General features: G+C 44.9%; 4 protein-coding genes across 5 annotated transcripts; 3 read left to right on the top strand and 1 right to left on the bottom strand.

The window, feature by feature from the left end:
* Positions 1-24,342: 24,342 nt before the first annotated feature.
* Positions 24,343-39,736, top strand: LOC116996519 (histamine H2 receptor-like). Of its 2 annotated transcripts, XM_033060278.2 has the most exons (7): positions 24,367-24,581; positions 25,395-25,518; positions 30,531-30,804; positions 34,397-34,573; positions 35,716-36,459; positions 36,793-37,494; positions 39,495-39,736. In XM_033060278.2, the coding sequence occupies exons 1-5, from the start codon at positions 24,429-24,431 to the stop codon at positions 36,386-36,388; spliced, it is 1,401 nt and encodes a 466-aa protein (XP_032916169.1). In that variant the 5' UTR covers positions 24,367-24,428; the 3' UTR covers positions 36,389-36,459; positions 36,793-37,494; positions 39,495-39,736. The 2 variants fall into 2 exon arrangements, with proteins under 2 accessions (XP_032916170.1, XP_032916169.1); XM_033060279.1 differs by lacking the exon at positions 25,395-25,518 and having other exon boundaries at positions 24,343-24,581; positions 35,716-37,494.
* EIF2AK3 (eukaryotic translation initiation factor 2 alpha kinase 3) lies at positions 38,813-80,534 on the bottom strand. Its single transcript, XM_033060277.1, has 17 exons — positions 80,135-80,534; positions 73,452-73,581; positions 58,922-59,116; positions 57,212-57,342; positions 55,308-55,542; positions 54,895-55,057; positions 53,888-54,025; positions 53,240-53,362; positions 52,497-52,717; positions 52,056-52,168; positions 50,915-51,037; positions 49,551-49,700; positions 47,770-48,538; positions 43,700-43,867; positions 43,075-43,176; positions 40,822-40,884; positions 38,813-40,017 (listed from the first exon to the last, which is right to left on the bottom strand). Exons 1-17 carry the CDS (start codon positions 80,395-80,397, stop codon positions 39,841-39,843), a joined length of 3,264 nt encoding a protein of 1,087 aa, XP_032916168.1. The 5' UTR covers positions 80,398-80,534; the 3' UTR covers positions 38,813-39,840.
* A 6,549-nt stretch (positions 80,535-87,083) lies between these two features.
* RPIA (ribose 5-phosphate isomerase A) lies at positions 87,084-105,865 on the top strand. Its single transcript, XM_033060709.1, has 9 exons — positions 87,084-87,266; positions 92,968-93,028; positions 95,046-95,101; positions 98,899-98,958; positions 99,817-99,881; positions 100,164-100,232; positions 100,731-100,872; positions 102,288-102,387; positions 104,663-105,865. The coding sequence occupies exons 1-9, from the start codon at positions 87,084-87,086 to the stop codon at positions 104,758-104,760; spliced, it is 834 nt and encodes a 277-aa protein (XP_032916600.1). The 3' UTR covers positions 104,761-105,865.
* A 17,553-nt stretch (positions 105,866-123,418) lies between these two features.
* On the top strand, positions 123,419-139,451 carry SUCLG1 (succinate-CoA ligase GDP/ADP-forming subunit alpha). Its single transcript, XM_033060767.2, has 9 exons — positions 123,419-123,529; positions 131,880-131,983; positions 132,831-132,947; positions 134,043-134,255; positions 134,344-134,401; positions 136,709-136,792; positions 137,402-137,553; positions 138,066-138,254; positions 139,197-139,451. Exons 1-9 carry the CDS (start codon positions 123,478-123,480, stop codon positions 139,221-139,223), a joined length of 996 nt encoding a protein of 331 aa, XP_032916658.1. The 5' UTR covers positions 123,419-123,477; the 3' UTR covers positions 139,224-139,451.
* The last annotated feature ends 2,872 nt before the right edge of the window (positions 139,452-142,323 follow it).

Raw genomic sequence — 142,323 nt, forward strand, 5'->3', positions numbered from 1 at the left:
ACCACGATTAGAGATGCAGCTTTTGAAACCTGCACTCACAGTTCAGCCCCCACCCAGGATCCAGCCTGCTGCATCCCCACCTCCTGCCATTTCTCTTCCCAAAATTTCCTTTCAAACCTTTGTTTCTCCATCCCTCATTTCCCCTTCCAAATACAGGTCTGTGTGTCATGGCAGTGATTGCTGTGAGTGCTTTTTCCCCCATCCCAACTCCTTGGGAATGGAAGTTGTGATGTTCCCAAGGAATTCAAACACACCAAAAGGCTCTCACATCTCTCCAGGGGTCACTGCTGCATGCAGGGGACATTCAGGCTGTGTGCAAATACACCCAGATGGCAGAAGGGAGCAGACAGAAACAGGTTTTCAATTTTCATTTTCTAATTGCATCCAGCAATGCTCTGGCTTTTCAGTGGATGGATCCTGTTCATGTGAGTTCAGGGTTAGCACTGAAGAGCACTGGGGTCAAAAAGAAGTGAGAATCTCTAGGTAATTCTGGCCTTACCTCAACACCATCCATTTTCAGTCCTTTTTCTGCAACACCAACGTGACACCTGCCAAGAGCTGAACAGGGCTCAGAAAGGGATGCAACCTGGTTTTACTGTAGTAACAAAGTCCAAGAGAAAAATCCTGAAACAACACAGAGAAACAAGCCTGGCAGGAGTCAGGAAGTGGCTGGTAGTGATTAGGAGATGTTTTTCAGGATCCTGACGCCTTGTTACTGCTATGGTAGAGCCATAGGCATATTTCTTCTGAGTATTTGGTGCTTTCCCCCAACATACAACTTCAGAAAAAAACAGGTTTTAGTAAGGCTGAAGCGATGCTTTTTGCCTGAATTCCTTAGTGCCACCTCCTGGGCAGAAGGGGAAATTCTCATTTTGGAGGTGAACACTTGGTCTGAGCTCCCTTTTAGTCATTAGAATCCCGATTGGCATCAGGATCCCACACTCTGCCTGGTCCTGCTAAAAAAACAATTGTATTCCTTGAGATTCATAATGGAGATGTCTGTTCAGGGAAAAGGATGCTCTGGGTTCATCTTGAACTTTGAAGTAGCATTTTCCATCTTTAATTTTGTCTTTTCTCTTTCCCAGCATGGAAGCACTGACTGAAATCTAAATTTGCTTCCTTTGTGGAAAAACTAATACAAAATTATCATGGGTTAATAACCCATTGATGAATTTTTCTATTTCGAGTCTTTCCAGAACTCTCCACAAATTATCTCATTGTACATCAGAGTTGCAAAACATCCTTATTGAATGGCTAAATGAATTTCACAGTGCTGAAAGACAGGCTGAAATATGTCTGTGGTCATTCTGGCCACCACTACAGAGCATCTACTTCACCAAGGAATGACTGAACCCTCAAATGTGTTTGATGCTGCCTGCACCTTGCATGGGAACAGGCAGAAATCCCACAACAGCTTCCTTGGGAGAGCATGCTTGGGAAGAACCGGTGATTTGTGTTGTAACAGGCACAAATTTTCAGAGGTGTTTTTACAAATGTAATTAGAGGATTAATTTAGCCCAGCAGAACAAAACATTGGTGGTTGGGGTTTCAGTGCTATGATGTGAGATTTGTAAAAGAGAAGAACGTGCAGTAACCCTCACTGCTCTGCAAACAGCTCTGCCAAAAATCCCCCACATCTTTGGATGCTGCAAGGACATTCGAGGGCTGATCCTCAGCCCCATCACTGAGCAATCAGCTCCTCCTGTTTTGGACAAAACTCTTCCCATGGCCACCACCCAGCTCACAATTGTGCAATAAATCATTTAGCATATGCTTAATGCTCACAGAGTGAGAGTTAATGATGCAAACTCACCCGGTCAGCCCTGCCCTTGGCTCAGCCACCAACCCGAGCAGAAATTAAAAGCAAAGAACTTGCCAATCAATTAACACCTTTTGCCAAACCGATTTTTGTCAAGGGATGGCGGTCAAACAACTCTTTTTGAGTGGTGTAGTTCCAGTGGCACTTTCTCGGGCAAACGGTGGAATTCAAAAGAGATGGAGACAGAGAGAAGTGTGAAAGGTTTATTGTTTATTGGCAGTCCAGAACACAAAAGCAAGTGCCAGCCACTTCTCTCAATTTCCCTAAAATCGGGTTTTTTGCTTTCCAGCCAGATCAGCTGTCCTCATGCCCATTTCCATGCTGTTTCTGTGGTAGCTCAGGTGCTGTTCGTGTTTGGGAACAGTCTGCCGGGTGAACGTGGCACAACCTCCATAAAGTTCACAAACACTGAAAAGTTCTTCTCTGCCTTTATTTGAGCTTGCTTAGATGAGGAGCGTTTCTTTGGTTTGGTTAAAAGCTACGTGAATCCTCCAATAGAAAATGAAAGGGGGCGATTGCTGATCTGTGACGACTCCATCTATGGTGTACAGATCTGATGCTGCTGTAAGATAAAAGTGAATTTACAGCTATAAATGACTGCAGCTATAAATACCTGCTCTGTAAATGACTACATGAGGATGACAGGTCCTCTGCATGCACCTGCCTGGTGTGCTCAGCTCAGAGGTGGCTTCCAAGTGCTTTGCCTCAGATCTCCTTCCTCTGGAAGGAAACAGCCTGAGGTCAGGACTGAGGGAATGGCCTGAGGGGTCAGGGCAGGTTTGGGTTGGAGATCAGAAAAGGTTCTTCCCCCAGAGGGTGGCTGGGCACTGACCAGGCTCCCCAGGGCAGTGCTCACAGCCCAGCCTGGCAGAGCTCCAGGAGTGTTTGGACAATGCTCTGGGCACAGCGTGGGACTCCTGGGGATGGGAGGGACAGGAGCTGGGCTGGGTGATCCTTGTGGGTCCCTTCCAACTCAGCTTATTCTGTGATTCTGTGGTCTGTGTTGAAAGCTGCTCAATGGATTTGCCTCCATCAAATATAAACCATGCTGGTAAACTGTTAGAATTTTCCACTGATAGTACTTTATATTTAAATTACAGGCAACATATTCTGTAATATGTTTTGATTTTGCCCATATTTTTCAGTTCTCCTTTCATGAGTTCAAAACAAAATGTTTTGACCCAGGGTCACACTGACCCACATGTTTTACTTTCCTGTTCATCTCCTTGGTCACTGGACCTTGATAAAGACCTGTCTTTTGTGTGGCCTGAGCCTTTCCTCTACCTTGCAGGACATTCTTGGTGCAGTGGACACATCCCAGGTGTTCTGGGATCATGTGGCCCTTTTAGCCCTGAGCATTGCTGCTTTCCCTGTGAACAGTGCTGATATCCAACCAGGCCTGTCCCCCTTAGGAGGAGCCACTCTTACATCAAACTAAGCCTATATAAAAAAATCTCCCTTTACAAAAGAAACTGTGAAATGGAAACATGCTGTAATATTTGCAAATAGAGTTCTCATCCTTCCATTGCCAGCTGGAAACATCCAGCTGTATGTGTTGCTCAGCAGGAAAATGATATGCCAGAGAAATATGAAAAATAAGTAGATTTTATTTCTCTATGGCATGGATATCAAGGGAAAATATTCTCATGGGTGATGTTTGATGGCTCCTGGGTGAGTTGCTGATAATGAATCAATTAATTAAGCAGGTCAGCAGGGCAAACAGCGCCACCAGGAAGCTCCTGCTCTAATCAACACGTGAGGGTCTTCCAGCCTGGAGCTGATCCTTCCTCTGCCCACTGCTTCTGCTTTCCATCACAGTTCTCACTGTGAGATTTCACCGTGTTTATCCAAGGAATGTGCATATGAAAGACATAAATAATGACAAAAAGTGAAAACAAGCACTTCAGTGTTTTATTTCAATCAAACTGCCTCAAAAGCAGATAGAGTCTGTGATGGATTGGACACCTTTACAATCACCTACACCTTGTTCAATTCAGCTGTCACACAAAGCTGCCTTACCTGGAGAGCCAGATCAGCTGTGTTGTACTGCAGGTGAGAGAGGAGCTCCCCAAATCCCATTGCATTTCTCACTGTGGGGCTGGGTTCACACACCCTGAAAACTGCATCCTGGCTATTGGGTTCCCTGGAAAATTTTCCACTCATTTCAAGAGGTTCAGACTCTGTAAAAAATAACTAAGGAAAAAAAAATTAGAAGTAAATTTAATAAAAATCAGAGTGAGGAGACCCCTGCTGTGACTTTTTGCAGCCCCACAGCTGCAGGTGCTCACTTTCCCCATTGCCTCCCCTGCACTGTTTCCAGCAATGGTCACAGCTTCCTGCAATAAAATCAAGAAACTCAGTCTTGTTGCTACAAACACCAGCCTGCAGGTTTAACTCTGCCTCATCCTGGCTTTGCAAGGTGCTGGTGCTGAGTTAGAATTGTTCACACGATGCTGCTGCCCAGACTGGTGCTGAGTGCCAGGTGTGACAGGGCAGTAAAGATGGCACAACAACAGAACCCTCAAAAATTGGGGCACTGGCTAGCACAGCCCCAAACCTTTTCACATCCCACTGAGGCTTTTACAGAAGTGGGAGCCTTGAGAGGTGTGGAAAATTGCTTCAATGCTAGCCAAGAAACCAAGAAGTGGTGCAAAGCAGAAGGAGAAGAGCAGAGCAGCAGCCGATGTGCCTGGGGAATTCGGTGCCCTCTGAGCCTGTGCCTGTCCCTGCTGCCTTGAAACCCAGCCAGTGCACACAGAAGTGGTAGGTGCCCAGTGTTGCTTTGTACCATTTTCCTGTTTGCCTAATGCAAAACAAATGGGCTTTTTTTATTCCAAGTGGAGCTGTGCAAGCCAGGTGGAAAAATGCCAGCTCCAAGGCTTTGGTTTTTCATACAATTCTTTCTGATCCCAATATTGTGTTTGCAGGAAAAGGATCCAAGCAACATTTCTGCAATCCTTGGGAGCTGTCTAACTGCAGTCCTCTCTGGAGGTCACCCTGGTGAGACAGGGAGATCACTGGTGCTGTGGCTCTGTGGGGTGAAGAACAACCTGGAAATGGCCAGGGAGAAGGGAAGGATGCAGGGTGTGGGAACCAGCCCCTCCTGGCTGGGAGTGAGGTGTGAGTGTCAGCTGAGGGCAAGGCTGGGGTGTTCTGTGGTTTCAGGATTAAGTTGCTCTAGGTTAAAAGAAGTGTGGGAATAGTCTTTGAACAGAAGTCAGGCCTTTTCCTTTCACTTGCACATTTCTGTCTTTGAAGAAGAAGATTGAAAAAGAGAGGAACTGGAGAAAAGACAATACTTGGGCTTTCAGAAAAATGTAACCCTCATTTTCCATTCATTTTTTACTTAATTTGATTATCCACCTTTTTCAGGGCAGAGTCACCTGTCCCTTTAATCAACACAATCCTAACCACACCAGCAGGGAGTGTTTGGTGAAACCCACCTGAATTTTCAAATAATTTTGTGGCCAAGACAGTTTTTCGCCCTGAATGGAAACTGCATCGAAGGGGACCCTCTCTTCCCCCATAATTTCACCTCTGGGAAGGAAGGGAAAAGTTCTTGAATGTGAGCCCCAAACTGCCAGGCCTGCAGCTGGTGGGGAGAGACAGACTGGATGGATTTGGGATGCTCCTGGGCATGACACCTGCACGACAGGACAGAAATCTGCAGGACTGGAGATGAAACTCTGAGCTGAGTCACGGCAGCTCTGCAATGCAGGTGCTTTCCTGCCACTCCATTCCTCCCTGTTTTGACCACTCTTCTGGGGATGACCAATGTCTGAGTCACCCCTCATAAAGCTGCTCCTGGATTCACATTTTCCACAGTCACTGCACATCCTGTAATAGATGTTTTCCTATTCAAACACTGTTTGTTGGGATGTTTTTCCTCAGAGAAGGCAGCAACCCACCGCCCTTCATCACTCAAAACTTTGAACAATATTTATAATAAATAGTCTTATCTGGGGGGTAGTACTGAAAGCTGTTTTTTTGGGGGGGTTGCTTCATTTTGTATTGTTTTTCTGGGATTTTTAAAATTATCTTTATTTAACGTATTGTTTCCACATCTAACCAGACCATGGAGAGTGGGTCTGAAAGGAATCCTGAAGGCACTTGCTAAATCAGAGGGCCAGGGAAATCATCTGAAGCACTGGAATGGGGTGGTCCATGGTACTGAATTTGTGCTTAGCCCATGACTCATGAAGACAAAGCTGCTGTGGAGGATTAGTGACAATTGGTGTGGATGAAAGCCAGATCTGGTTGCCCAGGCTTGTGGCCAGGGTTTGGGTTTGAGCATTTTTTAACCTGTACCTATTTTAGATGTACCTCTATGTGTGTGACAACCTGATTACAGGCACAACTCTGTGTTTGCAGGAAAAATAGCATCCCAAGTGACATCTCCTCCTAATCTATCCCATCCTGCACCCTGTCACTATCAGCCATTCTCCTATCACAAATTCATTAATTCAACTTTTTTATCTCCTTGCTTAACACCCGAGCAAGCTCCTGGAAGCATTCTGCTTTGGGAGTTCAAGTTTTAGTAGCTGGCACCTTCTGGCTGCACACCCTACTCTGTGCAGTACCTCTCACTGTGAGCCAGCCTCTGCTTATCTTGTAATACTCTGCAGGCATTTATTCAGAGGTGTTTAACAAAAATTAACATCCATCTCCTGCAGCCTGCGTCACTGTGGCGTTTTTCTGGCAGCAGAGACTGCAGAGAGCTGAGAGAGGATGATCACACGTGTGGCACAGCATGGGATGGAGCACGTTTAACTGCTGCATTCCCAAACGGGGAGTGCTGAGATCCATCAGTGCCAGGAGCATCCCGGCAGTGCCTGCACGCCCTTCACTCCAGGTCAGCAGTACAGTAATTTCACGATTATAAGCTGCACCATTTTGACTGAAATTTTGGTCTGAACCCAAAGTGCGGCTTATAATCAGGTGCGGCTTATATATGGACAAAGAATGAAAAGTTGCTGTTTTAGTTTGGAGGACAGGTGTCTGCTGAGAAAGGCAGGAGCTTCTCTTTGAAATGGAGAATGTAAACCCCCTCCCTCCAAATTATTATCATTTTGAAATCAAGGGGCTCTCAGGCAAAGATATGGGAATTAGGAATAACAGTTCTTTACTAGGGAAATTAAAATAGAAATACAGCACTACAAAGAAACAAACTCCAAACCCTGACACAGTCAGAGTACAGCCTGACACCCCGTCAGGCAGGGTGTTGGCAGCAGTCCCATCCCATGGTGGCTGCATCCTCCTGCAGTGACAGATGTGGCTCAGTTGGAGCAGTGCTCCTGTACAAGGTGCAGTTTCCCTCCGGAGCTCCAGTGGGGATGTGGAGAAATCCGGTTTTCCTCTGGAGTCCAGTGGAGAAAGGGGCTCCCTTAGTGTCCCAAAACCTCTGTTTTTATCTTGGTAAGAAATGTTGGGCTCTTCCCCCTGGCTGGAGCAACTCCCAATGGGATGCAGTAATTTTATCAGTCACACAGTGGGACTCAATGGCCATGAGCAGAAAATGACTGGCTGGAGGAAGGATGGGCTGTGAAAAGATAAAGAACAATGCCCTGCCTGGTTTCAATGGATGGCCCATTAGCAGAATATCTGCCGTTGAGATAAGGATCACTGCCCCACCCTCAACAGATGGTGATAGAACAGATACCTTTTATCACACTCTGTATTGTAATGTGCGGCTTATAGTCAGGTGTGGCTTATGTATGGACAAAGAATGAAAAGTTGCTGGCACCTGGAAGTGCGGCTTATACTCAGTGAAATTACTGTAATTTCTCTGCCAGGCTTGGCCACACAGCATAGCACTCTGACAAGGAGCAGCACTTTTGTGGTGAGGGAAGCTCGGAGATTTAACCAGTTGAACACAAATCTCCACTGGCAGCTGGTGAAATCTGCGTTTCCTCCCATTCCGTGTCCAGGGATGCAGCACCTGGGCACTGCAGAAGCCTCAAATGGGTCACTGGGCACTCTTTATTTATTGAGCATTTATTGAGCTTTCTTTATTGAGCATAAAATATTAAACTCATAAATTTTGGGTAGTTTTGTGAGGCTACCATATGTCAGTGGTCTTGTCTAACTCTGAGCTGGGAGCTTCAGTGCAGCTCAGCTTTGTTCTCAGGGTTTTTCTGGCCTTCAGGCCAATTTTTTACTGCAGAAGTGCTTGCTCCCAGTGTGGAGCACTGATGGTCACCACCACAGGTGTGTCTCACTGCTGGAAGGGTTTTGGCTTCTCAGGATTGTGCTGTACAATTGTTAGAATGTGGCACAGCAGCAGGAGTCTCATGGGGCATGGTGTAAGGACCAGTAAGGTCAGAGGTTTCACTGGGGACTCAGGAGTTTCAAGAACACCTTCAGGACAGGTGAGAGCAGTGTGGAAAGGTTTAAATGTTTGATGCATCCCTACTCAGACTCATGGCTTGCTTTCTCTGGGTATTTCCAAGATGCAGTGGGTGCTTCAGCCATTGCCTCTGTGGCTGAAAAAAAACCCAAAAAAACCAAAAAACCACAAACAAACAAATACCTATAAATATAAATATAAATATAAATATAAATATAAATATAAATATAAATATAAATATAAATATAAATATAAATATAAATATAAATATAAATATAAATATAAATATAAATAAATATAAATATAAGGATGTGCCAATTACATAGGCAGACCCTACGTGCCACAGAGGAGTGAGGTCAGAGACCTGTAGGTCGTCCTGCTCTGCAGTTTCCTGTTGCTTTTATGAACAACTCTCTGAGTGCCTACAGGAGCCCTGTAGGCTCCAGCAGTTTTTTCCCCATGTTTGTTCATCCCTGGTTGACCATGCTTGGCAGGTACTGTCAGATGGATTTGCTAAAGGATTCCTGCAGGCAAAAAAAAAAAAAAACCAAACAAAACAAAAAAACACCCAAAACAAAACAAAAAAACCCCACCAACAACAAACAAAAGGTTTTTTCTAAATAATTGAAAATATGTTTTTTCAATGTGGCTCTCTTTCCAAAGTGTCCCTGTGACTTACAGGTGCCTGGCTATGCCATAAAGGGATTTAAGAACACAAGTCCAAATTATGGCTCAGAAACCCATGTGTTCCCTGTGGTTTAGGTAGGAAGGGTTTTTAGGGAGCTGACCATCTGACAAAGAAAGAGGATTCTGATTGTTCTTCAGGGATGACCTAATTCCATCTATAATTCACATTTGGGACTGATGTCATTGCAAACAGGACCTGGCCTTGACCAGAGGCTGGGAACCAGCTTGGGTAGGGGATCCAAGCTCCTCTGCTCCTCTGCACCCTGAGTTCCCAGCACAACCCAGGCACTGCTGGGACCAGGAGCTTGCACAGCCCTGGAAAGTTGCTGAGTGTGGCAGCAAGGTGCTCTTTGGGAAAGGTGGCCAGAAATGTTCAAAGCATCCATTTTCCAGCCCCATTGTTGTCTTTTAGGCACTCATCTGCATGGGTTTGGTGCCTTCAACCCCGCCATAAGGCAAAGGGAGAATCGGGCATGTTGGAGATGTGGTCCAGACACAGTGGGAAGAGGAAGCAGCTGGACATCTCCAGGGGTGATGCTGAGCTCAGGTCTGCCTTGGGAAATCAGGCAGCTCCCCCCATTTCCATGGGCATGAGGAAATTTCTTGCTCTGTTCATGATCTTTTCCATGTCCCTCAGCCAGGGCTGGCTCCTGATGCTGGGGTCTGGTGGTCAGGGCTGTGTCTGGGAGGAGATGGCACTTGGATAGTTGTGGAAGAACATCTGAAAAGTTAACTCTGTTCATTTGTTCACCAAAACCGAGTTTCTAGCTGCTATCAGATAAAGAATATTAAAACATTTATTTCTCAATTTATAAATAAAAATTTCTTCGGGTTTTCTATTTCCCCAGTGTTGTTGCCAACTTGAAAAAGGTACCAAGGGGCCCCCATTTAAAGGGACAAAGGATGGTGAACAACAGGAAACTAAATATTTAAAAAGCAAACAGGCTTTTTTTGCCTAAACACAGAGCTGGAGGGGTAAATTTTAAACCCAAGCACTGAGTTGAAACAAGCTCTGTTTCATGTGTTGGAGCATGAAATGAAAAATATGGATTGCCTCTCGCCATGGATTTTTTATTCCACATTTATCCCCAACAGGGATGAGGGTGAGTCATGGGAGAAGGATGGAACAGCCGAGGGTGACACTGTCACTGGTAAAATTATACACAAATTGTACATGGGGAACTGCTGCTTGTTTAATCCTAGACTCAAAGCCAGTCAACACATTCCTATTTTGATGGAAGTTCACAGCTGTCCTGGGCTGGGGTCGTGTTTTGGGTGAGCATTGGCTCTGCTGCTCATTCCCCACCTCTGAGGACACACTTCTGCCTCTGCAGTAACTTATTTTCATTATTTTATGTTACACCATGAGCCAGTGAAGAGGTGCTGCCAGGTGCCTCCATCTGAGGAGTCTAGAAAACACAGAAATTTTTCTCCTTTGAGAAGATATGAGCCCTGAATTTTCCCTTTATTTTTGTTCTTACAGTTTTGGTCTTACAGAAAAGCAATTTCACCTGAGATGAATGTATCTTTATAAAATATTCCCATCTTTACTTTGTTGATTTTCCCTGTACACAATTTGTTTTCCAACCAAACTGAAAGCATTTTTGTGTTTTAGTGGCATTTTTCATTTTCTATCAAAATACATCAGCAGCCCTACCTGAAATCAAGTTTACGAAGACTGCAAATAAGTTTTCCTATCTCTAATAACAAGCATGAAAAACTGGATTCCAGACTCATCCCACTAATGGCAATGTTTTCTGTATCCTGCTGTCCCAGTGGTGTGGGATTTTGTGTATTTTGGGTAGGCACAAAACAATAAGAAGACTGAAGATTCATTTTTTTTTAAACCAACATCATCAATCACCTCTTCTAGACACCCCATTCCTAAATCCCTTCCCAAGACATTGCACAGAGGAGGCTCTGTAACAGATTATTTTATATCTTTCTTTATTGGCTCTCTCCAGGCAGGCTCACTGTAGATTTTTAGAGCAGTTTGTTTAAAACATGGATTTATTATTCAAGTGGTGGTGGGTGCTGGCACAGATCAATTACTGCAGCAGCTCCTACATTAACAGAATTGCAGATATTGGCCTTGCAATGCACAGAAGCACGATGCCCACAGATGAAACGCTGCTTATTTTTAAAATGACAGCATTTCTGTCACAGGAAGCTGGGGAATATGGTCAGTACATAAATCAGCACGCTGGGAAAGGGAAATGGAGTTGTGAGGTTCTGCTCCACGAGCTTTGATTCTGTGAGTCATGCAATTCAAAGGAGAAGGTTAAAAATGTTCTTGGGCTTCAACATGTAATGCAGGGGCTGCCAAACTCTGCTGGTTGCTGTGTCTCTTAAAAAAAAAAAAAAAGGGAGACATTTAATATGCAAGATTCTCCCTCCAATGCATTTAATTAAAAACTTAATTGGTTTGAGCTAAGTATTTCTGAACTCTGGTAAAGTAAATGAATATTCAAAGCTCCCTTGGGGCCATCATGACAAGCACAAGCCAGAAAAACAGGATTTCCTTTTACCAAAAAATAAAGGCTTTTAACAGGACAACACATAGCACCAACAAAAGTCTCAATTGGGCAGTGGTGAGGAATCTGATCTTGCTTGGGGGTCTTTTCTCTTGGCAGAAATCCTTTTGTTTTCTGTTCCCCAACAGCTGTTTTTGTATTTTGTTTGGGTTTTTTTGGGGGTGGGTGGGGTTCTGTGTGATATTTTTTGTTCTATTTAATGGAGTAGCATTTTCCAAGCAGTAACCTCAGTGGAAAGCACTACAACTGCTCTAATTAGAGCATCCCTTTGGCACACCCTGGATGTACATTAAAAAAGGGACAGGATACAGTACTCTCCATCAATGCTCTGTGCAATATGAACTGTGTATTTTTTTAAAAAGTTAAAAACCAAATTATCAGGAAAAAAAGGCATCTTCATGTGCATCTTAATATGCAATAATCTACATACAATCTGATGAATTTACATAAAAGGGACCCATCAAAGGGACCTGTTGCTGTTTCTTCAGAGCTGTGGCTGCCAAAGACAGATGGGATGGGGCTTGGAGCCTGGGATGGTGGAAGGTGTCCCTGCCTTCACACATCACCCAGCACCTTGTCTGTCTCTGTAGAGTCATGCCAAGCTGCAGGAAGGTACAGTAATTTCACGATTATAAGCCGCACCATTTTGACTAAAATTTTGGTCCAAACCCAAAGTGCGGCTTATAATCAGGTGCGGTTTATGTATGGACAAAGAATGAAAAGTTGCTGTTTTAGTTTGGAGGACAGGTGTCTGCTGAGAAAGGCAGGAGCTTCTCTTTGAAATAGAGAATGTAAACCCCCTCCCTCCAAATTATTATAATTTTGAAATCAAGGGGCTTTCAGGCAAAGATATGGGAATTAGGAATAACAGTTCTTTACTAGGGAAATTAAAATAGAAATACAGTACTACAAAGAAACAAACTCCAAACTGTGACACAGTCAGAGTACAACCTGACACCCGTCAGGCAGGGTGTTGGCAGCAGTCCCATTCCATGGTGGCTGCATCCTCCTGCAGTGACAGATGTGGCTCAGTTGGAGCAGTGCTCCTGTACAAGGTGCAGTTTCCCTCCGGAGCTCCAGTGGGGATGTGGAGAAATCCGGTTTTCCTCTGGAGTCCAGTGGAGAAAGGGGCTCCCTTAGTGTCCCAAAACCTCTGTTTTTATGTTGGTAAGAAATGTTGGGCTCTTCCCCCTGGCTGGAGCAACTCCCAATGGGATGCAGTAATTTTATCAGTGCCACAGTGGGACTCAATGGCCATGAGCAGAAAATGACTGGCTGGAGGAAGGATGGGTTGTGAAAAGATAAAGAACAATGCCCTGCCTGGTTTCAATGGATGGCCCATTAGCAGAATATCTCACATGGAGATAAGGATCACTGCCCCCAGCCTCAACAGATGGTGATAGAACAGATACCTTTTATCACACTCTGTATTGTAATGTGCAGCTTATAATCAGGTGCGGCTTATGTATGGACAAAGAAAAACACAGTTTTGCAAAGAGAAGATAATTGTGAAAAGCAGGGGGAAAAGTGAAAGCAACTTATAGCCTGTGTTCTTGTTTGTACCTGGCTCCTTTTCTACACTCAGATTTTACTTCTTTACCTTGATTTAAACTGATTCAGTCAAGCTGCTAACATAAATAGCTTGGATACCAATTCTTTGAATCCAACCTATATTTATCTGGCATAGGTCATATTTATCTAGTACAAATCAGTGTCAAATAAACAAACACAGCCTGTATGAAGCCAGACATGAAAACCAGAACAAACCCAAAATCAATTCTAGTATTACAAAGCAGGCAGTGGAAAGCAGACAGATTGTTATTGGGAGAGCAGAGTTTTGGTGGTCCTTGGGAATCAGTCTGACACAGTTGTCAACAAAAATACATTTTGGATTTTGTTCCTAGGCTATTGGCTAGGGACAGCACCTGGTGCACTGTTTTATGTGAATTCCTGGGAAAGAATTACTGAGTGGGGAGAACAGGGGAAAAGGGGAAACAAAGCAAATATGAGGAAGCAGTGAGGTGATATAGAGATCTGCTGGGTGGGCATGGCTGTCTGGCAGGGCAATGTGCACACACTCTCACCCCCCACCACAATTTCAGTTGTCTTCATCAATGATGAAGATTTTCATTCCCTTCCCCACTTTCTTTATATCTGTTCCTGGAAAAGATGAGGTTTTGATGAGATGGATTTTTGGCCTGCCCCTGAAGAGCTGTGTAATCCAGCTCAAAGGAGTTAATCATCCGAGCAGACAAGATATATTTTCCTCTATTCAGCCTCACCTATATCATAACCCTCCAGATGAGTTTCCCTCTCTCCTGCTCTTTCTGAGACCCAGCAGATGTAACTGTGGGGTGGCAGAGGGCACAGCTGGGCACAGCTGGACACAGCTGGGCATCCCCAGCAGAGGTGTCAGCATGAACATGTGCCCTTAGCAACCCATCAACACGTGCACTGATTCTTGCTGCCCCCCAAAATGTTCCATTTTTTCATCTGCCTGCCCTGGCCTTGCTTTTACATTCTATCCCTTCTCTTGCCATCCAGATTTTATGACCAAGTAATATTCACAAATCGTGCCAAAAGAAAAATCCTTGGAGAATAACACCTAATTTCCAACATGCTCCTTTAGTCTCCTTGGGGCTCACTTATCTCCGGAGCAAAGCAGCATTTCCAGAGAGTGATTTCCCATCCCAGAGCAGCAGCATGCTCCTCCTGCTGCCAGTTCAAACACATCCTCATTTCTGCAAACACCTCCATGGACATTCAGATCAGGTGTGCACTCTCCTCACAACTGTGGGCAATTATCACACCATTCCTGGTGGCACAGCAAGGCTTTGGCTGCTCTGATCAGCTTTCCACCGATGGAGCTTTTAGGTATTTTGCAGCTTTAGTTAAGGTTAAAAAGACAAGCAGTGAGATGTTTTTTACACGCAAATACAGGTTGTTTAATTAGTGAAAGTGTAGTGGCAAAGGATGTTTGTTATAGAGCTCTAAAGCATTTTGTAACTGTAATTACAATTTTATATGTAAATTTTTATAGGTAAATTAATGGGGGGTATGGGAGAAGGGAAATCATGTTCTAAAAAAATCCCCCAAACATCTTCCCCTAGACCAGGTTGCACAAAGCCCCATCCAACCTGGCCTTGAGAACTGCCAGGGATAGGGCAGGCACAGTTTGCTGCAAAAAAAAAATGTGTTTAGTTCATGGTTCAAGTCCTGTAAATAATTTTTAGATCCTCAAGTGAAAATCCATAGGAAAATGTGAAATTTTAACCTTGCCAGACATTTTATTCTTCAACTAATGAACCACATAAGTAAACAAGTCCTCTCCTGGATTCAAGATGAAATGGCTGGGAAAAAGAAAAGATTATTAATTTGCTGTTGCTGTACTCTTCAGCACAAGCTGCTCTACATCGTGTCTGCATTTATGCCACTCCACTTGCTCTGGGTGGGCAGTGATAAGATTTGAAGGAATAGCTAATTAAAGCAAAAAATAAACCACAGCTATACTTGTCAAATGAAAAAAGCACAATGCAGCTTTTTGTAGAGAAGAGCACAATTTCCCAGCACACAAAGGATGGACTCACATTCAAGCAGTAGGAGCACAATTCTGTTCCTGTCCAAAATCTCCCTATCTACATGAGTGTTTTTTCCTGAATTGTCATTTTTAACTGTGAAACTTCTCCAAAAATCAGGCATCACTGACCCGATGTCACCGGTGAGATAAAATCTGTGCTCCAGGCACCTCGAAGGAACACAGTTCATTTCACACACTTCACACATTTCACACATTTCACACATTTCACATATTTCACATATTTCACATATTTCCCAGCTCAGGAGCCATCCCTGGCCCAGCCACACCAGGAAATGCTGTGCTTGTGAAAGGGGCTGAGTGCTGCGCTCCGTTAAACAGCAAGGGAATGCATTTTCAAACTGTAAAATTCAGGAAAGGGAATGAAATCTTGTGATTTCAATGAGAATTATTTGGACAAACTTTGGTCCATTTCCCTGCACTTCTTGTCATCCCGTTCATTTTAGTGTTTTCACTTGGTTTTAGAATTTTCCCATGATTTTTTTCACCATTTCATTTTTTTACCAACCTCCCAACAGGCTCTATTTTTTCCTTTCTTCCATAATTTCAGGATGATATTAGGAGTAATTTTAACAAGTTTTGTTCCATTTCCCTTCACTTCTTGTCATCCCCTTCACTTTTAGTGTTTTAACTCAGTTTCAGAATTTTACCATGATTTTTTAAACCATTTATTTTTAACCATGAAATGGCAAGACAAATAAAGGGACACATTATTTAGGCAAGCTTTGGTCCATTTCCCTGCATTTCTTCTCGTCCCATTCACTTTCAGTGTTTTCACTTGGTTTCAGCATTTTCCCTTTGTGGGGAGTTAGGGTGTGATAAAAGTCATCTATTCTATCACCATCTGTTGAGGGTGGGGGCAGTGATCCTTATCTCAACGGCAGATATTCTGCTAATGGGCATCCATTGAAACCAGGCAGGGCATTGTTCTTTATCTTTTCACAACCCATCCTTCCTCCAGCCAGTCATTTTCTGCTCATGGCAGACACCTGTCCTCCACACTGGGACAGGGGGACAGTCCAGGGCTGGGTAGCTGGGATAGGGACAGCTTGGGGTAACCAGCCATGCAGAAAGGTAGAAGGAAGAGAGACCTAGAAACTGCTCATAGGTAAAGGAATCAGTACAAGCTGCAAATAAGAGAATGGAGTCAGAATTAAAAAAGAAGTCCATAAGACAAAATGGCAGTGTTGTACAGATCTAACAGAGAGGCTTATGAGAAAAACAGAGACAGTGTTGTATAAGAAAAAGGTCTGTAGAAGAAAATGTGTTGAGATCAGAGTTGTGTGAGAACAAGGATTGAAGATAAAAATATGCAGAGTTTGTGTATGAAGACTGGTAAGGAGTGCCAGTGAAAGGGCTGATGGTGTTGCCAGCCTGTCTTATCTTAGCTGTGACATCCCTTTGTTTTTCTGACCATTTCACTTTTTTTTTAGCAACTGCTCAACAAGATTTTTTTCCCATTTCTTCCGTGATCTCAAGAATTTTTTTGAGTGATTTTTAGCAAGTTTTGGTTTATTTCATGGCACTACTTGTCATCTCAGGCCATTTCATTGTGGACACCCCATTTCCAAATTTCTGGTTTTGTATTTGTCATGTTTTATTTCATCCTATCTCCTTTCCTGAGGGTTTGTTAGACTTTGTCCTCTGATTTTAGAAGTTCATTCCCTTTCCTGGAAGGAGAAATGAGACTGGCTCTTGTTGGGACAGCTCCTGGCATTGGTGCTATGGAATTTGAGGAAGAGCTTTTAAGAAACCCTGTTTTTCAGAAATACCCTGTCCATCTCACAGTGAAAGGATGAGTTTCTCCAGAGCTCTTCAGGGTTTCAGAAGTAACTTTGTTTTCCAAAAAAGGTATTTACTTATTAAAACCTGTCTATAGCAGATCCATCATGTCTGATGTTCTGAGACTGAGACTTATTCTTAAGGTCTCATCTTCTGCTCAGCCCAGGGCACTCCTTTATATCTCTGGTGTGCCCTGACAGAACCATGAAATGGTTTGGGTTGAAAGGCATCTTAAATTTCAGCCAGTTTCAACCCCTTGCCATAGGAAGGGACATGTTCTGCTAAACCAGCTTGCTCAGAGCATCATCCAACCTGATCTTGAACAATTCCAGAGTTGGGACAACTTCTGGCACAACCTCTCCAGTAAACCTGTGCCAGGCCCTCACAGGAGAGAATTTCTTCCTGAAATCCAATCTAACCCTGCCCTCTGTCAGTCTGAATCCATTTCTCCTTGTCCTGCCACTCCGTGTCTTGTCAGAGCTCCCTCTCCAGCTCTGTTGCAGCCCTTTAGGATGGGAGGATTTAAGGTCTCCCCAGAGCCTTCTCCTCTCCAGGTGATCTCCCCTGGCTGTCCCAGCCTGGCTCAGCACCAGGGATGCTCCAGCCCTCTGAGCATCTCCATGGCCTCCTCTGGACTGGCTCCAGCAGCTCCATGTGCTGCTGGAGGGGCCAGAGCTGGACACAGCTCTGCAGTGGAGTCTCAAGAGCTGCTGCAGAACCAGAAGGACCCTGGTCTTCCAGAGAAGAAAGTAAAAATCATTTACTGTGCACCCTGGAGAGGGTGGCCTGGTCCCAGCACGGTGCAGCAGAAACCCCCTCACACCATGAAGGTGTATTCCAAAGAGGGATCTCCTTTTTTCTTTAAAACAGGAGACCCAAATGATAAGTGAACAACAGGTTTCACAGCCCTTTATTTAAAATGAAGGCTCTGTTTCTTCCTCTCTTCTGGGCTGTACCAATAATACCAACCTGCAGGAGGACTGCCATTGAAGGCACTGGGTTGTTTTTGGTGGCTTGTCTCCTGCCATGCTTCCAGCACACAACAATCCCAGATGTCCAGTGAAATCTTCCTCCCATCTTCTCCCAATTACTCAGCCTAATCCTAGCCAGCCTGTAATCAAGGCAGGCAGCCTTGTGAGACACTAATATGTTCTGTGATTGTGGTTCTCTTGCCAGCATTTATGACATTTGCAAAGAGTGGTGAGTCATGCGAGACAAATGGTTAGTGCTGTCTCTTTTTTTATGTATGTATATAATTAGATTTTGCAGCACAAGAGAAAAGAGCCCCTGTCCAGCTTGTCAGGAGAACAATAAAAAAGGAAAAGAAAATTTTCTTTGGCAACGTATTTCAGCCTGACAAGTGGTTTTGATGATAAGTTTCTAATTTTTTTTTTTTCTCAGAGTTATACAATAATTTCAGTGCTGTTGCTAGAAATACACAACAGAGCCAAGAAACAGGATTGTTGGAAGCAATTAAAATATGGCAGCAATTCAAACAGATTCTGTGCCCTGATAGAGCATGTAGGATATCCTGAGTCTTTTCCTCCAGTGGTTTTGTCTGTGGGTGTTAGTGCTCTCCTCTCTCTCAGGACACTTTTGTGTATCAATGGTGGCTTTTCTTCCAAGATCAACAAAAGCCTTTGCAACTTCTCTCTGTGGTCTCTGCAGCAGATTTCTGGTGCCTGCTCTGTGGGATTTCTGACTAGATTTATAATTTTCTCCATCCCTCACATCTGACACAGTCTAACAGATAACACAGAGAACTGGAGGTTTTGCTTCAGACCAAGACATTGAGTCACTGTGCAGCTTTTGGCAGGGTAGCGAAGGCTTAAAAAAATCCACTCATTTCTGATGACTCAGCTTGAGTGTTTTCATACCTCTTGGGCTTGAATTTTTCTGATGGTCTCTGAGAACTCAAAGCACAGACCAAGCTCACTTGTACAACCCAAATGCAATCTGGATGCTTAGGAATGGAGGAGTCCATAATTAGGGAGCATTTTGAGGATGTTACTCACTGGGTTTCAGTTTAAGGGTGAAAACACCAAGGTTCCTTCTGGAGAGAGGGTTTCTGTTTGCACAACACTGTGATCCTCAGGTGAAAGTGCTGTGGTGTAAACAGGACAAGGAGTGTGGCCATGGTGAAACCCTGACCATCTGATAACCAGGACATGCCCTGTGCAGGGACAAACATTTTGCTTAGAAGTGCTATCAAATTTCTGGGGAGATCTCCCACACAAATAAAAGTTATCTTCCCAACAGCTACAGGGAGATAAACAAGCCACTTCAGAGATGTGAGCAAGCACTTCCATGGGAATAGGGAGCAGATGTGTGCACGCTCCAGTGCGAGCTATCCAGAGCTCCCAGAGAGTCTCCTGATGTCTGACAGCTGGTCCCACTGTAGAAATCATTATTGCTTTCAAGTAAACTCAGGGACTGTTCCCTGCCAGCCTTGCAGAGCTCTGCCTGGACTAGAGGATGTCTTTGTTGGGTTATCAGCCTTGTGAGAGGACAGTGATCTGGCAGTATCAGATCTATTATCCCACTGTGGGATGAAATGCCCAAGGTGTCCCCAGGCAGGATGAAGGTTCAGCTGGAATTGCTCAGTCCTGTGTGGAGCGACACCAGAGCGTGGCTGAAGTGAAGCTGCAAAGAACTCAAACACTCAAGAGCACTCAGGAGCTGTCACTGCTGCAAGTCACAAGACCTGGGCCATTCCTTTGTCTGAATGTGCTTTTAGAGCTTAAGAGCCTCAGACTCTTCTCTAGCTCAAGGGAAAATCCATGACAGAGCAAAATTTGGGCAGAACTTCCCATCCTGATTAACTCAGTTCAGTACCTACAGCCCTGCAGTTAACAGGCTGGCAGCAGAGCTCTGGGGACAGTGACCAGAGGGTCCCTCTGGCAAACACACAGGGCTGGTTTGTACCAATGGGAAACTCGTGGACAATGACAGAAAAAACATTTTGGAACTCATTTTCATCATCCAGCAGCTTCCAGGGAGTCACAGGTGCTCCTCAGCAGTGCCCTGATCCGTCACAGCTGGCCATGCTCTGTGCCATGGCCACATCTGCATCCTCAACACCAGGACACACTGGGCTGAATCCACACCTGGCTGGGAGATGCCAACAGCGTTTTAGGGGCTGGGTTTTGAAGATTTAGAGTGTGATTGCTCTTCTTCCTCTCCAAGTGAGATTGATCCAATGACCCAAAATTGCCCTCAAGACCAGAACCATTCAGCATATCCATACAAAATTCCTGGTATGTGCAACCACCAGCTCTCATGAGCCAGTTTAAATTTTGAGGATTGTTTTTCTTTTATTTTTGAATATAATTCTATAACTATATATCCATCTTACTGCCTTGAATTAAAGGGTGTGAGGATATAAATGTTTAATAAACTATCTCAGGCTGCAGTAATTCCCAAGGATTTCACCAAGAATGTTTTGGGTCTCTCTAGTTTCCTTGGTAGTGGGGAGGATCCTGATTTTTCAGCAGCGTGACACAAGCTGAAGTTCAGCTGAGCACACCCACAGCCATGGAGGTATTTGCAGGCTTTAAAGTGTATCACCATAAACATTGCTGGAAGCTAGTGGGAATACCTGTACTATTTATTTTCAGGATATATAAATTGCATACTGTTAAAAAATTGAGAATGTATGCCTCCTACATATCCATTGGAAAGAAGAGAGACCACTTTTGGGGTCTGAGGGGCACAGAACAGCTAAGCCTGCAACAGGAGCAATCCCTCATTTGAGGACTGATTATGTCAGAGTAAAAAGATTACAAACCCCACCTGTAAAATAAAATATAAATATATATGGGGCCTGATGAAGGAAGATGGAGAGAGAAATTGTCAGGTAGAGTTGATCAAGCAGGAGAAATGCTGCAGACACTGCAGCACACAGGATATTGGAAATGCACCCTTGGGGAGCACAGCAGGGATGGTGTGGCCAAGGATCTGCTCTGCCTGGGCTGTGACTGCAGCAATTCCACAGGGAACAAGTGCCAGGGCAGCCTGGCACAGAGCACACCTCCAGAGCCACCCCTGGGGCTGACACAGCAATGGTCAGCAAGCACCTACAGAGCTTCTGCCCAGAAAACCTGTCAGTCAGCAGGGTTAGCAAAGAGTTCTTTAACAGTCCAGACAGTTATTTGTGCAGTTTCACACCTGGCTAAATCAGGACAGACAGGAAAGCAAATGCTCCTTTCTTCCTCCTTCTTGTGCTACTGCCTCAGTGCTGTCAGGACAGGTTACCCCTTCAGAGGCAAAGGAAAACACAAAACTGCCCCTCCTCCAGCTCTATTTGCCCAATGCCCTGTGATTTACAGCCTTTTTATCCATTATTCTCTGTGCACTTTGTAAATCTCTGTGCATGGTGGGGTTACCATCTGCCATGGCAGCATCTCCACTGCTGAACCATGAGGTCCAAAACCCACCAAGTTTCCTTGTGTCCTTCTACTTGGCAACACAAAACACACTGGTCTGAGCTCCTTCCCTCCTTCCCAAGGGATTTAACAATGCTTTTTAAGTGACTACCAAGTGTAAAAGAAGCCTCAAACCATTCCTGATTATTCCAGCCCCTGCACCACCTTATTTGCAGTTTTAGGAGCTGTACCTCAGTGCCTGCATAAACAGCTCCACTGCTTCTCGAGTTTTTTAAGATCAAGCTGCTTTTGATGTGCAAAAGGCTCTGAAATGAACATTTCCTATTACCCACTCTGTTGTAAAGATCAGAAAGCGAAACAAAATGCATTTTACCTCATTCCTTCCTTTCCAGGTAGCAGTGAAAATATAATGTAAAACCAGAACTCCAGCAGCCCATGAGATGATACCCCACGAATCTGTGCTTGACAACATCCTTGGGTTTCCAGTAAATGTTAAATTTTGTCATGGTTTTTCTTCTTTTTGATGGTTTGTGACATGCTGACAGGTGAATTGATCACAGATGACATTAATATGAGTGGCTGGCACAGCATTTCAGCTCTCTGTCCAGACCACCTCTTCTCTCTGCTATCTCCTCCTTTGTCATTTCTTTTGAGATTGGTGCTTTGGAAGAGCTGCAGACCTTTGCTATTATTCTCTACTCCATAAAAAAACTCAATTACTGGAGTCTGACAGCCTGCCTGGAATCCAGGAGGACAAAGAAGAGCCCAGCCAAAGGAAAGCCAGGACCCAGCTGTGTGACCCTCTGGTACCACAGACAGGGCACAGACCCTCCCACCCCCAGGATGGGCAATTAGCACTAATTAGGGAAAGAACAGCTCCCTTTGGGGTTTTTGGGCTGTATTTGTCAAGGGAAATAGAGGAGGGGAAGGGGATTTTGGCAAGGCCAGGTGCTGGGGCTGAACCTGGGTGGTTGCAACCCCATTATCAATCCAGGCTGGGGATGAACAGAGAAAGAACAAAAAGACAAAAAGGGTTGGGGGGGTCCCTGTCCATGGCAGGGAGATTGGAACTACCTCACCTTGAAAGGACCAGTCTGAGATTCTATGAAAAGTATGTTTTAGGGAGTTCTGTCAAAAAAACCCCAACAACAAAAACAAACAAAAAACCTGCCAAAACCAAAAACAAACCCAACCAAAAAAACCCCTACCATAAACTAGATATTATTAAAAACAATGAGTTTTTATTGTTTCTGCAATTCATTATATTTATTATGCTTTTACTATATTAATATGGGACAAAATACAATTGATATAAACAGTGTATATAGTATATATAATTTAATTTTATTTGTTGGTGTTTGCTTGCCAGCAAATGGAGAAATAAAAGAGCTTGGTACAAGCTTCTAAATAAAACTTCTATCCCTTTGCTTATCTTCCCTGGTCAGATGCTCCTGTTTGGCTCAGTGGCGTTAATGGAGTGAGGAAGAAGATCAGAAAGTGGCTTCAAGAGCTCAGCTTGCAAAGAGGCTGGTGAACATTTCCTTCAGGTTTGAAAATTGTTCTTTTTGATCAGAAACAAAATATTTTGCTCAATTTTCGAATTTTATTAAAACTTTTAAAAATTAAATGTAAAGTAGAACACAACTTTAAGAACAATAATTTAAAATATTTACATCAAAGTTGCCAAGGCTGATTTTTTTCAGAAACACATGGAAGTTTATGTTGACTAAAGTAATGGAATCAATCGAAATTCATAAAAAAACCTGAATTCACACATTGCTTATTTCTCCTGATTTATATAAAATATTTTGTTCTTATTAAAGGAAAATAGAAGGATGGGGTTGTGTTTGGCTGTGACAATTTCTTTCTTTCTTTCCTTCTTTCTTTCTTTCCTTTTTTCTTTCTTTCCTTTTTTCTTTCTTTCCTTTTTTCTTTCTTTCCTTTTTTCTTTCTTTCCTTTTTTCTTTCTTTCCTTTTTTCTTTCTTTCCTTTTTTCTTTCTTTCTTTCCTTTTTTTCTTTCTTTCCTTTTTTTCTTTCTTTCCTTTTCTTTCTTTCCTTTTCTTTCTTTCCTTTTTTCTTTCTTTCCTTTTTTCTTTCTTTCCTTTTTTCTTTCTTTCCTTTTTTTCTTTCCTTTTTTTCTTTCCTTTTTTTCTTTCCTTTTTTTCTTTCCTTTTTTTCTTTCCTTTTTTTCTTTCCTTTTTTTCTTTCCTTTTTTCCTTTCCTTTTTTTCTTTCCTTTTTTCCTTTCCTTTTTTTCTTTCCTTTTTTTCCTTTCCTTTTTTCCTTTCCTTTTTTCCTTTCCTTTTTTTCTTTCCTTTTTTCCTTTCTTTCCTTTTTTTCTTTCCTTTTTTCCTTTCTTTCCTTTTTTTCTTTCCTTTTTTCCTTTCTTTCCTTTATTTCTTTCCTTTTTTTCTTTCCTTTTTTTCTTTCTTCCTTTCCTTCCTTCCATTCATGGAGTAGAAAATTCATAATTTAAAGTCCATTTTATTATGTTCAAAGGGCAATCTGCTATTTCTGAAGCGATAAATATGACACAAAACCATCCAAACGTGCTCTTCCATCACAGTTTGGTGCTTAATGTCAAATTCAAGCCTGAGACCTGAGAGGCCAATTGCCAGCCAGGAGCTGAGCTCCTCCAGGGAGAGGACAGGAAATCTGAGTTTCTTTACTTTCCACCAACCCTGATCAAGAGATTTCCTCTCCACACCCATCGAAAAAATTCTCCAGTGTCATTTGTGGTGGTGGGTGAAGCCAGAGGTCAAAACCTTTGGAACAATCATTGGAAAACAAAGGGAAAAGGAGACGGGCATGGTGATGGGAGCAATCCAGTGTGAGGGGCTGGTGCCTTTGGGGGTGATTTGGGGGCTGTTTTAGGACAGGAGCTGTGGCCGAGGGTTACCCACGCACATCCTTGGGTGACATTCACCCCAGCACTGAAAAAGCAGATTTTCACCCCTTTCCTTGCCGTGGTCATTTTCTGTGTGCTGTGTGTGTCCCCCAGAGGTGCAGCCCGGAGTGCAGCTGGGATCAGGATTTCTCCTGTCCAGTTCTGCCAGGTAAAAACCCCTCTGCCCGGTGTCCAAAATCCATCACCCCATCATCCCATCCCATCGTGGGGACAGAAGGGCTGGGCAGGTGACTCTCACCAACCTCGCTCCACAGGTTCCTCTTCCAGCCCGGGATTTTTCGGATTTTTCCGTTTAGTTTATGAACAAAACACCCAGTTTGGCAACAGGGGAGCCAAACCCACGGAACGCCTCTTATTTTTTATTGTTGTTTCATGCATCGGGTGCCTGTAGCTGCCGAGGAGGAGTGGGAAGGGCTGGATTGGGAGCAGGAGGACAGCGAGCATCTCTCGGATTCCCGAATCCCGGAGGGGAGGAAGGAAGGAGCAGGGAGGAGGAGAGAGGGGGCGGCTCCTCCGCCTGCCTCGGTAAGTGAATCCTCATCCCATCCTCATCCCGATCCCCGGCAGGTCCTGACACCCCATCCCCGGGCACGGCTCCCGGTCCGGCTGGGATCCCCTCCATCGCAGGCTTCCCGAGGCACGTCCTGAGCCCTGTGCCCAAAGGACACCTCTCAAACACTGTCTGCCCTCGGGAAGGGCTCCCCCCTCTCGTTCTCCACCTCCTGGGGCAGGACCCTCAGCCTGTCCCCGGGCTGATGCGGATGCGCTCCGCAGCATCCCCGGCGCTCCGCCTTACCTGGGGCTGGGGGTTCTGCTGCCCTGGGGGGTGGCGCTTTTGTCCCCAAAGGTTTGGCGGGTTTGACCCCAGGAAGGGTGGGTTTGGCACCCCGGGGCTGTGGGTTTGAACCCCGGGGGTAGTGTCTTTGTACTCGAGGCTTTGGTGCGTTTTTGCGCCCCAGGGTTTGGTGCGTTTTTGCACCCCAGGGTTTGGTGCGTTTTTGCGCCCCAGGGTTTGGTGCGTTTTTGCGCCCCAGGGTTTGTGGTTTTTGCGCTCCAGGGGTTGACAGTTTTGCTCCCCAGAGGGTGAGGGTTTTGCCTCCCCAGGATTTGGGTTTTGGCACCCGGTTCAGTTCTAACCAGGGAGCACCCAGCGCTTGCAGCGCGGGTTTGGCTTCGCCCCGAGTTTCCCCGTGAGATGCGGCTCCGGTCTCTGCTCTGTCCCCGGAGCGGGCAGCGCCTCCCGGACACTTTGTGTGGCTGCAGAGGAGTCTGCCGGGGGCTGATCCCAAACCGCTGTGCCGGCTGGGGATGAGGATTCCGTGTCCTGCTTCGGGGTAGGAACCATCAGCTTGGAGCAGGAGCATCTCCGAGGGGAGGGATCCGCGCTCCTGGTACCCCCCGGTACCCCCGGGACCAGCAGCACTCCCCGGGCTCAGGGACACCTGGGCCGGCAGTTCCCAAGGTAAGGATGTTGTGTCCTGCTGTGCTCCCAGCCCCGGGGCTCTCAGAGAGGCTGCAGGAGTCGCTCTGAGATGGTTTGGGGGTGGAAAGGAGTCGCGCCCTGAGAAATGCTGTCCTTCCAGAAATGCTGTCCTTCCAACGGGAAAGTTGGATAGAGGGGGAGGGAGAAGGAAAGTCAGTGCAAGGCTGCAGGACCTCCTCGAGTGTGTGCTGTGCTGGTGGAAGCATCCCCAGGCATCCTCCCCCTCCTTCATCACCACCCACCCCGCACAGTTCAGCAGACTGCTCGCACCGTTCAACAATCGCTGAGCTGCTGCAGTTTTCCCGTGGGGAGGAGAAGGGAAAGGTGTGTGAGGTCCTGGGGCAGGTGTTGTTCCCTGCTGGTTTGTACCCGATTCAGCAGAGCAGCACAACCTGGCAGCAAATGTGTTCCCAGTAATATATTTCCAGTTTTCATCACTCTTCTAATATTTTAAAGTGCAGTCAGCCTTGAGATTGTAGAGCTTTTTTCCCTCTTCCCTTGCCATCAAAATATGCCCTTTACTGATGAAATTAACCTTTAGGTTGAGATTTGTCTGCTGAATAAATCAGTTTCAACTTTTTGGATATTAAAGGGGAACAGAGGTGGTGGAGTTGCTCTGCTCAGGCAGCCTCAGAGCAGAATCCAACCCATCAGCTTTTTGAAAGGAAGTAAAACTAATATCCAAAAAAAGAACAGTGCAAACCCTACAGCATCTGAGAGCCCCAGAATTCCTGGGAAGATCCCACATCATGGTACAACTGGGCATTTACCCCTGTGGTTTAAGAGGGCTCTTACAGGAAAGATGATGTTGTACAAAGGCTCTGAGCTGTCTCAGCAGTGTGACCACATGGGCTGCTGCAGCTCACAGCACTATTTAGAAGTTCCAATATTTTAGGCTGAGAGAGTGCATCCCTAGGAAAGGTGGCATATCCTGCTTTGTCCCAGTAATTTCCACAGCGAGGGTAAGATGGTATCCCCTGCTTTCCTCTGTTAACAATTTCCCAGGTGGTTTGAGAGCAGCACTTCTTAGTTAACTTAATTTAGCACTTTTGGTTAATGGTTGGCTTCTCAGTCAGAGGCAAAAGGATCCAGACATCCACCCCAGGCTGCTTGGCTGTGACAGGGACCTGGATGAGCTTCCAGGGACTCTGCTGGGGATTCTTAAAAGGAATCAGGAGCAGCAGGATCCTATTGTCTGTACTCTGAATTAGAGTTCAAGGTTCAAACCTGAAGTTTCAAGAATCCATCATCCCTTGTTTTTATTGCTGGAGTGATGGATGTCAAATAAAGACAGCCTTTTTCCAGTCCCTCAGCCTTTTGCTGATAAAAAGAAAAAAAAAAAAAGGACAAAAGAGTGTTTCTCTGGTGTTTTGTGAGTGTGGGCACATCTGTCTGCTGTTTTTGTGCACTGTCATACTCCTGGACGTATCCTGCATTGAGGAGCCTGCTGTGTGTTTTTCACTTGAGAAGACCTTTTAACCCAGGCTGGTGGCTGAGACGGTACTTGAGGAGCACAGAGAAGTTGCAATGAGAAATTCTAATAACCGTGTCCTAATTCTGCTCAAAGTTTGAGAGTGGTGTGTGCTCATAGAGCAGTGTGAGTAATGATCTACTTTAATTAGAGTTGTTCTAATGCTGATACAAACTTAATGACTGTGTGGGAACAGTCGTTCTTTGCAGGAAGGTGTGACTTCAAAACCTCCTTGTCTCAGTGTTACATCTAAAAAAACCCAAATAATTAATCCAGAATTCTCACCTATCATTCTCATCTACCCATGAACAAAAATGTGACAGTGATCTTTTTAAAATCTGAAGACTGGATGTTTTGAACTTTAAAATTCAACATTGTTTGGTTTTTTTTTTTTAAAGATTGACTTTTAATCAAACCTGCTTTTTTGCTGTTGATGTCATATGAGCTATGCTGATGCTGCATGCTCTCCAGGGAGAACCTGGGGTTCTCTGGGTGGAACTCAAGTGTTTTAACTGGTTAGGGGTCAGCTGGAGGTGGGGTCAGAGCACAGTTTGCAGACCCTGAGGAGGTACCAGAGGTGTGAGGACACCAGCAGGGGTGGGAGTGAGGAGGAAGGTGGCTGTGGAGCAGGGAATGGCCCTTGAGAGGCAGGTTCTGCAGCCTGGCTCCTGTGTGGCCCCTCTCTGTGTCCCTGAGGTTTTCCCAGCTGCTGTCCCTGAGCTCTCTGTGTGGAGCACTCTGGGAGGAGAACAGCCTGAACAATTCTTTCTGCCAGGAGATGTGACTGCATTGAGATCCAACAGGAGCTCATCCAGTCTGATGACATCCTCCATGGAGCTGTTAGGAAGAATGGCACAGATTATCCTCTTTCTTCTCCATAAATGGGGAGACTGGATTTTTTATTTTATTTTTATGGGGTGTTACCAGGATGTGGAATGTTGTCCCAGGAATATTTTCATTAGCACTGAGGTACTTAAGACACCCTGCAGATTTTTAATAGCACTGGCCCAGGGGGTGCATGAGATGATGCCCAAAAAACCTGCTTGTCCTCAGTGCTGGAGGAGCAGGAGAGCTTCAGGTCCCAGTGAGTGATTCCCAGCTCCAGTGAGGAAGAGCTTTCCTCCTTTATTTTTTCTTTTCCTAGACAGCTTGAGTCTTCTCTTAATTTTGTTTTTCATTTTTTTGTTTTAACTTGAAAGAAAGGAAATCACTAAATCCAGCAAATAAGCACAAGTCATGGGATGGAGCTGAGGATTTTGAAGGATGAGTAGGTGCATGAATACACGATTACATCCAAGGACAAGGTCACTACTGCTTTCAGAAAATGAAGCCCAGCTTCACAGCTGTAAAGGAATGCTTGGAATAAGTCAGCAGGTGGAAAAGAAACACCTGGGTGGTGTAGGCTGCTTGGAATTCTGAAAGGTTTTCAATATAATCCCTCATGATGGGGGCTTTTAAGGAAATGTAATAGTCCTGAGTTAAGAAGGAAGCTCCCTGTGTGAAGAAGTACTTGTCTGAAAGGTGGCATGCAGGAGGGGTGAGGGCAGGGTGAGGCACAGAGAGCTCAGTGATGCTCTTTACAGGGACAGGGGTTGGGATGTGTGGGGCTCTGGAAACCTTCAGCTGGGAAAATTGTGAATCATGAAGTGGTGATATTTACAGGCAAAAGGAAATTTAACCAGGGCATGAAGGATAATGTCTGACTTAATGGAGTGGAAAAAAGTTTTTATGAGACTCATTGAGCATTACAGTGGAAGAAAGAATTCAACTGTGAAGTGATGGGATTTCGAAAAGATGGAGAGAACTTAATTTCCTAATTTCATGCCATTTTCCCATCTAAAGCAGTGGATTCAGCTCTGGAACAAGACCTTTGGATGGCCAGAGCCATCAAGGATCAGCTCAGTGCCACTCAAATCAGCAAATCATGTCAGGGGTGGTGGTGAAAGGGGAGCAGGACAGAACAGAGATCATGTCCCTAGGTAAATCCACAGAGCATTTACCTCGTGGGAATTGTTTGGAGTTTTGGTCCTTCTCAGGGCCTCAGAAGAGCAGGAGGGTGGGCAGAGATGAAGAGCCCACCAGAGGCACTGGGGGAGTGGATGGGGATGCCAAGGCAAGGACCAGTGAAGCTGGCTGGTGGCAGGCTCAGAACAAGCAACAAGAGGGGTTTCTGCAGGGCACAGAGCTGAGCTGTGGAAGTTGCTGCTGTAGCAGGTCATGGATGCTAAAAGTTTGCTGAACCAGAGGGGAAGCAGGACAATTTTGTGATTCAGAAATCATTGAAACCACCTTAAGAGGTAATTCTGGATAATAGGCTGCAGGAAGGACAAAGAGATGTTTGGAACATTTTGCTGCCTTGTTCTTAAACTCCTCCTCAGACAGAGTTTGGCCCCTGTGAGATGAGGCATGCTGGGCTACAGGGATGCTATCCAGGCCCCCCTCACACTCAGTGGGATGCCTGGAGATGTGGGATTGACCTCAGGGTACTGTGGAAGCAGATCCCAATTACAGGAGAAGTGATGATATTTAAACATTACAATTTGTCATCAGGAAATATTTGTATAATTCTCTTTTCCCCACAAGTTTTGTGTTCCCTCAGCTACACCAGTGAGCTTTGGACTGCTGGAGTTTTTTCAGGGCATCATTCCCACCTTCCCACCTACCTGTGACACCACTTGGTCAAAGTGTGGGAACTCAGCTGTGGACACAAGCATGTGGATTTCCTCAATGGAAAAATCCCCAGTTAAGGAGATGGGAGCATCACCTCCCATCTGGGCAGAGAGAGAACACGAGTCTGGGGTCAGAGCTGCACCTGAGACACCTCAATTTGGTGATCTTCCAACCCAAATCATTCTGTGATTCCACAATTCTGCTCCCTGTGTGGCTGCTGCCAGCCCTGCTTGGCTGGAGGATGGAGCTGCCAACTGTGGCAGCAAAAACCTCCAAACTTCAGAGTGAGAAAAAGCACCAGGACAACCCAGGGCACAGCACTCACTGAGCAGTGGGGTTATGGAAGCAGCCAGCCTGGGCAAGCAGCCCCAGCTGGTCTGGGGGTGGCAAAGATGATGATGAGAATAGAGAACAGAATGGTTTAGGTTGGAAAGGACCCTAAAGATCATCTAGCTCCAGCCCCCACATTATGTGGACTTGGCATGCTGTTCAGTGGGATTTAGCCCAGCTGCTTTAATTTTTATTTCATTTGTTTTTCTTTCTCTGCTCACAGTACATTTCTGGGTTTTTTCCTGGTCTCATGCTTCATCTGATGATGCATTTTCATTCACGGGAGGGCTTTTAATTGCCGTGAAGGACTCCAGTCAATGCTGCACATTTATCCTCACCCTCAGGATTTCAGACACTTGTAATGGGCTGCTAACCACGGGACAGTGCTGGCACAGGCACAGCAGGGTGTGTGGATTTTTCCTGGAGCCAGTGAAGTGTAAATACCATTTCCATCCTCCCTTTCACACACCAGCAAATCGTCATTAAAGTAACTCTGGTTCTCCCCTTTTATCTCGTCCAGATTTTAACATTGGGAAGATGCTGATGGACAGGAATGAAACCTGGCTGTCTAATTTCTCCTCTGCTGCCTCCTCCTTTGCAAGGGGAGGGGTTGGGCTCCAGGAGGTGCTCGTTGGGCTGGTCCTCACCCTCATTGATGTGGTCACACTGCTGGGAAACACCGTCGTGTTCCTGTGCCCGGTGGTGGAGAAGAGGCTGCGCACTGTCACCTACATGTTCATCATGTCCTTGGCCATGGCAGATTTCCTCGTGGCCTGCCTGGTGATGCCCTTCAGGTGAGCAGTGTCCGTGGGCTGGCAGCAGAGGAGGACAAGGGTCCTTTCTCCCAGCTCTGCATCTCCTGTGGAGCAGGGGATTCATTCACCTGCTGGGTTCTGCAGAGGGCTGAGCATGAGCTGCTGGCTCTGTGTCCTGCATTATAATGCATGGAGACACATTTCCCAAGGGTATTTTCCTCTTGGCCACACAGGGACCCTGGCTGCTGATCTGACCTTGATTTCCAGCTTTGCACATGGAGCTGCAGTGGTTGAGGCCCCTCTCCCAGGACTAGCCCTGTTTATGGAATGTAAGGAATGTGTTCAGTGTAAGCAGAGGAATTCAGGCTTCCCCTGTATTTCATGGAGGAGGAGGCACTTCAGAGGGCAGGTTCCCCTGCATGAGGTTTGGGAGCTTCACTAAAACACTGAAACAAAACCAGAAGGCAGCTGGCTTGTGATCCTGGCTGTCTTGTCCTGCAAAGCAGCCATAAGATTGTGCAAATCAGGGAACTGCACTTTGTTTTGAGTTCATGGGGCAATATGAGGAAGCTGAACTCTTTTCATGGTCTATGCTTCAGTTTTCATGGGGCTGCCCATTCCTGTAAATTTGGCACTGAAAAGTGTTGTCCCAACAAACAGTTACAAACTGAGTTAACAGTTCATGGTATCAGGTGAAAAAAAGGAGTTAATGATGTTCTTTTAAAAAATATTACTGCTAGCTTAAATTCTGTGCTTGATGAATTTTAAGTTCAGGTTCTGAAATGATCATAGGACCATAGACTGGTTTGGGTTGGCAGGGACCTTCAGGGCTCATCCAGTCCAACCCCTGCACTCAGCAGGAACACAGGACCAGATGGTTCAGAGCCCCATCCAGCCTGGCTTTGAACTTCCAGGGATGGGGCAGACACAGCTTCTCTGGGCAACCTCAATGTAAAAATGTTCTTCCTCCTATCTATTTTGAATCTACTTTTAGTGATATCTTACTTAAACAACAAAAATTACAAAGGGGAGCAAAGATCAGAGAGTGGTTGGTGCTCTGTGCCCTCCTGAATGTCCTGGTGCTGCCTGGTGGGAAAAGCTGCCAGCTCCTGGGGGCCAGTGCTGAGGATTGGACCCTGCTGGCTCCATCAGCCTGGTCCAGCCCTGCCAACACAGGGGCTGCTGTTTCACACTTTCCCACTGCTTTGGCTTCACATCTATGCTGCTCTTTCGGATTTCAGTTTGCCCCTCAGTTGGCAGGTTACTACGTGCCAAAGGGAAGGAAAATAAATGATCTTAGGAGGCAGTTTGGCTCAGGAAAATGTGGCAGAAGGGGAAAACAAATTTGTCACTTGGTGTCTTAATTTCATGAGTAAGACTTTTGTTTTGTTCCTGCTTGGGTGGTTTGCAGGAGTGGTTCAGCTGAGCTTAGCTCCTTGTCTAAGTACTCCAGCCAGTCTGTCATTTCCAGCTATTCTTTTCCTCTACAAGAAAAGGGCAAGGCAGGGGTCACTCCATTGTGTCACTTTCTTGGCTTGTACTACTCCTTATCCAGCATCCTTTCCAAGCTGCAGAGACTGTCCCTCAGAGAAGAGGGGTCAGGTATCCATTGCCCCATGCTGCAGGGAATGTCTGCAGCTCAGGTGCATCCCACCAGATGAGTGCAGGTGGGAACTGGGCACCTGCTCACCTGGGATCTGTGTGCAAGGGTGGCCCAACAGCAGCACATCCCCTTCTGGGAGGCCAGGGCACACCACAGGCTCTGCAGCATCTCTGGGGATAAGGAGGGCTCTGAGGAATGGCAAAGCAGCACCCAAGCCCAGTTCTGAGCCCGTGTTCCAATTCCAATGCCTCATTTCCCCTCTGTACAAGAGCCATGAAACCTTCCCATGTGTGTACTGTGGGATCCTCCACGCTGCCCATGGTGTAGGGACAGGCTCTGCTGTAGTTGCTTGGATTTTTGCATGGAATCCCACATAACAAAGAGCTGCAGAGGGCTGGGACCCTTCAGCAGCACTGCTCCCACCCACAGCAGTTGCTGGAACAACCTTCACAAGTCCTTTTAGGGAACTGGTGCTGGTGAGGTGTAGATCAGGCATTGTTTTCTGACATCAGGTTGAATCTTCCTCCCTTGCTGGACACCTGCAGCTCAGCAGCCCTGATCTCACTGTATTTAACCAGCAAGCTGGGAAGTTACAGGATAATTAAAGCTCTGCAGGACTAGGGAGTTACTCATCAAATCCACTCACAATGGTGATTTCAGCAGCACCTCGGGAGCTGCAGAATGCTGGAGAAAGAGAGGAGAAGCAAATGGCATCTCAGTGAATGCTATAGAAACATGCATCAGCCTTCCTACAGCTGCCATATGCTCCTTCCTTTGCTGCTCACTTCTCACAGGCCCCTCTTGACTTTGTTAGAAATATTTTTGGTACTATATCTGCATTTTGCTGGTGTGTTTACCTTGCTGAGGCATTTATGAGCCACATAATGTACAAGCTGCATGGGCTTCCTCCTAGATATTGTTTTGTATTTTTTTTTAACCAAGAGTGGAAATTCTTTCTGGTTTTGAAGCATTCAATTGGATGTGAAGTGAGTTTCTCTTGGAGATGTCTGTGTCAGGCACTGGGAAAATGCTGAGATAAACAAGGCTGTGCAGATGTAAATTTGGGAAGCTTTGTGGGGCAAAGCACCTCTCTCAAGGCTGCAAGAAGCAGAGGTTTGCTCTTGTTCAGCCATGCTCCAGCTGTGGGGTGCTCCTTTCTTGGGTTGTGCTTTGAGGATGCATCCCTGCTGTCTGAGCTCCGTGCCCATCTTTAGTACCTGTGGGATGAAATTCAGCATTCCCTCAGCACAGCCATAAGGAAATAGTCACAGAATGGTTTGGGTTGGAAGGAGCCTTAGAGATGCTCTTGTTCCAGCCCTGGGCAGGAACACTTCCCACTGGACCAGGCTGCTCAGAGCCTCACCTGGTAGCTGCACCACCTTATCAGTGGCACCACACATCAGTGGCTGGCTTCTTTTTTCTTCTGCCTTCCCTCAGAGTCAGGATTGAAACTCAAGGGATGGATTTTCTTGTTCAGACTTGGTTGTTTATTAATTCTCATCTAAAGCACAGAGAGTTCTTCAGCACCTCTAGCTAACAAGCTGGAAGTGAGAAAATGGAGCTGTATCCAGCTAGTTACAAGATATTTTAAGGGCTAATTATCCAATTAAAAACTTACATCTATATTATTTATACTTTTGACCCAAGAACCAAACACCTGTGACCTGCACTGTGGTACCTTCTAACCAGTTTAAAAAGTACCACATAAAGCTAAGATAAAGAAAGGATGAAGAGCCACCTCCCAAGAATGTCCATCTTGTCCCATTACCTATTACTATATTCTAAAACCTCAAATTCCAAACCCTTCACCATGTGATATTCCACACTTCTACACACCAGGGATTCTAATCCATCACTCAAATTTGGAAGCCTTCTCCAAGGCCTCAAGTCAGAAGCAGTGTTCTTTTGAGGGTCAGTGTCAGAAAGCACAGAAAGTTCAAAACTCCCAGGAGCTCTGAAGTTCCAACACTCACCCAGCCTGCACAAACACACCTTCCAGCTCTGATTTCCACCTGTTTCCTCCCCCAGCATCATTTACGAGGTGACAGGGATGTGGCTGTTTGGGAAGCTGTTCTGCAAAGTCTGGATCTCCTTCGATGTCATGTTCTGCACCGCGTCCATCGTCACGCTGTGCTTCATCAGCCTGGACAGGTACTGCTCCGTGGTCACCCCCTACCACTACTCCAGGAGGATGTCCCGTGGCAGGTCAGTGAGCTGCTCCTCATTTTGGGTCCCTCCAGGGTGTCACTGGCCATGGCTGGTGTTGATTTGAGGCTGAATGAGCTGTTGATAGGTGCTGCCCAGAAGCAGTGATGTGGCAAAAGGAACTTTCACCATTTAAAACTGCAGAAAATGCCTAGTGTGGTGCAGGAGAGGACAAGGAGGGTGCAGCTCAGGGGGTTGGATGGTGCTGCTGAGAGAATATTTTTTGGGTTGCAAAAGGAGTAGAAAGCAGAATATGGGCTGAGTTGGACCTACAGGCTGTGCTGTCATTTCAGACATTTGATAGAATCACAGAAGGGTTTGGGTTGGAAAGGACCTTAAAGATTGTCTTGTTTCATCCCCCTGCTGTGAGCAGGGACACCTTCCACTAGACCAGGTTGCTCAAGCTTTGTCCTTAAACAATTTCAGAGATGGGGAAGGACTTTGAAGTTCTTCTAAGGTGAAAGGAGACCCAGAAGGATGCATGTAGCAGTAGTCTTCCCTCTCTTAAACTCACCATCTTATTTGAAGTGATAGTCAGGGAAAACAGGGAGATTTCCTGAGCTCCCATGAAGATTTCATGTGAAAGGCTGAAATGAGGACTGCAGGGTGGGGCAAGTTATGTGAGGGTGGGCAGAGAGGACACTGCAGTAGTGGGGTACTTTACAGAGTGGGTTCAGACTCTTATAGGCATGTTTTTTCCACTGTCACTCTTGTTGTGTGTGATTTCTGGACCACAGGCAAAGAGAGGAGATTTTATCATCTGGTGCCCATCAGCTCCATCCCCATCAGGCCCCAGAGGGTGAGATAATGGCCAGATACTAAAGCTGAAAGCAAAAAATACACGCTCTTGTTTCAAATACTAACAAACATCTTCTGTAAAACCTTTCCTCATCATTTCTCAGCCGGCTCTGAGCACTCGTTATGCTGACCCCAATTCTGTCAACTACAGACCAATTACCCAATTGTTAGAGATATGCATGCCTGGACTTGTTATACTCCAGCTTTTTCCCTTCTCCACGCCCTGCTGGACTGCTCAGCAGCTCTATCCCACACAGTTACCATGGGGATTGAATCGTACTGGATGTTCTCAACTCAAAATTACTCAGACCCTCTCTCCCCGCCGCATCTCTTTCCTTTTGCAGATGCATCGTGATGACCTGCACGGTCTGGGTTTATTCCTCCCTCATTTCCTTCCTTCCCGTCATGCAAGGCTGGAATGAGATCCCTGGCGTGGACTTTGATGCGGGCAGAGAATGCATCTTCGTCACCAACTGGGTTTTTGCCATCGTGGCTTCCGCCCTGGCGTTTTTCCTGCCCTTCACGGTCATGTGCAGCATGTACTTCTTCATCTACCGCGCCTCCCGCCTCAAGGCCACGCGCATCATGTCGCAGACGCTGGAGATCCACTACCACCCCAACAGCAAGCGGCAGAAGCACCTGCAGCTGGAGAACAAGGCCACGAGGACCATCAGCATCATCATCTCGGTGTTCGTGCTCTGCTGGCTGCCCTACTTCGTGCTCAACGTTTGGCTGGCGGCCAGAGGCACCGACTCCACCAGCACGGTGCTGCTCGGCACCTTCAAGATCATCACCTGGCTGGGCTACTGCAACTCCACCATCAACCCCCTGCTCTATGCCTTCCTCAACAGGGACTTCCAGCACGCCCTGAAGAAGCTGCTCATTTGCAGGCGCAGGTCGCAGGTGGATGTTGGCGAGGACATGGTTTCCATAGCCACGTTTTCCAAGACTGCTCCAGACCTGGAATACAGCGTGATGGTGCCCAATGGTAACACAAAGGGCAAACCCAAGTCATAGGGATTCAGGATCAGTCACTGGAGGTGGTGATACAGGAAGTGCTGGAGCACATCCCAATGGAAAAACAAAGGGTAGGAAAACAGGGGAAGGAGGGGCTGGAATGTTACCGCTGGGGACAATACAACAAGGATGCATTTCTTCACCTTCCACAGTTTCAATAATGATGAACTTGGATATTTTAGGGGCAATTTGTTATAGTAACACAGCTAACTCATTCCTGGATAATCATTTTTCTAATGAGCATTTCCTAAGACAAATTCAACCTTCATGTTGGGTTAAAAACTCAAACTAGTATGGTTTGTTTAATGTGACCGTACATTTGTGCACATCCGGTGATTTCTGTCAGGTGGGACAGTGTTTCTTACCAAGCCACTGTAGCTTCTCATCTTGACATTTCATTACAGGTTTGACCACTTTTATTAATGCCACGTGTGCCAATCTGTGTATGGGAATTAGAGGAGGGATTTGGCCAAAGAGCAGAGCTCACTTCCTAAAGAGGCACCACTCTGCAGCCTGGGATGTTGCTTGGGGTTCAGCTCGCTGGCTTCTGCAACATCTGGATATTCAGAGTTTTCTGTGAATTATCTGTGGGCTCCCTTGTTAATTCTGGAAGGGGGCATTCCATGTGGCAGGCCCCAGGAGATGACAAAGACTTGCTGTAACACCAGGAGCACCGTGGTTTCAAAGCTACAAGTGGCTGACACCATCCAAAGATGGGATCTGAATAGGAATTATTACTTGTGTGTACACTACAGAGATATAAAAAAACATGACAAATGGAAATTATTATTTTTACTATTCCCAAGTCTTGTCTGGATTTCCAACTGTACTGGCTCCCTGCAGCAAAGCCACAAGTGCCTCACTGAAGGGTTACTCTGGAAAGGTAGCAGGGGACTGTCCTCAGAGGTAGCAAAATGCAGTAGGACCTGCCTGCAGCAGCTGAGCTACTGAAGATGCCAGCACAAGGGTCAGGAGTTCTCTCTCAAGGGCCTGGTGGAAAAAACAGCCCTGACCTGGGCTTCAACGGTGGTTCTCCTGTGAAAGGACCTCTCCATGGAGAGGGTGAGGTGTCCCAGACCCTGCAACTCCAGCACAACATGGAAGTGGTAAGTAACTGCATCTTATTCTGGGGGAAGCATCCCATGGGTACAAAGGTGGACAGGGCAGGAATCCTGCTGCTGCCACCCAGGTCATTTGATAAAACAGGACAGGGAATGGGGTTTAATTCCCAAGAGCTATGAGGGAGGAAGGGAGCTGAGGGATGGGCAACATCCTGTGACAGAACAGGGTTCAGCGCAGCAGAACCAGGCCAAAGCCCCTTTTGCAGGGCTGTGAGCTCACAGCTATGGCAGTTTGGGTGTTTTTCCACAAAACAGCTGGAAAGAAAGCACACATCATTCAGAGGAAAACTTCTCAGAATAGAGAAGAGCCTTTGTCAAACCCTGGAGCAATAAGGGACAAAGACAGGGACAAAACACTCCAGGCAGTTCAGAGCTGAGCATGGCCAGATGCTTTTGTGGCTGGGCAGGGACCCTACAGGAGAGGACCTGTCCATGCCTTGGAGGGCAAGTGTAACATCCCAGAATATGCAGACACACCTGGTGTGAACACATATGCTAGTTCTGGCACTGAAATGCTGCAGGGCCCTTGGAATAGGCAGCCACCCACATACAGACATACTGGAAGTAAAAATACCTTCTTCCTCATTTCCTGTGCTCCACCTGTAATCACTGAGCTGGCAGGGAAGGCAGAGGCTCCACATGTGGCCATTTCACTGTGCAGCTGTAGCTGATGCAAACAGGGACATCCAAGGGAAAAGGACACACTCAACTCTCCTGTGTTAACCCAGCTAAACACAAATTCTGTTCCTGATCAGATATTCACTGCAGCATGTTGGTTTCACCTGGACAGGCCAGTATCTAGGAGAGCTATCCAAGAGGACATGGAAGACAGTCATTGTAATCTACTTGTCCCTTATCATAAAGCTGCAGGGTGTCAGCTGGTTTAATTGCTGGTCACAGTGTCACACCACAGTACAGTAATCCCCAGAAGGATTCAAATCCAGTATCCTTTTAGGAAACTGATCTCAGAGACTTTGATAAATTTAAGCCTGTAAAACAGAAAAATACAATTGTACAAGAACAGTTCTAACAGCACAAGAATTATCCCTTCTCCCCTCTCTGGTGAATGATTTTCTCCATAATCCACCCAGTTTAGAGCTCAATTCCCTTCTTTCTCCAGCTCCTGTCTCACCTCCAAGCAGCACACTCAGTTTTGCGTCATCACACACGCTGTGGCCAGTGTGAGACAGGGAAGCAAAGGAAGTTTCAGGAATGCAGAGCCCATCCTGTTCCCACTGCACAGGGCTGCCATCTGCAGCACACACGGATGCAGGCTTCCAACAGAAGCAACTACTATTTTGTCTTATAAATAAAAAAAGTTTATTAAATCATTTAGACTTGAAAGAAGTCACAATAATCAATGCACTCAACAATTACAGCAAGTGCATCCTGTACACCACCAACCCAAATGGATTGATTCTGTATTTTATAAATAAAAATTAACATATTTACAGTGAGAAATAAAAGCATGGCATTAGGCAGTTAAATTAGCAGATTACACAAATGCCTACCAGTTGATTCTTTTGAAAAAGTACAAATCTACAAGATTACATACGACACGTATGACTCCATTAGGTTTAAATTTTCAGATCACAACAATTTTGTACATAATTTTGACTATGGCTCTTCCAACCACTGCCTATAAAACCCCCCATTTAATGGCAAAAAGCTCCTTTTCCTTCTCTACAGCTTCATCCACATAAGATGCATTCCCTAAGATCTACTGTAGTGCAGAAATATGAAATGATTTCCTCTAATGACAGGCTATGAACAGTGACAATATGTACAACTGTGGTACTTTTTTGCTTTAAAAATAGTGCAGATTCCCAGTTTACCCACCAGGGAGAAAAATTGAGTCAAAGTTCATTTCAAAATCATCTTCATTTCACCAAAGAGCAAGTGACCCGGATAGACACTCACTAGGCTTAGAGACTGTAATTTGCTCTATAAAAATACAATATTTTAATTCTATTTACATGTTACAGATCTCTCACTCACCCAGCAAGCTGACATTTACAAGCTTCAAAAAAACCCAAGAAACCCCCCCAAAAAAGGATAATGGAGCACAACATTGGCAAGCACAGCAGCTGGACCCATCTGCTTAGGAGAGCAAAGGTAAGGAAAATGGAATGTGAAAGGTTTGGTTACTGGGCTTCCTTGGCTGTCAAAGTAAACCAAAATCTGTCCAACATGTCTTATACATTAAACATGGCAAAAAAAAAAAAAAGCTGGAGTAAACTATTCCCAAGATAAACATTCTGCATCATAGGATCCTTCTGCTGAACAATCCCTGTGAAACCTGCTGAGTGGAAGAAGTGATCCTGAGGATAGTTATTTGCTTGGTTGTCTGGAATGTTTATTTCCTGATAGACTCATTGTCCGTGACCTCTGCCTGAGCACGGGTTTGGGTGGGAGCTCCAAGTCTTCAAAGACAGGATTTTCTATGATTGCTGCAGCCTCTGGTCTTTCAGTGGGACTTGGAGAGAGCATGTCCTTCACCATGGTGTACTGAAAGAGAACACAACACATCTTACATGAACCAACCCATAAACTCTTCCTCATTTCATGTCCTGGCTTCAGCTGTGGCTGTATGAACAGGTGGTAAATACTCTCAGCTGAGTTATTTGGGTGTTAGTGCAAATTAGAATTTTTTCCTTTAAGTATACAAGCAGTTTGAATATTTGTTTCAAATTTCATCAAAATTAGTGTCCTGCTCCAGCTGAGCACAGCACAGCCCCTTCTCCCAGGCAGCCTTCAGCTGTAAAGCAGGAAAGGCTGGCTTGTGGCTACTGGTCTGAAGCTACCCTGAACACCTGAGAGAACCTCAGCTTTTAACTGGGGAGGTTTTGTACATCACCTCCTCTTTACCTGCAACTACATCACTTCACAGACCTGACTAATGAGAACACAGCACAATTTGCTCATGCAGTTCTGGAGGTGATTCCATGCAGCCATGGTGCTGCCTGGAGCCTCTCCTTCACCTCTCTGAAACTCTGCACTTTCTCTTTGGGAATATGGATTTGTTGCAGGAAATCATGACAGGATGTGTGTGAAATGAATGACTGTATGTGACAAAGGGAAGCCAGGTAAAAACGTATTCCTGGAGGAAAACTGTGACAGAAGTGTCATTGTGCCCATTATTGCAAAGTTACAGCTTTGAAATGCAGGGAAGTACTGAGATAGAGAAAAGCATCTTAATAACATGAAAGCAACTTGGTTTCTCCATTTTTACCTGCAAGCAATTGGAAAGCACAGAAAAAAGCTACAATTATTAATGAAAAAGCTGTAATTAATAGCATCAGCTGTACCTACCTCTTGTGCATATTTCTGAGTGAACAATGGTGGAAAGTTCAAATTTCTAACATCACTTAAGGTCTGTAAAAACATGAAAAATTACATGTAAATTTTCCAAAATACAACTCTTCAATTATTACCCTGTCCTTCAAAAATATGCAAATGATGGAAAGAAATCATAACCTGGAAAATTAACCCTTTGTTTTAAAGTGCTGTTTTAGTGGTTACAAATCACAACCTCGTTGAACAGGTGAGTTGCTGTTTCTCTAGGTATTGACCCTACAACAGGAAATGTGATCTCTGCAATTTTATACATAAGCTTGCACTTTCTCACTTCAGCTGAACAAAAACAGATCTGTCAATCATCCATAACCCCCAAGAGGGCCTACACCAGTATTAAGACACATGAAATTACTGTCTCTGCATTATCAATGTAAGCACCAGTCTGTGTTTAACATTTAGGAGGAATGAGAAGATTTATCAGTTTGGAAAGAGTTGTCTTGGGTATTTCTGTGTTTGTTCCATACAAAGGCCACTGGCTCCATCTAGTGACAGTATTTTTCCCATGTTCAGCCAGAAGCACAATATTTAGCACTTCAGTTGTTTTGGAAGGATCTCCTCTTACAAAAGTTTGAGCACAAAATACAAAAGTTATAAAGCTAAATCAACATTCATTTCACTATTACTCAATTGGAAGTGTAAAGTTACCAGTTAATAGTGATGGGCAACAGCCAAGCTCCTGTTCAAGAGAACTGAGTTTGATGACATCAAAATGCTTCAGAAAACTTTTCTCCTTTTCTGTCAGTTCAGTCTGCATTTAGTGATCTGTTTTCCAGCATGTCATTTGGAAATAAATTGCACTGCTACTGCCTAACTGCTCGCAGCTTGAGACAGAGGCAGCTCTCACGCTCCACCTCTGGGGATTTTTCCAGCCAGTTGTCACAAATTCCTAGAATTTGCTGGGTTACTTGGTCAGGCACAGCATGTTTTGTGCTAATGCTTGGCTGATGCCAATGAAAACCTCAGTGTTAACAACTCAGAAATAACTACTGAAGTAGCCAAACTCCACAACTTGGCAATGAAAGCAAAGAGGTTTCTTTTTAGCAAAAGGAGTGAAATGACAGTGAAAATTCTGGAAAGTCAAGGTACACTTTTAATACTGTCTTGAAGTAAAAATATTGAATTAGATGGAATTTAGGTTTCATTCTGATTACTTGCTTTGCTTCTATTCTTAGGAGAGAAACTGGAAGGGCAAAGCCTGGAATCACCACTGCCAGAGATTTGAGAATCCAGGATGGCTCTTTCCTGGATATTTTATTTCAGTAAAACTGATTTAGAGAAACTGAAACTGGTTTCAGTGCCAGGGGTTCAAATTAACACCAATTCCTCCTGCAGACTGTACTCTTTGTGCCATTAAAAGCCAGAGCTTTTAATCAAGAGAATGCAACAGATGAAGCACTTGGTCAGGCTGCTGTTCAAGTTGTTTCTTACCTCTCTGTTAAACCCACTCCATCTTCACCTGAGAATGTAACACCCCAAGCACATTTAAATGATAAATACAAGTTTTAATGACTCTTTCTTTCCTGCACAGGGCACTGGTTGTCAGAGAGGAGAGACCTGTCTGGCTGTAGCCCCTGTTCTCCATGAACTTGTTCCCTCCATGAACTTGTTCCTGAGCAAGATGGATTTCACATTTTTACAGCAAGAGAGAGCTGTAATGCACCATCAAACATCCCAAATTCACATCTGGTGCAAAGAATGTCATCAGTTATGGGAAGATTATGCTTGAAGCTGAGCAAGACTCAGAGCTAAGACTCACTATAGGAAAAGGAACAGCCATTTTCCACCAAGTGCTCTGGGTGGAAAAGCACTGCAGATGCAAATTAAGGAAAAAATAATCAAAATGCACAGCATGGCTCCAATTCTTGAATGAAAACCAAGCTGGTAGGCCTAAAGTTACAAGCTGCTTCAGTTGTATTTGTTGCTTGAGTTCTTGGATATCATAGTTCAATAGTTTCTCTTACTTGGCTTGACAACAGAGGAGCTTTGTTAAGAAATTAAAGCCTCAATTCAACTGCACACATTAGGAAGACTGCAGTTTATTTTCAGTGATTCAGGGGGTCTGTACAAGGCTGATAAAGAAGTTATGCTCCTAGCTGCAAGGCTTTTCTCCAAAGAAAACACAACAGAAACCTCTTTCCAGTGTTTCACCAAGCAAATAGCTGTTTTAAACAAATGCTCAAACTGAAGATAACCCAACACCACACATACCTTGACCCTCTCCATCTGTGTGCTGAAGGGGTAGAGCAGCTCAAAGAGAATCAGTCCCAGAGAAAAGATATCCACCTTGTGCGAATAGGTGTTGCCACAGATCTGAGAAGGCAAAATCAGGGTCAGGGCAATCAAGCTACTCACTGCATGCAATTATCTACAAAGTAAACAAAACCCTTGCAAGTCCACCTGTGCAAGTCAGCAGCCCTGTGCAGAGCTGAAAGCTGCAGCACAGGAATGCTGGCAAACTTCAGCAATGAGCACCAGGCAACAACATCCTGATCCTCAGCTCCTCTGTGCTGCAAAGCAAAATGTTTCACCTTATTAAACCCCATGCACAAGAGTGCATCCTTCCTCAATATTTTACAGTTACCTTCCTGTACTGCATTAAAAGCAAGAAAAATGAATTTATCCAATCTGAATAATTAGCCACTATTTTTTCTATAACAAATATATATAAATATTCATTCTGGAATTCATTTTAGCTCAAAACTCTATTTTGAAGAGAAAGAATTTAAGTGACGTGATTGCAATGGTTTCTAGGCATGCCTGATCTTAGAGCTCCCAAAAATTCAGGGCTCTTCTGGACACTGCTAAATACAGCTTTGGAGAAGAGAGCACAAACCTGTTCTGGGCTCATGTAGAGTTTGGTCCCTACTTGTCCAGTGTGCCTGGCATAAGCTGGCATTGGGGTCAGGACTGACTCCTCCTCCTCATCTTGGTCCATAGCAGTCACCAGTCCAAAATCCCCAACCTTTACTATGTCATCCATTGTGAAAAATATATTGGAAGGCTGAGAAAACAAAAAGGTGAAAAGAAAAAGTAAGTAACAAACCAGAGTCTGTGTTCCAGTGTTTACAACACTTGTTTCTAACTCAGAAGCTGTCAGGGTTAAAAAACACTCATTGAACTGCTGAAGGAAAGCAGTTAAGAATTTTAACTATTCAGGAAAAAGGAATTACTCCTGCATTAACCACTGTCTGTTCCTGAAACTCAGACTGCTTGTTTCTTGTCATTCAGCAGAGGTTTACCAGCAGCACACAGGTCTGAGGAACACACACACAGTCACCACTGCTGGGAACAGCACAGGTAAATTATCCAGCATCCATCACATGACACTTTCACACCACATGCTGCAGTTCCATCTCCTGGGCTTTTGTATTTTAGTCCCTAAGTGCTAAAGTCGTTTGCTGTATTATTAACCAGCACACAGCACATCATCTTTAATTTTAGATGCAATGGGAACAAGGTCTGCTTTTCAGTGTAACTGCAGTTTAACATGGGAACAGCTGTTTGCATAACAGAATTAGAAGTTTATTTTTGACAGAAGCTTAAGAACTTTGCAATTCATAAAGGCAGCAACAGTGATGATCTGACTTAACTCTTCTTTAGCTTGTTTGCCACACACCACTATCTTGGCTTAGCCTACTGATAAAAGAGACTGGAAGAGAGATTGTCCCTTGGCCAGTGGTGCACATCCCAGACAGGTTTTCAGGGAATTTGCTTCCTGGCTGATAGAACAGCACCCACCAAAAGAATGATTATTCCCTTGAAACATAACCACTCCAGCTGGGTTACAAATACAGAGTTTTGGGGGAAGAACAGACTGATCCTGCAAGGGAAGGAAGCAGCAGGGTGCTGTACAGGGCCAAGCTGTGAAGAGGCAGGGGGTGCTGGGCAAGCTCCTCTCAGAGCTCCTGGCCCCTGGAGGCTGGGAGAACATGGTCCATGCTTTGCTGACATAAGGCCTGCAACAGGAGCAGGCAGATAGAAGGCAGTATTTTTCCACAAGATAAAGGACCACAAAGCTGACCTGTTTCAAAGTCCATCTGTCTTCCTCAGTTAAAGACAAACCCACTGTGGGCATGACAATTTTTTTTTTTTTTTAGGCAGTGGCCAGCTCTGAAGGAAGCACTAAGGAAACAGTTCCACAGTGCCCACATCCTGCCTCTGAAATTGCCTTCTGAGCCAGGTCTTATCTCCCATTGCACTTCCCTGTAATGAACATCCAGCCCTTTGGAGTTACAGTGAATTCAGGGCACAAAAGCCACTGCCCTGTAAACCCACAGCATCTCCAGGCTCTGGCTGAAGCATTCACAGAGCACCAACTCCTCAGTGCACACCCACATGTCCAAAGTCTCGATGGCAGAATTTTAATGCTCAAGGAGCAAACATCTCCATGAGGAGTTTGTATCCCACTGCCTTGATCTCTATTCCAACAAACACACAAGTCAAGATTAGTCTTGCTGCCTAGGGAAAAACTTCTCATAACAGAAAGTTTATTTCAAGACTTCTCTGGCTGGACATAGACTGTCTCTGAACAGGCAGGCACATAGTTTCTACAAATAAGGGGAATGGACTCTGCTATTGCAAAATACCAGCAAAAATAAACCATCAAGATCACATTTTGGAGAAGAAAAAGCCTAAGGTAGAGGCACAAAGTTTTGATTTAAATCATCAGGAGAGTACAATCAAATATAGCCATCCTCTAGTTTAGTTATCTTGCCACCTGCACAAAGAAATTTCTCTCCATATTCTTCAGTCAGAATAAGAATTCTCATTTTTTCACAGACATGAATAAGCTTCTCACACATCTGGAATACTCTGTTTAATTCAATTAATGCTGCAAAACATTTCCAAGACTGTTCTTGCAGTTCTGTGAAACTGATAATTTCTTTTGAGCTGCCAAGCATGACCGACAGCTTATCCTAGGAGTAACAGTAAATTCACTTGACAGACAGACTTTTGTTCCTGCTCTTCATTTTCTTCAAAAGAATTTGAACTCTGACCTCTTTGCCTACCCACATAAATTCCTGCCATCTTGTCATTACAGTATCTCTGATTAGCAGGAGTCTAATTAATGCATTTTTAATGTGCACTGTTAATTTAAATATTTAGATTACTTCTTGGATCTTTTAATATGCCCACACAGGAATTTATTTTCTACCAGCTTTTGTTGGTGTCAATGGGAGCAAGAGCTGGCCTCTGCTATCACTGAGCTCTGCTGTAGCCAAGCCAGAGCAACTCTGCAGGTTATTCACTTGTTAGTGCTGGCACCAACTCACAGCTGCATGACCAATCTCTTGGACAATTACAAAATTAGATGAGATCTCTTCCTAGGAGTTTCTGAAAAGTATAGAAAATAATTAAATAAACTGGCTGTTGTTTTGACCAAATTAACACATAACAGACAAATAAACTTTGGGATCCAAGAACAACATCTATACAAGCACAGAAAGTTTCCTGAAGGAGGAAGTTGTTCATCCAGGGAGACTGTTTCCAAGTTGGTTACACCAAGTAAACAAAATTAAATCTCTTGTTCAAACTGCTGCCAGCACTGAACTTTTAAGATGTTCCAACAAAACACTCCACACCTGCTGATTAAGACTAATACAGTTTGAAGTAAAGATCTACACAAGGTTTACTGAACAGTGAGATCAGTGACCACTGCAGAGGGCTACAAGTGACAGTATTGTTAAGAAAGGTTATTAATTAACATGTCTAGCAACATATTAGTACAGGGATTTAATTACTTTTATGGCCAGTTTCTCAAGCACTAAAGATTTGTCAGATAAATGGTTCAAGGTAATTGCCTAATGCTGATGGGAAAAGAAAATACTTGGAAGGGCTCACGAGTTTTTCTAACTCTGACATATCCTTTGAGGATTATTGAATCTGAAGCTCCTTTTACTGACATATCAGAGATGGCATTTTTTAGCTTTTGCTTCTGCTGACACCAAATTACCATCTGAGAAGCCACAATCATTTCAGTGATTACTCCACTGAAGTAGGGTATTAATGCCTCTTCAAACAAGCAAAGACAAACAGAACTGTCCACATTTGGCAAAAGGGATCCATTTCTCAGAACTTTTTCTAATAAAACTAACTTCAGCTGGGCTCTTAAATTACATTTGTTTACTTGGTAACACATACTGACACTTCCAGTGCTGTAAGTTGCAGCAAAATTAGGCACTAGCATAGGAAGCTCAAGAGCAAAATGAAAGAAAAGGTACAAGTTACTACTGACTTCAGTTGCACTGAACACCAGAGGAGCAAATCACCTTTCCCAGTCCTCACTGTCTGGATGCTCTGAGGCATTAAAAATATTGTGAAACCTTCAGAAAGCTTCATTGTGATTGCTGGCATTGGCTCACAGTTCTGCTCTAGGACAGTTTATGTTCCAATCCTAGAGTAGTAATACATAATTTTTACTCTCTCTAACCAAGAGTAACACTGCTCCTTTTATGCTGTATTGCTATAGAAAGAAGGAAAATACCAGAATTAGAATCACAGAATAATTTAGGTTGGAAAAGACTTTTAAGATCAAGTCCAACTGCAAGCTCCACACTGCCAATTATCTGCTTCACTTGAAAGAGCAGAACAGGATCCAAAACAGCTTTGTCACACAGCTCAGCACTGAATAACCCTACAAAGAACACGAATTAAAAATACCATAGGACAAATGCCACTGATCTGTGCCAGGTACAAGAAGTCTTGCTGTAAGAAAGGCTTTAATTGCAGTGACAAGTGATGAATGTTTATTTCCTGGAGCACTGCACCTCCGGATTATTGTAAAGACATTAATTCAGCTTTTTTAACACCCATGCTGAGGTCACTGAGAGGAGTCAGCTATTTTGGCAGGCTTTGTCTCCAGTGCCACACTCCTCCCACATACAGCATCCTATGGATACAAACCTTGAGATCCCTGTGCATTAATCCTTTGCTATGCAGAAAGTCAACAGCTTCAGCAATCTGCAGGAAGATCTGCAGACACTCTGTCCTTTCCCTCTCCTCTATGGTGCATCTTCTGCTCATCCAGTCTTTAAGGTTCTCTTTCCTGCAGAGCTGCATCTGGATGTACAGATACACCTTTGGAGAGGTGGGTTTGACTTTTTCTGCAGTGTTTTTAGAAAGGTCCAGGCTTAAACTTGTTGGCCTTGGAGGAGAAACAGAGAGGGGACTTCCTGAAGCAGATTTCTTGTTATCAGATTCCTTTGCACCTTTCCCTTTATCCTCAGAAGGACTCTGATTATGTGAAACATCAACTTTATCTTCCTTACTAGAGGCGTTTCCACAGCCAGAATCCTCAAACACAATAGAGGAGGAGGTCCCTTCCTTCAGATGTACAACAGGAACAGCTGAAGAACAAATCTCCAGGGAGTGTCCCAGCCCATTGCTGTTGATAGTACTGTCCTCTACATCACAGCCTGTAAGGACACTGTCCTGAAGGTTTAACAATGGATCTTCTGAGTGCTGCAAGTCCCTGTTGTCTGTGTCAGAAAATTCCAGAGGGGAAAACTGGCTTCCAGATGAATGTGACTGGCCACAGGGTATCCCCACAGACCTCACCATCTCTGCTGAAGTTGCAGTAACTTCAATGTGTTCCATTGCTGAAAATGGCTCTGTTGTGATCTTAAATGATGGGACATCCATCGGGCTGGGAGAACTGAGTAGCCAATCAGTGCTGGAAGACAAAGTTGAGAGATCAGTACTAGAGAAATAGATTCCAATTATTCCACTAGAACTGCACCTCCAAAAGCCCAGATTTTAACAACTGCTATCCCTGAGACCTGTGTCATACTGCAACAAGGAATGACTACCAAGTGTAGGAATCACTAATAGCCAGGATTTAGCATCCGTGTCTTAGCAAGGATAATGTTTTCTCATTGAGACAAAAGTGTTGATAAAGGAATATTTAACAAGCTCCACTGCCTGGATTCCTAATGTGCAATTAAGCTTATCTTCAGTTTGAAAAAATCCAGCCCTTTGGAACATGCACTGCAAGGACTATTTAAAGTGCCTTGGAAGAATTACAGCTGTGAAATGTTAATTTGATGCCTGAAATATAAAGGTTGCTATATTCTAAAAATTGTGAGGCATGTTAAGATGTCATTATCAAACCACCCAGCAGTCTTGTATTAGGCCTCATTCTATAGATGCCAACATACACCCACCTTTTCCTCTCTCTTCACATTCTCTAACTCCTTTATCTAATTTTCCATTTTTAACCTACTTCTACCAAGCTTCACAAATTGTCAGTCTGATTATTCCTCACGTACTTCTGCTGAAATAAATTCACTGAGCTCTTGGAGTACTGTATCAGGTCCATCTAACTCAAGACAATGAGGAGGAAGAAAGCAGTAGAAAGGAACAAGGAAGGCAGAGATGCCAAAGTCTGAAACCGAATCACAGCTGCAATGCTCCAACCTTCAAATCACTGCAAGATTGTTACACAAGTCAGTTAAGAACCATGTGATGTTTCCTAAGCTGAAAGAAGGACCTTAACATAAGAGAAGACACATAAATCAAGAATTTTATGCAGAATGTTGATATATTTTTACCTGTTCCATTGAAAAGTTGGCAAGCTAAGTTAACAACCATCTCAGTCTCTCCATCTTCCTGGATCCTCTACCTGTTCTCTATTCTCTTGACATACAATCTCAAATTTAATTGTTAAAGAGAGCCCCATGAGTTACCTTTCATCTTTTAACCACTGCTCATCCATCTTTTCCTGCCATCTCTCAGGGGGAGCTTCCAGCCAGGCGTTGAAATACCGAACAATCCCTGGATGCTCGAGCTTGGCCAAAGCTTTGACTTCCCTCATCACCTTCTCACGAGCCAGCTCCCTACGGTTTGGGGTGAGGACAAAAAGAGACACAGTCACAAAAAGCAACAGCACAGCACAAAAAATTCTGCAAAGGAATTTAATCAAAGCTGCCCCAGTGTACACCAGGTCAGTAGCATTGCTTTTCACATCAAAACAAAAATACAGCTTCAATTCCCCAGAGTAACTCCCTTTAGCTTAGAAGTGTGGAGGAGCAGAATGTGCTCATAATGGCTCAATATTTAGTCTTCACTTTTCACATAATTACAGGCAGCAAAAACAAGAAGAAAAAATTCATCTTCCTCTCAACTGTTCTCAAGGATAGAAAAAAATATTTTGAACAGCAATATTCTACTGGGATGTAGAAGACACTGACACAAAAGACAGACAGCAATACCTTAGCATTTGTTTTTTAATTGGCAATAGGTAAGGTGGTTGCATAAGGACTATTTCTGTTCTGTGGACAGGAAAGCAGGCAGCCTCCTGTCTTACTGAAGGAATTTATTTCTCTTCATGAGACTGTAACTGGATCAAATAAAGTCTGATGGTTTTATTTAATAGCTTTGAATATGCTTGGAAAAGAAGAATTTAGGCTACCTTAAATCTCTGAACAAAACCTTTAATCTTAAATAGTCATGCTTATTTACCACATTAAAAAAAATAGTAATTCTAGATTTCATAGCTTTACCCCCTCCCTCTTGCTGTTCTAACTTGAGATTTCCAGAAGCAGTGTCTCCCATCTCCCACTAAAAGGAAGTGCTGCAAGCTCTGGGTAGGGTAATTCAGCAGCATGGCTTGACCACCTATGACTGAGAGAAAAGGTAGGGGTTGTGGGACCAGAAAATGAAACAAATGGGCAAATGGAGTCAAAAAAGAAGTGAGGGAGAGAGAAAAGAAAGAGGAGTGGCATAGGAAAGGTAAGGGGAGGAAGGAGAAAAGCACATTAACAGTACTACAATAACTGGTCTTGTTAGCAAAGGCTCCATTCATCAAGGAAATCCCCGTGGAGCAGCATCCTCACAAAGGGATCTGCTACGCAAGTGTGTTAGTCAAGCAGGTCACCTCTGCTGGGATTGCATATGCCAAATTCTCTGTGCCAAAACTAAGCCAGCCCCCCATTAAAAAGTATGTCACTCATCCTAATCTGGGAAATCAGCTCAGGAGCAGATGGTTCTGTGTAGGATGAGATCCCACCATTCATTCATTACTCTGTGTCCCACCAAACCCCTTCATTACCTGTTGGGCAATCGGATCCTCTTGATGGCATAGTTGCAGTCATCTACTTTATTTCTGGCTTCAAAAACCACTCCAAATCCTCCACGACCCAGACATTGAATTGGTTCAAAATCTGTCAGGTATCTGGGAACAGAGGGGTGTGAGGAAGGGACAGAGGAATGGAGGGAGGATAGAGAAGAAAAATGCATTAGTACAGATAAAATTAAGTCATTTATGACCATGACTGAAGTACTTTTGTACAAGCAAAACATGCTGAAGGACTTGCAGAATTTCTTATTTTTCCCTGCTCACCCATTGTGAACAACTCCCTATCTATGAAATGGACAGTTGCTAAATACGTATTTATGCAGAGCCTATCACAGGCCAGCAGGATCCATTCTGCAAGCAATGGACAAACTGAAGAGACTTTTCAGAATACAAGGACGCATATCTACTGGATCCTGAGTACACAGCCCACATTTCTATAGCTAAGTATTTTCTAAATCATGATTTGCCTTTACCCCTACCCCAAATAATTGTTTCTGCAACTAGTCCTTCTAAACATTGCATCCAAAACATCACTGTTCTTAAATATCACTACTTTTCTTACTCGTCCTCATTTTAAACCCTCCAGGTTTTGAGTTACAAATGTACAGGAAATGGTCACATTTGCTCTGGAGCACAATGACATGCCCCTATTAAGCCTTCTATCTTAACCAACTCCTTTGTAAAACCAACAAAAGTTTTATTTCAGGTATACACTGCTTATTCTGCAGAGTATATAAAATGTCATTTGCTTCCATCTGCAACTGCCTTTCTCTGCCTTACACCACAAACACAGGAACAGATGGAGTAAACACTGATTAAGACCTACAAGGATGAATCTCCCATTTTGGAAATCAGCAAGAAGTATGAGAGCAATACTTCTGATCACATGTAACTTGTTGACTCTCTGGAATTTCTAAGACTAATCATAAGTGCAATGTCCCATGAGTAATGGGGTCACAGAGTGCTTTGTTCCAGTTGCTGATTATCCTGTAAAGTCAGAGGACTGGAAGTTCCCAGGTAAGAACAGGTGAACACCTACTCTTTCTATCTCCAGATTGTATTAGTAGCCACACTGATTAAACACCCTGTTTATGTTGTGTTGAACAGACCTCACCTTGACACATATCCAGAGTTCTTGGCATCACTCCAGCTGTTGTCTTTAATGTCTCCACAAGTGGGCTCATACTTACAATCAGTCTGACACTGTGTTTCAGACTCCTTCCGCAGCTAACAAGGATTTCCAAAACAAGAACAAAACAAACAAACAAACAAAATCAACTCCTTGAGTGCCTGAGACTGGTTTGTACCCTAGATATGGCATTAAATAAATATCTCCAGACACGTCAGAAGCAGTCTAATCTGCTTGCTGAAGCAGTTAAGCAAATTGTATGTGGCAGCTGGCAGCCTTCACACACAGATTAAACAAGACATTTAGGCTCTTGATTTTGTTATCTCATTAGTTATTAACTTATTAATATTACTCATTGCAAATCCAAACTGAAAGAATCAGCTAAAATAATTCCTGCTGTATTTGGGATTCAGAAATAATACTCACTCTGCTGTAGGGGTGGGGATGGAAGAGTTTGCGCACAATAAAGGTCGTGGCCACGATACAAAATACAATGGTGCCAACAATTTCCTTCCACCAGTGAAGCAGAAGAACAGGATCCTTTTTGCGAATGTTCTTGTAATTTGTGTCATCAAAAAATCTAACTGTGATCTGGTTGCTTCGTTTATTTCTCTCCCTCTTGTAGTAGGGTAAGTAATAACCATTATCTGTGTATAAAACACAGAGAGAACAAAGATTGACTTGCAGGTAGCTCCAAAACAACTTTGGCTTCTCATTAATACAGACATGGGATGTTTTCATTTCCATGCCCCATGATTTTAAATGGCACATAAACTAATTCAGTTAATCACATTTTTGGACACCAACTAGGTCTCCCTGTCCAGAATACCTTCCATATGGAAAACTTGTGACAACCATCCTGAGCTTCCAGCACTGTTAGTGAATTCTGAAAAAAGTAATTCCCAAGGTTTTTCCACTCTAAACAACTCTCAGTGGCAACAGCAGCAGACACAACAGCTCTTCAGCAGCAATTCCTGGCACTTTGTTGTGCTTTATGGCACTAATTGTAACTACATCACAATATGGAAATCCTAGTTTGGGTAATAGTTTACTAGTTCACTAAATATTTTAAAAAATACACATATTTAAGGTCAAACTGCTCAATTTATTAAAATTGATGGACAGTAAAGCCTAATTTGAAACACTTCAAGGTCTGGGACTTCACCTACCATATGGGTACTGCAGAACTGACAGTGCTCCATTGCTGTATTCCTCATGAGAATACTTGTCATTGCTGAGACACTTATCAAACTCATCAGAGCCCACCAACACTGGGGTCCTGGAAGGAGAATCTAAGCATAGAAAAGATAAAATTTTCTGAGCTTTATTTCAAGTACAGACTGCTTATTCTGCAGAGTATATAAAATGTCAATTGTTTGTAAAATTCTGTTCTCACTTTAATTTAAGGAGAACTCCAATTGCATAATCTTACAAAATGCCTCTTGAATCAGGCCATGAGAAGTAAATTTCATAGAAGGAAAACATTAAGAAAGGTACTTCAAGGTAACGGTTACTTAATAACTCTCCCCCTTGGAAAGTCAATTCACTCATATTCACATCACTGCAAAAAACTTCTTCCCCTTTTTGTTGAAAAATGTGATTAAGAAGACCCAACACCTCATTGCTAACAAAGACTCTGAAATCCATAGTAAAAGAAAACAGACCTTAAACATTTAATTAGAAAAAAATAAACACTTAATAAAGCACAGAGATATTCCTGAAGTATTTTACAGTTGGAAACATCAGACTAGTTTGAAACCTACAAGAAAGATGTCTTGTCTTTTCTGAGCTAAGGTAATAAATGAATTGTTACTTACGGATTAAAGGTTTCCATTTGATCTTGGGAAGAGGAATAATTGCATTATCGTTCCTGGATTCCAGAGCCTTTGGGCTGGTTGGGAATTTCTTAGAAATTCTGACTGATGATTGAAGATACAACTGGCCCCTGAACATACCTAAGTAATAATCAAGGAAGTGTATTAGTCTTTAGATTTGGTTCTCTTCACTCCTGGAATAAAACAGCCTAGTCAAAATACATGGTTAAACACATTTCTGAAAATATTCCTTCATATTCTGAGAACCTGAGATACTGCCTCTGATTGCTAGGCTGGGCAAATTCCAAGTAATATCTTCCCTCTGTTCTAGGAAAGTAAGAGTTCAGGACATCTCATTTTTACTGCTGGAAAGCTGGTGCTACAGGAAAGGGCTGGCAGTTTTTAAGAGCTACAAAGGAGTCTGGGATTTGCAGAAGTAAGACTTCAAACTTCCTACCCTTGTTAATGCTGCACAAAACAGCCATTACCAGGAAGGCTGGAACAATCTGGCTTCCTCCTAGTGTTATTTTTTATCTATTATTCTAACCATTAACTGATTCAGCTACAAGGTGCAAAGACAGAGAAAAAGGCCAAGGCAAACCAAGTCTTGGAAAACTAAAGCACATTTACCTCCAGAAACACACAGCTGAGGAGGAGGACCTCTATTTCAAACTGTCACAAACCACATCCAATGAATCCTGACAGCTGGATGAAAACTAAGCCATGTAAAATTTTATCTGAATTTTCCTTCTCAGTAAGTTACTGCAATCAGTGTACAAATTAATGGGCAGTAGGGCTGCTTTGTTAGCTGTCAACCTGTCTTCTAAAGTTTCAAGACTTTTAGTCTTCTCTAATGTACTGAAACTACAAAGCAATGAACATTTCAGAATCAAAATGGAAAAGATTTATGGGCTTGATATCTACCAGTACAAAAAGATTTGCTTTACTACAACCTCAACAGAGAAATTAATAATGTTTACTACAGAAAATGCTGCAAGCTGGTGTCTCACCCAAATAGACACTGGATTCTGTGGCCCCTCTGGCAGCTTCCACAAGATCTTCTTCATCTTCCAGGACCTCATTATTTGCTGTGTAACTCGTGTCATCAAACAGACTGATTGGAATTACTTTGCCATCCTTAAGCAGCCATGCAGAAGCAATTGGAGTGCAAAACTGAAGGGGAGAGAGGTAATTGGGAAATTAATGTTGTATTAATGAGTTATTAAATAAGAATAATAAAATACAAAGTGTTTAAATTTGTTTAAATTTTTTAACAGATGCAGCAGCTCAAAGTCAGAACTTCAGTTAAAAAATTACAAGCAGATGTGTGCTCCTTTACAAAGACAGTGCCTGAAACCAAAGATGAAAGACATTTTCAAAACGTCTACTTTTGTGATATTTAATATTCTGTCTTTCCCCCTACCTGGTATTCCCATTCCAGATGTCCTCCTCGTCTGTTAAAAGCCATCACCTTCCAGTCAGCCACAGAGACCTTTATCACTGTGTCTTTCATCATAGCTTCCTGCTCATCCACATCTGAAATAAGTTTTGTTTCTTCTTTGTTCATAGATGATTTAAAATTGCTCTCAATGTATCCTGCTCTGGTTTCAATATCTGGGACATAGCGCAGCTCAAAGTGACCAACACTGAAATTCCACCTCAAAGAAAAAGAGAAAACCTTTGTAGAAACAGCTTTTATATTCCAAGGAAGTCCCAAGTCCTCTGTGCAGAAGATTTCTAAACTGAATTACCTATATTTGTCCCATATTTTCACAGCAAACTCTCAGACTGTCAAATGAACAAAACTGTACCAGGAGGGGAGTGCTAATCCAGGACACAAATCAGACAAGCTGAGAAATGCTGTCCCACATGATGGGTGAACTGAGAAAAAAGCTGGTAAGGTAGGAGCAATGGCATTAAAGGTTTAGTGTATGAAGGGGGAAATTTAAATCATCAAGTACTACTGAGTCTCCTTAGTAAGAAAACATTCTGTAGCTGATGAAAGCAGTAAGTACAAAGCTGTTAGGAAGCAGCATTCTAACAAGTAATTTTTTTCTTCAATAATTAAGTGGATTTAACAGAAAACATAAGATTTTTCAGACTGAGAAAAGGACAATGCTTTTTATATTTAACCCCACACACAACCTAACACCCTTGACAGGAACTTCATGAAACCAGAACTCCTTGTGTGCCATAGGTTAACACTAAAACAGATAAATCTGTAATGAAATGTGTAAAGAGCACAGTTTTCTTGCAGAGGAAAAAACTTTTCAACTCTTGTAAATCTACAAAGAGACAGATGGGAAAAGCATGGCATGGTTGGACAGCATGAAGGGGTAAATATTTCTTGAACAGTATATTTGGGAACCTAAAGCTTCTTATCAGTCTGGTAACCACCAGGAGCCCAAACTGGCTCTTTAAAAGAATTTGCACCCTTATGGTAAAAGTCTGGCATATTTTATACACTCAGTTGATTTATTAAAGATGTTTCTTTCTCTGGGTTAAAACCCCAGATGTTTCCTACCCATTCTGTGTCACCAGGAAAGCACCTCTGCTTCTCACCACAAACACAGGAGGATTTTGGGATACAAGACTAAATACTATGGTTTTGACATCCTCTCCTGGCTAATACCAGTCTCCAAGAAACACAGAAACCAAGATTCATCCTCTCAGTCATCTGATGGGTTAATCTACTGAGTCTCTCTCTGATAGGCTACAAATTCACAACCTGTCACATCCTGCTACAAACAGAAGAGGGAGCAGGGGAACAAGGAATGACTGGTTCTCCACTATGTTGCTGGGCAGTTACTTGTATCTATGTACAGTTTTTTACGTCTGTGTTTATGAAGTGGGTTTGGGTTGTTTTTTTCCTCAGAAAATACATGTCTGTAATTTTACAGAAATCTTGATGTATTAAAACTTCAGTTTGACAGTGTTAGAAAAAATCACAGATTGAACCAGTTTCTGCAGCTTAGAAAGAACAGACCACCTACATCATGGGACGAACAACATACATTTAAGAATGATTTAAAATATAAATTTAACATGAAAGTGTAAGGTATCATGTACAACCCCCCTCCCCTGTGACAGTTACCATTAGTGGGTGAAGAGCCTTAAAGTGAGTAGATTATAAGGAGACTTTTAAACTGCCTCCTCCTGTACAAAAGCAAGTTAGAACCAACATTATAGTGACATTTGCCTTGTGCAGCAGAGCAGTGACAAACTCTTCCGAGGTGAGCAAGGACAAGGGAAGCAACTGTGATCTGATTCCTGTGTTTTCTGTCTCACCACCTCTATGGGGCTGTTGTGGGCAGCTGTCAGACTCACTTTTCATTGCCGCTGCGAGGCCCCACAGCCCGCACGGTTTTCTGGGTGCGGTGAAGCAGCAGCGTCTCCTCCTGCTCCGTCTCCTCATCGTCCCAGCGGCGGCAGCCCACGGCTGAGCAGATGTACTTCACCTGAGGGACAAGGCATGCTCACATGTGGCACTTCAAAACAAATATCATCAACAGCAACGTTCAAAGCTAACAATCCTTACAGCCTGTTCTTGGCTGGAACTCCGTGACTTTAGATGTTTGACTGGAGGGATGTTGAAAAGCCTGGTTTAAGAGATAACAGCTTTCAGAAGGAAAACTTTCAAAGGATTCCAGAAAGTTTCCAGCCTGTGGTATTTTGACTACCATTTGACTATATTTTGCATGTACTTCTAACACAAAGAAATCTGAGCTCTCTCTTTTCCTGCTATTTCTATGGACATCAAAAGAACATTCCTGCAAGACCCACAGCATAATTCTGCTTTCATGTCATATTTGTCTCAGCATAACTCTATCAGCTTCAAATGAAGTATTACTGACTTATATAAAATACCACAAAGCCTCCCCCCTTTGCCTTGTCAGCTATTAAAAGAAAACCTTAATGAACTCTCACAGTCACACAGTTTCCAACAGTCCCAATCTCAAACAGAATTTGCATCATATGGGCAATGCCACAGAGGTGAAACTGCCCAAACTCTTAGGAAGGAAGAGTCAGGAACTATTTCCTCTAAGAGGCAGCTTGGCTACTGTGATCATAAGCCAGGAATCAAAACAGAAATGGAAACTTCCTCCTCTGAGCAGGAGCCTGTTGGTGCACAGAGCCCTCTGCTACCAGGGAGGAAATCAAAAGGAACTCATGAACTCTGGTTTGGGTCTGTGCTCTTTATCATTAGTGATGATTCCACAATACACCATCGAAGTGTTCCACACTAAAGTGTATCATGAAAATGGGAAAAAAAAACAAACCAGCAAACCCCACCCTGATTTTGTTGATAACAAACACTGGGAGCCCTAAAATTTTTTAACTGAATCTATTTTTCAACTTGTTTTAAAATGCAATGTTTCTGAAATGCCAAATGTCTGTTCTCCACTACACAAAGTATCTACAAGCACTTCAATGACATCTGACATTTAACTTAACTTTTAAATATGACTTTAAAATATAAGGAGAATTTCTGATAGTAAGCACACTGACAACAACTAAAAATCCTTAAGTTTTGTATATGTTGAATTTTTTTTCTTCTTATTAGTTTTGAAAAATCTGAAATTAATTATAAAAAAGGTGTCACCTAAAGCATTAATTGATACACAGTGAACTGAACTGCAAAGTCTACTTCAAGCAGAGTCAGATGATAAAGCTGAACTCATCCCACAGAAAAGGGTCATCCCTCTTATCCTCTCACTGTGCTCTAGTGACAAACCTGCTGTCCCCTTCCCTTGTGCTGGCTCTGGGACTCCCTGATTCCCTGCTACAGCTAAGCCAACACAAAATGAATCCAGTAAAAAGTGAGCAGTGCTCTGTTGGGTTAGCAAATGGTGAGACAAGGGTCAAAGCCAGCACAGGGGGCAGAGCAGGAGCTCCCAGGCAGGAGGAGATTGCAGCCCACAAAGCTCAGGTTCTGCCTTTTTGTGCCTGAACTGCACCACAGTTTAAACCTCAGGAGTCACCTGTTTGCAAGGCAGAGCTGAGACACAGACACAAAACACCTTTTCAGGCTCTTACCTTCCCTGAATAGGAGCTCAGCCCGTAGGTGGTCAAAGACTTTCCCCCAACTAACACAACATCCTCGCCGAATTTGTAGGATGACTCAAGAAGAGACTCGACCGTGAAAGGAACGGCTTCCATGCTCTCCCGATCCCGATCCCACTGGAAGAGGTCCCCATCCAAGGAAGGGATAATCATCTTGTTTCCAAACACCTAAAAGAATTGAATTCAAGGTTGGTTATGATTTAACCATTAGCAAAACACACAGATCACAAATGGAACAGAAATGCTGTATAAGCAATGTATTATAAAGTAGTGCATTATGCTCCAGTGTCCTAATGGTTTTGTATCTCAGAGTCCTATTTTTCAAAGTTATACTGAAGACAGAAAACTTTCAGGCATTCAAATCAAATTCATATTTCACTATTCTTAGTTAAAAAACAGTTCAGTGTGTGACACTTCTTCAAAACATTTGAAAGCTCGATGAGTTGACAGGTTTCATCCAAAACTGCAGAAAATATGATGTGGGTTGAAGCATTCTCCAAGAGACAGGCACTGGTTAAAGTGCAAAGTTTTGCAGATTATTTGTGATAGTTTCAAGATAGAGTAAGTACAACAGAGGCTGTTGTCACGATTAATGTCTATTCCAGAATATCCAACTTTCTGTAAAGCAGAGACAGAAATTATCACTGAGATCAGAGCTCACTTTTCACCTCTCCAGACAGTTAAATCTGACTTCTCAGAGTTTCTTATCTTTAACCACATTGTTCCTTTAAAAATTGCCTGGCTCTTCCCTAAACACACAACTAAGGAAAGAAATCTTCGCTAGGATACAGCATTTCATCCATTACACAGAGATTTTCAAGGAGATCCTAGCTCGGAAGTATGAGTCATTGTCAGTGAGTACTAAGGGACTTATTAAGAAACTCATTATCAGCATGATGGACCATAACTAATGCTGTGGAGCCACAGTGGCTGTGCCCACCAAGAACAATGAGGAACTGTAATCCATATAATGTTAGCTTCTGAGGATATGGATTAACATGGGAGGTTTTAGTGCTTTTCCAGAACCTCTGTCCGTTTGGGCAGTATCCTACAACATTATTACATTAAATTCGGATACTTGACACATTAGGAATTAAAGACTGCTTCTGGTACATGTGTATTAGTCACTTGGAAAAAAAATATTCCTGCTCAGACTCCAAGGCACAGATGTGTATGTGGTGCAAAAGATGCAGAAGGTTCCTTGTTGTTATCATTTCTGGAGCCACTGTGAGGATCTGAAACCACATCCTCTGATTCAAATTTCATTAACATGGAACTTTTTATTCCTCTAACTGGGTCAGAGTCGAGAAAACAGCATTCAGCAAAGTTGGGATTCACCTGAACAGGGAAGAAAGACAGATGTTGTAGATGTGTGCATGTCATGATTAATATCTCCTCATACACTGTTCAACACACCTCATTTAAAGAGAAAATTCAGATGAGTTACCCCGCACTGCTGGTATTTAAGATCCCTAAAGGATCCAACACCAATGCTTTCCAGCTTTGAAAAGCCTCATGATGACAGACAATTGAAATAAAAACTCCTCTCAGGAGCACAAGGTGCAATTGAACAGATGATAAAAATAAACCCCTGAGATTAGCTGTGAAGCTCTTCACAAAGCAAAACTAGGTGTGTTTTTACCTCTCAGGTATTTACCTTATGGCAATGAAGGCCAAACATCCTGCAAAGGACATTGCATGTGATACACAAATGTTGCATTATGGTCTACTATTGGGGAAGAAAAATAAACACACACAGCCCTATATATACACAGAGAAATAAAACAAAAGAAAAGCAAATATTCTTGTGGGGAGTGGGGGGTGTCATTTGTAGAGATCACCTGATCAGTGAACAAATAAAGCAAACAAATAAAATTTATATGAACATTCATATTCAAGAGCAACCTTGTGGTCTTGAGAAACAAAAGACTGGGAAGATTTGGAAAACACCTTTTTAAAACCAAAATGCCAGTGCCAAAATTGCAGCTGTAACCATAGTGGAAGTACCTTGTTAAAACATTCAACACAGAGGAGTAATGCCACAAAATGTTTCTGCAATATATTCTTTCAGAAGCCCATAATAATTCTGATGACAACTTTTAGCCTGTGCAGCTGTTACTTTGCATTAACAAATCCTCTGAATGGATCTGCACATGATCCACACACATGCAAGCAGTCTGAAGCCCATGCCAGCATGAGATACTCTGCTCCAAGGGCTGGGGACCATTCCATGGTCTGTGAAAAATGGGGTCAGTGGGGTAAACTGCCCAGGAATTGCTGCTGAGCAAGGAAGATTCTCTGTGGTAAGTGCAAGCATGACACACATCACCTTAAGTGTCTCCCCTGTCCCAAAGCTCTTGCTCCAGAGCCTGAGCAGGAAATTTTCCACTAGCAAACAACAGACACACACTGGCCATTTCTAGGAACCACACCCGAATTTCCAAGGTGCATGGAGCTGTCTCAGCAACACACACACACACAATATATGGATAAATCAGGTTATGGAGGTCATGGCTTTGAAGATTCCCTGGCAGTGGCTCTCTGTCTGTCTGTTAGAGCTTTGGTCCCCACAAACTGCAGAGGACAGGTGACACTGCTGCTGAGCTCTGCTGAGCACCTGTCCATGTTGCCAGCCTTGAGGGAACCCACAGGAGCAGCACATCCTGGGTGACATTGGGAGGGAAAAGCTGAGAAAAGACACAGCTGCTGTCCATGAACACATCAGGAAAGGGAGCACAGGCAGCAGGAAAAGCTGCTGCAGTGAAGGACAGTGCCAGAGTACGAGTGGGTAAGGTTGAACTGACCTTAAGTGCAAGTGAGACATTTGGGTTACTACCATCACAAATGAGCTATTTCACTACAGAAACAAAGCAGGGGGGAAAAAAAATCACCTTCTTTTAAAATGACTCTATCTATAAACGGATTACATGACACAGTGCTGACAGCACCTGATTACCACAAAGGTCTTCTTTTAACAAAAAAGCTTTATTTGAAGAATGGGGCAGGTATGCAAATGAGCCACTTGCAGGTGCCAACATAAATGTGTAACAAAAGGCATTTGTGGCCACTTGTGGTGAGATCTGTTTTCAAAAGAGCAGTTCAGCCAGAGGTTTTGAAAGGACATTAATAACAATAACTATCCGAATTATGCAGCCCATTCTCTAGTACAACAGAAGCAAAAAAGGGACTTTCCTTGAAAGTACTAGCAACTAGCATCGGCATGCAGCTCAGGTAAAGGAATGACATCACCCTGTATCTCAAAAGCATTACCTCATCTCCTAATCCAAGGAGTGAGTCACCCAGGCAGTCAGCTGCAAATCTCTTGGCACAGAAAATGTAGGTTACCACGATGCACTTACACATTCCTCTGATCTGTCAATGTAAATAGCTATTTGTTCAGCTTCACCGGTCAGCAATATGGCACATAATTGTTAAGTGGCTTGTCTTTCAGAAGTAACACTTAAAAAAAGCCCCCACATTAAGTGTGGAGCCCTAAACGAGGCGCTGCTCTTTTGCTCATTAAGAGTTTGCAGCCCAAGTTCTCCATTGGCTCCGCGCGGGGCTCCGCAGCCCTATCAGCGGCGCGGGCTGCGCAATCTCCAGGCCGACGGGTGAGGTAATGCAGTTTCTAAAAAGCCTCCACAAAAAAGCAAAAAGGCATAACGATCCGGAATGGCACACGCTTCCAGGGAATTTGCTGTCTAGACTCTTTACTGGAAAGGAGGGCACCGTACGCCAGGTGCCACGGCAGGTTGATCGGCGCAGGACGGCGCTGATTTATAGCGGTGGAGAGAAGAGAAACAGAAAGAAAAGGGAAAATTGTGTAAACAGAGATCAAAACAAGCTGAAGTACTAAAGCTTCCAGGAGCTGTTTAACAGCAGGCGTGACATTCTACCCCCTTCCTAAGGCTCTTTATCGTCTGAAACAAAAATCAAGCCTGCTCACGTGCAGACACATCTGAGCCAAGTCTGGTGCCAAACCAGTCAATATTATTGTTTACAGATGGGCTGGACTATCTGCTAACTCCAAGGAAATAACCACGCACAAGTGAAATATTTTCCTTAAAATAGGACTTTATGTCTTCATGTTTTTCTAACACTTCTGCTTGTAGTTTTCAAATCTCACTGTTACTATAAGCTGCAAGAGCTTCATTCCAGTTACTAATTAACCAAGACCAACCTACATGATCTTAAATGATAAGGGTACAGTTTTTTCCCCCTCTATGATTATCCCTACAATAGGATCACTGTACAAACAGGATCAAAGCCAACATCAAGCACTACTTCTCACTGAGAACTATGTCTTTTAAGCCTCTTTAAAATTAATCTAGGCAACATATTAAACATCACATATGGCAGCTTTACACTGAAGGGTAGAAACAAGAGTCTGCACAAAGAAATCTGGGAAAGTGAAAGCAAGCTGGTATGCTCCACATTAAAAAAACAAACAAACAAACAAACAAATTAAAACCACAAATCCACAGGCTGGCAGTACCACAGGTATCCCTACTGTAAATGTTTATTGATTTTTCAGGTAATACAGATATACATAGATCACACACAATTTTTGAGATGTCCCTAGTTTGGGCTGACCTGGAACTGATTTATTGCCTGCTTTTTTTTTGTCATGCATGCAGGAAGGTTATGTGCACAGAGCCATGGGTTTATGACTTCCTTCCAACAGAAGAGGCTAGAAGAGGTTATTTCTCCTCTTCACCTTAGATTTCAGGATGCTGATTCATCTGTTTTGCCTCCAGCGCCCTGCAGCAATCCTGAAGCACAGGGCACTGCAAGGATGACAGTGTGCTGTTACTAACAGGCAAACCCTAATGGAGCAGCAGCACACTGGGATGAAGGGGCCAAACAGAGCCTTTGAACTTCTGCAATGCCCACAACATCCCCACTTCCTTAAGAGAACAAGGACACAGACACAAGCACAGAGGCTTTTGAGCTATTCCACTGCCTAAAGCAATGGTAAATGAGCAAAGTATTCTTAAAAACATACAGGGCTGTTCAATTCAGCCAGCCAGGAGAAAGAAAATTGAGTGCAAAGGGAAGTCCGTGATTTGTATCAGTAGAACAATCTGAGATGTTCAAGGGCAATGAGGAAGCTGAGGCAGGAAATACCAACAGACAGGTTGTTGTTTGTCTAGAAAAGTTTTCCTTCTTGTGAGTGCCATAACTTCTGATCTCAGCACTACACTTGTTTACAAAGTGCATACCTGTCCTGACCACCTCCTGTGCCTGTTAACACTGAACATTGCCCAAACCCTCTTGAGAGCAGGGCCGTGAGAAAGGCTGCACCTGGACATCAGCTAATCAGTATTTTATTGAGCTGTTTACAGAGGTGGGATTAGGTGGCCTTCCTCCTCTGCAGAGGTGAGAGGCAGCCAGTGCCAGGGCGGCACATCAGAGAAACTGGTTTCATCTCAGCTGGGCTGTGACAGCCTGAAAGAGCACACCAGGTCTGCACAGCAATAGTGAGCAGAGATGTTTCTCAAAGCTCAGGCTGATTTGTACCATCAGGCTCACCCAGCAACAGTTCACAGCTTCTAATGAGTGACCAAACCTCGTCCCTGACTCCTGCCTATATTAACTGCCTTATAACGCAAATTTATTTCTATTACACTCCTTCTTCTCTTTCTATCATCTCCCATACTCCACAAGCACATAGTTTCTATTTCATTTTTCATGGAAAAGAGTAATAAATTCAACTTTAGTGGGCCTGGATTTTCTGTATGAGTGTGTGAAGTGATGCTGTAACCCTGTGCCTGGACGAGTACTAGAGAACTCATTTCAAAACTCCTTTCTTCTCTCTCTTCAAAGCAACACCTGCAACATCCTCCTGAGAACTTTAATAAAAGACTAGTGCTGGTATCTCTGTCATGATTTCAACTTCAGATCTTAAAATCTGATCAGGTTTAAGCACCAGGGTCCTGACAAAACTGTCTTTTACACAAACAGCGTAAAAAGCAACAGATGATAGCAGCACAGCAGCTTGAGACTTGTATTCTCCTTTCCAACATCAGGGGCACAGTACCTTGTTCAGCTTGAGTTTGCCCTTAAAGAATTATTCCTGCTCTGCCCTCAAAAGAGATCAGGAACCCAATACTGTTTGCTGTGCAATCACACAGACCCTAGCTCTGAAGGCAGGCAAACTGAAATACCACCGTTACTTTAATCATAATCAAACAAGACTTGAGGGTTTGAGATACAGAGATGCCAGCCTGCTCTGCTGCCATGGTAACAGACTTTTAAAAACTGTTCTCCTTAATAATAATAAAAAACCCCAACTGCACGGTGCTTTAAGACTTTATTTTGACATTATTCCATCCCCCTCTTTTACATGGCAAGTTTTATTAATAAGACTACAAGTCTTCTGAAACTTAAGAGCAGTGCTTTCTGAGAGAAACCAGTGCTGCTGCTGCTGCTGCTGAGCCCATCACTGAGCTCCTTGAAACTAACAGCACATAAGGGAGTGGATTAATGGAAAAAAAATTACCCAAAGCCTTGCCTTTCCAAAATCAGGTGCTACACAGAAATCCATCAGCATGGCAAAATTGGTATTTGTATTTTGGCTTGCATGGCAAGGCTTTAGTATTGGGGGGGCTACAGGGGTGGGAAGGACCCCACTGGAGCAGGGGAAAAGTGTGAGGAGGAGGAAGAAGTGTCAGAGGCAATGTGTGATGAACTTACTGCAGTCTCCATGCCCCATCCCCCTACACCACTCTGGGATGGAGGGAGAGAAAATCAGGGTGAAATTAAGCCTGGGAGGGCTGGGGTGGGGGAAGGTCTTCTTCAGATTTGGTTTTATTTCTCCTTATCCTATTCTGGTTTTACTGGCAATAAAACTGGTTTCCCTGAATTGAGTTTGCTTTGTCCATGACAGTGTCTGGTGAATGATCTCTCCCTGCCCTCATCTTGACCCACGAGCCTTTATTTCAATAGATTTTTCGGGATGTGACAAAGTGGTTTTGGTGGGCACCTGGCATCCATGCAGGGACAACAGCAGAAGCTCATGGCACTTCAGGAGACCAGGATTCAAACTGACCTCTGCTGGACCCTGTGTGTTTCTTCCCCAGGCCCTGCATGGACAGGATGGTTTTGCACATAAGGACACAGAGTCCATGTGAAAAAGTCACAAAGCAACTCCTATAGGAAAAGAGGCTGATACAGGAGGAGAACAGAATGGCAAATCACAGTCTCCTCTTTCAAGGATGCAAAGAAAGAGTGCATGAACATGCAGTGAGTCTGACAAAGATTAATAGTTACCTCCTTAAGGAGCACAAAGTCCAGAAGAAATTCGGAAATGAGATGTCAGTGGCTGTGCTGCTAGAGGAATGATTTGCTGAACTGTCTAAAATGCTTAACCCTTGAAATGGGCCCTTCTTTATATAGATAAAAGTATAGCCTGAAAGTTTAAAAAGGCTCTGAATAATGTTATAAATGTTAATAAATGTTTTGTGTATTTGAACAGCTGTATTCCAACTAAGTTATTGATTACCTGAAACTGGTATTTGTCTAGGTAGTAGAGTTGGTCCATTTTAGTATCTGTAAACACCAGAACTGCCAATAACACCTAAACAGCCAATTCAAAACGTGCAGTGGGCCATACACAATTAAATTACAAGCTCTCTACCTGCCCTTACCTCAACCCAGGAGGTAGAGGGTCCAGACCACAAGACTTGCAAGAAATGGCTGGGGGAGCTGTGGTTAGTTAGCCTGGAAAGAAAGAAGGCCCAGGGAAGACCTTATTGCTCTCTACAACTACCTGAATGGAAGTTTTAGCCAGGTGAGAGGAGTCAATCTCTTTTTGCAAAAAACAAGCAACAGAACAAGAAGGAATGGGTTCAAGTTCCATTAGGGAAGGTTCAGATTGGCTGTAAGGAAAACTTTATTCACTGAAAAGCTGTTCAAGCATTGGAACAGGCTGCCCAGGGCAGTGGTGGAGTCACCATGCCTGGGGAGATGTAAAAGCCTTGTGGATGTGCCACTTATGGATGTGGTTTAGTGGTGGCCTTGGCAGTGCAGGGTTAACCCTTGCACTCTGTACTTCTGTAATCTTAGAGGTCTATTCCAACCTAAACCATTCTGTTATTCTACTATACAGAGAATAAAAAACCAGGGATAACGGGAATGATAAAAAGCCTTTCCAATATTTGGAGCATTTTGACAGTGGCTGTGAGCATGAGATGAAAGCTGGTCATACACAGAGCGACTCTGAGAAACTTTCCTGGCTTGGCTCAAAGCAGAGCATCACCTGAGGCCTGGTCTGCAGAGCTTTGTATCTCACAAGCCACAACATCCTGTTGAGTGGCTGCTCACGAGTCCCCTGCAGGAAATCGTCATCCTGCAAAACGTCCTTAAAGCACTGCAAGGACACGTGTCAGCACCTCCTCTGGGCCTTATCACTGTAACTACCAGTGTCAGCAAGGCAGCCACAGAGCTACAGCTACAGGAAGTTCTTGGGTTTTTTGATTGAACAGGACACCAAACTAAGAGGATTGAAGATGTGCAGTTTTGATAAATACGTAACACCGCTTACCTAAGCAACAGCCCTGCTTGTGAGGGTGGTGTGATGGTCCTGCATCACACTAACCACCAACTCAGCTCAGGCAGCTCTCAGCAATCCCCCTTTTCCTCAAGTTTACCATTTCCCACTAAAAAACTTGGTTGTGCTTCCTATAAAAGCACAGCTTCCAGCTGTCAGGGTACTAAACAACACTCTGAGTTTATTTTCAGGAGAATTATGAATTATATTTTAGTTTCACCAAGAAAGCAACAAAAAGCTGTACTGAGACATCCACAGGTGTCTCTGGTGAAGTTTTCCAAGCCTGTCATCTCTGTGTGCACATGTGTATATTTCCACCAATAGAAAAGAACCACTTGTGCCATCAGGAATGCCAGTACATCCATGTAGCTAAGAGTAGTCACATCCATTCTCTTCCTGCAAAACACAGGCTCCACTCCCCCTGATAGCCTTCTCTGCCTCAATTGCAATTAGAATTTATCTTCCTTTGAAGTACAATTCTGGACACTCACTTCTTATTCATTATGAGCTTTTCCAGGACCATTTAAGACATTAATCTGTCTCTCTCTGCCCACAGGCAACACAGAATCACATTTCCTTCCCCTGCAGTGGAATGGAGATGGCAGCTGATAACCTGTCAAGGGATATCTCTGTACACAGTTTTCTCAGCTTTAAACTGGTCATCTCCAACCTTCAACAACAAAACCACTGTTATCAATCCCCTCATCTTGTATTTCATTTAGCACAGTTTAATTTCATGCCTGTTATAGAAAGCCTGTGTGGCTGAGAACCAGCTGATGTGCCAGTCTTTCTCCACAGGAATGACACCCCCAACTATTTAAGCTTCTGGTGGTTCTGCAGTCTCAGTAGTACACAAAAATAAAGGTCACTACAGGACACTAGAACACTCTTTCAGATAACTGAAATTATACCAGTTTACCTACAAGGAAATGTATTTCCCCCAGTTTAGTCACCTCAATAACCAGAGCACAGATTTACTCTCTGCCTGTTTGAAAAGAGTGGCAATACAGTGCTTTACAACTGCTCAGAACATACTGCAGCTGGAAAGTAATTTTCCAGCATGAATAGATATTTTAAAAATTTTATTCTTTGTTGAGTAAAGCTGCCCTTTAAAAACCTTTGTTACACACTCAAACACCTCACAGAGAACCAACTTGCTATTCTCTGTACATGAAAGTCTGAACCTCCTGTGAGCTGCCTGGATGGTGCACAGAGACAAGTCCATGTGCTAAGCAGGAAAGATTGTTTGTGTTGCTGGCCTGTCCCATTCCAGATGTTTTAAGATGAACCCAAGATTAAGAGTTAAAATTACTAACAGTGAACTAGACACAGAGGCTTTCATTTTTAAGCAGAATTCAGAACGAAGATATTTTTTCAGAATGTATGTAGTTTAAAAAAAATCTCCTATTTGTTTGGCCAGTGAATTGTTAGAACAATTTAATGCAGGATTAATATAAATTCCTAATATTCATCACAGCATTTAACAGCTGCTATAATAACCTTTTCAGTGTTTTCACTGAAAGTGTCTGACAGTCTTAAGTGTTCCCCACCCATATCCAAGACAAACACTATCAGCTTTCCCTTGGATGATATTTACAGACAGTGACTCAACCAAAAAATAACTATAATAGAAAGCCATGAACCAAACAAACACGTAAGTTTATTCAAACTAATAAAATACTGCTGTAGAGGTGGATGAGACTTTCCTGATTCTTTCAAAGACACTGTTCAATTATTTACCCTCCCTGAACCTCCGGGAGGGCACATAACAGAATTCACAATTCAAGGCCCTCAAAGAGCATTTTGACCTCTTGCCTTGCCCTGACTCATTTCAATGTAGATTTTGCACTTCCTCTTTTCCTGAGTGTAAGAGGTCAAAGGATGGGAATTGCTGAGTTTCCTCTTGTGTTCCCAAAGCAACCCAAGACAGATTTGGGCTCTTCTCTGGCTTGTGTGGCCACAGAAGTTGGCTTATCCAAAGTGCAACAAAGAGCCGGCAAGTCACTACCTTAAAGTGGGTCCCAGCAGAATTCTGTATTTCTTTTGGGAAACCAAAGCACTGAAAATTTGGAAGGGTTTATGATGCAGATGAAGGGAAGGAAAAAGAAAGAAGATACACTCATGCTGTACATTAAATCCAGTCACTAGTGGAGTTTATTGAGATTTCAAAATCCTTTTCCAACTCACTGCTCTAAGCAAAGAAGGAACAGTCTGCTCAAAGTCTCTATGGGCTCACTTCACCAACAATGCAGTGAGTTTTCAGATTACTTCAGTATAAAACTTCTTTACCTCTCCATATGTCTCTGAAGAAAAAAACATAATACTAGGCTATTCTAGAAAAATATGCCACTCTATGTCCAAAACAGATGACACAGACATCTAAGTTTGTAGAAAAGTTGATTTTATGTGGCTAACACAATAAAAATATGCATTTATGTTTATATATATACATGTACACACAATGCAATACAAAGGTCATGAGAGTCTTTATTGGAGTAAGAATGTTGACAGATGTGGTGACATGGCATGATCAGATGATTCCATTTTTCCAGGATACAGTGGTATGTTTACTCTGCAGTAAATGTCAGCCTTGTGAGCTGATACTGATTTTGTCCCATGATCTTCAATGTCTCAAATAAGGAAATAAGATGCTTACTTAGGGATTAGTCTGTAACACCCAACTAGGAGGTACTTTTATCAAGTCCATCCCAGTGCAGCCTCTGCCAGAGCACTGAAACAACTCTGACTGGTGGCCATTAAGTAATTTAGTCTGAAGCTTGCAGGTAAAAGAATGAATCATTCTCATCAGCAAACAATGTGCTATGAACCTTCCCCACTGCTTCTCAAGTAGTTCTCCACCTTCACTATAATTAAGAATCATTAATGCAAGACACTGTTCTCCCAAAAGTATTCTTTTCTAAGTATGGACAGTGCATTAATTACAAACCCAAATTTTAAAGAACAAAGTGTTTTTATTACAATTAAGCTCTCTTTTAGAAAAGCTGTGATTCAATGATTTTACTGTGAACTTCATCATGCAATCTTTACATGCAGGCAACAGGAAAACCTGGGAGTTGTAACCAGGCTTTTATAGAGAAAGGTTTTTCCACTTTAAAACAATGGATAGGGAAACACAGTTTTTAAATTTTCAAGCACAAGCCTGCACAGCAAAGTCAACTTTTCAGCATTGGCAGTCCAACCACAATTTGTTTATGTTGGAGCTCAGGGCCAAGGAAAGAATTTTAGCATTTTAGTTACCCAGACACACAATTAATACTTCAGCAGCCTTTCCTTTCTAATTGATCTGTTCACATGACAAATGATGAACATCTCACTTGTCAGTGTCTTAAGCAGTAGTTTCAAGATCTGAAGCGTTTGACAGAGCTGCTGGAACATTTGAAATTTCACTGCCTCACTTTCCTAATTAACACACGAGCTCCAGACAGCCAGGTTGACATTTTACAGTTAGGCAAAGGAAGTTAACTACAGTTCTATTAAACACTGGAAGTTTGAAGATCTAATGTCTATTCTTAAAAGGCACTTGGAAATTAAATTCATGCTTTTGCATCAGGACTTGAAACTCCAGTTCATTATACTCAAATTTGAGATAGTTAAAAAACCCTCATCAAAACAATTAAGACCCAGCAGCACACACTTTCCTTGCTCTGAAAGAACTCAAATCTTTGTCACTGCAAGTGTAACACAGAGTTCCTCATCTGCCATTTCTTGCAAGAAGATGTAATTTAACAGCTTACATAATGTTACTGCTTTATGATTAATATTGTGGTTTCGAGCACAGAAATCTTTGTTACTTCAGAAATGCTGGAATAGAAAGGAAAAGCCTCAGGACTCAAAAACGTTCAACAGGTCACATGCCAGTATCAGTATTTTGACCCAAACCAGAATTTTCCCAGCAATTTTAACGAGGCAAATTACTCACTTAAGTAAGTACCTAGATTCACTGCATGAAGTCTTTCAGCTGATTACTGACAGCAGATTAAACACTTAAATATTTAAGTGCAGTTTATTCAGAGTATTCATCACTTTTCATCATGTTTGTTAAATTCTGTCTTAACAGCCTTTGTTTACATGACAGTAAGAAGTCTAAAAAGGCTCATATTCATAACATTTAACAGCTTCTAAAAGTCCAAAATGACCTTTTCGTTCCAAAATTAGTTACCTCATAGGCTCTGCCAAAATCCTTCAGTGTCACTGGCCACAGGTGTAGAAATGAAACAATTTGAAAGCCCATCTGAACTTCCAACTTCCTCTAGACATAACAAATGCTCTTTAAAAATGTATTTTTATGACTGCCATAACCTACTGACTTGTAATCACAGAAGGGAATTAAATATCAGATGGACAAACTGCAATTGTTGTTGTCTAAACCCCAACCTTTGGTTTCTACAGTCATACCACACTGGAAAAAGATCAAAATGCTGGACAGACAGTTGAGTGACAAAATCTGTATTTGCAAAAAGAACTTGTACCATTGGAAATGCTTACACTCCCAAAATCTTTAGAAACCAGGGCTTGTGACTTAACTTGTAGTGAAAAAATAAAGTTTATATTTGCACAGATTTCAAATGTGTGCTTTCCATAACCACTGGTTCTGTTTTCATGTGGGCATCAGAAACTATTTGCAGCAGCAGGTAATAGTTCAGTATTCTATTTATCTACTACTGAGAACATTTATGAAGGATCACACCACCACTGACACCTTCCACCTCAAAGAGCTCTTCACAGTTCTGTCTACAGTTGTCTCTACTGTATTCTTTTCCATTCTGCCCTTAAACATATTTTGGGGGGAAATATGATTCTTCTATGAAAAGATTCTTTTCCTACAGTGATTCTGCTAAACCACAAAAACACACCTGAACAAATCTCACAAAGCTGCATCCATAAATAAAATTCTCTCTCAGAAACAAAGAAACATGAATAAACATTCACATTACTGCTGCAACTGAGATACTCATTAGCAGCTCTCAGCAACAGACCCCATCTTTCCTTTGACTTCTTTACACTGAAACAGAGGTCATGTCCACAGACAGCAACAAAGAACTACAAGCAATAAAGTCATGCAGTCTGAATTATCCTGAGCTCAACTTTCATTCTCTGATGCTCATTGTGCAAAAGCATGATACAGGACTGGTCATCAAATCCAACCATCCCTGACAGGGAAGAACTGTGTACTTCTGTGGTGTGTTATCATCACAAATTATCTCTTTGTTGGTGTTTTCATTCCTCCTAATTCTAGGAGAGAATGAATCAAAGATCTGTCCAGTGCAGGAAAAGAAAAAAAAAGGAAAAAAAAATCCTTCTAATTTTTAGCCTCGTTTATTGAAACTGATGGTGGCCAATAGCACCAAACAAGAAACTGAACTCAAGATTTTCTCCTTACAGTTCATCAGCAAGAAGTGATGCAACCCTTTACCACTCAGTACTTCAGGGTGACCTTCAGCACTCTGTTTAATTGCTAACACATTCTATTTCACAGGCAGCCTGCTTATCTAGTATAAAACACCCAAAACAATCCTTTGTTCATTTATTAAGTCACAAGGACTTTTGCTTTTCTTGAGGGAAAAAAAAAGCCAGTACTTGCCAAGACATAGTCTAGTAATACAAAGCAGATGATCCTTTCATTTGCTTGAAATTACAAGTAACTTGTTTTCAATCAGCAATTACATACAATTCCCCAACTCAGTTACATCATCTGGTTTGATAGTTATCAAATACATCAATCCCAAGGCTGAAATGCTGACACACTCCAGTTTGAAATGGCAACATGATGTAAGCACTTAAAAAAAAAAAAAAGTTTGAGAACAGTACTGGCAAAGTTTCGTAGGTGTTTGCTCCGTTATTTAACATCTACCACACAGGGAGGAAGCTGCATTTCTTTTATTACAGATCTCCATTTTTAAAGATTTAGTCAGGAAAGAAATTAAGCCTTACCTCTGGCTTACTGAGGCTGGATGACACAAGAGAACCTGATCCCACATCCAGATCCCACTGTTTTCTCCCACTGTTTTCTGGATCCAGTGCAGCAATCCGTCCATCCAAAGTGCTGATAATTACAAGAGATCTGCAAGTTGGAAATATTCACAGTCAAAACTACAGCAGGATGGATTTCACCTAATAGCTGCCTTTTATTCTCAGTAAAATCCAAATCCAACTCCAACCCTTAAGTTAAGTCTCTACATTCTGCAGAAAAGCAATTCAAGTGAGTAGCTCTACCCAGACCAACAATAGAGAGAAGAGCTGAATTCTCTGGCTGGATGTCATAAACTAATTCCATGTTGTAAGGCACTTTCAGAGTTGAGATTCAGAGGAAGGCAGTTGTCTTTTTGCTCTTGCATGCAGATGTTACCACTACAATACTGAATGAGATCATCTTTTTGGAGATGTTTATACAAACAGTATGGACCCCACTTCTTCCAGGCCCTTCCAAACTGATCTTTAATACATCCTTTCAAAACAATCTAAACCCAAAACTATTAACCCAGCCAATCAGGATGTAAGAAATATTAAGTTGTAACTAAGTTTTCAATGATTTTGGATGAAACATCAAACTTGTGGGATGTTTTGTAAGTCTCTGAATAAAACAAAGGCACATACAGGGCACTACAAACAACCTCCAACACCTGCAGACCACAAAGCAACCAAACTGGGTTTTGCAGCTTAGGCTTTAATTAGCCTGATGTCTGGGGATACAGGGCCATGGCAGGCTACAGTGCCTGAAGCTCCTCAATTTCAGTAAATCTTGTTTCTTACAGAGCTGTACAATTAGAATAAGCACTTCTGGTTGGGCTAGAGCTAAATTAAAATAAACAAACGAACAAAATAAACAACACATCAGAGACAAAGCACTGACAAGGCATTTCTGAAGAGCTGGTTTTTTCCCTTGAAGATTGTTTCTCTCTGACCTGAAAAGGCGGGGATTGTGTTGTCAGTTTGGCTTGCAGCAGCTCACCAATCTTCAAAGGCAGAGGGAGTAGAACTTGATCACTTCACAGGCTGCCTGCACTGAGGGGGGCTGGATCTAGTGACCCAGAAGGACCTTTATAGTGATGTTTTCAGTGAGAATAAGGAACTGTGCAAATGAACTGATGGGGAGATTAACCAGTTTCAGGTGAGGGTGAAAGGGCAGGGGGCTGGTAGTGCACACACAGACTTGTGCATTATTCTTTAAACAATAAGGCACAATAAATTATTGTGTAAAGCTCTGGCCAAATATATTCACTTGTCCAAAGTTAATGGTGTAGTAACATGGAATTTAGGGAGGAAATGAAGGGTTATTAGTTTGCTGAAATCATGATCTAAAAACATGTTTGGGGAGAGTGGCTCATTACATCACCTCTAACAAAAACGTGTAAAACATGGCTGTTTTACATGTTAAAGTAACCCACACAATTTACAGGATTTTGTAATGTTTATAGCACTACCCTACTAATTAAGAGAAAAATAAAGATATCTTTAACCTGTTCCAAAAGTGCCACAGCAGCTCCTACTTCTGAAGGTGGCCAAGCATCACATTCCCCCAAAAGCTAAGTTTAGGGAACTGTTAGAAAAAGACCAATTGTGCAAATATTTGCACAGTAGAAGACGTAAGTTTATAAGCTGATTACAAACACTTTTTCCAATGTACAGAAATGAAGATTGGGTTAATAATAAACCAGATTGCAGGAGACTGACTATTTTCAAGTACTGTAAACAAGTACTCACACACTAAAGGCCTTGGACACATATTTAACACAATCTGTTTGCTTTATGGTAAAACAATTTATCTGAAACCCTCTAGCATTGCATAAAAAATATTATTCCAAGTGGGTCTACTTAAGTTTTATGTTTATTCTCCTGACAACTAGGTTATAAAAAGAGGTAGAAATGCAGCTAGAATGAAGAGAATTTTGGCAGCCATACTAGAGAAGAGACAAATCCTAAAATCACGCTGTGGAATGTTTTTCCCCGTGTACTCCCTTTGTTTTCCTTTATCTAATTCTTCCTGTTTGGCTTCTCCCTCAAGTAACCAATGTTTCATGCCTTTGTATCTCACATTTCTGTATTATCTTCCCCCACCAGATGCAAACCTCAACCTTCCCTAGGAGCTACCTCGCTATTTAAGCCTCTCCACCACCACTCGAGATATCAGTTTTAGAATCTGTGCCTGCACCCTGACCTCCAGCCACCCAAACTGTGCTGTAACCACACTTCAGTTTTAAGTTTGGCTGATTAGGAAAGAGGAGGGGAGTGTGGGAAACCTTTGTGCCAGCAGCACACACTTGGAGGAACTGGTTTAACCAAGCACTTGTGCACACTGTGAAATCCTGGCTTTTCTTTGCTGCAGAGGCACTCGGGTTTGTCCCCCTGGTTTGTCCCCAGCTGCAGAATGGACTTTGTTTCACCCACTGAGCAAACACTTCCATGAGACAGAGGAGCACAATCAGCCCAGCTCTGGATAAATCTTAGGTGTGGCTGCCTTTGGAACTAGAACCAGGTATAAGAAAAACACACATTTCTGTCTGCTTTTTTAATAAGTGATTAATTTTCAACTAAATAGCCACATTTCTGGTTCCAGCTTCATCTTGCTCTTCAGCAGTACCACATACCATGAAAAAAAAGAGCTAAAATACCTTGCTCTTCTGATAAAATCTTTTAGTCCTTACTCTATTTGTTTATGAGTTGAAATCTTAATACCTGTTCTCCTCCTCTCTGATGGACTCCAGTAAGTTAAAACCCCCTCACTTGAACTCTGATTGGTGTAAGGTCTGAAATTTGTGCCCAACTCTCTCTAGTGTTACTTTCTCACTGTCAGATTTTCCATTCCCTTTCTCTGTGAGATCCCAGTGCTTGCAGCTTTGTGTACTGGGAGCATGAAGTGGTGATGAGATCTTTTTGTTGCTCAGGTAGTCTAACCAAACACTAAATTAACACATTATGATAAAAGTAATTTAGGGAACTACTTGAAGAAAATATTTCAGAGCTTAAAAACAAACAGGTGGGTGACTTGCTTTTTGTCACCCCACAATGCCACTGTGGGTTTACTGGAGTGTATCATACCAATTCTTACATCAAATTCTTAGAAACACGAGCAGAATACAGCCACAGTTCCAGAATAAAGAGAGTCCTTTCAGCCACCTGTTTGCCAGCCTTTGCTGGCTCGAGATGTCAGGGCTGCAATTCCTGTAATTCCATTACATTAAACTGAAAAATCAGTATTTTTGATGCATCTTTGGGCCAACTGATTGACAAACTGAAAGTAAAAGGAATTCCTGACTGAGTTTCTATTTTGGTTAGGCCTGATAAACTCTTTTATTTTCTGAAAACCTTATCACTGGTTTAATCAACATCACTTCCTGGCTGGGGTCAAGCTGAAAGACTGCCTTGACCAAAGAAGCCAGCTTCCAGGAACACACTACCAAACCGGATTCCCTTCTGAGAAGGGAGAACACAAAATATTACCCAGCTTAAGGTCAAAAGTCACAACTATAACACCAAGGAAGTGAGGAGGATAGAGACAAACAGCATCAAGGCTGTGTTGATACTTGTTGACAGTAAATCACAGACTATAACAGGGAGTGAATCACATCACAGGGATATAAAATAAGGAAAAAAAAAACAACAAACAAACCCTATCACCAATACCACAAAATCATAATTCAGTACTCTCCAAAAGCCTGGACCAAAACAAAAAAGATACAAAAAGAAATCACTCAAAATAAGGCTTTCACTTAAATGCCAGGATCCATCACCTGAAAAATAAACATCAGTAAAATGAAGAACTGCATTTCTCCTATTGTGAACCAGGGAATGGAGGAGGCCAAAATCCCTTCTGGGCCCTTATAGATTGCCAACAGCAGGAGTACAGCAAGGGGCCAGCTCATGGAGCATAAAGAGTTATCAGTAATTGGAGCAGCTGGCAGAGAACAAGCTAATGTTGTATAGTTAGATTTTATTTGCACTTTGTCACTATGAAAGCACATCTGGACACACTTCCCTGACCCCAACCAGCTAAAAACAGCCTCTATGGCTGAATGAAAATGTTTTCTCACCAGTTCCTATCCTCTTTCACCCACATACAGGAACTTGTTATTCCAGGACAGTGCTAATGTTCCCCCTTCAAATTATGCAAAATATCTACTGCAAACTTCCACATACATTGATAAAAAGCCAGTCCTGTGCCTTAAAACTTTTGTCATGGACACAGCCCCATTTTCTGAGATCAACAGGCCTGAGCACAGTGCTGTTCTACCTTACAGAAGTGAAGGTATGATTTACCTACAAACAAAAGGGCTAAGATAGCAAGGGAAGTTGCAAACAGGACAGAGGAGGAACACTTCTTTAGTTCACCCTTTTTCAGTGCACCCTTTCACTTCACCAAACTTTGCATTTCTTCATGTAAGTTGCTTATGTCAGAAAAAAAACCCAGAACTCATCTTAGTACATTTACCACAGTTTCAGTTTAAAAGAATCATTAAACCTAAAACCCTCAAAAGTCCATTGGGACATTGCAAATATGGCTGTTTGTAAAACTTCAACTCTAAGCAGCTATTCCAACAGCAAACCCTGCCTGCTTGTATGTAAAGAGCACAGTAAATCACTAATCCTCCTATTTTCTTATAGAAAAAATAAATCTTCAAACCAAGATGATTATATTCATTTGCCTACAGCAAAGACAGTTGGAGCTTTGGTTTTGTTCTTTTTTTTCCCAGATTATATTGACCTCTATATTGCCTGGGTATTGCTGAAGAACAATTAGCTGAGATGAGTGGAGATCTCAGAAACACAGATAAAAAAAATAAAGAAATGCAGGCAAACACTATGGCCAGGCAGCCATTCTATTTTTATTTGATGACAACAAATCTGTTCCTACATACTAATCAATTACAGAGCAGCTACATTTAATCTCAGGCTTAATTTACTACATTGAACATCTTTAGTGTATTCTACTTAGCTCTAGAAGGCAAACAGAAAATGTATTTTTAAATTTTTTCCAGGCTAAATAAACAAGGGTCCTATCAAAAACTGAATACAGTAGAATTGCAATAAACCAGGAGGCATTCTGATCACCTGATACACAAAAGAATGTTCCTGTTGGTAACTGTTGAGACTGTCCTCCAAGAAAACAGGGTGCCAGGTCATCAGCCAGTTTCTTGTTTGAACTGAATGCCTGGGCATACTGAAAACAAGCTCTGGGCTATTCACTTTCATGTTTTCAAATACAGCAGGTATTTAGTCATACTGTTCTTCCTTTAAACTCTAGCTGTGGCTTATCACCTCATCCTTCTCAGCCAATTCAGAAACAGACTGGAATCAGCTCAGTAACATTTCTGCACTTGAGTCATTCATCTAAGTCTTCCTTCTGCCGGAGCTTCTTGCCACACGCAGTTATTAAGTATTTTATTTCCCCTTGTTATATTCTGAAACTTGTTCATCAATTTGCCTTGCATGTTTGGCTTCCCCTCAGGCACACTCCAGTGTCTGCGCTGAACAGACGATTAAGTACACGGGGGAACATTTTCTTTAAAACAAAACAGTGACAGAAAGGGACAGCGTGCTCTGAACACCTGTGAGGTGTGGGTATTGGGAAGAGTTTGGACTAGAGGTGCTTTAGGGTCCCCTCCCCGCAGGCACAGAGCTGCCACCTGGGACCGAGGCACGCAAGGCATCGAGACGTGGTATTAGCAGGGTAAGCAGCGGGCCAGATGTCACATAGCGTGACACGGGCAGCTTGTTTGTTTAAGAACTAAGACACCCTTTCTCCTTGCTAACAACCGCGTGAAGAACAAGCATCTCAGCGCTAGTGAGGTCCCCAAGTCTCTTTTTGTCATTGTCCAGCCTGTCCATCCCTGTGGCGCTACCCCAGCCCCATCACGGGACTCGTGTCTCCCACCCCTCCTCCCTGCACCCTCCTCCGGCCCTGGGACACTTCCCTGCGTGTCCCACAGCCCAGCCCACGACACCCTTACTTCATCGCTTTGCCAAGCACCATTCCATGTACGATAATCCCTCCCCCCGACTCTTCCCACTCCAACACTCCCGACCCATCCCAGCGCCCTTCCCGTCCAAGCCCCGCACTCCTGCACGGTCCCGTCCGTCACACGCGTCCCCCGGGACGCTGCAGCCCTTTCTCCACGCAGTGCCCCTTTCCAACACGCCCAGCTGCTGATTCCCAGCCTGGACTCAGTCGTGTTCCCCGCAGCATCCCCAGACAGCGACCCTGGACACTGCCCCCTTGTCCCCCGAGCACCCCTAGACCGGACCCGAGCCTCCTGCCCAGCACCTCCACGTGGGAGCACTGACCCCAGTCCCAGACATCCTGCAAAGTCCGAGCCACTGATCCCCATCCCAGGCACTGATACTCCCCCTAACCAGCCCCAGACACTCCTCAGCCTCCCCAGGCACTGACCCCACCTCAGCCGCCTCACACCGATCCCCCCACCCAGTCAGTGACCCCCACCCAGCCACCGACCCCCGTCAGGGTCCCCAGTCCCGACAGCCATCCCAGGCACCCACACTCTCTCCTGCCAGCCCCAGGCATGACCCTCACCCCAGACACCGACCCCGCACTCTCACCCGGGCACTGAACGCCCCGTCCAGCACTGATCCCCACCCGGTCACCGCCCTCCCCCGCTCACCTGCTGCCGGTCCGGGCCTCTCCGCTGCCCTCAGCCTCCTGCTCTCCGGGCGCCGCGGGGGCCACACCGCCCTCATCGTCCTCCACTGTCACGTCCGCGGAACCAGCGGGCAGAGCGGCGGGAGCGGCGGCCGCCCCCAGCCCGAACGCGGCCTCCACAGCCGCAGCATCGATCGGCCGCGGCTCCGGTCCGCCCGCCGCCACCCCCAGCAGCACCAGCAACGCAAAGGCGGCCAGAGCGCTGCGGCCCCGCGGCCCCCGCATGGAGGGGCCCGGCTCGCCCGCCGACGCCACCCGTTAGGACATGAACGCCGCTGTCGCTGTCGCCGCTGTCGCCGCCACAGAATGGGCACCCGCCGCGCGCGCAGCCCTGCCCGCCGCGCCACGCCCGCCCGCCACGTACCGGCACCCCGCGCGCACCCGCCCCTGCGAGGCGGACACGCACCCCATTGGTCCGCCACCACGCCGCTCAGCGCGCCGCTTCCTTCTGATTGGCGCGCCCGGGGGCGGGGGGCGGGGCGGAGCTGGGTGTTTGTCAACAGAGCCCGCCGGGCCAATGGGAGCCACGCCGCTCTCTCCCCCTCCTCTACCGCCGCGCCGGCCAATCGCCGAGCGCATGATTCACCGGCCCGCTCTCCGATTGGCTGCCGCCTGGCGCGCGGGCGGCGCGGCCCCGCCCCTTCCTCGGCCGGGCTGGAGACGTGGCTGTTCCTCGGCGCCGGCAGGGCGGGGCCAGCGGCGCGCACCACCCGGCGCGGGGGGGCGGGCACAGAAAGTGGCTCCCCCTATCCCGGGGCGGCATGGACCGGTCGGGCGGGAACGGGGCCGTGAGGGAGTGAGCGCCCGGGGCACTGAGGGGAGAGCGGACATGGCACTGAGTGCCACGGGGTGTTGGCACAGAGGTGGCACTCGGTCAGCTCGGAGGTCTTGTGCAGCCCCATTGGTTCTGTCATTCGGTGTGCCCCCGGGCTGTTCATGCGGTACGAGACCGGCCTGTGCTCACCGCAGGTGACCCCACCTTTCTGAGGGCTTTCTGTGCCCACCCAGCTCACACAGCCCCATGGCCAGCAGCCCCGGCACTTCGGCCGGGTGTTGTAACAGGCTCAGAATGCCCCTGTGGTACCTTAAACTCACGGTGCCTCCACAGATCAGTCCTGGGACATTGTGAATCTCCCGTCCCTGGAAGTGTTCCAGGCCAGGCTGGATGGGGCTCTGAGGGACACGGTGCAGTGGAAGGTGTCCCTGCCATGGCGAGCTCATCTCTGAGGTCCCTTCCAACCCGAGTCATTCTGTGAATCTCTGTGATATACTTGATATAAATGACATATATTATATATAATTGCTCCCTTCAGGATTAGTTTTATCCTAGTATTTTTACTTTGAAGAACAGTCCTTGTCGTCCTGATGGTACCGCTGATGGTACAACTGATGAGGATGTCATCTGCAAATTGGATTAGGGCTGATTTTGTATTTACTTCCAAATGACTAATGAAAATATTGATTATGTGTGTGTGTAGTACAGCACATATGATCCTGGAGGGTCCCTTTAGAAGTAGCCTTACTCAATAGTGATTTATAACCACTTATAAAAAAATAATCTCTGTGATCAATGTTTAATATATTCTTCACTGATGCTTTATTACCCTGTTTAATTAAAATATTGTGCAACCCTGAGTAAAAATGCTTTAAAAAGTTTATTACCACCTTTTGGAGTCAATTTAATTATTTGTTGTCTTTTAGAAGCATGAAATGAGATTTGTGTTAGACCTCTGACTGGCATTACTAATTCTTTAATGAGTGACATAACACCCTTTTTTGGTATTTATCCAGAACATTATCCATAGATCTGATATTATTAAATCTACATTTACTCCATATCGTGCAGCCTCCTTTCCTGAAGACAGGCACCAACCTGGCACTTTTTTAGCCTCCTAGGACTGCCCTGGTCTATCAAGGTTCACTAAAGAAGAATGTCAACACCCAAGGGATCTCTGCAGTCAGCTGTTTCCAACCTCCTGGGCCACAGATATCCCTGGAAGGCAAGAGCTGCACTGGCCACTAATGCACTGAGGTTAATCACATCACTGCCAAGTCACCCCCCACATGTATCTTCTGCTTCTTTACAAACATAGATCATAAATGTTCAATGAACACTTCTGCATTGGTATTGACATTTTGATCATGTCCAGCTAGTAATGGGCCTGTACCATTCACTTCTGGGGTTTTCTGGGATTTAGCCTTGCCAGCTATGGATTTCCTTTGATGGGCTTCACTTCCAATAACTACTCTGCTTCTCACAGCTTCTCATTTATACCAACACTTTCTTATTTCCTGCCTTCTCCATTTTGGCTATCTCTTTTTTAATTTTACTCACTCTATCCAGTCCATTAATAAAACAAGAGTTGTCAGTGTTTTTTTTTTCTCTCTTAGTTTTGAAGTTGTGGCTCTTTGATTGCCCAATTAATTCTTTAAAAAGAGCTCATAATTATCATCTTTAGACTTTTTTTTTCTTCCTGCTTGCACTCTTATTTTCTGATGATTTGGAAACACAGCTCTTTTAGAGCAGCAGGTGTGTGCAAACTCAGGTCACAAACACTGCTCCCCAGCCAGCCACTGAATTGCAATCCAGGGATCTTTGTTTGGGTTTTTTACTTCCTTCATTATAACAAAGTCTAAAAGAATTTACCTTGTGCCACACACCAAACAGCACATTATTTTTAGTAACTTAAATGACATTTTATTACTGTACCCATATGGTCTTGTGCTACTATTTTCTTTATTTAGATAACTCCTCTCTCTTGAGTGTCTACCCGTTCATATGTTTATAAAGAGCAATCAAATTCCTTGTTTCTCTAGGCAAACCAAGCCAAAGGCTTTTATTCTTCCCTTACACATTTGGCTCTCTGCTCTAACTTGCCCTCCCCTGCACCTGTCTCCATTTAAATTCATTTTTCGTGCATGCTGATGTTTTGAAGAGTCACATTGAAGGGTAAATTTAGTTAAATTTTAAACTCCTTTATATTTCTAGACAATGAAGAAAGGCTAATTCCTTGCCATGCTTTTTACAGTAACTTACCTCTTGTCCCACCCCTTATTTGGGGGACTCAGAGACATAACCACAGAGCCCAGAAAATTCCAGAATATCAGGATATGTCACGACTAGCCTTGCACTTCTACCTTTGTGCTGGGTCATGATGTTTTTATTATACTTAAGGCAACACAGCACTCACCCCGTCGCACTGTCCCTCTCACACCCATGAGCATGACCTCATTTTCTTGTGTTCCCTCCCCCTGTGGGAGGGACCTGCAGATCTGCAGCTTTCCAATTGCAGCCTTTAATTTTGGGGAGGATCTGGCAGTTTTCACCAGAGTACACGTTTTCTTCTAGACTCCGCCTCGATTCCGTGGCACGGAGGAATAATGAATAATAATCAGATGCAAAAGCTCTTATTTTTGTTGTTTTGGAAACATTTCTCCAAGGGATGGACAACGTTATTCTTGAATCCTTATGAGAAACATGGCAACACAGCCCTATCATTTTCTCTCTGTATTAAAAATTTGTGCCAACAAAACCAAACTTCCTGCTTTTTGCAAAGCATGACTCACATCCTCCATTCTGTTTTGACTGACTGACATAAGAGATCTATTTCAGTCATATGACAATAACTTCGAATCTGACTAGCCACTTCTGTGGAAATCAAAGCCTGTTCTTGCAGGATGGATGGATGTTAAGAGGAATGGTGTTTTACATAACTGCACTGAAGATCTGCCTGCTTTTCTCGAATAACTTGCTCCTGGAAGAGCGAGGGAAAGCCCAGCGTGCCCTCTCGTGGCTGCCCTGTGCCCAGGGCCGCTCCTGGTGCCTCCCTTTTCCAGGAGAATCCACACCTGGATTCCAAAAGCTGCATGTGTTGTAATTAGCATTCCGGCACCCCTGTGATGCCTTCTCACAAGCAGAATCAAACCGAGTAATTCTTACCCAACAGATCAAACCAGAGGCAGGTGTTATTCAGAGGAAATGTCACCAAACTGGAGTGTGCAGGATAAAAAATTAGGCTGCAGGAATGTAAATTGCAGGGATGTGACAGGCTTGGAGTGCTGCTGCCAACCAGAGAGTTCGTCTGGGAAATTTCTCAATCTTCCACTTGGTTTCACCAGTGTGTTGGTGAAGTTTTACTTTCATGGGTCTTGGATTTTAGCTGTTTCCTGCCTAATCAATGAGAGAGGAGTACAGCTAATTGGATCAACACATCTGCCACCCAGAGGGGCTGTGCCTTCGCCAGGATTTCACTCAGTTTGGAATGCACTTTCCAGCTGCTTTAGGCTGGGTTAAGCCTGCCATGGAAAATGGTCCCACAGCTTTCCCTCTCCCAGCTGATAGATCTTGCTGCCTTCCACTGACCTTGATTTTTTTGTTTGCTTTACCTTTCAGAAAGAACAGCTGTCTGCCAACACATGGAAGTAGCAGGAAAACTTGGCAAGCAATGGACCATGAGGTGGGAATGCTCCTATTTTTTTTTCCCTGTGTTAGACCAGGGCACCTTAAGCCAGTTACAAAACTCCCTTTCAGAGAGATATATTAATCTTGGCTGCCCCAACCTCACTCACCTGGCAAGAAGAAACTGCCTTTCCTTGCCTGCACAGGGTCATGGGAATGCCAGCACCAGCATAAACTGTTCCCAGGCTGCATGTGGATGGTGGCAGAAGGGAGTGAAGAGCAGGCTCTCCCCCTTTTGTCAACAGCAAGCTGTTATCTCAGCTACCATGTAATTTTCCTACCGTGTAATTTCAGCCTCAGATGCAGAATTCAGCACCCGGAGTCAGGCAGTCACCCTGACGGCTGAGAGGGCTGAGCTGCTCATTCCTCAGCGTGGCTTTTGTTGGGGTTAACACCTCCTGGCTGCCACTGTTTGACAGGTAGGATGTTGTGCAAAGCAGGTTCAAACTCCTCCTTGGACTGAAGCACAGAGGGTGAAAGTTGGCTCCTGGAAAAGCTTTGGCATGGAACAAAACTAAGCTTGAACAAAAGGACTCTGGGCTGTTTGCAAACAGAGCTGGTTGTTGCTGAAATTCACAGAAGATCCATTTCTAAAATGTCCAATACCAATTTTTTGTGCACAGGCAAGGCTCAGCACAGCATAAATGAAAGATTTTCTGCTTTCACTGGAGCTGTAACTGTCTATCAGATTCAGATAAATTGCTAACAGAAAGGTCATTATCTAGAGGTGGAAATGTTTGTGTTTCCTCAGGCACTGCAAGATGTATTTCAAGCCAAAGCTATCAGCTGTTGCTGTGAGGGTACAACAGGTTTATCACCCCTCACTTCTGCATCAACACTCCCCACAACAGTGGGACTTCAGAGGAGCCCAGGATGGGCTTCCTGAGTCAGCATAAAACCCTGGTGACTGTTCTCATTTCAGTCAAATACTTAGGATATTGAACAGAATAATCATAGACGGGCCTGGGTTGGAAGAGACCTTAAAAATCATCTTGTTTCAACCCCCTGCTGTGGGCAGAGACACCTTACACTAGACTGGACTGCCCAGAGCTCCTTCTAACCTGGCTTTAAACAATGGGGCAGCCACAGCTTCTCTGGGCAACCTGTTCCAGTGCTTCACCACCCTCACAGTAATTTTTTTCCTAATATTTAATGTAAACCTACTCTCAGTTTGAAGCCGTTCCCCCCTGTCCTGTCACTACATGCTCTTGTAATGTCTCCCAGCTGCTCCTTCAGTTTTACCCTTCTTGCATCATGGAAAAGCATAGTGCTTGGGTCTGATGCCCTCTGAATACATATCCCACTAGATGTGTGTATTTACACTTTAAAATGGGTAACTTGCAGGAAAAATCGTTGCCAGCTGGCAGGAAACACTGAACCACTGCACAGAACCACATGCTGCTCTTAACAGCGAGTCACCTGCTCTGCACAGAAAGGTAAGGCCTCACCGAGCTGAGATAAACCCGGGCAATGATAATAGAGTCTTTGTTGAAATCCCACCCCATTGTTCAAGGACCGATGTGCCGGCCCTGGGAGAACAAAAGGAAATGTTTCTAGTCCTTGAAAATCACAGCAGAATCGCAGAGGTTGGCAGCAAAGCAAGCCAGTCATACACAGAATTAAAAAAGAGAAGTCAGCGGCAGCTTTTCTGTCGAGCAAATAAAAAGATTATTCTCTACGAATTGTGGCCTGACCTTGGAGTGAGTAATAAGGGGTAAATACCTGCAATTCTCATCCACCTTTGTGGGATTGCAGCTGGGGAGAAACTGAGGTGCCTGTGAATGGTGCTAATGTGGCTCATAGGAGTGAAAACGTCGGTGTGGAGGGACTTCAAGGTTGCTCTGCCTCTTTAAATGTTTCAGAAACAACATCGGAGGTCAACCCAGAGTAGAGGGAAAATTTTTGGCAAATTCAAAAAAGGGTCTGTGTGGTTCGAGACAGGAGATCTCAGTGGGGTTTTGTCCAGACACTCCTGCAGGGCAGAGTAAGGACTAAGTGCTGGTTGATACAACGTGCTCTGGACCCCTGGCATTTTTCATGTCCATGTTGCTGCTTTCAGGGAGATCGTGCTCCAAAGTTTGAAAGTCCAAGAAAGGCCCTTCCTCAAAACCTGTGGAAGCCCGGCCAGAGTTACAATAAACCCCCGAGCTGAGTGCATTAGGGCTCCCCTGCCATCCTCCCTCCTCCCCCAGCACTTCCCGGTGGGACCCCCTGAACCCTCCCAGCCCTGGCAAACCTGCTCTCTCGGTACTTTAACGCGTACATCGGTGCAACAGGTCTCTCCGGGGATGTCGGGCATTGTGGGAGCTGTAGTTCGCCGCTCGCAGCACTACAAGTCCCATCCTCCCGGCGGAGGAGAAAGGAGGAGGAGGAGGCGGAGGAGGAGAGGAGCCGGCACGGCCCAGGCCTGCAGCCCGTGAGGAAGAGCCCCCCGGGGGCGGGCCGCGCCGGCATGCGGCTCCCCGGCCGGCTCGCCCTGCTCCGCAGCACGCCCCTGGCTGCCCGGCCGCCAGGGAGGCTCCGAGCGGGGCGGGCGGCGGCGCGGCGCGGCTTCTCCCGCGGGCGGCTCGGCGGCACCATGGCAGAGGAGGCCAAGAAGCGGGCCGCCTTCGCTGCCGTGGACAAGCACGTCCAGGTGAGGAGCCCGGGGTGCTGCGGGGCGCGGGGGGCTCGGAGCTCCGGAGCGGCCGCGGGGTGCGCGGAGTGTCCGGGAGCACGGACGGGACCGGGAGTGCGCGGAGGGGCTCCGGGGTGCAGGGACCTGCCAAAGCACAGAGAAACTCTGGGGTGCAGGGACCCGCCAAAGCACAGAGAAACTCCGGGGTGCAGGGACCTCCTAAAGCACAGAGAAACTCCGGGGTGCAGGGACCTCCTAAAGCACAGAGAAACTCCGGGGTGCAGGGACTCGCCTAAAGCACAGAGAAACTCCGGGGTGCAGGGACCCGCCAAAGCACAGAGAAACTCCGGGGTGTAGGGACCTGCCAAAGCACAGAGAAACTCCGGGGTGCAGGGACCTCCCAAAGCACAGAGTGGCTGCAGGGTGTTGGGGTCCCCCAATGCAAGCGGTGGGCATGGAGTGTGCACGGAGCATCCAAGTACACGGAGCGGCTCCGGGGTGCCGGGACAAGCTCTGGGTTGTCGGGACCCCCCAGTGCACGGTGCGGCTCCGGGGTGCCGGGACAAGCTCTGGGCTGTCGGGACACCCCAGCACACAGAGCAGCTCCGAGGTACCGGGACAAGCTCTGGGCTGTCGGGACACCCCGGTGCACGGAGCGGCCGCGGGGTGCACGGAGCTTCCCAGCGCATGGAGCGGCTCTGGAGTGCACGGAGCCGCCTGTACACAGAGAGATCCCGGAGTGCAGGGACAGGCTCCGGGGTGCTGGGACACCCCAATGCACCGGGGCCACGGGGTGCGTAGAGTCCTCCAGTGCACAGACGGAGCTCGGGGGTGCAGAGACCTCCCCCGTAATCCCCGGACGGAGCTCAGGGTGCACGGAGCAGCTCTGGGGTGCTGAGACCCCCTAATGCACGGAGCGGCCATGTGGTGCACGGAGTCCCCGGAGGCACGGACGGTCCCGGGTGCGTGGAGCGGAGGGACAGGCGCTGGGTGCCCGGACTCGGAATGCACCGAGCGTCCATGAGTTGCACGGAGTCAGTCCCCGGTGCTCGGAGCGACTCCGGGGGGTCGGGACTGCACAGAGCGGCCACGGAGTGCACGGGTTTTTCCAATGCATGGAGCAGCTCTGGATTGCAGGGACAGGCTCTGGGGTGCCGGAACCCCCCAGTACACGGAGTGGCAGTGAAGTGCACGGAGCTTCCCAGCGCAGGGCAGGCTGCGGGATGCACGGATCCCCCAACACAGAGTGGCTCTGGGGTGCCGGGACTCCCCAAAACACGAAGAAGCCACAGAGTCCCCCAGTGCATGGACAGACCCTGGGATGCATGGAGCAATTCTGCGGTGCAGGGACTCCCCAAAACATGAAGCAGCCACAGGCTCTCCCGGAGCACGGATGGACCATGCGGTTCATGGAGCAGCTCCGGGTGCAGGGACAGGCTTTGGGGTGCTGGGATCCCGCAGTGCACAGAGGTACACAGAGTGTGGGGTACACAGAATCTCTGGTGCATGGATGGACCCTGGGGTGCACAGAGCAACTCTGGGGTGCCAGGACCCCACAAAACAGGGTCCGCAGAACATAGTGGTGCATGGACAGACCCAGGGCTGTGTGAGGCAGCTCCAGCTGCAGGGACAGGCTGTATGGAATGGGGATGTACTGAACTTCCAGAGCATGAATGGGCTGGCACGGACTCCTGCAGTGCACAGAGCAGCCCTGAGGTCCATGGATGCAGTGGGGGCACTGGGAATACCCCCCCGAGAGCATGAACAGTCCTGGGTGCAAAGAGAGACCCTGGGGTGCACGGATGGGTCCTGCTGAGCCTCTTTCTCCTTTGCTTTGGACTCCACTCCCTTTAGCTGAGGCGAAGGGAGAAAACTGCTTTTCCATTCCCAGTGTGTGCCTCCCCGGCAGCAGCTTCATCCAGCTCTGTGCTGTGTGTGCCAAATTTGGGGTAATGTCTCCCACCTCCAGACTTTGACTGTGCACCCTCCTGTGAGCTGGGCTGTGGTGGGAGCTCAGGCTAATGCCATGTCCTGCTCCTTTCTCCAAGTCCAGGATGCGCTGCTGCTGCTGCACCCCATTTCTGAGCACCCAAGAAGGAACAACAATCCCTGACCAGGAGCTTCTGTCTTGTCCTCTGCAAGGAGGGAAATGCAGCCAGGGCTTGAATCAGCCCCTTGAATGTCAGATGGGGCTGGAGCTGCCTGAAGTTTGGCACGGTCTGGTTTGGAAGATCAACGGTTACAGTCACGCAGGGGTTTATCGCGGTTTCTGTGCCAGCCCTTTCGCAATAGCAGTGGTGAAATCGGTGAGGAGTTGCTGCTAAGAAAGGAGATACTAGCAGTTAGGGGAGAAAAAAGAAAACCTCCCTGCTCCCCCCTCGCTGGGTTCAGTTGCTGATGGCTTCCCTTATGTCCCATGAAAGTTTGGCTTGTTCTGCAGCCCCCTTGCTTCCTTGGAGCAGTCTGTACCTGCCTGAGAGAGCACAGCCACATGCTGGGTGAAACCCAGCCCCTGCCAGCCAGCACCATCAAAAGTGATCAGTCTGTGAGATGGGCGAGCCTGGGGGCTCTGGCAGTTGCATAAAAATCCCCTTTCCTACCCAAGGAAAGCACAAAATTGTGCATTGAGGGGTCATGGGGGGAAGGACTCGTCTCACGAGGTGTGGAGCCAAGACACCACTGTTGCTGTGAGTTATAAATGGGGGCTCCTTTGCTTTGGGGTAAAAGCAGTACTTTTGGACTTTTATAGTGAAATAGCTGGCCTCTGTGCTGTTTTATGGCCAGGCAAACTTTGGATAATGTTTCTGGCTGTGTCCCAGCTGAACGTTAAAGTTCAATGTCCAGCTTGTGATACTGGTCAAGTAAACTAGGCAACTTAAATTAAACTGGGCTAATACCCCAATGCTTGTGCAAGCTGGCTTCAAGAACTGGTGGAGAAGGAGCTCAGAGTCACTGCCCAGGGGCTGCATGGTCTCAGCTGTCAGTTTGCACTGTCAGGGGGCAGCTGCTGTTTGTAATGAATATGTTTGTGTTTGCTTATTGGAGCTCTCAGGAGGGAGCAACATTATCCATGGCTATTAGCCATGGCTTCCCTTGCACAGGGATGTGTGGGAGACACCAGGGTTTGACTGCTGGACAAACCTCTCTTGCTTAACTGTGCCACAAATCTGTGGCACTGGGGGCTTGGGACTGGTACTGGATGAGGCTTCTTGGCATCCACCTTCTCACCCATCCCTGCCTTGCCAGGACAGCAGCTCCTTGTGTGGCAGATGTAAACCTGGCTGTGGGAGGGGGGATTAGGAGAGGAAAACTTGCTTCTGCTGTTTTTTTTTTTTTTCTTTTTTTAAAAATTAAAGCTAGATTGGTGTATTTACTCACAGCATTTGTCCCTGGGCAGCTGCAGGAGCAGAGTTCCCCTGTTCTGGAGGGGACATTGGGATGATCGACCTCAGAGGCTGTGGGGCTCTGACAGCTTGGGGGGGAGCAGGGCTGGTACAGGGCTTGGGGCTTTAGAGCTGTAAGCTGCTTGGGGAGAGCTGGCTTTGCATTTATACAACACCTCTGAAGGCGGGCCTCTGCTGGAAATGAAAATACAGGTACTGCCCTACGTCCTGCTGCCCCAGAGAGCACTGAGCAAACTGGGCTTTGCTCTGTATTTATCTGTATTTTAGCTGCAGCTCTCTGTTCTCTGACCTTGGAATCTTAGGTTGAACTGGCCAGTGCCCCGTGTGCTGCTGGTACTGCTCCATGTGTGTTGCCTTGTTGGCTTCTGTAATGCTGGGCAGTGTCTTTAGGCCCTGGGGTTGGCTGAGAAAATGCTGTGGTTGCTGCCCACTTCACCCATACCTGGGTTCTCAGCTGTGCTGTGGCTCAGTGCCTTGGTTTTGTTGGGTGGGCTTTTGGTAAACAACTTGAAATGGAAATTGTTTTGCATGAGGTGCTGCTCCTCAGTGCTGTGCTTCTGCCCAGTGTTTGCCCTGCCCCTGTTTTTAAAAGTGGATGTTTTGTGGTTGGTTTTGTCCCTTGTCTGGCTGGGATTGGAGCTGAAGAGGGAGAGGTGGGAGTCAGGGTAAGGCAGGGGCTGTGACAGCACCAGTTTAGACTGATTTAAAGTGCTGCTTCCCCTCTAATCAGTGATAAATGGATGGGCTGGGACCCTTGTGAGCTCTTCCTGCTTCCTTACAGTGGAATCACCGATGCTGAGGCTTTCCCCATCCCTTTAGGGTACCCAGCTGCTCCAAGAAGCTCTCCCACCCTACAGAATGAGGGCAAAGAGAAGAAACTGCCTCTCCCCAGGTCAAAACAAATCCTTTGGGAACACTGGTACTGCCCATGTCCTGCCAGCCTCTGCACAGCTTTGCTTGCCCCTTCCTTGGCTGGCCTTGCTTGGCTCTGCCTGCTGGGTGGGTGACACTGAGAGCCTCAGGAGCTGTTGTGTTTCTCTGGCCACGGTGCAGGTGTGCAGCAGTGACCTGTGCTCTGCCCAGCTTTTGCAGAGTCACGGTGGTTAGTGAGGGCGGGCATGGAAACTGAGCCTCTGGTTTTGGAGAACTTCTGTTTCCTTTAAGCTTTTAAGTTGCAGAAGCAACAGAAATGACTAATCCTCGGGGAGTCTGGCCTGTCTTGAACTCCACCTTTCCAGGTAAACTTTCGTGACAGCAAGATTTTAGCTGGTTGAAGTGCTGCAGGTGTGGCTTTTTCCACAGTTGGTGAACTCTGGATTTGCTGCACATGAGGAAAGAGCTCCAGATCTGTCTAATGTCCAAGAGATAATGCACAACAGCTCCGTGCCTGCATCTCTGGTTGTCTTCATGTCTTCCTCATCTGAAGTCTCTGTGGTGATACTGGGCCTCTTTAAGTCAATTTAACCTTTGGATCCTATCCAAAGGAAACGAAGTACACTGAAAATGGGAAGTGCAGAAGGCTGCAGGTCACTTACAGGGAGTGGGAACTGAGTTGATGATAAACAGAGACTGAAGTGGCAGAGAGCATGTCTTGCAGAAGGAACAGAAGTGCACCCACCCACCCTCAGCCTGCAGCACCTTTTAGGAGTGTCTCTGTGTTATGGATCACAGGGCAGTATGCAGAGAAAGGCCAGGATGGAGCTGTGGTTAAAATTTCATCCTCTTCACCACATGCTGCCAGGCTCACCCACCTTCCAAGTTTTGCTGGACTCCTATAGGCAGCTTTACATTCTGTTTTGGAAAACATTTTTTATTATTCACAGGAACAGCTGCTGTGCTCTCTGCTTTGGCTGCTGGTGCATCTGTGCTGTTTACTAATGATATGGTTGGCAGCAAACCCAGCCTTTTACTGTGTGGCTTCCTTGGGAGATTTTATCTTGAGGTTGTTTCCCCTTCTCGCTCTGTGGTATTGTCTGAAATTCACAGCTTTCCGGCAGGAGAGCTTTCATGGAATGCCAGCAACCACCAGTGAGTGTTCACTGAACACCCTGAGATCGGACTGCGCTGGTAATTAGCAAGCACATGTCCTTTAATGAGAGGGAGAGTTGATTAAAATCCCTTGGCTGCAGACCATGGCCGTGCCCTCGCTGGCACAGTGTGTTCCCTCCCTTGCCTGCCGAGTGCTGAGATGCTGCGTCCACGTGCATCCCTGGACAGGGCTCATCTTGCATGTGTTTACAGTGCCAGTTTTACTGGGGAAGGTGGGCAGTCTGGAGCCTCCACTAACAGCATTCCTGTCTCTCTTTGACTTGCAGAACAATCAAGTTCTTGGGATCGGGAGCGGATCTACGATTGTACACGCGGTGCAGCGATTAGGTAGGATGCTCCCACCAGGAAAAGTCCCCTTTTCCATCTGCCCCAACTACCTGAAAAACACTAAATCACCTGTGTGCTGACTTAAGAGCTGGGTCTGTTCACTGGCTGCTGTGTCCTGCTTGAAGCTGAAAGTTAAAACTGAGTGTCGGGCTCTGAATTTATATTACCTGAAAGTCCTGAGGAGGTGATGATTTGCCACCTGTTCCCTCCAGCCAGGAAAAGCTCTCCACTGGCACCCACCACAAACTGGAGCTGAGCTCCTTGGTCTGGTTCCAGCTTTGCCCAGCTCTGCCCAGTGCTGACTTGCTGTGTGGCTCGGGGCCATGCAGCTGCTCTGCTTCCTTTAACTCGTTTGCCTGTGGCTCATTTCGCTCCCCACATCCACACGATCCACACTGAGGGCCCTGCTGAGGTGTCATGAAAATGAGGAATGTGAAATCCTGCTGCATTTATTTTATTTATGTAGCCTGTAGCCAGGTTTACCTGCTTGCTCCAGGTGCAGGGGTTTGCTCAGGGTGTGATTCAGAAAATTTCAGCAGAATATTCAGGTGAGGCAAATGCAGTTTTGTAAAGTGAGTGTGAGGTAATTATTGTCACGGCTCATTACAGAGGATGCAGAGGTTTAAAGTTCCTTTGCAGGGCACTCTCAGCCCTAGATCTGCTTGTGGAGGTGCTGAACTTTGCATTCCTTGGATGCAGAGCAGAGCAGCTGTGGGGCCATGGGGGCTGGGAGTGCAGGATCAGCTCTGTTGTTCTTTGGGATCTTGTTTGGATACCGAGGGGGAACCACAGAATCATTAAGGTTGGAAAACACCTCCAAGATCCTCAAACACAGTGCCACTGTGTTCACCACTGAACCATTCTCCCAAGTGTTAGAGCCACACTTCCAGCTATGAAGATTCCACCACTTCCCTGGGCAGCTCAGGTCAGTGTGTCCCACCTGGGTGGCTCTGCCTGTCTGGGAGTCCCCTGGTGACCTCCAGCTGCCTTGGGCAGAGCTGTCCTGCAGCCCAGAGCTGAGTTCTGAGCACAGCCCAGCCCTTCACTGTGCAGGGACACGGCAGGGCTGGGGCTGTCCCTTGTTGCCCATTTCCCCACTCTGTGTGTGTGATGCACTTCATTGTCTGGGAGCTGCTGTTCAGCCTTCCGGGCTTGGCTCAGAACTGCAACCACTCCCTCCTTGAGCACAGAACCAGTCTCTAAATAAATGGCTATTGTATTTGAAGAGGAGTGGCTGTTCCAGGCTGCAAATTCTGGCTTTTCATGTCTCCTGATTGCTTTAGAACTGGGATGTGGCTTGTAACAACATCCAGCCTCACATATTTCATGTTCAATCCTTCCAGCAGCAGCATTACCTTAGAGCATGGAGCTTGTGTGCCTGCTCTGGTGCACGAGCTCTTGCTGACTCTTGGGCTGTTGGCTTGTGCCTGGGTCTTGTAATTACTAAAATAACATTTTGTCCATAATGATATCTTAGTAATAGATTTTAGTCATTTGAGGTTAGCCTGGGGAGGAAATATTTCCTTCTATTTAATGGAATACTGTACTTTATTAGTTCTTTCCCTGCTATATATTTAAATGTTCTATAATAAATTAATGTGATGTCCCCAGGGCAACAAGCCAGCAAACCTTTCAGACAGCTGCTGGAGCTCTGTGTTTACATGGAGAGCAGCAAAAACCTGTCTAATGGAGTGAGAGAGGGGATGGGGCCGATTTCCCAGGTGAGGATTTGCTGATGGGGCTCCTCTGCTGCTGGAGACATAAAGGTTAATGGCTCATGGTGGCTTGGGCTGGGCCAGAGTGGGTGTTTAAACCTTTCTGACTGTTGAAACTGAGCCTCAGCCTATGGAGGGGGGCACCTGTTTGCATTTTGAGCGTGACTGAGTTATTTGCAAGCCAAGCAAGTAATTGCAGTGAATCAGAGGGGTTGCACTGAACTGAGGTTTCTTAAAGGGAAACTTGCTGTGTTTTTGCCTTGTGCAATGAACAAACCAAGGCTTCTGCTTTTTTCCTGCAGCTGAGCGAGTGAAGGAGGAGAACCTGACAATTGTCTGCATCCCTACGTCCTTTCAGGTGAGTGCTTTCCTTCTTTGCTTCCTGCCAGTCCAAACACTCCTGCAGGGGCGCTCCCCTGAGCTGTGGGAGGGCACCTTGCCTCTCTCTGCTTCACAGTGGTGTGAATGAACCAAAAGTGAAAGCAGTCGTGGTGCAGCCTACAGAAAGACCTCACAAAGAAGGTGCTGTGTTACCTGACCTGGGAGGTGTATTTGGAGCCAGTGTGGTAAGGCTGGTTGTGTCAGGGTTGGTGTGTGGCTTCCTCTGGATTCCATTTGCAGGAAAATGCTGCTTAGTGGTGAGCCAGACTTGTAGTGCAAAGCTCACTGGAGACACTTTGTCTCCTTTGAGTCTGTATCAGCCCTGACAGCTGTAAAGAATAATAGCAAGCTCTTGGGTTTTCAGCAGAAACTTCAAATGCATCAGCTGGATTTGATAAGAAATTGTAGAAGAGAAATTGGCTTAACCTCTTGGTTTGCTGTGCAGCCTTTGCAGGAATTGGTTCTTACCAAGCCAGGGGGCTGGAGGGAGAACCTGGCTAGGTGGTGGAATAGAGATCTGCTGGGGAAGCTTCTGAGCATCTCCCATGCCTTTGCCAACTGAGTTTGGTCTCTTTGCCTCTGTTCCCTGTGGTGGGAACCTCCTTTTGGGCAGGCAGAGGTGACATGGTGGGGACCACACGAGGGGTCTTCAAGGCTTGGTGGCAATACCTCAGTCAAGGAATTGGGCATGTGTCCTTCTCATGGTCCTGCTGTGGGCGTGGGGACTGCACTTCTGTCACAGCCTTGTCAGTGTGAGGGCAGTCAGGCAGTGTGGCAGAACTTGTCCTGTGAGGTTTAGAGGGACTGGGTGGGTACAGCCCTGAGCAGCCTGGGGCTGACCCTGCTTTGACCTGGAGGTTGGATAGAGACCAACTTGAATTATTCTAAAATCTTAGGAAAACCCAACATCCAAACAACCCTGCAGTTGTTTAGGTGTGGGGGTGACAGGGCTCTCTCTTCCCAGCTGTTGCAAACGAGTGGGGTGTAATGCACAGTTCTGCAAAGGCCAGAAAGTGAAAAAAAAAAAAAAAAAAACAAACCTGTATCAATACTTCTGTTGCTTATGTAGACTGTGGTGAGAGTCTGGTTTTGATCTGTCTCAAGTTGATTCCCACCCTGAAATGCCATGTTCCCTTTGAATCTAGGAGAAGTGCTCTGAGTTCAGTCATTTGTTCTTAAAGAATATATTGATGAAGCTCTTGTAGTGAGCATGGGCTGGAGCCTATCCTGCATTGAAATGTTGTTATAGTTCATTTAACACCACAGAGTTTCTTACCAGTAAAACAAAAAAGTTGCTGTTAAAGGGAAGAGAGAGATTGTACACCTGCAGCAGCCAAAATTCCCAACATGGGGCTGCCTTCTGTGTCTTGCAGTCCTTTAGATCTCAACCAGTTCTGAGTGGAGCATTCCCAGGCCAGCAAAACAGCGTTTTATTTTCACTGTGTACAGGTGTAGATGGCTGCCTGAGGTCACTGGCAAGGAAGAGTTGGTTTCAGTGAGCTTTTGTATCCTCCCTTCCCTGTTGTCAGGTCATTAACCCATCAGCAGCAGTAAAGCTAGAGCAGGGTAAGTATCTGTGCCCTGGTGTTTGCATTGTCTCTTCTCACTGGGAGTGTGAGAGCACGGCTGGGACTGCTCCTGCCCAGGGCTCTGCAGTGAGCACCACTTTGCCCTCAGTCATGGGAGCTCTGCTTTTGATTCCCACTGCTCCCATTGCCTTGCAAGCAGAGCCTGGAGACAGCCAAGCCACCTTGCTGCCACACTGCTGACTCTAAGCCTGTTCAGGGTCTGGCCTGCATGTGCAGCACAGTGTTTTTCAATGCTTTCAATTCCCCAGATCCCTGAAACCTCCTTTTGTGGACACCATGTGATGAATGCCAACCCACTGATTTTTATTCCTTTGGTTTTGTGAGTCCTTAGGGACCCACAGCCCATGGGTGTTAGAACTGCATGCTGTGAAATGCCATGAAAAGCTATTCAAATAATCTCTTATTGCCAGGAGTGCCACCTGCTAATTCTAATGTTTCTGGGATGCCAGTACCTGTGACTGATGCACTTTGTTAGTGTTAGTGGGTGGAATTCAGGAGAATCAGCTGATCCAGGCTTTGCACTGGGGTTTCTTGGTCTAGCTGCAACATGTCTGGACTTGAGCAGAGTCTGTGCAAGGAGGGAATCTCACTCAAATGATGATTTGTAACATAGAAAATTCAGCCAGTTAGAGATTCTGCAGGTGACACCAAGTGGGATGGGAGTGTTGATTTGCTGGAGGGCTCTGCAGGGATCTGGACAGGCTGGATGGATGGATGCATGGATGGATGCATGGATGGATGGATGGATGGATGGATGGATGGATGGACCAAGGCCAGTGGTCTGAGGTTCAACAAGGCCAGGTGCTGGGTCTGCACTTTGGCCACAACAACCTCCTGCAGAACTCCAGGTGTGGGCAGAGTGGCTGGAAAGTGGCCCAGTGGGAAAGGCCCTGGGGGTGCTGGTGACAGTGTGTGCCCAGGTGGCCAAGGCAGGCCAGTGTCACCTGGCCTGTGTCAGCAATGGGGTGGCAGCAGGACCAGGGCAGGGATTGTCCCTCTGTGCTGGACACTGGTGAGGCCACACCTTGAATCCTGTGTTCAGTTTTGTCCCTCATGACAAGAAAGGCACTGAGGGGCTGGAGCTGTCCAGAGAAGGGAGTGGAGCTGGGGAAGGGTCTGGAGCACAGATGACATGAGGAGCAGCTGAGGGGGCTGGGGGCTCAGCCTGCAAAAAAGGAATCTAAGGGAGGACCTTCTTACTCTCCACAACTCCCTCACAGGAGGGGCAGCCACGTCAGGTTTGGTCTCTTCTCCCAAGTAACAAATACTAGGACAAGAAGAAATGGCCCCAGTTTGTGCCAGGAGAGGTTTAGATTGGATATAAGGGAAAATTTCTTCACTGAGGTGTTCAAATACTGAACAGGCTGCCCAGGGCAATGGTGGAGTCACCATCCCTGGAGGGATGTAAAAGCCTTGTGGATGTGACACTTGGGGACATGGTTTAGCCTGGGCAGTGCTGGGTTAAGGGCTGGACTTGCTGTTGGTAAACCTGGCTAAGCAATTCTGTGATTCCCTGTTTAAGCTGAGGGACTGAGCCAAGGGCAGCTCTGAGTGCCCTGTGTGGTGTTGCCACTAGAGGGAAACAGCCTCTGCAGGAACTGTAGATCAGAGCCACCAAGCAGCTGTTTCAGCAGCTTCCCACACTTTTCTGAGTTGTGCATTTATTATTTACTTTTTAGCTTATTTCCAATATGAAAAATATTGCCTCTGTTAGTTCCACATTTCTGTGGTGAAAATATTTTATTTTTTGGTCCCATTTTTTTAGCTGAAGGAGATAAGAAGGGCTGGATGGATGGGAGGGAGAATAATGTCCAAGCTGAAACAACATAGGATTTAAAATTTCCATATTTCCAATTTGCTTTGATACAACTGATTCCCACCAAGCTGATGAGGTCTCCTGCTATTCAGTATGGAGAGACCCAAACCCAGGAGTCCTGTTGAACCACCTGAGCATTTTAATTCAAATCAGCAGCAGGATTTTCTTTTGATTAAACTGCTCTGGTCTGGAAACATCATTTTCTCCTTGCCTGTGTGTTCCTGCTGCAGCCTCTCCACGAGCTCAGAGTGGAGCAGGGGAATTCTCCCAGGGAGGCTCCATCCTTGCTGCAGCCAGGGAATGTCACCAAGAGTCTGTTTTCCTTTCCTGCCACTGGTAAATGATGTTTGTTGTCTTCTTGGTGCACAGGCTCGTCAGCTGATCCTGCAGAACGGGTTAACACTGAGTGACTTGGACCGAAATCCAGAGGTGAGTGGGACCATGGAGATGAGACCTCACCTGGCCTTCCTTTCACCTGCTCCTTCAGAAAGCATCCAGGCTCCTCAGTCCTCCCCTGAGGCTGAGTTTGGGCAGCCACACTGCAGAACATGAGTGAGAACTCGAGTTGGGACAACAGGAAACGGCCTCAAATTGTGTCAGATTAGGAATATCAGGATATTAGGAAAAATCTCTTCACTGAAAGGATGGTTAAGCACTGGAACAGGCTGCCCAGGGCAGTGGTGGAATCAGCATCTGTGGAAGTATTCAAAAAACATGTAGATTTGCTGCTTAGGGACATGGTTTAGTGGGGACTGGCAGGGTTTGTTGTATGGTTGGTCTCAATATCTCAGAGGTCTTTCCTAACCTTGATGATTGTGTGATTTTAACAGGTTTAGTTTATTTTCCCCCAAGTTCTGTCTTAGTTCTTGTCCCTTTAGTTGGCAAGAAGGCTGCTGGGTTGTGTTGCTTCCAGGTGCTTGGCATCTCTTCCAAGATGAGGCTTGAGACAGGGATATTGCTGAGCTGTCAAAGATTTTTCTTGGGAAAATCTTGCATGCTGGTCTGGAACAACACCAAAGGCTGAAGAGATGTGCTTGCAGGCCAGCTCTTGGCTTGGGTTTCTTTTCCTCTCATATGCCTGGGGTTGTTAGAGGGGCTTGGGTGGTCTCAGGGTATCCCTGGGTGGCCCATCAGACACTTGTCTCTGGTCAGGCTGGCACCAAGGTGGGCCCAGCTCTGGTGACATTTGTGACATTTGGGACTCTCCACCCCGGAGCTGCAGCAGGAGCAGGGCCTGGATGCTGCACAGGGTGGGGTTTCCACATCAATTTTCTCCTCTTCCCACAGCTTGATGTTGCCATTGATGGAGCAGATGAGGTGGACACTGACCTCAACCTTATCAAAGGTGGCGGGTGAGCCTTGCTGTCTGTCTGTCTGTCTGTCTGTCTGTCCCAGTGGTGATGGGTGGGGGGCTCTGTGTGTGCACCCACAGTGGGAGATGGCTCCTGGCCAAGGCTGCCAGGGAGAAGGGGCACAAAGGGAGGGGTGGGGAGAAGGAGGATGAAGTGTGGGGCAAAGCCAGCACCAAAACCAGCAAGAACACACTGGAGGGGACTGGGCTTCAGGGCCATTAGGCACAATGAGGAGCAGTCTGATGTTTTCTGGTTTTGTTTTTATTTTTTCCCCCCTTGCAGTGGCTGCTTGACACAGGAGAAGATAGTTGCAGGATTTTCAAAGTGCTTCATTGTTATTGCTGATTACAGGTGAAGATATTACTGTTCACAATACCTTTCTCCTCCCTGGGAGGTTTCAGATGGTGCTGTGTTAGGCCATTGTTGTCATTCCAATGGTTACAGGAGAGCAGGAATGGGTGGAAATGAGCCTGGCTCCCAGTATTTCAGCAATTCAATTTATCTTTTTTTCTTAATTTTCAACTCAGCAGGCCTGCTTGGGAGTCAGCAGAGCTTGTGGGGAAGTGGCAGTTCTGCTCTCTGAGCTCAGTGATTGTCAGCATGGGATAAATTTTCCAGCCATGGGGCTGTGGAAAAAACAACTCCTGCCTGTCCAAAACATGTCAAAACAGGGCTTGTGAGTGGATAGAGCATCGTGCATGAACCTGATTCTTGCTGCACCAGGGCACACGTGGCTGACCCTGTGTCCTCCTGAGCCTTGTGCCTGAGGGGTTTGCAGAGGGGCTGGGGCGATATTAATGTCAGCAGTGTGATATCCAACACTAATCCCACCTCAAACTGTGCCCTCAGGAAAAAATCTGACAGGCTTGGGGAGCAGTGGAAGAAGGGAGTTCCGATTGAGGTCATCCCCATGGCTTATGTCCCCGTCTCCAGAGCCCTGACCAAAAAATTCGGCGGTGTCGTGGAGCTGCGGATGGCTGTTAACAAAGCAGTGAGTGTCCCTGTCAGCCCTGCTCGCCCTGAGGAGCCACCTGAACGTGGGCAAATGGGAGGACCAGGGGCTGGCCCTTCACCTGGTGAAATCTGGGCTTTCAGTCCCACAGGTGACATCTTGTGTAATCCCTCCTTAATATACAGTAATTTCACATTTATAAGCTGTACCATTTTGACTAAAATTTTGGTCCAAACCCAAAGTGCGGCTTGTAATCAGGTGCAGCTTATATATGGACAAAGAATGAAAAGTTGCTGTTTTAGTTTGGAGGACAGGTGTCTGCTGAGAAAGGCAGGAGCTTCTCTTTGAAATGGAGAATGTAAACCCCCTCCCTCCAAATTATTATAATTTTTAAATCAAGGAGCTTTCAGGTAAAGATATGGGAATTAGGAATAACAGTTCTTTACTAGGGAAATTAAAATAGAAATACAGCACTATAAAGAAACAAACTCCAAACCCTGACACAGTCAGAGTACAACCTGACACCCGTCAGGCAGGGTGTTGGCAGCAGTCCCATCCCATGGTGGCTGCATCCTCCTGCAGTGACAGATGTGGCTCAGTTGGAGCAGTGCTCCTGTACAAGGTGCAGTTTCCCTCCGGAGCTCCAGTGGGGATGTGGAGAAATCCGGTTTTCCTCTGGAGTCCAGTGGAGAAAGGGGCTCCCTTAGTGTCCCAAAACCTCTGTTTTTATCTTGGTAAGAAATGTTGGGCTCTTCCCCCTGGCTGGAGCAACTCCCAATGGGATGCAGTAATTTTATCAGTCCCACAGTGGGACTCAATGGCCATGAGCAGAAAATGACTGGCTGGAGGAAGGATGGGTTGTGAAAAGATAAAGAACAATGCCCTGCCTGGTTTCAATGGATGGCCCATTAGCAGAATATCTGCCGTTGAGACAAGGATCACTGCCCCCACCCTCAACAGATGGTGATAGAACAGATACCTTTTATCACAATCTGTATTGTAATGTGTGGTTTATAATCAGGTGTGGCTTATGTATGGACAAAGAATGAAAAGTTGCTGAAACCCAGAAATGCGGCTTATAATCGTGAAATTACTGTGTAATTAGGTGACTGAGTTGTGTGTTTAGGTTTTCAGGCTGCTCGTTGAAAGCCTCTCTGGCCATGACTCCTAAAGCAGCCTCCTGGAGCAGGGAGCAGAGGGATTGCAGCCTGGGTCTGTCCTGCTGTTCTGGGGGTGTTGGGGGGCTGCAGGGCAGTCTGAGCTGCCAGAGAGGGTCTTGAGTTGGGGGTGATGGTTTCACTGACAGGTTTATTCTGGGGATGGCCCCAATTTGCTCGAATGATGACTCTAAACCACTGCAGTGAGGACAGCTGGTCCCAGTGAGGGCTGTGACAATCCCTGGCTGGGATCAGGAGACATAGGGCTCATGCCATGACAACTGGGTTTGCTTCCAGGGCCCTGTGGTGACAGACAACGGGAACTTCATCCTGGACTGGAAATTTGACAAGATTCATGAGTGGCATGAAGTGAACACCGCTATAAAAATGATACCAGGTGATGTCTGTGATTTTTTTAAAAATCACAAAAGCTGGCTGAGGCTTGGTGTGTGATAAGTAACCTGGACTGTGGCAGCTTTGTCCTGGATATGAGGAAATGTGTATTTGCTGCCCTCCTGCAGGTCCCTGCATTTGTTACTACTCAAGACAGCAGTCAGCTCAATTGGTAAAATTGTGCCCATGTGGCTTTTCCATGAAAACCTGGAGTGATGCTGGTTGATGTTGACACTGTTTCCCATTAGGCACAACACTCCTGTTCTCTTCCTTACTCTCCTTGTTTCCATTTAGAGAGGGACTTTTAGAGGGAACACCAGTGCACTCTGGAGGGAGGGTTTGCACTGTGCTGTGCTGTATTCCAGGAGCTCCTTACAGCTCTGCATCCCATTCCCATTCCCATTGGGAAGCCATCCATGCTGCCTTGCTGTGAGGATTAAGTGGGCTCAAGCAGCAGTGGCTGATGCTCTGTTTGCAAACAAAACAGCCTCTTTGCAAGGACTCCTGCCTTGCATGAGACCTGCTGCCCAGCCAGGAGCTGCCTCTGGACCATCCAGGGGGCACTGGCACTCTCTGAACTTCAGGCAAGCAGCATCTGGATGTCTTTCTGATTCTCTTGGCAAAGCCTGTCCCTGAAGTCCTGCCTTCACACAGCTGCCTTCACTGACTGCTCATATTTTGCCAGAACATGCAGGAACAGGTTGGGATCTTGTTGCACAAATGCCAGCATCCCCACAGGGCAGCCATGCATTGTCCTGGCTCCACAGCTGAAACATCAGACCAGGCAGAGGCTGTGGGTGTAGGCTGGGTAAAGAGTGGCCAGTAACTTCTAATTGTTTCTGGTCAGTGGTTTAGCTTCCCTCAGTAGTGCTTGTCACAGAATTGTGGGGGCTGAAGGGATCTCTGGTGACCACTGCAGGTCTGGGCTGCCCCTGGTGCAGTGCTCCTTTGTATCCTCATCCTGCCCATGGCTGTGAAAATCTCTGTATCATTAGAGCTCTGTCTGTGCAAGAGGCAGACAGTGCCTGGTTGCTCTGCACAGCAGGAACTTCCCTGCATTTATTTTTGGTTGAGAAAGGAGTAGTAAATAATGGGAACTGTTCCATCCTGTGGGTGTTGTCTCAGCAGTGTTTTCTGCTCAGAAATGGACCTGAAATGGATGAGCCTAAATGTGTGGCTGTTAAAGCCTAAATGCAGTGCTGGTAGAAGGGCTTTGGCCACCTTGTGTTTGTGGTAGCCCTTGTCCTCTGTTTCTATCCACCTTCCTGGCCTCTGGCCGTGTCTCAGTGATCCCTGTGAAATTAGGAGCACCCCATAATTAAATGCAATCAAAAGTACACCCACAAATAGACTACAAATTGCAGAGGTATCACTGGACCTGCCAAGTCTTAATTTGAACAAGTGTTAGCCAGGTGATTTCTTACAGGATAGTCTTTCAGGAGAGTTTAAAGGCAAAGGGGGTGATCCCCAGTCCTGTGGGTGTGTGTACCTTCCTCTTGCTCCCAGGGTCATCAGATGGCAGAAAATGCTTTTCTTGTGATTGTGTTGGTGCAGCAGTGGTGGCTGGGGCAGCATGAATGTCAGGGAGTTGTTTGGGAGTTGTTTCTCAGTCTCTGAACAGAGTTTTTGCTGGGAGTGGCCTCATGGGAAGGACTTCCCAGAAGCTCCCTGTGTGGCTGATAGAGGTCCAAACCTCTGATGGAGGAGCAAAACCACAGGCAGAGCAGAGGACACCAGTTGCACTCACTTTGCCACTACACCCTGTGCCTGGAGTGGGTCACACCCTGAGCAGATGACATGAAGTGTGGCCAGAGCAATTTCTCTATGATCCTTTTGCTGTCAGATTGTGCTCTGAGGAGGCAAGGAGAAGGGGGTGGTCTTTTGCATAGGATTTTATTACTCTGGGGAATTTGGGGGCAAAATACAAAAACACAAGGGTGCAACAGTTGAGATATGGGAGAGGTTTGGGGGGAGGGTACAAATCATCAGCAAGTTGGAGAAATTCTGGGGAGAGGTAAAGGAAGGTTCACTTTTAAAAGCATTGTCCAGTGAGGGAGGTGGGGGGGAAACTGGGTCACATGCACTAATGAGACATGGAGTTTTTAGGGGATTTCCAAAGGGGAATTCCAGGCAGGGGGTGGCACAGGGTAGGATTGACAAGCTGGGTTGGGGGGTGTCATTTGAACTAACCCTTTAACTCGGGCAGAACACACCACTAAGCAGAAGCACAGTGCAGGGCAGGAGCGCAGGGGCGGTGACACCAACCTCTCGTTGTGCAGGCGTGGTGGAGACGGGGCTGTTCATCGGCATGGCCCAGGTGGTGTACTTTGGGATGGAGGACGGCTCTGTCAGCGTCAGGGAGAAGCAGCCCTGCTGACAGGGACCCCCCAGCTGCTGGGACAGTGCCAACCACGACGTTTTGCCTTAAGGAGCAGCGGCTGTCGCAGGAGACCCGCGGGAAAGCCCATCAGAATCTGCTGACGTGATACTGAATGTTTTTTTTTTAAAAAAAAACAACAAAACAACAAATGAACAAACAAAAAAAAATAGATTCTATTTATATATATATATATTTTTACTTTACAGGAATGTCGTCTTTTTTTAATGAGTCGTTTCAACGAATTGCTTTAACATTTTTATTTTCTTTTCTAAGAAATACTTACCAAAAACATTACTCCCTGGTTTTGTGTTTGGAGGTTGTTTTTTTTTTTTTTCCCCAAGAGAACTTGAACCCTTCTGGTTGCTCATAGTGCTTAATGATGAAGGTCAGAAATACAATCCTAATGTATCGTTCCTAACTATCCTGGCTGGGAGGGTGATGTATGTAACAGGAGCACATCCAGTTGGGACCTGCTGATGCCTTATTTGGAACCTTTTTGGTTCAGTATTTTATGCCTTTTATTTTTCTATACCACTGTTTTTTAATAGTTCACGATGTTTGGTTGTCCTCTGTGCACATGACAATTCTCTGAGCCTAGGGTGGTCTCTACATCCCCCTCTCTGGGACACTAATAAGGGCCTTTTCTGGGCTTCTGTATGGAGGAGACATTCATCCTTTGAGCCAAACTCTGCTCTCATTTAATTCAGTACCTCTGATTAAGGTCTGTCCTGTAGCTGGAGATGTTTGGGACTTTGTCCTTGTAGACCAAGAGCAGAACCAGGTGCTTGATGAAGTTTACAGGAGCATATTTTAGCAGCTTAGGGCAGTATGAAATAGTGTTCAGTGGCAAATGATTTGGTATGGAATGAAGGTTGATGATCACCCCTCACAGCTGGTTGATTTGTGGAAGGATAAAGCAGAACGCACAGGAAAACTGAGTCTTCCTGCCTGAATTTTCTATGTGTAGCAGGAGAGAGACACTCGTTCAATATCTCATTTTTGGTGTATAGGTGCTTTGCATGGTTCTGATGTCGAAATGCAAGCCCTCTCTTTGTGTTTTAGACACTGAAATAAAGATCTGTTATATCAGACTTGGTGGTAATTTTGTTCTCAAAGTAATTTCTTTTGTGGATAATGGGGCAGATTGTGATCAGACCAACTTCTGCTAACTTCCCCCTTGCAAGAATCCCTCACCCTGGCCAAATCCATCCTTCTACATTTGATTTCTTTTTGCTTAAGGCAAATTAATTGTTTAAAATGAACCAAATTATCTGGTCAACACTTGTTATCTGCAGTACTTTCCTCAACAGACACTGTCTTCAACTTGCACATCTAAAACCTGTGCATCTAAACCCAGCTCTTGTACTGAGCAAACTGCCAGCAGCTTGCTGGAAACACTGGGATTTCTTTTCCCACAAGCCTGGTGCTGCAGAAGCCATTTGCAAAGCCCTAGCTCTGGCTAGGGGCTGTTTTCAGATGCTCTTGGGCTCCTAATGTAATCCTGGATAAACAGAGAGCAATCGAGCACAGCTTTGTGCCCAAGTGCCTTCTCACTCAGCGTGCTGCTGGAAATGAGATTAGCAGGAGTGAATGCTGCTGTTGACTCTCCTCTGTCTGAAATCAAACAGCTCCTTCTCAAAAGCCAATAAACCCATTACTGCACCATTACTTTCTGGCCCTGGACCAGCTGTGATCTCATTCAGCTTTGTGCTTAGCAGGGGCTCCTTACCCTCAAGATGGGCAGTTCTGATTGCTGAGCTGCTCCTGAGCTGGGGTAGATCCTGTGGGGGCTTTTGCAGCAGATTCCCCTGCTGGGGTGCGACTGTGAGTGGGTCTTGGGCTGTGGGTTATGGGCATGGTATCCACTGTACCACACAGCTGGAATTAAAATGTCTCTGTGGAATTAAAATCGCTGAAGAAAATTTAAGTGTCTGAATCCTTGTGCAAGCCCCCCCAGCTCACATTTGCAGAGTCAGTGGATGGGGTTTGACTTAAGGAATGGTCATGTCCTTTCCCTTGGAGGCTGCCAGGCTCCCTCCTCTGTCATGACCACCCTCACCTTCATCTGCCAGCACGTTCAGGTGTGGTGCAGGGAGTCCATCCCCTCCTGGGGTGGCTCTGTGCCCTGGCTCTGCCCTGTCACCAGCTCACTTTGATTGCTCAGCTGCCTTGCCACAAACGTGTGAAGAAAAGTGAAGTGTACAGACAGCAGAGGTATTTCCAGTCCCTGACCCTTGCTTTTCTAGGCTATCACCATTATTACAGATGTTTTTGGAGAGGTAACAGTTTATAGGTGAGCATGCTGTGGTTGAACTCCAGCTGGCAGGCACTGCAGCTCCCTGTCACTTCTGTGGGTAAAAGCAGTGCAGCTGCTCCTGAGGGTTCCTGAGCCTGAGTTTGTTGAATTTGATTTTACCACCTTGGCTGGTTTCACTGTGGCATTTGCTGTGGGCTTTGATTTTTCAAGGTGCTTTTCAACAGAGCCTCCAGAAGCCTTTAGAAATGAGCTGCCACTTCTGTCCCACCCTGCTTCCTTGCACCCTGGGATGAAAAGCAGGGATATATTTTTAGAAGATGGCATTGGGAAAAAAATGCTATCAAAAGCAGGTGGCAGGAGGTGTCCTTTTACACCCAAGGCAGGCTGGTTGTGGCTATTTGGGGTGCATTCCTGCAGTGGGTTCTGTTACCTGATGTGATCCAGCCCTGCCCCCGTTGCCTTTTGGGTTGTGTGTGGTGGTAATGCACGGAGATCTACCATTAGCACTGAATTATGGATTAACTTGGCCCTGGAGGAAACAAACCTTTCAAGAAAGAGCTACAGCACTAAAATTAATGAGCAACAGAGGTAATGAAACACTAGTCCCATTCAGGAGAAAAAAAAAGGAATACAAGTATAGCAAGAGAGTGCATCAGATCCAATTTAATTAACCTGTGGTTAATTTGTTAAATAATTAAGATAAATTAATTAAACTAACTAGAAAGAAACTCTGTGTTTTGTTAAACCAACTTACCTTGTTCCATATTATATAGAAAGTATTGCTATTTGTCAAGTTATTATAGTCAGTGTAAGGTTTATGATCTGACATAATTACTGATCTGAGAAATGTGACATAAAAAGAGGTGAAAATAATTAAGCAGGCAGGATAGAGGATGTGTGCTCTGGGTATTAAACCAAACAATTACAGCTAAAGTGATGAGGAGAAAATCAGCATAGCATAACCAGTGATAAAAATTAGCTGTGAGGAATATTAGTAAGCTGTAACATGTATTAATATCTTTCAAACATAAATCCAGATCCACTTTTTAACGGTGTGGATTTAACAAAAAATTGTGTAATGACACTGTGGACCAGCTGCACCAGGAAGGGAGGAGGAAAAGGAAAGGTGTCCTCATTTTTAAAGTGATTTTTCAAACTTATCAAGCCATTTGAATCCTCAAAAATGTCTTTGCAGCTTTATTTCATTCAGTACATCAGCAGAAAGGTGATGCATTTCAGATTAAAGATGCACTTGAAGACCTAAAATGGAAAACTTGTCAAGTTTATTCATTTCCCCTTCCAATAACTTTAATGGGAGTTTTATCATCTCTGTAACTCCAGAACCTTGGTAGCTGGGACCAGGAGGGTTTTTTTTCAGAGCATGAGACTTTTCTGTGTGTATTTTTACACCTACCAACACAAATACCTCTTGCATTTCCTTAATGACACTTCTAGCCTTGTGAAAATCATGTCAGACAATCAACATTAAATGTAGTGAGCAAAATAGCAAAGGATCAATCATTTGGTTTGACTACAGGAAATTACATAAACCATTTTTTTACTGAAAACAGAAGACTTTGTACAAGAATGTCTGAGTGAAAGATAAAACCATCAATCATGTTGGAAAGCAAAATGCTTTTGATGATTTATGTTGTTTCTGGAAGTCAGTAACGGATTAAATTCAGCAGAAGAAAAAAAGTGACTATTAAGCCAAACACCTCAGATCTGTAAACCTCCTGCCACTTCAATATCCAAGTTCACTTGGGGATATTGAGCTAAAAATATTCTTAATGACACTAAATTCAAAGTTCAGCTCATGACATTGTTAAAAATACGTGCACATGAATTTGATAATGCAAAAAAAACCCCAGAGAAGCTGGAGTGCCTGCTAACTGGAATGGTCTTTTTTATTGTGCACCAAACTCTAAATTCCCTTGTGGTGATCTTCCAGTGCAGGATTAATTAAAGAAAATACTACATCAAGTATCCTTTCTACTTAAGTCTCACAGGTTTGTGTAATCTCCTAGTGAAGCTATTACTAGAATGCCTTATAGATCAAAATCTCTAATTAAACATTAATTCCCTTAAAACATTTTCAAAGCCTTAATTTCAGTAACTTGCAAGTTTTATTTGCCTGCCACAGCACGCTGTCTTCTTGTAATCAGTATTTAATAACCTGTACAGTTTAATCTCAATGTAATGTATTTGGCAATGACAAATGAAATTGAAAATCCCGCTGTAAATCTAGATGGTACACAGAGATGCTCTTCTTACTATCTTAATTTATTACTGGAAAAAAAAGACAGTCCTGCCTTCCTCTAACCCTTAAATGAGTATTATTTTTTGAAGAGGAGATTATAATTCTTTCCTTTATTTTTATATGTAATTTAGTGAGGTCTGGACCAGATCAGTGAGGAGTCAAATCCAACAGCCCATAAATAATGTACCAAAATCTTGTCTAATTGAAGAGCAAGCAGATAATTACACTTTCTACTGGGAGAGTTTTCAGGGTATGATCCACTGCAAATGAGCACCTTGGGAAAACTCAACCTCTTTGCCACAGACCACCACATTTTGGACAGGGTATTTACAGGACAGGTCAGCTGTGGGCTGTGGTTTATCGCTTATGAAATGTTTCTTTCATCCTTATTTGAGAGCTGAAGCAGCACGTGCTGACCCTGGCTGGGGCTTTGGGGGCTGCACTGAGTGTTTTTGCTCAGGCTCTGCATTTTTCCTGTGGATTTGCTGCCCTGGCTACCAACAGCCTTTTCCAGCCTCCTTCCAGAGGCTCCCCAGCAGCCCAAGGCCATTTTTGCTTTGCTGTAATTCTTATCTCAATGCCCACAAATGCCCACTGGGCTTCATTTCCAGTTCCTGGGATGCTCTGCCTCACCAACACCGTTGCCTCAGCACCAGCAAGGCTGGCCAAGAGCTTTTTGTCACTTTTAAAGCAAGTCAGCAAGAATCTTTTAGCAGATTGAACATCCTCAGCTGTAGAATCATCAGAAAAATCTTTTCTGCTCACTGGATTGTGCAGCTGGAGGTTTTGCCACATGTGACAGTCACAATCACATCAAAACATTACCAGAGGTTCAGTATCATTTAATCCACTCTGTCTGGGCAATTTCTTGGCTTTTCTGTTTTTCAACTAAATCAGCTTTGGGTCATGTTTAAAAGATAAAAAGGCAGGTTGGTTTTTTTTTTCCTGAAAATCAGGTGGAACTGCTTTTAGGCTCCCAGTCAGGCAGGCACAGTTCCATGTTCACTCTCCACAGATGAGCTTGGCCTGTGTTGAGTTGTTGTCCCTTCTGGTTACTGAGATTGACTTTATTTTTTTTCCTGGAGTAAATCTAATACCTGACCCTTAAAAATCATGGACATCCTAGAGACAGTGAACTGAAAGTAAAGTTGATTACATCTCCCACATGCCAGCTGAGCAGGGAATATTTCATCCCAGCTCCTTCATCTCAAAGTGACATTTCCTCACCTCAAATACCAGAACTCTGGACACCAGACACTGTTCATTGGCATTGTGGGACCCAGTCAGGACAAGGCACATTGGAGTTATAAGGACCCTCAGGACCTGCCAAGCCAATCCTTGTCCTTGTGGGGCAATTCCACTGGCCAGGTGTTTACAGGAGGTTCCCAAGACACCTGGATGACAACTTCAAATCAGAGGGAGCTAATGTGGAGAGGTGCCCTCTGTGCTTTGCTGCTTGTTCCCACAGAGGCTCTCATGGGTGAGGTGGCAATTGGTGGCCACCACAACCATGAAACCACTGATTTTCAAATCTCTGGTGCTGCTGGGTCCTGAGGTGGCTCACAGAGCACTGCTGGCAAATGCAGGAAAGGTGTTGGTTCCTTTGAGGCTCTGTGCAGTAACGAGGGAGAATGATGATTCTCCAGAGCTCTTTGCAAATATAAAAACATTTATTGACAACTGAACTGCCCCGAGTGATTTGAATTAGTCTGGCAGCTAATCATCCAGCTGCACCTCCATGCAGGAGCACCAGAGCAGGCTGCAGAGCGCCCGCAGAGCCCGCCTGGGGCTGTAGGGCTCCCTGTGGACACCCTGCAGGCTACCGAGGGTCTGGGCTGCCAGCTGGGCCCGCGAGGAGCATGAAGAGCAGCCGGGGACAGGGCTCTGTGCCCCTGCTTCTGGCACCTCCTCGTCTGAGGCAGGAGGAGTCTCTGCCTTTGCCTGCTCCTGGAGGGGATCCCACAAGAGCTCGGGGTACTTGGGGTTCACCCAGATAGTCCGGATTGTGATGCCTGTCCAGTTTTCATGCAGGGATGTTTGGTCGCTGTTGCTGTCCTCTTGGGACAGCTTCAGGACTCTGTTGGCTTGCCCTTGGGAAAGCTCTTGCTGCGTGTGGTTTTTCCCTCGGCAGGGCTCCAGGGGATGGCCCACGTCCCTCCCTTCCTCCTGGCTGGCCCAGGGCTCTGCCCCAGGCTCTGGTGCCAGCACTGCCCACTGCCCGCTGAGGCTCTGGGCCGTGCCCTGGGCACACGAGGGGCCTGGGGCAGAGCAGGAGCTCTGCAGGGCTGGGACAGGGCTCTGTGCCCCTGCTGAGGGCACCTGCTCGCCCAGGGCTGCCTCTCGTGCCTCATTTGGGCAGTGGCTCTCCTGTGGCTCCCTGTGGTCCACCAGCAGCTGCTTCAAGTCCATCTGTGGGACAGAGGAGGCGTGGGGTGGAGGGGGCTGTCTCGGCATGGCCTTGTCCCATCACCAGCCTCTCTTTCCTGCCATCGCTCATCCTTTGCCTCTTCAGGCTCAGCAGCCCCTGGGTGGGCAAGGATCTGGGATTCACCTTGTCCCCGTTGGGTGTCCCTGTCATGCTTTCCTGCAGAGGTTCTCAGGCAGCTGCTGCCTCCTGAGAAAGGTTCTCTTGGGCAGTGGCACCCCGGCCTCTGTGCTCAAAAACCCCTGAGGTCACAGTGGCCTCTGGGCACAGCACAGCCCCTGTGTCACAAACCTCTGTCACAAAGGGACATCCCAGCACATCCCGCACCATGGAACCACCTGGAACTGGCTGTGCCCAGCACAGGACAGCCCCTGCTGTCCCCTCTGAGCCCCCAGGGTCTGATCCCATCCCTCCCACACTGAGACCCTCACTCCAGGCTTCTGCATCCCTCTGCATCAGCACTGACTTGGCCTTGGGCCTTTATTTCTCTCCAAGCCTTGATGGAGGCATCTCACATAGGCGAGATAATTTTAAAAAAGGTGTTTTGGGTTTTAACACACTCAGCTGCCTAAAAGCAGTGCAGTCACTAAGTGCTTAATGAGAGCTCTTGAAGCTTTCATCCAGTTTGGGAACATTCTGGTTATAGAGGAGAAAACAAGCTTTGTTTGGTCAATGAATGCTTAGAAAACTCAAACATTTCTCAATTAAATAATACTCAAAGTTCCAAACTGAATATTCAGTAAATGAGACAGAAAAAAAAGCCTGATGCCTTTTTAGTCTTCATTTGACTAATTTAAGAGAAATAGGTAAGGTAAAATCAATGTGAGACAGAGAATCCACATGCTGCTGTTACTCTGTAGTACAGGGCTGCCTTCCCCAAGAAAAATTCAGTGGAGAAATTCACACCCTAAGGCCTGTATTTATTGCTTAAGGAGTAAGTGAGGTATTTCAGGGATATCATTATTTACAGGATCAATATTGCTATTTAGCCAGATGGCTGGCCAAGCACAGATAAATATTGCCTGCTATAATTCGTTTATTTGTCTATTGATCCATCTCTGCAGCCATTTTGCTCATCAAACAAATGGATAGAGCAGGACCAGGAACAACTTACTCCTAGTTTTCCCACATCAGTAGTAGGATTTGTCTCACTTAACTTCTCACTCCAAAGCTTCATGAGCTGGGATAAACCTGGAGCCCTGTGGAAAGAGCCAAGTGGATTCACCCCATCTATTTTAGGCAGGACTCCTCACCTCCTGGGAGTGCCCATCCCAGACAAAGTGCCACATCCCCTCCTGCCTACAGGTCTCTCAACACTAAAGAACTATAATAACATTTCAGAAAATGTGATTCTAGGAGGAATGTGCAGAAGTAGAAAGGATGGCTACAAGATTTTGAATTCAGAATATTCAGTGGAGGATGCTGAGAGATTATTCAGGTCTACTCAAGTATACAGAGCACCTCATTTGGCCCAAGCTGTTGCTTACTTGCTTGGAAAATGTGATCTAGTAAAAGGCTTCCACTGATGAGAAGGTGACAACCCACAGTGAGGACTCCTCACCTCCACCCAACAGGAACAGCTCCAGTGAAGTGCGTGGAGCTGATGAGCCAGAAATCACTGTCAGCTGCAGATGGATCCACAGATGGAGAGGAAAGATGTTTTGAAAGATTGAGCGAAATGCAGTTTTAAAAATCAAGGTGTTTCACAGAAAGATCCCTGATGGCACACACTCACTGGGCTTGTTCTATGCAGAAGTGTGATCAGGGGGAGGATATGGAGATTCATGTGCTGAAAAATTCCATGGAACCTGTGTGGGAGCAGGGGATGCTCTCTGGGAACCAGCCAGGTCACTGCAGGAACACGACAGGTGATTTTTGGAGAGTGAGACGAAGCCAACACACTCAAATTTGTGTTGTTTACCTCTCCATCCCAGGGATGGTGACAGTGGCTGTGCTGGGGATGGGGCTGCTTGCCAGGCAGCCAGTCACCCCCAAATCCAGTACCAGCCCTGTCATTGCCTTCATCACCCACAAAGGTCGGATTTAAGGCACTCAGGTGCCAGCAGCCAGGTTGCTAAAGAGAATTTCTGGGTTGTGACCAAACCTGACCAGCCATGGAACTGTTTGTTTTGCAATACAATTCCAAGAAGACAAAAGAGATGATGGCTCTCAGTTTTCACCTGGCATTATTAGTTGTCGCCCTGCTGATAAACAGATGGCTTGAAACCATCCTATTTTTCTGGAAACAGGCAAGGTCTCTCCAGACAAACACATGCAATGCTTGGGGAGGTCAGTCCAAACAGACAAGGCAAAATACACAAGGAACCTTTGGTGTCTTGAGGATGATCACCTGGGGCACCTCTGATACAGCTCCAAGCCCTGAGGATGGGCTGGTCCAATTGGCACAGCTTGAGAAGTTCACCAAAGGGAAGAAGCCTCCCTGGAGCTCACAGGTGCTTCCCAGGCTGACATGGGGTAGCTATATCCATAGCTGTGATTAATGTTTTCATCTAGGATTTTTCAGATTGATTTAGAAAAACCTGGGCTACATATTGAGGATGGGGGGTGGTGGGAGGGTGAAAATATTTCTGTTCTCCCTTTTCTTCCTGGGCAAATTATGGGCCAAGTTTCTCTTCCCTCCAGTCATGAAGGGAGTTGGCGTCAGGCTTGGGTGAGCTGTGATTTGGTGTTATCTCAAAAGAAAGCACCACTGAGTCCATCAGAGATGCTCACTTAGCAAATCCTGTCAGCTTGAACAGACCCATTGGCCTCAGTTGGTTTTAGGCTGCATCTGAAGTCAGACAGACAAAGCGAGGCTTTAAAGTGAGGAAGAGGAATTTGACCAAAGCCACTGTAATAAATAATTCTGTGACAGGCAAGTAATGAAAATTAGGTAAATGTAGACAGGCTGGGAGCTTTCTGCCCAGACACCTTTGTGCCACTCTGGGCTCCTGTTACAGTGGAGAGATGTGGGTCCTAACCCATGGTCCACCCCCTGCTCTGTGGAGGAAGCACAGCCAGAAACAGCCATTTAAATCATCACTTTTCAAATAGTTCTTGTCCTGCACAAGTAAATCCAATCAAAATTGTATTTTGTCACACACAGGTGTATGGCTCTTCGCTGTGGTGTCCTGCAGGAGGACTTGGGCTTGTCTCATTCTAAACCTGTCAAAAATCCCAGTGAATTTAAAGTGCAAATATTTCAGTTTGAGGGTAAATGTGCCTGGGTGTTTCAGTGGAGTGTGAGAGCAGGCAGCTAACACTGAAGTGGTGTAACCAGGCAGAAACCCCACTGAGCTGAAAAATGCCCCTTGCTCAGGAAAAGCAGGCTCCTGCCTGTGCTTCCAATGCCCTGAGATGGGACATCTCCCAGAGGGATGGGAGCACCTCCAGTTCCTCTGGAACCCACTGCAGGTCTGATTCAAACCTCACTCATGGTGTAAGTGCCTTTTATTTTCTGTGGGATTTTATATCTGTTTTCCCATTAAATACACTCAGCTTTTAGAGAAGAATGTTAGTTGGGATATGAACTAATTCAGCTGAAGTTTCTGGACTTTCCCATTTCATGTCCATTTTAGGGATGGAGTTAAACCAGGTCCTTCACAGAATCACAGAATAAGCTGAGTTAGAAGGGACCCACAAGGATCACCCAGCCCAGCTCCTGTCCCTGCCCATCCCCAGGAGTCCCACGCTGTGCCCAGAGCATTGTCCAAACCCTCCTGGAGCTCTGCCAGGCTGGGCTGTGCCCACTGCCCTGGGGAGCCTGGTCAGTGCCCAGCCACCCTCTGGGGGAAGAACCTTTTCTGATCTCCAACCCAAACCTGCCCTGACCCCTCAGGCCATTCCCTCAGTGCTGTCCCTGTCAGCACAGAGCAGAGATCAGGGCCTGTCCCTCCTCTTCCCCTCACAAAGAAGTTGTTTCACAAATCAGCACAGTGAGAACACTCCCACCAAGACGTACACTGCTTCTTGCAAGGTGCTGTTGTTCTGACAATCACTTTTGCTTTCTTTTTCTTTGTACTTTTTTACTTGGTTTAGGTTTGGGGATGCTTTAACAGCAATTTCACAGGAATTCAGTTTTGGTTTTGTTTGCAATAATTGTTGCCACTGGAGTGAAAAACGAATCCACAGGAGCAATTAATGGTCATGAGAGAGTGAATAAATGAATTAATTATTTTCAGCTTTGCTATTATTTTCATGCACATAATGATGGCACAGGCTGGTGCACTGACTACACTGTGTTTAGGGGAGAGAGAAAAACTCTGTAAAAGCCTGTGGGAGATAATTAGTTTGAACCTCCCTCCGAAAAATAGTGTATTTTTCATTTATGGCAGCCTCAGTGCCAAGCCCCGAAGATGAGCAGGTTCCTATGGATGACACCAGCAGGGACAAAATTCAGATTGCCTTGGGAACAGAGGAAGAATATTCTTCCCTGACCTTCACATGGGCTGAAGCAACTGTGCTCACTCCTTCACCTTCCAATCATTTGCCTCTCTGCCACGAGCTGCTAAAATAGGGCAGGGATACAGCCAGCCTCTGTGGCAGTTTGGCATCTAAAATTAGCTCCTGCAACACAAAACACCTCGAGTTTGGCCTCATTAAGTTCAGTTGATGTTATTGCTATTTCTTCACTATTTCAGTAGGAGGAGGTGGGTGGGTGCTTGTGTGTTCCAGGACCATCAAGCATCAACAACCACAGTGACAACACAAAAGCCATATGCTATAACTAGGGAAAGTGCAGGAAAGTCACTTCCAGCAGTGAAATTATCAGAATAAAAGCAAAAATAATGTCCTAGGGTCACTTTGCTTTCCTGCCTCCAGCACAGCAGTTTGTGTCCCACATCAAACTTCTTCCCACCATTTTTTGCTGTAGTTTCAAAAAGTCAAGGTGGTCCTGCGTATTAATTTCCTTAATATTGAACAAGTTGTAGAGTCTTTTTGTGTCCAAAATCAGAGGATTTGAGAAACACATATTTTTTTTTTCCTCAAGAAAGGCATGTCCTAAAGCACCCTGCACTTCTTGGGGATAAAACCTTGGTTTTGCTTAGCAGTCTTTGTGTTTTGCTCCTCAGTTAAACCTGCAAAAGTTGCTCTTCAGACAAGGCTGTTAAGGAGTGAGCAGTCGAACAGTGAAGCAGTTGTGACATCTAGTGGTGTTTGGGGCTGTTACAAAGCACAGAAAAAAGGGAATCGTGGAATGGTCTGGGTTGGAAGGGACCTTAAAGACCTCCTTGTCCTAACCCTGCCATGGGCAGCCACATCTTTTGTGAGACCAGGTCGGTCAGAGCCTTGTCCTTGAACAATTCCAGGGGTGGGGCAGCCACAGCTTCTCTGACCAATGAAAAATATACACTAAATAATACTAAAAATGAAAAATAGAACAATTAGTGAAAGGTGATTTTGTGCTTTTAAGGATAAATAGACAGAGGGATCTCACAGAGGTCAGCAGGTCTCAAGTGCTGCCACTGCAGCGCCTTTGCTGCTGCTCCAACTTTAACTGCAAGGTTGTGAAATGAGGATTAGCCCCTGTGGATTTAGTTTAGACATTTGTATACATTTTGTAGACCTTCAAGGACTAGCCCTGAAGCAAAGGATTTCAGTAGAACATTAACTTGGTCCTGCAGAACTTTGCACACTGACATTGCTGTGTCAGCAAGACTTCTGCAAAATTAAAAATCTCAAATACAATTCTTCACTTTAGAATGAGTCTGGGTAATTTTAGTGGTGTCAGTCACTTTTGCAAGGACAAAGTTGGCTTCAGTGTAACAACTAACAAATGTAAATTTAAGCAAAATTGTTTTTTTCTTTAGGTGCAAGACAAATTCTGCCATAGAATAAACCTATATTAATATTTTATTCTAGGGCTGTTAAACCTCCAGAGAACTTCTACTCTTCATCAATCCCACAGTTCCTGAAAAGAAAAGCAATTTTAGTGCAAGAAATTCCACCAGAATTGTGTTTGTGAAGCTGCTGTGGCCAGCTCTGGGATTTCCAGACTGCAGGTGATCTGTCTGACCACTCAAAATGAGCTGATGGCCTCCAATAAAAGGGAGTAAAAATGTGTAATTTGTCAGCTCAGCACTTCTGAAGGTGTTGACATATATTCAGATTGGACAGGGCTCTGAGAAACTTGATCTAGTGCAAGGTGTCCCTGCTAGAGGACTCTTAAATGTTCCTTCCAACCCAAAGCATTCCATGGCTCTGTGGTGCAGAATTAAATAAGAATTGCAACTGAGCTTCTCTTTGTACTTTTGTGCATGTGTCTCCAGGAGAGGAGGGTGAACATTCCTGGAACTGAGCAATAGCCCCAGGAGACTGCTGGAGGGAGAAGTTTGTCACCTGGGGCTAAGAAAAGCCACCAGTTCCTTCTCCAGGACCACAGAGCCCTGCCCTGCCCTGCCCAGCTGTCCTGCAGCAACCCAACCAATCTCCCTATGGAACAGCTGATGACAATGATGAGGGAGCAGGACAAAAGAGAAGTAGCTGGATTTACTGCTCTCCATGGTGAAGGTGAACACATTGTTCCATGTGTTTGTGACTTCTGGGAACACCAGACCAGACCTGATCTGTTGCAGGCTGTGCTGCATTTAGCCAGGTTGAGTTCTTCCTCTTGGATGTGGCTCTGGGTGCTCCCAGTCCTTACCACTCTCTTATTTTCTGATGATGAATTTCAGAATTATGGCTTTCTTAAACCCCACAGGGATTTAAAAAAAAGAAAAAAATTCTCCACTACTAATTTTGCAGAGATACATGTACCATGGCATTTCAGGGATGCTGAGGTCAACAGGAATGTTCCACTGCAGCAGTTCTGGCCCTTAGATGTCAGGGTTTTACCAGCTTTCAGCTTAACTCCTGCTGAGATGCACCCCACAATCCTGAAACCTTAAAAACCAACCTGGCCTCCAGGGAAGGAGACTTGAGTTTATTTATCACACAGAGGTTAGATTTGAGGTTAGACTTGAGGTTATCACACAGAGATTCACTGGTATTCAGTGGAGTCTTTTTCAAGGCAAAGAATTAGGGTTGGAATGAAATGGTCTTTAAGGTCCCTTCCAACTCAAACCATTCTATAATTGTGATGCCCAGAGAGACTACCTGGAACAGAAGCTAGACATTGTTAAAGGAATAAAGTAGTTATTTATTAAAAGGCCTTTAGAGGGTACACCTTGGGCAGTACAAGAGCCTGGCCATGGTTCCACCCAAGATGGACACAAGATGGACCCAAGTCAGACCCAAATGGACCCCAGATGGACTCCAAGTCACAAGTTTTCACACTTTTATAAGTTTTGGTCCATTTACATGTTGGGGTTAATTGTCCAATTCCAGCTCAGGTTCTGCAGTCCCATCCTCCCAGATTCCTCTCCTCAATTCGCTGCTGTTTGCACTTTTAGGCCTGAAGCTGCAATGGTGTCCTTGGTTTTTGGGCTGGAAAAGGATTGCTTTGTCTGACTGAACTGTGAAGAGAACTTGTTAACACTTTATATGAAGTTCAGGCAGTACAGAATCTGAAAAATACAAAAGCTAAAACTTAAGGCATCAATCCTATGAAAGAATCAACAGCCAAACTCAATTCCTGACAGCAGGGGGACAAGCCATGGCTGAGGCTTTTCTGGCACATGCATTTCAAGGAATTTACATCCCATTTTGCTCCTGCTTCTTCCTGGGTGGCAGAGACTTTGCAGGATCCTGTATCCTGCTCCAATACCAGGAAAACCCTGTGCAGGGTCTCTGAGAACAGAATTTGTCCCAATCTGCTGTTTTCCCTTTGTGAACCCCTCCCATCTTCAGGTCTGCTCCACTCCTCATGACCAGCAGTGCAACCTGATGATCTGGAAGAGCAGGTCTGCAGGACGTGACCTTTCCCAGCTCTGTGGGGCAGCCCCAGGTCTGACACCTGTGTTTTTAATAAACCAGATCGCTGTGCTTGGCTGCCCTGTCTCCAGGAGGGAGAGAGGCAGTGGGAGGTGTATGGCTGCAGCCCAGTGAACTGCTGCAAAAACCCATCAAAATGTCAAGCTTTCCTCTAAGACCTGGAGCTGCTGAAGCATTTCTGGCAAGATTTACTGAATAAAATGAGTAAACGCCGATAAGCCCCTGATATGTCACAAAGCCACACTTGCTTCAAATCACAGAGCAAAGGAATCAAACCCACTATTTAGCTGAAGATCACTACAGGTCTTTGGCAGCATCTTCCTTCCAGGAGAATCCAAGCCATGATGGACCTGAAAGGATCATTTTGGGGCTGGCAGGCTGCAGGTGTCCATCCTTGGGACTTCCTACTGAAGTTCTTCCGCTGTTGATGTGACCACAGTTGATGTCAAGCTGAAATCTGATCTCCTGTTTGTGAAGCAGTAGAAATGTCAGCCTGCTTAGAAATACCGAGCCATGTACAGCTTAGGGGACAAGGGGAAGTGTTTGTGTGCTCCTTTATTTTCATTTGGTATTAACAATACTGAAACCACCCCCATTCCCCAAAATAACTATACTAATAGCAGTGCCACAAAAGTTTGCAGGATTTTTCAGAAGCAAAAAATGGAATTTGTTTGCTGAAAGCATAATGGGAACTGCACAGAAAGAGAGCAAGCTGGATGATCCTCTTCTTACTCCACCTACACCCTCCCTGCCATAACTCTCCACTGGTCCTTATCTCTGCTCTCTGGAGTTACACAAGTCCCAGCAAGTCAATTCTAACTAATTCCTTAGCAGATGCTCTCAGCCATAGCTGTGTTATTGAGAACCACAGGCTGCAGGTTGAAAATAAAGCAGGTTAAAGCACAAGTGGGGCTAATCCCTCCAGAGGGAGTCCTCTGCTCTGAATTTCTCTGTGCTCTTGTCAAAGGAAAGGAGAGCAGTGGTCCAGCTCCCCCAGTCACTTTCCTAGGACTGAGATGCTGGGATTATTTTTACTTACAACCTATAAATTAAAGAAACCCACAAACATGTCTGTTTTTAGAAGAGTCAGCTGCCCTTGCCAAGGTTTAGCTTCATTCTTGGGTTCCTGCCTTGATTCCAGGGAGATGGTGGGGAATGGCCAATTTGCACATCCTTAAGTTCCAGTGATAGGAGGTGATGATGCCACTACAGCTAACAAGACTCATGAGGATTTCAAGCTGCTGTGTTCTTTTATTGAGGGTAAGATTGGGAGACAGCGATCAGACATCAGCTAATGCCAGAAATGGCAGACATCCAGAGTCACCACTGAGGTGAGTAAGGGTTAAACCAGCTCAAGAACTTGTCCCTGGTTTAGCAATTCCCTAAATACAGGCTTTCCCTCCAAGGATGCCTTCCTGCTAAACACCCCCTGCATTTGTCAATGGATGTCATTTAGCTCTGGCCAGCACCAGGAAACAAATCTGCTTCAGATTCTGAATGGGAAATCAGGGGTGTATTTGATGCTGTTAAATACCTGCCCATAAAGTCCATTTTGTGGCTGTACCAACTGTGCAGTTTGTACAGATGCCAGGCTGAACAAAACCTTGAGTTTTTAAATACATCTGAGTTTATTGTATGGATCAAGTGTGTGAGTCCTGCCCCAGAATTACAGAATGATTTGGGTTGGAAGGGACATTAAAACCATCTAGGTACAACCCCCTTCTCTAGGCAGGGATACCTTACTCTAGACCAGGCTACTCAGAGCCCCATCAAGTCTGGTCTCAAACACTTCCAGGGATGGGGAATTCACAGCTTTTCTGGGCAACAAGATTATCCTGAAGGATTTCTGCCTGGTGGGAAGCTCTCCACAATGTTTGTGGCATGAGGGGCTGCAGTCCTGGGACAGTGAGCAGTGCTTTGGCCACCCCACTGGAACTGGCACTGACCTGAGCTTTGTGAGGCAGCCCCTGTCACTGCTACCTGAGTGTTGGTAATTGCTGCATTGTTTCTCCCTGGGCTGAATGGTTTCTTTCTGGGAAGTTGAATAAATCAGCAAAATTAATGTTGGTGGGACACAGTGTTCTCTGACAAACCACTGCATTAAAACAATTAAAGATAAGTTTACTTTTCCTCAATTCCATGTATGCCTGGCCAATTAGATATTGTACAGCTTGTTTCCAGACCTTGAAACTTCAACAGTTAGAGGGGTGACACCTTGCATTGATGTTAATTACAGAAACAAAAGACTCTATACAAAGTAAGGTTTTGAATGCAAAAGACTGAAGATATGTTTCTGCTACTGAGGTTTAAAAAAAAACCAAACCATCAAATCAATAACCCCTACCCTAATCTTACATGATCCTATTATAAACACTAAAAAAGCAAAATGTTTCTGTATACTGAATAATGATGCATTGGCATTTAACTCAAATTCTATAATCTCCACCAGAGTCTTAGTGAAAGTCTAAGGAAAAATTGATTTGGAAATGGATCCAGGTATAAATCTTTTAGTAGTGACAGGGTTCCTTATAAAATCTCTGTGTGTGTGTCCTCCTAAGGGGAGCATATGTACCTCCTAAGAAGTTTAACATTTGGATGCTTCATACAGTACATCCTCCTTCTGGCCTAAGTTTTAGGGCCACGATTAATTAATAAATCAGGAAGAAATTAGAGTATGACTTTGCTTATTTACTGTTGTTCCAAGGCAATACTTTGTCTCTTCTCGACCCACTCCCATAGCCCTCCCTACCCCATCTATGTCCACAATTATTTGTACAGGTTATATTTACAGGCCATGTTTCTGGAGGCAGCTGATGGCAGGGGTTGAGCCAGGTAACACACTGTGATTCCTCCCAGCCTGACCCATCCTGTGATTCTGTGAGGTGATGGAGTCATGGAATCACAGAATATGCCGAGTTGGAAGGGACTCCCAAGGATCACCCAGCCCAGCTCCTGTCCCTCCCATCCCCAGGAGTCCCACGCTGTGCCCAGAGCATTGTCCAAACACTCCTGGAGCTCTGCCAGGCTGGGCTGTGAGCACTGCCCTGGGGAGCCTGGTCAGTGCCCAGCCACCCTCTGGGGGAAGAACCTTTTCTGATCTCCAACCCAAACCTGCCCTGACCCCTCAGGCCATTCCCTCAGTGCTGTCCCTGTCAGCACAGAGCAGAGATCAGTGCCTGTCCCTCCTCTTCCCCTCAGGAGGAATTTGTGACTGCACTGAGGTCTCCCCTCAGTCTCCTCCAGGCTGAACAGGCCAAGTGCCCTCAGCCTGTCCCCACACAACTTCTCCTCCAGGCCCTTCCCCATCTTTGTGCCCTCCTTTGGGCACTCTCTAACTGTTTAATGTCATTTTTATGCTGTGGTGTCCAGAGCTGCCCCAGCACTGAGGTGAGGCCGCCCCAGCCCCGAGCAGAGCGGGACAATCCCTCCCTTGCCCGGCTGTGCTGCTGTCCCTGATGTCCCCAGGACAGGGCTGTCCCTCCTGGCTGCCAGGGCACTGCTGGCTCATGTTCAGCTCGCCACTGACAGGAGCCCAGGTCCCTTTCCTGGCCCTGCTCTCGGCCCCTCATTCCCCAGCCTGTCCGTACATCCAGGGCTGCCCCATCCCAGGGCAGGATCCGGCACTTTCCCTGCTCGAGCTCACACGGTTGGAGATTGCCCAGCCCTGCCATTGCTGAGGTCTCTCTGCAGGGCCTGCCTGCCTTTGAGGGAGCCAACAGCTCCTCACAGTCCCCGTCCCTGGCGGTGTTTAAGGACAGACTGACGTGTAGCGGTATCCCGGACCCTTCCCCACCCTCACGGCCGCCGTGCCCACAGCACCCACAAGGCCGCGCGGAGCCGCTTCCGCCGCCGGGGCGGGCCGAGCTCGGGGCCGCCGCCGCCGTCATTGCGGAGGGGACGATGTCTCGCTGCAGCCCCGCCGCCGCCCGCCTGCTCGGCCGCTTCCTCCGCCGTGAGTACCGGGACGAGCCCTGCCGGCCCCGCCGCGGGGGCCGCGGGCAGCGCCGGGGTCCGGCCGGGCCGGGCGGGGCAGGGGCCGGGCAAGGTCACGGCGGAGCGCGGCCGGGCGCGCTCGGCCCCGGGCACCGGGCCGGGACTCGGGGTGTCCCGGGGCTCCCCGCCTGCTCCCACCGCCTCTCCGGGCCCTCGCTGGGCGTTCGGAGCGGGGCAGGATGGCCCCGCTCGGGGCAGGGGCACGCCTGGCTGCGAGGGGGCTGTTTGTAAATGCAGTGGGGAGTTTTCCCGTGGAGGGTGGGCGCCCCTGGGTGCGGGCACGGGAAGGTTCTCGGCGTTGTAGCCCCGGAAAGGCTCCAAAGGGCAAAGGGCCGGAGGGAGCCCAGGGGTTGGGGCTGGTCACTGCGAGGGCTGGAGGCCTCTGGAGGGCCTTGAATTTCTTGTGGTTTCAGCACAGCGTGGTAAAGTTCTTTTTTTTGTTGCCAAGAATAAGGTTATAGGCTTCCCTTTGGAGAATGCAAGCAGTCTGAGATTAGTACTTCAGCTCGAAATATTTAATGCGTGTTGTTCTGAACATGACATGAAAAATAAAGTGCTTTTCTCCGTCCTCTTTTTTTTTCTTTCCAGTGTGCTTTTTTTTTGGCTTCATCCTCTTGAAGAGGAGACTTGTAGTGAGAGAACAATTGTAGTGGCTTCAAAGTGAAAGACAGTAAGTTTAGCTTGGATATTAGAAGGAAATTCTTTACTGAGCAAGCTGGAACAAATTTCCCAGAGAAGCTGTGGCTGCCCCATCCCTGGACATGTTAAAGGCCAGGTTGATGGGGCTTGGAGCAGCCTGGTCAGTGGAAGGTGTCCCTGCCCATGGCAAAGGATTGGAATGAGATCCTTTAAGGTCTCTTCCAACTCAAACCATTCTGTGAGATCAGTCTGGGTATTTCCAGGCACAAGAGCAGTTATTAGAACTCTAAACAGAGGAATTAGTGCATTAATGTGGTTCTTGTAGCTGAAAATGAATGAACAAACTCAAACCTACCTCGTTTGACTGCACACACAGTGTTTTTGTCTCTGTGGGATGGTGACTTGCAGGTCAGGTAATGTGATCTCACAGCCACTGGCTGGTCTGAGTAGTTCCTGTCCAGGTGGGTGTCCATTCCTGCCTCTTGTTCTCCACAAGCAGTGTCAGAAAACTATTAATTTCTGCCACTTCAGCTTTTTGAATTGGGTCCCTTGGGCCCAAAAAGAATTGGTTCTGATGGAGGGGAACAGATGGGAATGTAGCACCTTCCAATTTAGCTTAATTTATACTCTCAGCAAAGCTACTCTTGGGTGCAGTTATATGTGTTAAAAACCCCACATTATTCCCTTTACAGATAGCAGTAAGAGATTCAGGGAATAGTTATTAAAATTATTTTGAGGGGTAGAAAGGAGGAAGAAATCTAAGTGGCTCAAGAAGTATCTTTTTGCAGCTGTTATGAAGTCTTTTACAGAAACTCCAGCAAGATGAAATAGTCCTTCATTGTAAATCTTTGGTTTGATAGTCTTTACCCTTTAAAGACTTCTGAAACCTTAAATTTGTATGTACATTTTCACTAACAGTTAGCATCTGCTTCTCTTAGTGATTTGTAATCATGAGTGTCCAGTGTGTTCTGTTGCAGAAGAGATGCAAACCTTGTTTTTGTTTGTGCATTGCTGACAGAAACGTGCAGGGTGTGTATCCCTAAGGCTGAGATCAGGAAGTTGTGGAAATGGAGTATGAAATCTGTCCGTGAATGGTGAGTGCTGCTCAAAGGTCAGCTCACAGCACTGCTGGTGTATGGGCAGGATCAGGAGAGGTGTGGACCTGTGCTTGTCCATATATCCTTGAAGAGTCTTTGTGGGCATCTGAACTGACTGAAGAGTCAGGATTAGAGGTTCTATGTCCTGGATGTGTTAGAAGGCTTTGGAGAGCTCGTAGATTAAAAGATTAGAGTAATTATGTGAGTAACCCTGGCAAAGGATTGCTGCTGAAATAACAATCCAGTGAAGAATTCCTTAATTGTTTTTATATCAACAGTGTGGAGGCAGGAAAGCTCACAAACCTTTCCCTGCTCACATTCTTGGGGGAGGATACCTGGGGAAAAGCAGTTTGTTGGCTTACAAGAAACAGGAGAGGAAAGACTGATTAGGAAAGAGAGATGTGTTGAAATAGCTGAAAATTTTGAATGTCATTTCCCACTAGTCCTAGATTTGTTCTAATATGATGGGTGTAGTGTAGGCATTTCATCTGCCCTTCACAGCCTGATTAATTTACTTAATTCCTCAACTCCTATTTCATGGTCACAGATCTGGGTTTCCATAATTAACAGGAATTTGGCAAGGGAAGGCTGAGAGAAGAGAACTTGGGGACTGATTAACAGGAATCCTCAGAGTGCATAATCCTCTTAAACAAAGGAGTAAATATTTTGGACAATCCCTCAATAGCATGAAGACTTCTTTGTCATTAAGAAGCATCTTCTGCTAATGTAGCTGATAACTTGGGTTCTGGGGATGGGTTTATGCTCCTCTGCACTGTCAGGAGCTCCCCAGGACTGTTCTGTTGTGTCTTCCTCAGACCTTGCATTTGTTGGCAGAGGAAGGAGCAGGGAGATGATCGTAAAAATGTAAAGTAAACATGTAGAAAATATTGAAAGGAATTCTGAGGAGCAAGCTGAAGGCTGTAACTGATGGGAGATAAAGAGAGGGAGTTGGGATGTGTGTGTGTAAAAAAAGACAGAATTTTAAGTAGCACTCCTCATACCTCAGTTCTTCCCTGAGCTTCCCCTGCATTGGCCTCCATTTTCCTCACTTACATTGGAGCTCCTATGATTTCTAAGGCTTTCTTCTCTCCTTACATAGGTTATAGAAAAGAAAAGGAGTATCTTCCATCATCTCCAAGGTCTGTGGCTATTTCAAGGAGAATAGAGGAAGAATTTCAGTCTTCTGGCAATGTAGGTGTCAGCTCAGGTCATTGTGGAGAGGAATCTGCTGTTTCACCTTGCTTTTATACTGGCCTTGTTTTGTGAGCAGCCTCAGATGCTGCCTCAGCTTCCAAATTTCCTTATTCTTTTAGTTTGGGGTAAATATGGGTAAGAAGGAGACACTTTGACTGGATTGGTGTCTATAGGAAATCTTACAAGAAGCCCTGAAAATAGTGAGTTTTGAGCTTTGTATAGTTTGGATGAAGAAGAGATTCAGCCCTTTAGTATCTGTGCTGTCACCAGATAGGGAAGGGCTTGGACTAGATGTCCTCTAAAGGTCCCTTCCAACCCAAACCACTCCATGGTTCCATGAAATGTAGCTTGAGTTGCATTGTTTTAGATGAGAGCTGTACCTGAGAGATGATGCTGCTCAAGGAGAGCCTGAAAGCTCAGTGTAAATGGTGTTTAAATACCCTGTGTGCTTTAACATACCTTGTAAATGGATCAGTTTTCTTTTTAGCATGTAAATTCCTGTTTGGACTCCATGATAAATAATAGGGTATTTTTCTAGAAAGGATTATTGATTGTAGTACACAAGTGAGCTTTAAGTCCTGCTTGAGGCTAGGGATTGTGAATTCTTTTCATAAGAGGTAAATGAGGTGGATTTTCCAGATATTTGTACTGCTGAGAGCTCTGCTCTTGGCTGGGGCCTTGTTGCCTGGAAATGCCAGAGTAACCAGCAGCAGAGTGTGGTGCTGGAGCAGCTCTGTCCCTTAGATTCTGATAAGGTTTCTTGACTGTCAAACAGCTGGTGTTCCATATACAGGCTTATACCCCATTGCTAAATTTAGACACTGCTTTTCAAATCTCCCCTGAGACAGCAGGGGTTGGGTACTTGAGCAGTTTTCATAACTGCTTGGTTTCCCTCTACAATGGACCAAAGTAGGCTCTTGCCACAGTATGTCTCAATTTTTAGCTGTGTAGAAGTTAAAGTACTGAAAAACCAAAACAATATAAATATAAATGCATCTTGTTATTTGTATAACTTTATTTTTAAACCACAAACTGGACAGGGGTGGGGCAGAAATGAGTGTTGTGCCTGGGAAAGATTGTCCAGTCTCTTATTTTCTTTTAATACACTTAGCTAAAAGTCTGTTACAGTCCTTTGTTGGACATGGTAATGTTAATTTAGAAATGTTACTTGACAAAATGCAACATTTCCCCTGTGCTTTTTGGGAAGAGTTGGGTTTGATAAGACTTGTCCTTATGCTCTAGGACTTCATCTGGAGCCTTCACCTTTTTAACTTGACCTGTGATTTAGATGTGAGCATTAAAATAACATCACCAATGGGTTTGGCCTTGCTGGTTCACAGCTGAAGAGCTTTTATTTTTTTTTTTTTCAATTTTTTTTTCCCTCCAGTCTTCATGAAGCAGCATGCATTTACACCTGAGCACCCAGATTTTTTTTTGTAGTAAAATCAATTGTCTGGATGGGTTTGGAAGTTGTGAAGCAGGTCCTGGGTGGAAGTTGAGACTTGGCTTCTATTTCTGACTCATACCTGCTGTGAACTTGGGCATGCCATTTCCACTTTCCACCTGTTTCCTTCTCATCTTGTATCTGTCTTAACTATTGAAATTGCCAGCTGCTTGCACCCAGGGCTGGCTGTTTGTGCCAGGTAGGGCAGGACCTCATCCTGACCCATGGTCTCTGCTGATAACTGGGGCAAATGTTGCTGCTGCAGGCAGGGCCAGGAACACAAGTACAGAACTGTATCAAACCATATTGAAAACTCCTGAAACTCAGGCTCCTCCACCCCAGAGACTGCAAGGTGATTTTTAGGTTTTTTTTTCCATAAATTGCTTAAAAAATATATTGCTCTCCAAACATTTGCCCATGCTAAGCTGCCTGTCTCTGGAGACAGCAAGTGGCTTTAATCTATAGCCAGGATTTTTGAACCAGCTGTATTTTCTCTGAAGGAAGGCCATACAATAGTGTAAGAAGCACATATGGTTTTCAAGGGTAAATCCATATAAAGCTTAAATTCTAAGCTGCAGTTTAGATATCAGTGTCTAATTTTTTTTTTGATAGTTTAGAAAATGCTCAGAAGCTTTTTATCCTTGAAAGATATATGTATACAGTCTTCTGAAAATGGAGGACTGATAAACTTAAGCTTTCAAAAGCATTTTTGTGCAAAGTTATAAATATCTGAAAATAGATCTGGAATGAGCAGTTGAACAAGGAGTGTAGAATTGCTGTAAGGTGTAGAGAAATGTGCTGTTTGTCAGTTTGTCAACAACAAAGAGACTGTGGAGTCTCCCTCACTGGAGGTATTCAGGAACCATCTGGACACAATCCTGTGCAATGTGCTTGAGCAGGGAGGTTGGACCAGCTGAGCCACTGAAATCCCTTCCAACCTGACCCATTCTGTGATTTTTATTGTTTTTGAAGTACTGAAATTTCTCAGTGACAGATAACATGGCTAGCAAGCATCCCCACCTTACTTTGAGGTGGATTTGTCAGTGGCTGGGCACAGACTCTGTACAACTTAGATCTGACTCAGTTTATGTTGCCTGTTTGTTCTTTCCCCTTGCAGGCCCATTTCCAGTCAGTCATTCCCATTCTCCTGGAAGCCTGGAGTGTTCTCCCCAAGGCCTCTCTGGTGGTAAGGGCTCTAACAGCTCCTTCCCAAGGGGGATCATCCTCTGCTGTCCTCAGGGCTGGGTGTCACCCAGGCACGTCTCAGGGATTGCCTGAGTGGCTGGGCTCAGGTGGATCGATTCCCTGCTCTCCTGACCAGCATTCCTGCTGATCCTGTTTTTGTTTTGCTTTCCTTTGCTGGAGGAGGCTGCTCTCCACCAGATGTGCCTTTGAGTTGATGCAGGTGCAGGGCCTGCAGCCCTGCCTAGGAAGGCCAAGTGCTCAGCTAAGGACAAAGATCATCCTGTGCTGTAGGAGTGGCTTCTCTCTCCCCTCCCCCAGCCAGCTTGGTAGCCCTGTTTATTAAATCTCAGACATATTTTCATAAAATCATAGAATCACAAAATGGTTTGAGTTGGAAGGTGACTTTAAATATCATCTTGTTCCACCCCCCTGCCATGGGCAGGGACATGACACCTTCCACTAGACCAGGTTACTCAGAGCCCCATCCAGCTTGGCCTGGAACACTCCAGAGATGGGGCAGCCACAGCTCTGGACAACCTGTGCCACCATCCTCACAGTACAGGTTTTTTTTCCCTGATATCCAATTTAAATTTGCTCTCTTCCACTTTGAAGCCATTTTCCCTTATGCTGTCATTATATGCCCTTGTCAATAGTCTTTCTCCATCTTTCCTGTAAGTTCCCTTCAGGTACTGATGGGAATTGAGTCACCCCAAAAGCTTCTCTTTTCTAGACTGAACAATCCCAGTTCTCTCAGCCTTTCCTCATAGCATCCTCATAGCTCCATTCCTCTTATCATCCTCTTATCATCCCCCTTCCTGCTCTCCTCTGGGCTCATTCCAGCAGCTCCAGGTCCTCCCTGTGCTGGGCCCCAGATCTGGACCCAGCTCTGCAGGTGGGGTCTCACCTGAGTGGGGCAGAGGGGCAGAATCCCCCCCCTCACCCTGCCCACCCTGCTTTGGGTACAGGATACAGCTTGCTTTTTATGGCTTTTTCTAAGGATTTCACGTGGATTTTGTCCATTACTATTTTGTGTTTCCTGGCATAATAAACTCTGCAACAGTGTTTTTTGTGATTTAAACTCTGCAGGTTATTAAGCTGCAATGTACTTTTGCCACTTTCCTTACAAGTTTACTGCATCCTAGTCTGTACCTTTCTATACAGAGTTTGACTTTGTGTCCTTGTGGAGTTGAGGATTTGCTGCAGCTCCTTAGAGGACAGCAGAAGGTGGCTGGAGTTAAACCCTGGGTTTGCCAGCACTTTCTAAGAACAGAGTAAGGACTTTAGGTTCAGCAATAGCACTGATGTGTGTAGGCTGCTTCTGGCATAGTTTGGTTTTTCTGTTCACTCCTTTGAGTACAACTGAAGCATAAAAGCAGTGTAGCAATAAACTTTAGTTGGCAAGAGAGAGCCATGTAACTCTGTGATGGAAATGTGTGTATGTGGATCTTAAAAAGTTTCTGCATATTTACTAACCCATAGAAATTCTGTTATAATAATTTAATAATGCATCTTAACAAATTCTGTGCATTATCATAAGAATACTTTTTTACTTCTTTCTCCTTAAAATCTTTTACTCCCTTCCTAAAAAAAAAAACATATTCCCTTGTTCAGACATGCTTAAAACAAGGTCAATCTGAGGGCCATGATTCAGGATCTGTTACTTTGATTTCAGTTTCACTATTTACTTCCTCAAGTCTTAGTTGCTAAGGTTTTAAATGAGCTAAGGGGATAAATAGTAACATATTGGTGTATATATTGGAGATCCTGTATTAGGATTGTGCCTTCTCAGGTTCACTCTATGTATAAATTAAGGTTTTTATGTCAAACACTTGCAGGGAGTAAATTGGTTCTGATGCCCTCAAAACTCTGGTGTTTGAGAAAGCATATGGTAATAAACTTAGGTGTGCATTCCATTATACCAGAAGCCCTCTCCCCTTTCATCTCAAGCTCTCTTCTGTGGTGATATTCTGTGCATTTGCTGCCATCATTCCTTTCCCTGCAGCACAGATGCAGTCATTCCCCTTGGGTTTTTGTTTCCAGCACTCGTTATGCTCTTTTTCTACAATTATGTTGGGTTGTTTTCTTCTCTCAGCACCAGAGTTGTAAGAACTAATTGAAAATCACTCTAGTGGAGTGTTGGGAGAGCTGTTTCCTCATGAGCCCAAATGTGTGTCCAGCAGGGATGCCATAGCTAGGAATTTGTTGGAAAAAGATCTGCTGTCTGTCTTACTTGGCATCAGGTTTTTCCTGGGCTGAGGAACCCTTGAGCTCCTCAGTGTCTCCTGTCTGCTCTGGACCGTGCTCTGCTCACAGGAGGTGTCTCACAGTACCAGTGCTGTAACACTGGATGAAGGGATTTTAGTTCTGCTTTGTCACTTTGCAGCATATCTGAGAAGATAAAAACGTGTTCATTGGCAAATGAAAGCAGTGCTTAAGACGTTGTTTCTGTGTGTCAGGTGGAATTCTGATAACAGTACTCAATCCTGATAATGAGTTCTCAATCTGAGAAACCTCTCCTAATTTCCAGTAAATTGAGTCATCAGCATAATAGGGTGGACTACAGGTGTTTAATGTCTTAGAATGACAAGCACTGAATGAAGATTCAGAGCTGCTTTTGAAAGCATGAGCTGCTCATGATTTTTTGACACAAGCATTGGTTGATATGCACTTACTTTGTAGGACTTTTTTTGACTCAGAGTCTACCAAAGGAGTGAATTAATGGTTTGTGCTCTCTTCTCTTTTCTCTCCAGTTCAACAGAATGGAGTCCGACACTGCTCCTACACAGCATCCAGGAAAAACCTGTATGTTAACAAAAACACAAAGGTTATCTGTCAGGGTTTTACAGGCAAACAGGTAGGTTTATAAATCATTTCTTCTGTCAGCCTTTCAGTCAGGAAGTTAGATACTCAGAAAACATAATTATATATGAAATGGATTATGTGTACTGCCTTTGTCTGTGTTGATGGGAAGCTGGACTTCCTTCACCATCTGGGAGGTCCCTTCAGCAATGTAGTTTACATTCTTTGGCCCAAATACTTGTGCACAAGCTTGAAAGCTGGTTTTGAGTCATCTGTATTATAGTGCTTTTCATTTTTGTTTTTCATGTTGTATGCAGCTGAAAGTATTTATTTGTAAAAGGCTATTTGCAAAAAAACTGCAAAAACTCACCCATTTTCAAAGTGCTTCTTTCACAAATGCATTTCAATATCAATGCCTGTGAATTAAATGTCTGTTTTTATTTCAGGATATTTAATAGTTTTCTGAGATTCACTTTTAGACATTTGCAAACAGAGAAGGCTGCTTTTGTAAAACTATCAGCTAGTCATGGATGAGCATGCTAATTTGTTCTATTTCACTGTAGTGTTTGTCATCTGCCACACTTGGGGAAAAGAAACTGGCTGCTGTGTCTGCAGGTGTGTTAGCAGCACACAACAGAACACCCTTTAGCATGAAACCACAGTGCTCTGATTGAAAAAAGAAAAAAGGGCATATTAGCATATTCCAAATGCATTTAAAACATGTGGATGCACTCTCCAAAATACCTGATTTTGTATATATATATGTGTAGTGAAAACTTCCCTTCTTATTGCAAATTGCAGTGACATAAATTGCCTTCAGAATTACAGATAACATCAAACTTTTTGGTTAACTTTATTTGCTATTACGTGCCTTCTAACTTCAATTATTTTCTCTCTCATAGGGCACCTTTCACAGCCAGCAGGCATTGGACTATGGCACCAATCTAGTTGGAGGAATTTCTCCAGGGAAAGGGGGAAAAACTCATCTAGGTCTGCCTGTGTTTAATTCTGTGAAGGAGGTAATTTGCAGTAGTGACTGGAGGGCGCAGAGTTTAATGCTGCTGAAGGGCTCCTTATTTCATTGCTCACACTGGAGAGACAAATATTTGAGCTGTGGATGTCACTGGGCAAAGAATGAAATAGAAGCCTTGTAAAAAAGGGAGCATTCAGGGTTGGTCAGGCACAAGTTTGGCATCCACTGTGAAATTCACAGTCTGGGTACACTTCTTTATGAATGCAGCTGGTTTCTGATTGATTCTGCTGTGCATGATGAATTTTTAGCAAACTGTTATGTAAGAGTATTTATGATGGTGATAATGAGGCAGATCCTTTCCAGACAGTGGTCAGTTCTCTGGTTGTGTCCCATCTTCAGAGAATTTAACACTTGCTTAGTGTAGCAGTGGGAATTTTGCACCACTTAATTAGTGGTTTGTCTGGAGTTTCTTCTGCCTTCACTCAGAGCCAGGATTAAAAAATACACAAAGGAAATGGATTTTCTCGTGTTTGGGCTTGGTTGTTTATTACATTTTATCAAAAGTACAGAAAGTTCAGCAGCACTTCTAGCCACCAGCTAGAAGCAAGCAAAATGGAGCCAGATCCAGCTACTACAAGGTTTCTTAAAGCTAAACAGTCCAGTGGAGAAATAACACCTATATTATTTATCCTTTTAATCCAATAAGTAACTTCCCATGACCTTCAGTGTGGCCCTGACTGTCTAACCAGGAACTTCTACCTGAAACCATGAAGAAGAAGGAAGATGAACACCAAAAGAGACACCACTCAAAATCTTCCATCTTGTCCCATACCTATTGCTATATTATAAAACTCTCAGATTTGAAACCCTTCACCATGTGAAGCCACACACTTCTGTTTAACCACACACCTGTGATTTTAACTCCATCACTCAAATTTGGAGCCTTCTCCAAGGCTCAGGTGTTCTCCAGGGGGTCAGTGCCAGAAAGCTCAAAAATTCTGGGATCCAACAGCTTAGCTTACAGTAAATGGATACATATCCTTAATTCATGCCTGAGAATGGATGTATTTTAGATGACTTGTTGAACATTCTCTTCTGCCCCTCTAAACACCCAACGCGTTTTTTGTTGTTTCCCTTGCAGGCCAAAGAACAAACAGGTGCTTCAGCCACTGTCATCTACGTCCCTCCCCCGTTTGCTGCTGCTGCCATCACCGAGGCCATCGATGCAGAGATGCCCCTGGTGGTTTGCATCACCGAGGGCATCCCCCAGCAGGACATGGTGCGCGTCAAACACCGGCTGCTGCGGCAGAGCAAGACCCGGCTGGTGGGCCCCAACTGCCCCGGAGTCATCAATGTAAGTCACCTCTGCCTTTGGTCCTAGGCTGAACTGTTCCCAGTGGTGGTTTGAATGTTCCATCTGACTTCTCCCACTCTTTCCTTAGCCTGGAGAATGTAAAATTGGTATCATGCCTGGTCACATTCACAAGAAAGGAAGAATTGGTGAGTTTTTGAATATTTATGCGTCATCTAAAACACAAGTTTGGTGCTCTAGTGTTCTTCCTCGTGAGGCAAGGCACATCCTGCCTTGGAGAGGGTTGGTAACACTGTGGGACAGCTTGTCTGTCCTCAGTTTGTATGTGAATTTTAGCATTATCAATCCTGAAGGTCCAGATTGGGAATTCTTCCATAGTAGACTCTGGGTGTTGATGGTAGAGGCAAAGCAATTGGGAATTCCTGTAGGTAATGTGATTGTCTTGGTATCCTCAAAGGAGAGCCTTGAGGAAACTTGCATTTTTCTTGGGATTTGAGAGCATTGAGCTCTCCAACACTCTTCCTTCCAGCAGCTTGGCTGCTTGGACTGGGATCCTACTCTTCTAATGATCTCAGAACTACAGCAAAGAGAAGAGGCTACAGACAAGTTTATAACATAATTTAGACAACTATGAAACCATCACAAGTGGAAGTGACTAATAGAACAAATTTTCAGGCAGTGTGGTAAAGGGCAGGAAGACAGTGACTTGTTCACAATCAGTGTAGGTCACACCCTCTGTGTGTGATGAGTTACACACCTGTTACATGCAAGTCTCTTGTCCTGACTTCTGTCAGCTCCTTGTTGTAAACTATAGAAATAGCAACTTGATGTTTTTTTCAAATAATGCAGTTCAGGAGCTGTAGAAAAAATTCTTCTGAAATGTACTTGTATACTTAGGTAAAGCTTCAGAAATATTGTTGTAAACAGCACATGCTGCTGTTGCCTGTCAGCAAGGAAACCAGTTTCACTTGATCACAGTAGTGCCCTTTACAGCATTTCCGTTTTTTTTTGATGGAAAGTGTTTTTACTGTCAGAAAGCCTGCTCAATGCTGTTGAACTACAGGGACTCAATGCAGTTTTTCTAGCATGAGGAACTGTCTCTGCTGCAAAACCTCTTTGACTTGAGAATAGACTGCACCTAGGGAATTCTGGAAGATGTGTTAACACTTGTGTTCCAAGATGTGTTCCACCTCCAGCTTTCGCAAGTACCCATAAACCTGGAATTAAAAAATTAAATGGATGCAGTGATGCCCTTTATAAAACCCACTGAGACATTGCTCTGTGACTCTAAAAAGAAACATCAGCCATTGCCCTGAGCTCCCTTCTGAATCAAAGTTCTGTTCAGATTTTCTAAATATATAAATAAATGTGTTGTAGTCACAAGTTACTAGAATCTGAATGCAAGGCACATCAAGTGCAAAAGAATATTTAAAATCTTGAGTCCAGTAGCTCTGCCCATTGCTGGAAGTCTTTTCAATGATGATCCAAGAATCAAGGAATAAAAATGTAGATTTACCACCCTCCTGGTTTCATCTGATGTGTGACCTTTGGTGATGTGCTCTCCAGCTTTCTATTACTGTGAGGGATCCAATAATCATCTGAATATACTGTGATGCAAGGCATAAAAATAGCCACAGTCTTTGGACTTTCATCTGTAGCTTCTCTGAGGCAATCTGATCTTAGTGGTAAACAGGGAGGCCTTTTCAAACATACCAAGAGAAAAACCCTGTGCTAGAACATATCTGAGGTGGCCAACAGTATAAATAGTTGATAAAACTAAGATTCTTAGTCTAGAGGTGTATTTTCTCCTCTGTTCGTGCAATGTACATGTCCTTCTTACATGGCTTGAAGCAGATGGAAGATGGTGTCTGTTTTTCCTGAAAACATTTTCATTTTGTAGAGTTAACAGAAGTCTTAATTTGAAAACATGGACAAAAAGCCATGCAAATATTTTGCCCCTGCTCTAAGCTCTGTGCTACCTTCCACCCTGAATTTAAAACTGGGGTTGTGGTCTCTTGTGATACTGTAATATAAATGCCAGATAGATTCTGTGGAGCAGCAACAAATACCTAATAGTGTTAGCTTGCATTTGTGCAGCATTTTTCTGTTCTGGAAGATCTCTTGTGTGCCTGGCCATGCTGGCAATGTGATTAATACAGAATTCTTTTGTTAACTGTTGAGCTGCAACTCTGTTTCAAGTTCAGTGCATCAGCTACTCTCATGCAAGATAAGAAGTATGTTCTTTTATTTGCTTTTCAGTTTTCTTTCCTGGTAAGGCTTTATTGTGATAAAAATATTAACTTTCTGGGCAGCTTTAGTCCTTGATGAAAACCAAGAAATATTACAGAAAGAATCTTACAGAGTGTTTTGGCAGGACAGCTGAAAAACCTGGAATCTCATGTTGTTTATTGAGGTGATTTTCATTACTGTAAGAACAGCTGCCTCTAGTTATGTGCTGTGTTAGTGGTAAGTTTATCTTCTTTTCTTTCCTCCAGGTATTGTGTCAAGATCTGGAACCCTGACATATGAAGCTGTTCATCAGACAACACAAGTTGGGTTGGGGCAGTCTATTTGTGTTGGTAGGTTCCCTCAGAATCAGCCTGTTGGACCAAGACTGATCTGCTTTTTCTTCACAAGCCTAATCCAAAATAATTCCTTTTTGCAAGTAGAGTTTGCTGAATGGCAGTTGTGTTGAGAGGTGGGATCCCTGTGTGCTGTGAAGAGTACAGCCCTTTGTTATCATTTACACATCAAGTTAATAAAAGGCTTAAAATCAACTTTGAACAGAGAACTGCCAGCAAATATAATGTCAATTTGGGAATAGACTGTCCCAAGAACTTTAGTATTTTAGAGGATTTGGACATTTTTGGCATTTAGTTGGGTGTGTTAAGTAAATTCAGTTTCCTTACACCAATATTGTGGAGCTGGGGTCTTGGTCCTTCTGTGCTCATAACATTTTGTTTATGGTTTGAAAGGTGAACATTCAGCTATGAAAGCTTTCTGTAATTTTTGGGTGAAGTATTTGGAGCAGAAATTTAACACACTATGACTTGGGTAGAGCCTTCAGAGCTGCCTGTTGTATGAGCCTTTGGGAATATCCTCATACTGAAATTTATTTTTAAACTTACATTATAAGTGCAATATATTATCTTGAGTTACTCTTTTTGTGATTTTAATATTCTTTTTAGGTATTGGAGGTGATCCCTTCAATGGAACTAATTTTATTGACTGCCTTGATGTCTTCCTGAAGGATCCTCATACTGAGGGGATCATATTGATTGGGGAGATTGGAGGAAATGCTGAAGAAGACGCAGCAGCATTTTTGAAAGAAAATAATTCCGTAAGTCTTAAAACACCTTGCTTCCTGACACTTTCACAGTTAGCCAGCTTCTTTTGCCACATCAAGGAAAACTCAGTTCAGTCTCTCATCTCTGTTTACAAAAAACCACAAACAGTCATGGGTTTTTTAAGGAAGAGTTAAAATTAAGGGTATTGTTGAGGTTGAACTTGATGATCTTGGATGCAGCCATATTCTGTGAACTGGAGAGCAGTGTCAACTTTAGAATTTTATTCCTGTACCAATATTTGTCATGGGGTTTTTTTGTTTGTTTGTTTGGCTTTTTTTTTTTGTAGTATGCATGGGTCTGTAGAAAAATTTATTGTTTGTTTGTTTCTGGATTATGCTAATTATCAGGAGAGGAAAATATTCCACACTCCCGTGTGGTGTGTGAGCTGTTTAATAACTTTGCCTGGTGTATTGATATTTAAATAAAAACCACAAAATGCACAATTTACCACCTGGAACTGCTTTTCCTCTCACCCTCCTCCATGTGACACCTTTCTCTCTTGCAGGGCCCCAACGCCAAGCCAGTGGTGTCCTTCATAGCCGGGCTGACGGCTCCTCCGGGCCGGCGGATGGGCCACGCTGGAGCCATCATTGCTGGGGGAAAGGGGGGAGCCAAGGAGAAGATTGCAGCCCTCCAGAGTGCTGGGGTTGTGGTCAGCATGTCCCCTGCTCAGCTGGGCAGCACCATCTACAAGGTTGGTTCCTCAGGCATTGCCTCATCCAGAGCAAGAGGCCGCTTTGGAGGGAGTGTGAGCTGGGAGTGCATCTCTTACCCAGATACTCTGTTGCTGTGAACTTGCTTAAACATAACAGCTCTATTGGCTGGACAAACTGAAATTACTACATAAAAGATATGTGCACACAGTTTTATTTAATGTTGTTTTATAGAAAAGTAAACGTAGTAAAATAGAGAAGAGATTACATTCTGCTTTCAAGCGTAGCTAGTTGTTGAAATTGTTTTCTGGATGCAAAGAGCCTGAATTAATGTAAAATATGAGAACATTATTTCTAAGTAGGTTATTTGAGGAAGGAGAGCCTTGGCATGTAATTCAGCTGAAAAACTAAGGTGTGGAATGGGATTATTTGCATTTTACTTAGTTCGTATCCAAAGCAGGGATTGCTTCACAGCTAGAGGAGATGCATTATTCAGCTCTGTTAGGTATTTTTTGTTTCCTGTGGTGACTGCATAGTACAGCATCTCCACAGGCTGCTGTGGGAATCTTCCCTTCTTCTGGTGTGCTTTTTCTTTTCATAGTGTAATGAAAATCGTGATTTTATTGCTTCCCTGGCTTGAGTCCTTTACTGTAAGGATTCTACTGCAGTTCTGGTGCAGAATTGGTGTTTTTCAGGCCTGTTATGCTGTGTCTGGGAGCAAACGGTTCCTTGACAGGATTGCAGTCTGGCAGTGATTGCAGTCTGGCTTTCCAGAGCTGACTTGTTAATTTGAAGTGGGACAATGCTCAGTTTCCTTTTCCCCTAACTTGCACACTTTATGCTTTTTGTATTTTAATTTTTAATACAAATTTTTAATTCTTTACATCCAATTTCCGAAGATACATACAAAACAATTTGAAATAGAAGAATAATGGAAGCATTTTCTGTTTTCCCTGCTGCTAACATCTGTGTGCTCTTTGCAGGAGTTTGAGAAAAGGAAGTTGCTGTGAGAGAAGACACTTTGGAATACTTTCTCCAAAACACCAGTGCAGCACCAGGCCTCCGCTTATTTTTTGTCTGCTAATCTTCAGTTGCCCCAATGACTTGACATTGGTCAATGAATTGGACTTGGAAGCCATAAACCTCCTGGCTAAACCTATTTTGGTTGTCTCCTTGTTTCAGACATTGTCACCCTGTTGTAAATCACAGCACATTAATAAATCTACTACTAAATCTGATCCATCTTTTGAATTCCTGAAGCAGAGCCGTTTCTTCGGTCATCATAAACAAAATCTTTTGTAACTTAAGCACTGCCCCTTTTTAAGGTAAAGTTGTAGAGCTGCTTTTAAGGATCAAGGCACTGACTTCATGCACATATCACACTGCTTTATTTTTAAGAAGTCCAGTCCTGCTCATTCGTTGCTGGCCAGTACCTTTGAACAATAGGCCAAAGCTTCCGTCCTTTAAACCAAAGCTGCTGGGTCTGAAGGGGTTGGTGTTGGTCCACGTAGCTGGATATGCCTGAGGTCCAGACTTTCTCTTCAAGGCTCATTAGCCATGTACAGTGCAGTCCTCTACTGGCAAGGAATTCTGTTTGTTGTGTATAGAGATGGAATGGTTATTGATAAAAATGAATAAAATTTCACATGCAAAATGTATATTCAAAATTGTAACTATGAAGATTATTTGGTCTTTAGCTGATGTTACCCTAATTTCCACTTTTTCTTAACTAGCATTGCACTCCTTGTGTTCTGAAATCCAAGCAACAATGGGACATAGTGGAGGAGAATTACTATTCTCCAGAAAAGAACATAAGGTAACCTTGTTAACCACTCCCAGCACTGCAATGGAAACCCCCTTTTTTTACTGTGGATATAGCCCGAGTATTGTGCCTATAAATGTTGCAAGTTTCATCAGGATGGATTAAACCCCAGATTACTTTATATAGAGGACTGAAAGTTCCTGTAACCTGGCACTTGTTTAAAGCTATCCTTGTATTCCATAAAGGTGCTGTTACAAAAACTTGTGTTGTTATTTATTTAAAACTGTTCTTATTTTCCTACTCAGATAAATCCCTGTGGAAGTTCTCTTTGTGAAGCAAGCAGGGCTGACATCTGCACTCCTAGAGCTAAGCCCTGATGAGGTGCAGAAGGGACAGGTCCTGTCTCTGCACACTGGAGGTTTATTCATGCACTTGATGTATGGTGTGGCATCAGCCAGGTGCTCGAGGCCTTGGGGCACAGGTGCTGCATTGTTCACCTTGGCATGGTTACTGAAATGGATCTGACACCAGCTGAAAGCAGCACTGAGCAGTAAATCATTTGATAAAACCTATGACAACAGATATGGGGTTTTTTTACTAGATCTGCTCAATTTTCTGGTGGTGCCTGTTTTATTCTGGAGCAAGAAGACTGAGGGGTGCCCTTTAGAGAAATAGCAGTGCTAAATTGTCTCAGTCTGTGCAAGAGTGCAGTTCCTCAGCAACGAGTGTCAGGGAATTGCAGCCAGTCCTGTGAGCCTGATAACCACAGTAACTCATGTAGTGCTGTGCTGGTGCCCTTTGGGATGGGCAGTGCTCTGGCATGAACTCTCATGCTCTTCCAGGATAACTGAGGAGGAGGGAGTTCCTAGGGATTGCTCCTTGGAAGCTCTTTCAGAGGTATCAGCTATTTTAGAAGACAGCTATAAAACTCCAATGATTGGTGCACTCTGAGAAAATGTTTCCTTCTGTCTTGGGAGCTGAGGATGGGTAACAATTCATCCCTGGTTCTAAAGTTTGCAGCAGTGTCCAGAGCTGTGCCTCAGCAGCTGCCTGGGTCTGCTCCAGCCTGGGCAGCAGTTTGTGCTAACCTGGAACTGATGTCACCTCAGGGTGGAGAATGAGCCTTGTCTGATAGAAAGGTTTGCTCTGCACAGTTTTTTCTTGCTGTGTAAAAACCTACACTTGACAAATATCAACCAATTAATGACAGCATCTCTTTGGAAAACATTCACATCTGTTTAGTACCATATGTTCTTGTGTATAAATATTTTGAGTGATCTGGAAAACTGTTTATTGATTTTTTTTTTAGAAGGTGAAACTCAAGTTACTGTTGAGCCTTAAAGCTGTTACTAGTCTATAACTTAATACTTAACTTGTATAACTATAACCTGGTATAACCCAGGGAGCTTTCATGTGCAGAAGAAATGCTGCCAATGTTGGTGTTCCCATAACATTTAATGAAAAAGTCCTTTTTGTGTTTCTTGATCTATGCTTGACAATGGTGTCAATCCATAATTCACTTTCACTTTTGAGAGATGAATTCTGGAAGTTCATTTTGGTCAGGGAATTCATTGGCATGCTAATTTTCTTCAACAAAGACAAAAGGATGCAGATCTCCTTGGGTTTTGTTCCTCTTACTGGACAATACTTGGTTCTGGATGATCCCTGATACTTTCTAGTGATTGAATTCCCTAGTAGCAGCCAGGTGTCAATTTAACCTGGACCAGAAAATGCCAGGATCTGAGCCATGACATTTCTAGAACTTCAGACTGACTTTTGTGCTGGTGGTTTCAAAGCAATGCCCAACTTTGTGACGTCCAAAGTCTTAATTGAAACTGTGGCATTAAATCTTATGCTCCAGCATAACTACTTGCTCAGTTTAGCATCACATTTGCCTTCCCTTTCCCAGTGCCTGTTGCTGGTGAGGATTAGATGACAGCTTTACCAGGAGGGGCTGTTTGATACCATGGGCAGGAGCTGTGCTGCTGTGGGTACCTGGCTGCAGCAGCAGGTTCTGGTGTTGTGCACAGTGGGCTGTTCCTCCTGGAGCAGCTGGGAGTGCTGAGACAGCCTCTAGCTTTGGGATGACTAGAAATTGCTGGTGAAAAGAGAGTAGTCCAGGTTTGATGTTTTCCACAGAAATTTTAACACCAAAACGAAAAAAAAGGAAGTCTCTTGGACATCAACTTGCAGCACTCCAGTAGCAATTAAATTAGGTTTGTGCTATTTGCCATGTTGTTAAATAATTGTTTTTCCTGAGTTATTGCACAAAGGTTAAACTGTATTTCTCTCTCAGAGATTGTATCCCAGCACAGGGTGGTGCAGTTGGTCTGTAATTAGGGCTACAG

The sequence above is a fragment of the Catharus ustulatus genome, chromosome 5 (assembly GCF_009819885.2).
Source record: "Catharus ustulatus isolate bCatUst1 chromosome 5, bCatUst1.pri.v2, whole genome shotgun sequence".
Taxonomy (NCBI): domain Eukaryota; kingdom Metazoa; phylum Chordata; class Aves; order Passeriformes; family Turdidae; genus Catharus; species Catharus ustulatus.

Excerpts from the sequence above, each read along its gene's own strand:
- RPIA (XM_033060709.1), top strand. The coding sequence starts at position 87,084 with ATGCGGCTCCCCGGCCGGCTCGCCCTGCTCCGCAGCACGCCCCTGGCT. Across the intron at positions 100,233-100,730 it reads ATTGTTATTGCTGATTACAG|GAAAAAATCTGACAGGCTTG; the intron begins GTGAAGATATTA and ends CTGTGCCCTCAG. Across the intron at positions 102,388-104,662 it reads CGCTATAAAAATGATACCAG|GCGTGGTGGAGACGGGGCTG; the intron begins GTGATGTCTGTG and ends CTCGTTGTGCAG.
- SUCLG1 (XM_033060767.2), top strand. The coding sequence starts at position 123,478 with ATGTCTCGCTGCAGCCCCGCCGCCGCCCGCCTGCTCGGCCGCTTCCTC. Across the intron at positions 134,256-134,343 it reads ACTGCCCCGGAGTCATCAAT|CCTGGAGAATGTAAAATTGG; the intron begins GTAAGTCACCTC and ends CTCTTTCCTTAG. Across the intron at positions 136,793-137,401 it reads GGGGCAGTCTATTTGTGTTG|GTATTGGAGGTGATCCCTTC; the intron begins GTAGGTTCCCTC and ends TATTCTTTTTAG.
- LOC116996519 (XM_033060278.2), top strand. The coding sequence starts at position 24,429 with ATGCATCGGGTGCCTGTAGCTGCCGAGGAGGAGTGGGAAGGGCTGGAT. Across the intron at positions 30,805-34,396 it reads TGCCTGGTGATGCCCTTCAG|CATCATTTACGAGGTGACAG; the intron begins GTGAGCAGTGTC and ends TTCCTCCCCCAG. Across the intron at positions 34,574-35,715 it reads AGGAGGATGTCCCGTGGCAG|ATGCATCGTGATGACCTGCA; the intron begins GTCAGTGAGCTG and ends TTCCTTTTGCAG.
- EIF2AK3 (XM_033060277.1), bottom strand. The coding sequence starts at position 80,397 with ATGCGGGGGCCGCGGGGCCGCAGCGCTCTGGCCGCCTTTGCGTTGCTG. Across the intron at positions 52,169-52,496 it reads ATCCCCACCCCTACAGCAGA|CTGCGGAAGGAGTCTGAAAC; the intron begins GTGAGTATTATT and ends AATCCTTGTTAG. Across the intron at positions 40,018-40,821 it reads CTCAGAAATATGCACAAGAG|TACACCATGGTGAAGGACAT; the intron begins GTAGGTACAGCT and ends GTTCTCTTTCAG.